General features: G+C 41.1%; 2 protein-coding genes across 3 annotated transcripts; one reads left to right on the top strand and one right to left on the bottom strand.

Moving 5' to 3' along the window:
* Positions 1–37,616: 37,616 nt before the first annotated feature.
* On the top strand, positions 37,617–54,937 carry Btg3 (BTG anti-proliferation factor 3). The gene is made up of 5 exons (XM_051150152.1): positions 37,617–37,754; positions 41,064–41,242; positions 44,709–44,846; positions 49,746–49,953; positions 54,201–54,937. The coding sequence occupies exons 2-5, from the start codon at positions 41,070–41,072 to the stop codon at positions 54,438–54,440; spliced, it is 759 nt and encodes a 252-aa protein (XP_051006109.1). The 5' UTR covers positions 37,617–37,754; positions 41,064–41,069; the 3' UTR covers positions 54,441–54,937.
* Positions 54,938–55,475: 538 nt separating this feature from the next.
* On the bottom strand, positions 55,476–106,999 carry Cxadr (CXADR Ig-like cell adhesion molecule). Of its 2 annotated transcripts, XM_051150151.1 has the most exons (8): positions 106,832–106,999; positions 85,921–86,090; positions 79,641–79,845; positions 74,286–74,441; positions 73,358–73,480; positions 72,725–72,863; positions 71,505–71,688; positions 55,476–55,568 (listed from the first exon to the last, which is right to left on the bottom strand). In XM_051150151.1, the coding sequence occupies exons 1-8, from the start codon at positions 106,872–106,874 to the stop codon at positions 55,527–55,529; spliced, it is 1,062 nt and encodes a 353-aa protein (XP_051006108.1). In that variant the 5' UTR covers positions 106,875–106,999; the 3' UTR covers positions 55,476–55,526. The 2 variants fall into 2 exon arrangements, with proteins under 2 accessions (XP_051006108.1, XP_051006107.1); XM_051150150.1 differs by lacking the exon at positions 55,476–55,568 and having other exon boundaries at positions 70,813–71,688.
* Positions 107,000–144,179: the final 37,180 nt, after the last annotated feature.

Genomic DNA, 144,179 nt, shown 5'->3' with positions numbered 1-144,179 from the left:
TCTGCTATTCACAAGGTCTCCTCAACTACTGTCTGTTCTTCCTTCTATTCACCTGCCTATACCTACCAATCACCCTACCTAGTTGTACGCTTTGCTTTAACTCACTCTAGCAGCTTAACTCTTCCACTGCATCCTGACTCTGCAGCAGGCAACAGCAGTCAAAGCTGCTCTAAAGCAATAAAGCAATAAAGACTCTATTTGCATTTCCATCAGCTTTCCAGCTTCTCGAACTTCTGAAACCCAACTCTGCAGTAGCCTCTTTAAACTTTTGTAATCATTCTATAACCAATATATACTGTATTATATATGTGTTAGTGTATTATGTATGTATGTATAGAGAGATCTATTCACTGTGTCATGTGTAATGTGCGACCTGAAATTTAATACTAATAATTAAGATAGAAATGAGAGAATTGGTACTCCTCTTGGCCGGAGCTATCAAGGCAAGCAAGACTATCTGACTAATTGCTGCCACTGAAACCCTTCTTGTCAAGTTATTGCTCTTGGGACATTGCAGAAAGCTCAAATGCATTCCTCCCACAAGGTTATACCTGAAGGGAGCAGTGCTTCTCACCTTCTCAGAAAAGAATTGTGGCCCCTTGTCACTGAAGACCTCCACACCACAGCCAGGACAGTCCTGGTTTGCTAAGAGTCTGTAGCAATCCACTGCCCAGTGTGAATTAATAGTCAGGACCTTTGCTGGCCTCTTCTGAAACTACCCAAGCCTTCTTCTCCCTTGTCTTAAGGAATTTCCACCTGTGGTCATTTCTGCTATCAGTTCTCAGCAGCTGCCAAAAGCCCCCAGCTTCTCCTCCACTCTCTGGCTGATATTTAATAGTCACCACCATGATTCTAATCTCCCAAAACAAAATAAAACAAAAACAAAAAAAGGCAGTTCTATGGCAACATCTGCTTTCTGTTTAGCAACCCAAAGCCCCTGGGGCAAAAGAACACAATGGCTTGGCTACTTTCTTGGAAGGGGAAGGGGAAAAACACCACAGCAGTGAAAACAAAGCATAGATCTGTACTCCAGGGCAGGGAGGAAGAGCACCTAAGTATTCAGGGAAGGGGAGAAAGTTAATCAAGGAGTATAAAGTAAAATTAAGAGGACTAACCTTTGAGATCTATGGCATAGTAATAGAAATCACAATCAATAGCAAATAGTAATTATTCCATATTTCAAAATACTTAATAAACTTCCAGTGTATTACTACCAAAAATTGCAAAAAAGTGAAAGGATATGCTAATTTGCTAACCACTTCATTTGCATACAAATACAGATGTCACATAGCTTCCCTAAATACATAATTATAACATAAATTACAAATATTTATACTTATGCACTCCGATAAAAGCATACATGTATATGAAAAGCATATACATGAAAGTGTAATATATGTATATAAAGTTATATTCATGAAACAATTCAAAGAGTGCTGTGAATGATGAGATTTTTGTTGTGACAGAGCTATAATTAAAAGAACCTGCTGCACCATCTAGTTCAGTACCATTGTCTTTGAACTGCATTCCAAACCCAGGGAAAAAACATGTTTATAAAACTGCAAAGGTCAAGGCCAGTAATGGAAATTGATTTTACATGCTCAGCAAAGTGTTTTTAAAACCATGGAAGAGTATAAGGGAAGAAGAAATCTATTTAATTACTCGACAGTCGTTGTTGGCCATTAAAAAGGCTCCACAACCATCTACTCCTCTAAATCAGCTTAACATAAGTTCTTCCCATTAAAGAAGCACTTCTTAGAAATTGCACGGGATGAACCCACTGAAGAGGTGAAAACTCCAGAGGATCAACTCAAACAGAGAAGAACGATTCCTGCACTGAGAAAAGCTGTTTCCTTTAAATGTTTTAAATCAGCCAGGAATTTTTCACTTCAAGTTCCTGTCTGCTACCTGAGCACTGAGCCCTTTGAACTTGTATTTTTCTTCCTTCATTTTCTCTTTGATGAAATAATGGAGAAAAAATCAATAGCCCCTACTTCAGGAGCAATTATGGTCTATTTTTTGCCTATAATTTTTGTCTATCATGTTCAACACTAAATTTTTTCTTCATATTTAAAAAAATCATAATTTAAAATAAGACTTTACTGTTAAGAACTTACTGCATTTTAAATTCTTACCCTTTCAGATGGTATATAAGTATACAAATTAGCTCTAAGGAGCGGTCCTTGTAAATGACAGGTCAATATGCAAAACAGGCCCCAGGGATAGTGTACTAGCAAAGTCAGACTGTAAATCCTTCTATAGATCTCTACATTCAGTCAATCATTAGTCAATTAATTCTAGTTCATTAAAATTTCTGAAGTGCATAGTCAGGCACTATGGATATGAATTTTTGCCATCTTTTCAAATCAGTCACAAGTAATTAATCAGGCATTAACTGTGATATATAGTACTTCTTCAAGGATAGTACATGGAAGCCATGATGGATGGCTCTTGCTACAACTATTAGTTTGAAAACACATGACGGTTCAGATTGACTGATAGCATTCAAAGACTGGACTTTATCACAGCTGTCATAACAAGGGAAGTTTCTACCCGTGCTAACGCTACTTCTGTTGCTTATCTCAACCTGGGTGTAGCTTTTCTGATTCTTTCCCTTGCAACCTACTGGAATGACATCTATTTCATGCTAGGCATCCCAAGCCTGAGAGCTACCATTTCTTCTTCCTGAGGACAGTTTCCAGACATTTTTGTTTAAACACTCAACACTTTATAGTGATCTTTGAAATTCATTAGCCAGGCCTTTCAATTGCTCAGGACTTCCACTAAAGCTCTGGATCTCTAAGATACTTTCATTCTTCAACATGAAGCTGATAAATAGTTTGCCAAAACACAGCAGGCCATGTCCTAATCCAAAAAACCTTGGTCACCTTTACATATGTGATGAGATTGGGGCTCTTAAACTGAAGTGACTCTCCTGGATTAACTAGGCAGACTTAATGCAGGCCCATGTGTGCTCATAAGGAAAAGGCAAAGAGACTGGACACACGTGGAGGTGGTAACATGAAGATAAAATGAAGAGTCAGGAACCTGCTGCCCCTGGAGACTGGAGTAATGCGGCCACAAGCCCTGCAAAACTGGCAGCTCCCAGCAGCTGAGAGCAGCAGGAACACATTCCTCCAAACAGTCTCTAGAGGAAGCACAGTCATGCTGACATTTTGACTGCAGCCCACTAAAGCTAACTCTTGATGTCTGGCCTCCCAAAACCATTATGTAATTAACTGTTGAATCACATCAAGAGAACAACTCATGTCATAAACCTCAGAGCTGTCACAGCATCCAAATTCTTTTTGTTTTGGTTTGGTTTTATCTAGTAGGGCTGGAGCTCAAGAAATTGTCTAGACAGATCGTTCAAAGAGAAACAGTGGGTGAGGGCATCTCTGTGACAAAGACCTAAGACAGGGTAGGCTTCTGGTAGGGTTTGGGAGTGAAGGAGAGAATCAACCAACCCCTGACATTATTAATGATACTCTGCTATGCTTGCAGACAGGAGTGTAGCATAGCTATCCTCTGAGAGGCTCTGCCCAGCAATAGATGGAAACAGATGCTGAAACTCACAAACATTGGGCAAACCATAAGGAGTCCCATGGAAAAGTAGAAGAAGGATAGAAGGACATGAACGTAACAGGAGCTTCACAAGAAGACCAACAGAGTCAACTAACCAGGGCACAAAGGGACTTACTGAGACTGAAGCACCAACCAAGGACCATACATGGACTGGACCTAGGACCCCAGCACAGATGTAGCTGATGGGCATCTTGGGCTTCATGTGGGTCCCCTAGTAAGGGGAGACTGTGACATAGAGTCTGTTGCCTACTATTTGATCACTTTCCCCTGGCAGGGCTGCCTGGCTGGGCCACAGGGTAAGAGGATGCACTCAGTCATGATGCAATTTAATGGCTAGGGTAGGCTGGGAAAGCTCCGTTTTTGGAAGAGTAGGAGAGGGGGCATAGAGAGAAGAAGGTGGGAGAGTAGGACTGGGAGGAGTGGAGGGAGGGTCCTACTATCAGCATGTGAGTTAATTAATTAATTAATTAAATTGTCTAGACTTGAAGGTGAGCAGGGTGGATGCTTGAGAATGGAGCGCGTGGTGGGAAGGCCACAGAGCCAAAAGTGGTGTCAGGAAAGTAGTAAAAAGCAGTAAGTCAATGGCTAGGAGCAAGGCTGTATAAGACTGCAAACATAATAAGGTAAGAACATACAAGGCATCTAGGGCTCATAAAGGCAGAAAAAAAGAAAAAAGGCCCTAGGGTCAATGAAAATCATATGACTCTGCCCAGGAAAAGGCAATAGAAGAGAAAGAATAGTGTTGAAGAGCAGAGAGCATTAAGAAAATTTTATAAACTGACAGTGAAACTAGGAAAGCAATAAACCTGGAAAAGATAAGACTGAGATTAGTGGACGAGAATGAAAGCTTGGTTGGCAGAAATGTAAAAAGTTTAGATGATGATGACTTCTGGGATGTGGTAATGAGAGGTAAGACTCAAAATTGTGGAGACAAGTCACAGTGGGTACTGAAACACTGCAGGGTCCTGCTTGATGCCATAAATTGAAAGACAAGGATTCCAATTGGACCAAAACTTAAATGTAAAAATAAATGTGCAAAAATAATGGAACTACTAAAATAAACAGTTTTTTAAATTATCCCAAAATAAGGAAACTATAAAATATTACATAAAAATCTGGTAGCAAAATCAAAAAAGTAATAAACTCCAATAAACTATTAATATATGTTGTCAACTTATTTAAGTAGAGATAAATTTTCTTTACTATATCAAGACTTCCTTTTGTAAAATAGGCAAAGGAAAAGTTAGAAAAGAGGCAAAAGAGGCAGCCATCATTCACAGGAAAGGACATACAATGCTAAGCATTTTAAAACATGCTCAATCTCATTCAAAGCAGGAAAACAATAAGTTAAAAGTTAAATGACATATTTTTCATTGTCTGACTGGCAATGGTGTGTGTGTGTGTGTGTGTGTGTGTGTGTGTGTGTGTGTGTGTGTGTGTAACTTGTGAAAAGGATAATAGGAAATTGGCTTTTCAGAAAATTTATCCCAGTCCAAGCTGCCACTGAAGGCCATATGTGAATTCATGACTATGCAGTGGCAGGGGTCAGTGTTGATGTCCAGGGCTAGTGTTACCACTAGAGAGCATCCCTGGTCGAGGCAGCTGCCAGGGCTACAGAACTGACTCTCCCTTCACTGGATGTAGTTCTCTGGAGAGCTAGTCCCATCTTTCACCAGCAACAACACTTAAGAGAGCAGCCCCGGCACCTCACCTGAATAGCACTGTCGAGCTGGCCTTGGTCAAAGAATACAGGTGAGCCAGCCCCAGAGCAAGAGCACAGGACAGCACCTCTGCCATGAGGTGGTATGGGTATAGGGGTGATGCCTTCCTCCTCTCATCCCCTACCACCTGTGGTGGTTGGGAGAGGTGACTCCGGGGTCTTGAGAGCAGAAGAGCTGTCCCTGCCCCTCACTTGGGAGCAGCACTTGGGAGAGTAGATCTCGCACCTTACCTGGGCAGCACAGTAGAGCTGGCCAAGAGTAGAGATGTGGGTAAGAGTGATGGAGGGAGCATAGGTGAGCCAGACTAAGGGCAAAAGAATGAGAGAGCTGGCTCCACCCCTACTACCCCTCACCACCTGTGTAGCCTTGACTGTCCTGGACTCACTTTGTAGACCAGGCTGGACTCTTATAAGTAATCCTCATGCCTCTGCCTCCCTGAGTGATAGGATTACAGGCATACACCACCATGCCCAGCTTATATGTTTTGTTTTCTTTTTGCAGGGGGTAGGGGGAAAGGTTGCAAGCATGAAGGGCTAATACAAAGGGATGGGAAGATAAGTGAGACTGTGGTCCGTGATGTGAAACTCACACAGAGTCAATAAAAAGTTTTTAAAAAGAAAGAATATTTCTTTTTTACATTTATTTTATTACTTCATGTGTATGGATGTTTTGTCTGTGTATGTGCACCAGGGTGTGTCAGGTACCCATGGAGGTGAGAGGAGGATATCAGATTCCCTAGGAGAGCTGCCATGTGAGTGCTGGGAATTGAACTCTGAATCTGTGTAAGACAGACAAGTGTTCTTAACTGTTAAGACAACTCTCCCTCTCTCCAATTCTTCAAGGTTTTTGTTTGTTTGTTTGGTTGGTTGGTTGGTTGGTTGGTTGGTTTTTGCAGGGGGTGGGGGGTTGTTTTTGTTTTGTTCGGGTTTTTTTTTTCCAGATATTATCTTGCTATATGGCACGGGCTGGCCTAGCACTCTCAGTTCTCCTGACTCAACTGCTTGAGAACTGGAATTCTGCCATTCCAGAAACACACCACTTTGCTAGGATCAGAAACTGGTTCTTTCATATATTGCTAATGTGTATGTAAATTAATGCACAGTTTATGAAGAAATTTTTTTATTATCTACCAAAAATTTTAAAAAGTAAATAACTACTCCCATTCTCACTACTAGAAAGTGATGTCACAAATAACTTGCAACATAAAAGATGACTTTAGTCAAGTGTAATTTATGGCAGCCATGTTTGAGATAGCAGAAGATAAGAAAAGAGCTTAAAATGTTTACTGGTAGAAGACACATTGTATAATTATTGAACAACCATATGCAATAATGTGCAGTGATTTCTTTTGAAAATGATAATGTGTATGTACTGATAAGTTCTTTAAATATTTTGCTAATGCTAACCTACACTTCCAGTTTACTTGGTAATTAATTTTTATTCCTCTTCAAGTCTCTGATGGGGTTGAAGACCAGATAGCTTAGTTTTACAATTAAGCTTAGTCGTTTAGGGGTTAAGATGTTTTTAGGTCTAGATAGATGTTTTAAGTTGATAGAGATGAAATATGATAGATATTGATTTACATTCAGAATTTTAGACTCACCAAGATAAGCAAGATGTTTTCTTCAAGGTTGCCAAACTCAACTAGCCAAAACATTGTGAATGTAACATTTTTATAGTTCCTGATTGTTTCATTATCCTTCTTGCAGTGTGTAGTTTATTGTATTTATGTGTAATAATATTTATACTAGTATATTATATTATAAATATATTTATATTATATATTGTATATATAAAAAAGAAAAAAATTGTATTTTGCTAAGCAAATGAATGAAAGGTTTTAGAAGTTTATATATTGTCCTATCACGTTTATCTTTAAGAAACAGAAAAGTTACAATAAATATGCATACATGCACATGTATATTCATAGGATTTTTATGCACATAAAATATCTCTGGAAGGATATTTAAACTCTGGTGATAATGAGTTGCTTCCAGAAAGGGAGACTGGGGGACAAGAAGACACATAGGAAAGACATGCCATTTCTTTTTTTCTTTTTTTTTTTTAATGAGGAATCATGTGTCTTAGTCCTTTGTGATTTGGGGAAATGACCAGATTTACTGGTACAGGGAAGGGTTTCTTAAACTTGGGTAGCATAAAACACAAAGAAACAGTCAAGATTTGGAAGTGATTTGGATTTTGTCCCCAGAACTGAAAAGAAAAATCAGAAGTAATGGCGAGGGTCTAAGAGACTATTACCTCCTTACTCAGAAACACACCTTCTTTATGGAAACTATCTGAACTTCAAGCAAAATGGTTTCCATTAGGACAGCATTATGGTCAGCTCTATGAATAGAGTGATGGTTTGAATGGGAATAGCGCACAGAGGCACATAGGTTTGGATGTTTGGTCCCTGTTTGGTCCTTCTTTAGGGAAGAATTAGGAGATGCAGGTTGTTGGAGAATATATTACACTGGGGGAAGCTTTGAGGCTTTCAAAGATGGAGGTTAGATTAGAGATAGTAAGTAGAACAATTGAACAAGGTCAGAGAAATTCAACAGGGGGAAAACATGTAATAGTATAAAACTTAGTGAGGCAGCATTTCTAGGGAAAGGATTTCTTTTTAGGATGCCCCAATTGATAGGCTGAAGTTGGGAGATGAAGTAATTGAAAAAGAAGAGAGGACATAGAGAATATACAATTGAGACCAGAGGAAATCAAAACCCCAAACAAGTGAAAACTAGAGTTGGGAGCTAAGCATGTTGGCTCAAACCTATAATTACAGCACTTGGAAGCTGAGGGAAGCAGAGTGCTACAAGTCTGAAGCCAGCCCTGGACTGCAAAGGGAGTTCCAGGCCTGCCTGGTTAGAGGAAGACCTTGCATCAGACACAACAATAAGAATAGACTTAAGTAAAATAACAGAGGTTTCACACAGAGAAGCTAGGAAACAAGCTGAATTGACTTCAAGTGGCTCAAATTGTGGAGGCTGAAGGACAGGGTACGGTGAACATAGAAGAGATTTGTGACAGCTTTTTTGAGTGTCATGACAGAGAACAAAGAAGGGTGAAATGTCGAATAATTTTAATATTTACTATTGACTTATTTTAATAAATCAGCAGTTACTGCTTAATCAGCTTTATACCCAAATAATCACACAGAGAGACTAAGATCTATTTAATTAGCCTATAGCACAATGCTGCACAATAATTACTCCATCCAACCTCCAAGCTAGTATAGTTTCCTCCCATTCAGATTTCCAACATTACACTTGCTTTTAAATCATCTCCTGGGGCTGGCTCATTCCCCCTGGTGTTTCCTGGTCCTTTCCAGGTGCATCTCTCCTGTCCTTCCTGCTGTTTGTCCTCCCCTTCCTGGATGATGTCCCACCATCTTTTCTGTATTGTTCAACATTGGCAAGTTGGCTTTTATTGGCAATACAGAAAACAAATGGTGACAGGTTTACTCAAACTTGAGACAGGAGATATTTAGAAGAAATATCAAAATGCAATGTCCAGATTGAAATCAGATAGTGGGGTACAGAAATCAGCATCTGAATGAAGAAGGGTAAACTGTGCACAGTCCACAAGAACATTGTACCAACGGTGAAATAAGGATGAGCATGCAGAGTTTAGGTAGCATGGGGATGTAATAGCACCAGTTGCCACCATTAAATGCCTTCCAAAGCACTCATAGCAGCTTATAAATGAGATGGAAGTATATGCCTAAGCTTTTTATTAATTTATTCATATTACATCTCAATTGTCAGCCCATCCCTTGTGTTCTCCCATTCCTCCCTCCCTCCTGATTTCCCCCTACTCCCCTCCCCTATGCCTAAGTTTTTGCAGGTTGAATGAAAAAGTGAAATAAAAAGAGGAGAACATGACTACTAAAGTATGGAGAAGAATTTTTATTGTAGCTATAAGGGAAGAAAGCAGGCAGAGAAAAGAATCCATGCTGAACATGGCTAGCAAATTAAACCAGCCCATGAGAGAAGAGGGAGGGGAAAGGAGAGCAGGAAAGGAGCTGCCAAGAGAGGAGGCTGGCCAAGGGCTGGTGTGTCCGAAATGGCTAAATAGCATAAGGATCAGGCCGGGGAAAGGAGGAAGCGGAAGCCCAGCTCTGGCAAGACAGAGGTTTAGGCAAGGCGAGGACTGTTGGGAAGAGCCACAGGTGCTGAATGAGACTTGTCCTGGGTTTGAGACCTAACACAGGTATTGAAGATGAACATGTGGGTACATATGAAGGTCATGCTGGTCACTGTGGGACTCTGCTGGATAAGGGGAGGTCTGACATATTTGGAAAGCCATTTTTGCACTTGATCTATGACGGTGGACTCCTTTTTCTCAGAGGTCTTCACTCCCCCAGATGTGGTAACTCCAGAACTTGTAAGAAGTGTCACATAGCCCTCAAGGAAGATTATAGGTCTGACCCTTTCCTGATAAGGAACTTGTTCCACCAGCACAGGGAATGCCTAGAAGTACTCCACCCTATGCTGAGGAGATTCTAGCCTCCAACAAATGACCTTTAATAGCACCTAGAAGTTATCCCCTCATACATAGGATTAATTAAGTACTGTTTCCTCCTTCCTGTGATAGGACCCTGTGCTACTGCATGTAAATGAGGGACTGAACCACTGTATGTAGATTAAGTATCCTGACCCTCCTAGCCCCAGCAAATCAGACATATTCACCCTCAAAGCCCACCCCACTGCCCAAGATTTATAAATAAAGGCTGGTTGGCATGTTCACACACTCTCTTGCTCGCCATTTCCCCACCATGACCATCAGAGACTGCATTTATTGTGGGGAAGAATCACAGCTGAACGTCCAGGACATGACTGCCAATTAACGAGCTGCCTTAGCAGCCACTCCATCACCACTAGCCGGGGCTCATTGTTAACCATGGTAAAGCACTGCCAGGCCTGAGTCTTACTGGACCTGCCTGCCAGCAGGTTTCAGACATCTGCCTGCTTCCTCTGCTGTGCTTAGCACAGCAGCTCAAACAAGAAGCTGTAACACTTTTGGTATCAACATGGGCTTGCGGAGCTCCCGTGTCTCCCACTGCCTTCTGATACCAGCAATCTCGTTCTAAAAGAGCTAAACTGTAACACTCTATGGAAAACTTATTTTCCACCTCCCCCAGTGAGACTGTGAACCTGGCCTAACACCCAGCCCAGGGCCTCACTGTAAGTGATATAAGCTTCCCCTGAGCCAGAGACAGGACCTTGAGACCTTTGATCTCAAGGTCTGTCAGTTCTCATCCAGAAGCAAGCAGCGTCTGGACTAGCCTGCTGGACATGGGGCCCAGACACTGAACTGCAAATCATGTTTTCGTATATTTGTTGTATTAACGTTGAGTCAATAACCCAGTGAAGCCAGGAGAATGAACAGAACCATTGTCAAAGCAAACATGACACAGAAAATGAGCATCTGACTGAGAGCTGGGAGAGCTGGGTTTCAGTTCTCCCTCTACTATTTACATTGCTAACTTTAGGCAAACTCCCATAATTGCTTATCTTTAGAACAAAAGTGCTGAGATGAAGCAGTTTACAATTGAGATTGTAATGGGACTACTGGGGAAGCTGAAAAAATTATAAATTCTTGCTTGTCCCCATTTTATGGTAAATGTGGCATATATATGTATATATATATGATATATAATAAATACACAGGATATATATAACATGTATATATTCATGATATATATGTATATATTCATGATACATATTATGTAGCTACAGGGGAATTAAACATATATGTATTATATGTGTGTGTGCGTGTATAACTTCCCTAGAGCTGAATTTACAGGCAGTTGTGAACTATGAGATGTGGATCCTGGTCCTCTAAAAGAGCAAGTGTTCTTATCCCCAAGCTCTCTCTCTCCAGCCCCTGGATATGGGTTTTTGTATATTTGAGGTTTTTGTTTGTTTGGGTTAGGTTTTGTTTGTTTTTCGCTTGGTGGTGGTGGTTTTCTTTCATGTGAGTGTTTGTTCATTTGATTTTACAGTTTGATAATGCTTAAGTAGTCGGGATTGAGAAACACTATGGTGGATATTTTCTAAATTTTTTTCAGAAATAAAAGAGAAATATTTTTTCCATTGTAGTCTAGCCTTTTGAAGATTATAAAGACAGGGGCGGGGGAGATTTGTCTTGTAACTAAGCAGTAGAAAAGTAGAGACTCTGCCTTTGTGTACAAAGCTCTGGGGTTTGACTCTTAGCATTGAAAAAAGCTGGTGAGGGTGGAGTGGGGGAAACAACCAGGGACAAAGGCAATTTCAGCAGCAGTGTTTATCTTAGTTCATTCATGTTTGTCTGACAAAACTTTAAAAGCTGTGTCTTAAGTTCCGGTCTCACAGATGTGGAGATTAGGAAGTCTAAGAGCAAGGCTCTGACAGACTTAGGATGAGGTGAGGGGCCACTCTAGTTCACACTGTGTTCTCATATAGTAGAAGGGTCCAGGAAGCTTTATGGAACTAACTTCCTCCTGAAGACCCCACTCCATCACCCTAGATACGCTGAGACAGCCCAAGCACCCAATCAATTACAGTGAGTGAATCAGAGTGCTAATAACTGGAAACCTGTAACTTCAGATGGGTGGCAAAGCCGGGAGGAAGGCCTTCCATGCAGGTAGTGAACACTACTGAGGAATGACTTTTCTGGCAACAAAGACACAATTGTAAACCTCTTCCTACTGGGAACGTTGTGCTAAGAGGCTAGAAGAAATGCCACGACCTCAACAGTGAACAGCACATGTGACCAGCAGGGCTAACCTCAGCACTAGCAAGATGGGGCCATCTAATACATAAATATTAGCTCCTCGGGGCCTGAGGCCAAGATGATATGAAAAAGAATGCTAGCTGCCAACTCCTCTCATACCATTCTTCATTAGGCACCTCTGATTCAGTCCTTAGTCTGCGGTGAAGTCTCTCACTCCTAACATTGCTCTTCACTTCTCTCCCAACTCTGAAAGTAGTCTAATTTGTAACAACTTCAGATTGAAGGAGGAGCAGTGTTAGGGGAAAGTTGCAGGAAGAATTGAGGGTAGTGGGTATGGCCTTATTTCATTGTATATCTAGACAAATTTTGTAAGGTTTTTTTTTTTTTTTTTGGTTTTTCGAGATAAGGTTTCTCTGTGTAGCCTTAATTGTCCTGGACTTGCTTTGTAGACCACACTGGCCTCAAACTCATAGTGATCCACCTGCCTCTGCCTCCCAAGTGCTGGAATTAAAGGCATAAGCCACCATGCCCAGCCTGTAAGGATATTTTTTAAAGCCTAAAAGATATGATTATAAGACAACATTATCCTTTTTTATTTGTCTTTGCTTTTAGATAATGTTATCTTGAAGGGTAAGGTTGGTTGGCTTGTTGTTGCATATTTTGTATTCTTTTGTTTCATATTGTTAGAGCTGGTGTATAGCTCAAGGACTCCTTGCTCCAGCTATACCCAGCCTTTGCAGGCAAGTTTAAATAGGACTATTCTTAGTAAAGTTCTTAGCTCATAATTCATATTTATCTATCTGGGGTGTGTGTGTGTGTGTGTGTGTGTGTGTGTGTGTGTGTGTGTAGCCACCTTGTATCTCTATCCATCATCTGTTCAATCTGTCTAACTACTTGTCCACTGCTGCTTGTTAAGTAACAGAAATACAAAGGGCATTTAAAGACAAAACCAATAGAGATTATATGATTTAGCATGTAAAGGTCAATTTCAGAGAAAAACATTAACAACAAAATTTTAACTCAGGGTCTCAGGGTTCTCAGACGCTACACTGAGATAGAGAAGAAAGAAACATTTCAAAGATTAAGTTTCCTTTGGATGTGAGGCCACAGTGAGAAATTTCCCCCCATGGGCTCCGTTATTTAAATATTTGGTGAGCCATAGTGGACTTCTGCACTAGGCTTCTAGAGTTTGTTGCCCTCTTTCCTGCAGTCCCTGCTTCATCAATGTACTTGCAATGTGATCTCTCAGCTGCCACCTTCTGCCACCTGCTGCCATGCCTATCTTGCTCTTAGGGACTTTCCGTCTAGAACTATAAGCTGAAATAAATTCTTTTTTCTGCTCATGGTTATATTGTGTTATCAGGTAACCAATACAAATACATTGCACATTAGAAACTCATAGAAGATACTGAAAAGCTTCTCGAAAATGGAGACACTGTGTAAACATAGAAAGAACCCATGGTGAACCGAGCAGGGTGTTTCCTCCCTTAGAATGCTTATTTGAAGATTTAGATGAGATCATCAAGAACTGAGAGAAGGGAGTAAAACCAGAATTAGCATTAGAGAAAATGGTCAAGGGCAGGCCTTCACGCAGTGCGTCTCAGGCTTTCAGTCCGTGTGAGTCACTGATGTTATGAGCCTGCAGGTGCTCACTGGGTAAGCCTGTGATTCTGAGTTTCTTAGGCGCTCTGAGATCACATCACTATTGCTAGTCCATGGCCTCACTTTGGCCTGTGGAAAGTTCCCAGTTCCCATCTACTACCGCACACCCCCCTTTCCACCATCCCATCCCAGCTTAATCTTTTAAAGATTTATTTATTATGTATACAGTGTTTTGACTGCCTGTATACCTGCACACCAGAAGATCTCATTATAGATGATTGTGAGCCACCATGTGGTTGCTGGGAATTGAACTCATGGCCTTTGGAAGAGCAGCCAGTGCTCTTAACCTCTGAGTCATCTCTCCAGCCCCCAGCTTAATCTTTTAACCTCTAGTATTTTCCAGTCTTCTCTCATCTCACATATGTTCTACCTAGCCTCCATTTGTTAATTGGGGTTGTGAGGCTGTGGGCTCCCATATGGCTTTTCATAGTCCCTGCATTTAGTTTAGCCCTCCCTTCCATCTCCTGACTTCCTCCATACGCCTAGAGATGTGCAATGTCAGTATATCATACTCCTGATTTCCATATACCACTCCCTGCTTACGCTTTTCTGCCAGCAAAATTCTACCTCTCTGCATTCATTTTCCCTCTAGTCTACTAGCACCTTGCCCTCAACTAGCTCTGTCTACTAAAGGCCCCTCTCTGGTTTCCTGGCTTCCACTTGTGCTGCAAGTTAAACACCCAAAACAAACAAACATTGAAGCTCGGATCTGCATAGGAGAGAGCACACCAGCTTGTCTTCCTAGAACTGAGTTATCTCGCTGTTTTCAGGCTGTGAGCCTTGCTTATCAGGCTCCGCTGTTTCCCAGCTGCTCTGGTTGCCCACTTCCTTGTACAATATCCCTAATCCAGAACTATGCAAAAAACCTGTATTGAAAATCCCAGCAATTATATAGCACCCAACTTTACAGATCATCTTCACGTGGATCACATTATTTAACCCTTACAAAAAAAGCTATGAGCATAGAATTATCCGTGTGCTCATTTTACAAATAAAACAAGACCGTAAGTACTTATATGTTATATCCAATACGAATAGCTAATTTTCTTGTGCAGCTTTATTTCCCTAAAGCACAGCTAGTCTCCTCTTAACAAAACAAAAAAGTTCTCTTCTCATTGCCTACCAAATGATGCAACCTGCCTTTCCAGTTCTAACTCCCCCACATCCTATTCTACATTACTCATCATCACCAGAATGTACCAGTGCTTTCCCAACTCTCATTTTATTCATACTGTTCTCACCACCTACACTGTCTTCCTCCCATTATCATCATTCAAAAAGACTATATATCACTCAAATCCCTGTTGAATGGCCTGGCATCTATGAAGTTCTTTCCTGGTGAGCTATGACAAACTTAATGCATCACTCCTCTTTTGTCAACATGGTAACGAAAAGCATTGGCTATAAAATCTAAGTGTTGTGCCATCTATGCATCTTGGGGTTCGGTTCCTATCAGTTAAACGGGAAGCATAATAGTTTCCAACACATCAGCTTATGGTGAAACACCATGCAAGCATTAAATTTATAATAATGCTAGAACTGGAAAGGTTTCAGAAGCTATGGGTTCTCACTTCAGAGGAAAAAATAAAACAACAAATAAGGAAAAATAACAGTGGTCTATCACATATTAGCTGATCGGTTATTTAAAGGCCATCTGAGAAGTGAAGAATGATCCGAGTCCAGTCTGTTCAATATGCTAAAGAAAGAATGTCTTGCTGGGTAGTGGCAATGCACACCTTTAATCCCAGCACTCGGGGGGGGGGGGGGGGGGGGGGCGACAGAGGCAGGCGGATCTCTGTGAGTTCAAAGCCAGCCTGGTCTACAGAGTGAGCTCCAGGACAGCCAGGGCTACACAGAAAAAACCCTGTCTCAAAAAAAAAAAAAAAAAAAAAAAAGAACGAGTGTCTTAAAAAAGAAACAAACAGAAACAATTACACAAAGAACTAGAATAATAAAAGAAGTTACCATGCTTTTATAGCAAAAGAAAGGTAGGAAAGATTGAAACAAAATCGGAGAGTCCAGGTACTTCATTAACCGTGAATCAAAAAAGAAGTCTGAATGAGTCTGAGCTACAATGGAAGTATTGAGATATTTTAAACAAGCAACCGGTATTTTGGTTTTTTGGGTTTTGGGGGGTTTTTTTTTTTCCTCTTTAAAAGAATGATAGCCAGGACTGTGGCATAAGCAAGTCAAGCATGACACCAACTGATACTCTCCCAAAAATTAATAATGAAAAGAATGATAGGAAGAAAGGAAAGCAAAGGATAGAAAGGACACTGATATTGGTAGGAATGAAGTAACTACGTTCCAACATCAGCACATGAGCAGGTCAACAAATTATATCCCAAATGTGCCAAAGCCAAGACATGCAGCGCACATGCTCTGCTTCCAGTAAGACATTAGCATTCTTTTATTGACTGCTGGGTCTAAGTCTGTGAACTGCAGTGCGATGTTGACTATAGCACTAGTGATGACATGCGAGTTCCCAAATTTATCCAGTATCTTGTGGGGAAGCTAAGCAGCTACAGAGAAGAGCCACTTGGAGGCATCCCAGCCACTGTCCCAGTAGAGGCTCTGGCAACTCGACAAAATGAATCCTTAGATATTTAAATAAGACTTCAAATGGTTTTAGCCTGCAGCCTGAACCATGACAGGGGTGACTGCTGGTCCCTGCCAAAATATATAGACTTATAAGCAAATTAAATGTTGTCATTATTGTAAGTCACATTTGGGGTGCTTTGTTGCATAACATTGGATAAATGAAACAGTAAATACTAGTCAGCTAATTTCCAGCACAACAGACTCTCCTTTTCTTTTTGGTGTTCTTTGGAACAGCAAAATTCACAGAGGGGAAAATATATTCCTCAGATAGGTTACAGCTAGCAGCTGGCATGTGAACTGCTTCTGGGTAATAAAATATAAATGCATAGTTATTGGTTACATTTTCCAAGAAAGCTATTTCATTCGAAGAAAGAAGAAGAGGAGGAGGACGAAAAGGAGGAGGGGGGGGAAGAGGGGGAAGAGGGGAAGGGGGAGGGGAAGGAGGAAGGAAGGAAGAATGGAAAGAAGGAAGAAGAAAGAGAGGAAGGGAAGAGAGGGGGCTGGTAGTAGTTAGTTACCTTCTGCTTTACTTGCCTTATCTTACTGCCCACACGGGTGGGTCTGGAACCACCTTGCATGCATGCATGCACACAATGACCTGCCTTCCTGAGTCTGCACACAGGGTCCTGTAATGTGACCTGATTCTCTGTTGTCACCACCTTAGAATTCCTTTTCTTTATTATTACATTTATTTCTTTAGTATGTGTGTGCCTGAGTGAAGATGTACTTGTGTGTGCATGTGCTGTGGGGTGTGAGTGTGTGTGTGTAGATCAGAGAATAACGTGCACTAGGTAGAGCCCAGGGATCAAACTCAGTCATCAGGCATGGTGGCATGTGCTTTTATCTGTGGAACCATCTTCCAGGCCATAAGGGTTCTAACCAAAGGATCCTCATTTTCATATTTCAATGAGCATGACAAACTTATTTGCTTCCTTCTTACTCCGTTCCTCCTCTTTTCCTTTCTTTCTTGTGATAGAAATTGAACTCAGAGACTCATTCCTGCAATGCAAACCTGCAACCACTGAACCATGCCCCCTGCCCTAAATAATTCTATTTTTAAAAGTCAGTGTAGCAAAAGTTAAAGATACCCTTCTTAGCCCTTAGCCTTGCTTTCCTATGTCACCCATAACCGTTACTAATATTACCCTTGTTAAACAGCAGTGATCTCTCTAAGATCTAAGACATCTCTTATTGACCTGTGCCCTTACTGGAACTTCAGCAGGGCTTACAGTCATGGGGATCTACTGAGTCTACAGATAGGACTTTGCCACAAAGAATTTACTCGATTAACCTGTCAAACTTTCCAGACCATTACAACTTACTTCAGGATATGCAACTTAGGCCAAGGAGAATCAACAAGACTTTTGCTTAGACTTTCAACACAGCTAAGAAGATATGAAGAATAAGGCTGCTGTTGCTATCACAAAAGCAGACATTATCTATATTAGTTAGCTTTTTTTTTTTTCTTTTTTTTTTTGGTTTTTTGAGACAAGGTTTCTCTGTGTAACATCCTTGGCTGTCCTAGACTCACTTTGTAGACTAGTCTGGCCTTGAACGCACAGAGATCTGCCTGCCTCTGCCTCCTCAGTGCTGGGATTAAAGGCCTGTACCACCACACCTGGCTGCGTTAGTCAGCTTTCTATTGCTGTGATAAACAACACCATAACCAAAAGAAACTTGGGGAGAAAGGGTTTACTTTGTTTACATTTCCAGGCGATAATCCATCATCAAAGAAAGTCAGGGCACCAACTGAAGGCAATAACCTAGAGGTCAAGTAGAAATGCTATTTACTGGCTTGCTCAGTCTGCTGTCTTATAACACGGAAGACTATCAGGCCAGGGGTGGTACCCGCCCTCAGTGAGCAGTCACTTCCACATCAATCATCAGCCAAGGAAATGCACCACAGACTTGCCCGCAGGCTAATCTGGTGAGGACCTGTTCTCAATTGAGGTTTCCTCTTCCAAAATGACTCCAGCTATGTCAAGTTGACATAAAGCTAGCCAACACACCATCCGAGGACAATGGTAGGCCAAAGGAGAAGAACAGAGTCTAGGAAAAGAAATTGCCCCTACTGTGACTGACGCTCAGTTACAGGGTCAGGTGAGCCTTTTTCTTTGAGGCAGTGCAGGTTAAGATTGACTCAGTTACTATAATTGATAGAATGTCAATATAATTACATCAAAATAGAGGAAACTGGACCAATGGATAAAGGTGTTTGCTGGCATGCCTAAAAACCTAAATTCAATTCTGTGTGACCCACACAGCGTGAGAACAAACTCTCTCAAGTTGTTATTTGACCCACACACAGATATCCTTGCATACAGGTATCTGTGTGCACTTGCTCATGTGTGTACACACATAGAATGAAAACTGTAAAAAAAAAAAATTATATAAACTGAAGAAACTAACATTTATTTATTTATTTTAATTACCCATAATCATAGCAATCTGACAACTATTTTTGCAGGTTGCATATTACCTCAGAGAAATAGACAGAGTTAAGCTACCTCAATCTGAGAAAAGGCATATATGAAAATCTGCTATAGACAGTAAATGCTAAAGGCTCAATTCAACTCAACTCTTCTTACATACCAGTAACAATTCTCCAGGAAAATGGGTATGATAGGATATAAATATATATGCATATAGACATATACACACACACACACACACACACACACACACACACATACACATACAGAGCAGAGCATTTATGCATAGGATTATAAAAGATGAAAATCCCCATCATTTGTAGGCTGGAGGACCAAGAAAGCAAGTGTGAGTCTGAAGTTGAGAACAAACTGAACTTATGTAAATTCCAGTACAAAAGAAGAGATAAGATGTCCCAGCTCCAGCAGCCAGGCGGAACAAAAGGGAGGAACAGGTGCGGGAGGTGAAGTTCTTCCTTCCTTAGCTTTTTGTTCTATTTGAGCTCTAGACAGAATAGATACCCTCCCACATTCAAAAGACCAACCAACTGTAGTCAGCCCATTGATTCAAATGCTAATCTCATCCATAAACACATACACCCACAAATATTGTTTAATCTAGGTTCCTGGTGGCCCAGTTAAATTGACACAAAATTAATCATCCCAGATACCCGTGCTAGCCATCTCTAATCAAGGCAAGAGAAAAAACCATAAGCAAACAGACCGCAAAAGAAGACACAGATCCTTCTTTACGCACGGACGGAAGGCATGATTAGCCATGTTAACATACTAAAGAATCTGGAACTATGGTATTAATGCTAAAAGTAAGTTTAGTTAAGTTAATATAAAAGAAGAGTCACTGTGCTGGAGGTATAGCACTTACCTAGCATGCATGAGGTCATGGGTTCCCACCATCACCCAACATACAGACCGGGGTGGGGGGAGAGAGAGAGAGAGGGAGAGGGAGAGAGAGAGAGAGAGAGAGAGAGAGAGAGAGAGAGAGAGAGAGATGGAGGGAGAGGGAAGGAGAGGGAGAGGAAGGGAGAATATTTCTAAATGTTAGCAATAATAGTAAGAAATTGAAAAGAAACACTAAATTCTTATTTACATTAGCATCAACTATATGAAATGCAACACAAAAGGCAAGGAACACTGAGAACTACAAAATATTGCTCAGAAATTTAAAAAACACCTCATAAAGAAACACAGAATCTCCCCATGTTTAAAGATTACACATGGTTAACATATCATTTGTTTCTAATTTGATCTACAGGTTTAAGGTTTCCCAATAAAGAACCCAGAAGGCCATTTCACAGAAGTGACAAGCTTACTTGAATAGGTAGAAAAGGTCTAAAATAGACAAAACTATTAAGGGAAATAAACAAAGGCAGAGAGAGAGAGAGAGAGAGTAAATATTTTCCTAGAAAGTAAGTTCTAGAAGTAGTTTTAGAGAATAAAAGAAATATAGTTATTAAAATAATACATTATTAAAGTAAATCTTGCAGTAAATACCTTTTAGATTTGAAATGGTTTTAAAGTAAGTTAGCTGATTGTGGTGACACATGCCTGTAGGATTTGCTGAAGGAGGCAGAGGCAGGAGTTCAAAGCCAGCCTGGGCTACACATTTTATAGCTGGGTGTGGTGGCGCACACCTTTAATTCCAGCCCTTGTGAGGCAGAGGCAAGTGGACTTCTGCAAGTTCCAGGACAGCCTGGTCTACAAAGTGAGTTCAGGCAGCCAAGACTACACAGAGAAACCCTGTCCCAAAAAAACAAAAAAAGTGAGAAATGGTTGAATGGCTTCCCCCTTTGGAGACCAGGTGAGAATGAAATGTGATTGAAAGAAATTACTGGAATATAGATGATGGCAAGAGAAAAATTTATTTTATAACATGAAAATTAACATAGTGGTAATTAGAAAACTCATTCATAAATACAAGGAAAATACCCTGGTTTTGAAATTCGCAAATATTTGGTAGTTATAATTCTGTTTAAATAGCATAAAGAATAACTAACTTAATACCTATTAATAGAAGGCTCCAGAAAGTAGCTTGACCTAAGAATATGCTAATATAAACTGCAGTACTGGGTGACTTCATCCCTCTATATTTTAGCATCAGTATTTTCAAAATAAGATTACTGGGCAGCTGGGGTTTTTCCTTCTTCTCATATGCACATGGGTGTGCACATTCACATTTGTGGGTGCATTTAGGTGTGCAGCTGCACATTCCCCATGTGCACCTGCAGGCTTAGGCTCATGACACACTCTTCCTCTATCACACGTCACTTTATTCTTTTTTAATCAGTGTCTCTCAATGAAATCCAGAGCACTCTGCCTTCCAAGGCTAGAATTACAGGCAAGCCTCTACACCCAAACAATATTTCTATGAGGTTTTGGGGATCCAAACTCCAGTCCTCTGGCTTGCTGGGCAAGTGCTTTCATTGCTGAGCTATCTCACCAACCCTGCTTTAAAATATCTGCCACCTGCCAGGTGGGCATGGTGGCACACACCTTTAATCCCAGCACTAGGGAGGCAGAGGCATGAGGATCACTGTGAGTCTCAGACTGGTCTACAGACTGAGTTCCAGAGCAGCCAGGGCTGTTGTTACACAGAAAATCTCTGCCAGGAAAAAACAAACAAACAAACAAAAAGAAAGAAAAAAAACAAGCAAACAAAAATAACCCAAAAAACGATCTACCATTTTTGGAGATTGGTCTGATGTATTTTGATGGTAATTACTGCTTGCTGTCTCTGTGACCCACCTTGCCTAAGAGCCTAACCTGTTTGACCAATAAAAGGCCTTCACACCTGGGCAGGGCAAATGGGATAGGCATAGCTAAGGGCCCCAGGCTTGGGGAGACAGAGGGAATCTTGAGAAGAAGAAGGAGACAGGAAGAGAGGAAAGGAGAGAAGAAGGAGGCTGCATCATGGGTTAAGTGGAGGAGAAGGACATGGCCAGCATGGATGGAGATTTGGCCCAGATGATGATAATTAGCAAATATTTGGGATTATGGATGGGAGGTAACTTGATAGAAGTTATTAGAAGCAGATGGCATGGCCATATGGGATACCTGCCCCACTATGGGAAGTAATTTAGGGGATTAATTTCTGCCCTGCCCCAGGTTAACTAAGGCTATTTTAAAATGTAACAAGTGTCTGTGTTTTGATTGATTGCTACCAGGTTAGAAAATACTGCTGTAACAATAACTATAGGCCTAATAATAAACATTATTAGGCCATATTGGTAAATTAACTGCAACATACCATAGATTCTGTTAATTAATACGTCAGCATTACTACACTGAGCTGTCATGGAGTCCATGTCTTAGTGGCGCATTCCTGTAATCTCAGCACTCAGGGAGACAGGCAAGCAGATCTCTGACAGTTCAAGGCCAACCTGGTCTACAGCATGAGCTCAGGACAGCTATACAGAGAAAGCCTGTCTCGAAAACAAAAACAAAACCACACAAACACACACGCACAACAGATTATTGTGTCTGCGTCCAAAAAAATTGTGTTCAAAATGATCTTTTTTACCCATCAGGGGCCCATCGAAAGGGATGTAACAGTCTCTACCATTGGTTATGGAGTCTTCCGTTATCTTTCTGTTTTTCATCTGTCTCCAAAATATAATCTTTGTTATCTCATATACATATTACTTATCTCCACTGATTTTCAGAGAACTTTACAATAATGTAAGATACATTAGTAATCTGAAAAATGGTCTATGATCTAAAACGAAATAACTAGTTCAAATCACAGTTGCCCTTTCTCTAATAACAATGGCAATAGCTCCTTTCCTTACCTTTCCAGGCCTTATTCTGTACTTAATGGAAGAGCTACTTAGTTTATAATGACTGTAATCCAAAAAGAGTCCTCTTTAAGATGTCTCTTAGCTCACAATGCAAAATCTATGAACAAAAGCAACATGAGCCATGTTGCAATCTTTGAAAACAGCTGTTATCATATTCCCCCAAGGCAAGCCTCAGCTCTACTCTGAACAGCATGCTCTAGGGTCCAAGACCTTGGGAGATTTTTTTTCCTTTGTTATTATAGAACACGCCATTGGTATAAATGACTTGTTAATTTTTACCACTCAGTCCACATTAAGTCATTCTAAGGTGTATGCTTCAAGTATTTGGGGAAAAAAAATCAAATTAAACACATGCTACAAAATCACCTTTAGTAGGGCTGGAGAGATGGCTCAGTAGTTAAGAGCGCTGGTTGCTCTTCCCGAGGACTCAGATTTGATTCCCAGCACTCACATGGCATTCCACACTGTGTGTAACTCCAGTTCTAGGAGATCTGGCACCCACACACAGATATACATGTAGGCAAAACCCCAATGGACCAGAAATTTTAAAAGTCTTTTAAATATCACGTTTAGCATACTCTTTACAATATTTTTTTTTTTAAAACATAAGCATTGAGACTGTCTAGCCTATATGTTGAGGCCGAATCCACTCTCTCACCTGCACTCTAGTTACTTCCTGAACTACTTGGCTTGCAGCTTGCTTTGTCTATCTTAAAGACTGCCTCCTGGAAAACCTGACCAGCATGCTGCAATTCTCTTTAGCAAAGCCTTCATATCAATATGCAACTCTGTTATTCTGAGTATCACCCTTATCAGTTCTTTTAATAGCTCTTCCTCTCCTTGATCTTTCCAAAGAGAATGTTAACCCACATTGTATTCTCTGAAGCTTTCCACTGAGCCCTTAACCTTTGCATTTCGCATATATTTAATCCAGTTGGGCCTGATACTAAACTGTAAAGGCCTTCACGCTTTTAAAGAAGAGTGTGAATTTTTCGTTGACCACAGATCCACTCTTTTTTTTTTTTAATTTATTCATATTACATCTCGATTGTTAGCCCTTCCCCTGTTTCCTCCCATTCTTCCCTCCCTCCCATTTCTCCCCTTCTCCCCTCCCCTATGTCTGTGACTGAGGGAGATCTCCTCCCCATATATATGCTCTCAGAATATCAAGTCTCTTCTTGGTAACTAGCTATCCTTCCTCTGAGTGCCACCAGGTCTCCCCATCCAGGGGACATGGTCAGAAAAGGGGCACCAGAGTTCTTGTGAGAGTCAGATCTCACTCTCCACTCAACGGTGGAGAATATCATGTTCGTCGGCTAGGTCTTGGTAGGGGTTCGAAGCTTACTGCCTATATTCTCCTTGGCTGGTGCCTTAGTTTGAGGAGGACCCCAGGATCCAGATCTGCCTGTCATAAAGTTCTTCTTGTAGGTTTCCAGGACCCTGTGGGTCCTACTATTTCCTCTTTCTTCCATGCTACTCTTGCCTAAAGTCTCAATCGGATATCCTCTCCTCTGACCCACTTTCTTGGTAAGTAAAGATTTTCATGGTACGTATCCCTTGGACTAGTGTTTTGATATAAGTGAGTATATACCGTTTGTCTCTTTTTGCTTCTGGATGCACTCACTCATTATGATAATTTCTAGATCAATCCATTTGTCCACAAATTTTGGGAATTCCTCGTTTTTAATAGCTGAGTAGTATTCCATCGTGTAAATATACCACAGTTTCTTAGTCCATTCTTCTTCTGAGGGACACTTAAGCTGTTTCCATGTTCTGGCTATTATGTATACAGCAGCTATGAACATGGTTGAGCATATGTCCCTGTTACGTGGTAGGGCATTTTCTGGGTATATTCCAAGGAGTGGGATGGTTGGGTCTTGAGGAAGCCCTATTCCCATTTTTCTGAGAAAGCTCCAGATAGCTTTCCAAAGTGGTTGTACTAGTTTGCATTCCCACCAGCAATGAAGGAGTGTTCCTCTCTCTCCACATCCTCGCCAACATGTGGTATCATTTGAGTTTTTGAACTTAGCCATTCTGATGGGTGTAAGATGGAATCTCAGTGTCGTTTTGATTTGCATTTCTCTGATGACTAACGAGAACGAGCATTTCTTTAAGTGTTTCTTGGCCATTTGATATTCCTCTGTTGAGAATTCTCTGTTAAGTTCCAAGCCCCATTTCGCAATTGGGTTGTTTGATTTTGTGGTGTTTAATTTCTTGAGTTCTTTATATATTTTGGATATTAAACCTTTGTCAGATGAAGGGTTGGTGAAGATCTTTTCCCATTCTGTAGGCTGTCGTTTTGTTCTCTTGACAGTGTCTCCAGCCTTACAGAAGCTTCTCAGCCTCATGAGGTCCCAAATAGACTGGTGGATCAATGGAATCGAATCGAAGACCCAGAGATGAATCCACACACATTTGCTCACTTGATTTTTGACAAAGAAGCCAAATCTATTCAATGGAAAAAGGATAGCGTCTTCAACAAATGGTGCTGGTCTAACTGGATGTCTACATGTAGAAAAATGCAATCAGACCCTTATTTGTCACCATGCACAAAACTCAAGTCCAAGTGGATTAAAGACCTCAACTTAAAACCAGAGACATTAATTCAGTTAGAGGAAAAAGTGGGGAAGAGCCTGGGACACATAGGCACAGGAAACAACTTCCTGAACAGTACACCAACAGCCCAGGCCTTAACGTCAACAATTAATAAATGGGACACAGATCCACTCTTAATCCTTCCCTTTGTAGTACTCAAACCAGAAGTACATGAGTCAGTTATTGAGTCCAAATTCTCACACATCCTCTTTTGGTTTCTGTTGAAGCTTGTAGAATGCAGACATTTTATGCAGTAAGAAAGGCCTCATCCTCTTCACTGTCCCTAGGAGCAAGTGTAACTAGTGCAGTGCACTCAATTAAGGGAGGCTGAGCCAGGTGGGCAAACATCCACAACTTACAGCCAATCTCAGGTGCCAAGGATGTGGAAGGATGTACACACTGACAATCTGTAGAAATGTGGAAACTAAAAATGACATGAGGTGAACAGAAAATCCTTAATTCTGTCATGACAATTTCAATGGGTTTTGGCGAGAATGAACAGTTGATACATCTGTGGTATTGCTGCAGTCTGCACAGAGCACTACTATTACAAGAATTTTTCAAAGGCATCTTGAAAACATTTAGATATGTTTAGAATTCATAAAAATTAGTATCTGTGAGTGCTACACTACACTTAGGAAAAAACAACCAGCAGCCTGCCTGTGCTTTTATTTGACACTTTCAAATATTGGCTTAAAAAGAACTCAGGCACTGAGCCACAAGGAAGAAAAGGGCATAAAAAAACAGCCAGGATATAGGATTGGGGAGAGCAAGACATTTTCAATCTAACTTTTTTATCTTATGGTCTAACACTATAAAAGCAACAAATTATAAAGCTATGTTGTACTAAATTGTTTACCACCACTGGACTGCTGTGATTCTACAATAAGGTCATCACCTGTCTGAATGAAGAGTAAGCACTTGCCTGCTCCTAAGTATGGCCGAGAAGGCTTACTGTAGATATAAGGGAGAGAACAGCCAGAGACATCTGCAATAGTCCTGAATGTACATGGCCCGCAGGCCGAACTGGGCCATGAGAGGAGGGGTGGTGGGAGTGAGAGAGGAGAGATGGGGTCAGAGAGATGGGGGTGAATGGACCAAGAGAAATCCAAGAGCCAAGAGAGAACAAAGGGACCAAGTGTTACCAAAATGACTGAATTATACAGCAAAGAGAAGCTGGGAGAAGGGGAGTGGTAGGCCAGCCCCTGGATTAGAGAGGTTTATGGCTGGGGGCAGGGTGAAAAGTCTGGAAGGAGCCACAGGTATTGAATGAGACCTAACACTACCATGTTCTAAAGATGAATAGTATGTTCTATGCTTAGGTTAAAGAACCTACAACACTAATGAATCAGTGACCACAAGTTACTAGGTAAAAACATTCCTAATCATTTGAGACTGACTTTTCTACAATCATCTTGGAGTTTCGACAGTTGGTGTGACTGTAAAGGCTGAAAAAAATTACATCTCAACTCATAACACTTTAAGAAGTTGCACACTTCAAATCAGGAGAAATCAAAGGTCTTAAATTGACTGTCTTAGTGCCAAGGCTTCTCTAACCTCTGTCTGGTAGACCAGATCTACCAAAAGGCACAAGATGGCCTTCACTGTATTTCCCTTGAGATTCTACTAACCAGCAAAGATAAAACTCATATCACAGGAAGGAAGAAGAACAAGAAGAGCACCACACCCACACAAACTTTGTCACAAGTTAATTAAAACCCTTCAGTCCATTGATCTGAACAGCAGTCTGAGATCCCAGATCAGTGTTCTTCTTTGGGACCATTGAAATCCTTGGACAATCATTTCCTACCTGGCACACATAGACATTTTCTTACATTATACCCAAGAGGTGCTGGAGCGACTGCTGCTCCCCCAGCTGCTGCTGTTGCTGATGCTGATACTCCTGCTTGTTGTTGCTGGTTGTTGCTGTTTGCTGGATTGCTGGTTTGGAGATATCCTAATGATGATGAAGATCAAATTCAATCCAAAGAACTCAACATTTCCTAATCAGCAGAAAATCTAATATATCAACTGCCCCTTTCTCCTCTAACTTTTTCCTAACCTGTGTTGGGGGGCTGGAACGTTTAGGGGTAGTGTGGAGAGGTAGGAAAAGGAACACAATGAAGTAGCCAAAGGATCAGTTAAAAGTGGTGCCTAGAAGCCGGGCGGTGGTGGCGCACGCCTTTAATCCCAGCACTTGGGAGGCAGAGGCAGGCGGATCGCTGTGAGTTCGAGGCCAGCCTGGTCTACAAAGTGAGTCCAGGACAGCCAAGGATACACAGAGAAACCCTGTCTCGAAAAACCAAAAAAAAAAAAAAAAAAAGTGGTGCCTAGGTGTAAGGTTAGGTAGGATGGGAAATCTGATTACTAATGACATGGAGGAAATGGCAAGAGATAAATAGATGAATATTCTGTTTTAAGACACCAGCAAAAGGCAAATGGACGGAACTAGAAAATAGCATCCTGAATGAAGTAACCCAGACCCAGAAAGACATGCATGGTATGTACTCACTTATAAGTGGATATTAGCCATAAGCTACAGGATAACCATGCTACAACCCACAGACCCAAAGATGCCAAGTAAGGAGGGCCCAAGGAAGATGTTTCTCAGAAGAGGAAATAAAATAGACATTTTAAATAGATGGAGGGAGAGAACTGCGTAAGAAAGAGATAGGGAAGGAACAGTGGGTGAGGATCAGGAGTGAGGAGGAGGCAAGTTAGAGAGAGAATGGATATCATTAGGCAGGCATCTTTGGGACAGGGAAGGCTTCTGAGAGTCTAGCTGAGACTTCTACTAGCAAGGTATGGAGCCTGAAGAGGCAACTTCTGGAAGCAAGTATCCACGAAACCTTTGACCCAAAATTTATTCTGCCTACAAGAAGTACAGGGATAGAGATGGAGCAGGATCAAAGGAATGGTCAACTAATGACTAGGCCAACTTGAGACCCACCTCATTGCAGAGAGCCAACCCTTGACACTATTAATGATATTTTACTATGCTTGCAGACAAGAGTCTAGCATAACTGTCTTCTGAGAGGCTTCATCCAGCAAGTGATGGAAACAGATGCAGAGACCCACAGTCAAACAATAGGCAGAGCTCAGGGAGTCTTGTGGAAGACTGGGGGTAAAAAATTGAGGGAGTCGGAGAGTCAAGGACACCACAAGAAGACCTACCTAGAAAACTACCTGGGCCCATGGGGGCTCACAGAGACTTAACCACCAACAAAGGGGCATGTATGTGGCCCTGACTGGCACTTCATACTTTCAGTTTCAAGTGTCTGCAGTCCCTGGGCAGGGAGTCAGGTGTGAGGCCAGGAAGAAGGGGAAGCTGTGTAGGGTGACAGGGTTTAAAAAAACAAAAACAAAACAAAACAAAAACAACAGCCCATTTCAAGAGAAAGGGTTACTCTTGAGCCAACTGCACTGCCAGAGGAGAGATGGGCTGGGTATTTAAAATTGCCATTGGTTTTTCTAGTAATTGTACAGTACATAACTACTAATGGTGCTGATTATGATCCTAAAAAAATGATACATCCGAGGTAGTTTAAAGAGGCTATAGTTCCTTACAAAATGCATTCCCCTTATATGAGACAAATATTAAGTAACTGAGCAACCTAAAATAGAGTTATTCTCCAAGACTGGAAACATCTGGTAGCAGTTGTACTAGAGAGCTTGGCCAGCAGTTATAATGGTTAGCATGGTGGAAGGAGAAAGCCACAAATAGTGAATGACAAAATGGAGCAATATGAACAATAGTCATAGTGTTAAAGACCAGTTACTTGATGAAGGGTGGTTCTCTGATTTACAAGAACAGATTCAGTTTGATGATTCTGTTACAGAACAATGTTGCTTAGCATCTTTAAGATGAAGCTGAGGAGCCTGAGAATGAGAAAAAGATCCATCTCACTGATTAAGATTGTACAAGGCTCTGAGGAAGCCTTCACAGATATCTTGCCAGGATTGGTTTCAGCAGTAAACAAAACCATATCAGTCCCTGATACATGACAGGTGCTAATAAGAGACCTTGGCATATGGAAATTCAGGAGTGTAAGAGAATAATTAGATCATTAAAGGTGTAGGCAGCACTAATGGGTAAGTGGATAATGGACACAACTGATATTGGGTGTCATGAGTATCTCATGAATGTGATAGAACAAGCTATTGCTAAGGGTCTCCAATATCAAAATGCCCTGTGCCCCAATTGCAGAAAATTCAGTCATTACAAAGAAATTGTGACAAAGCTGCCAAAAGCTTCAGATTTCAAAATGCCCAGAGTGTTAACTACTTTCCACCAGAGAAGCGAGCAAACTGTTTCTGGCAGCAATGGGTTCTCAAGATATAAACCAGAAAGAACGCCTAAGTTTCTTTGTTTTTGAAGATGTTGTGACAAGATATCATTGGGCCAGTGAGTGTAGGTCTAAAGGGTGTAGAGGAATGTTAATTCAGAACATGGCTGTGCTGGCAAAACGTCACATCTAATGACCTTCTAGGTCTATATGATTCTGGCTGGCAAGAGATGACACCCAAAGATCTTCTAGGTCTGTGTGATCCTTCTAGAATACAAAGAAGAAACAGAGGCAAACAAATCTGAGTTCAAGGGCAGACTGGTATAGAGCAAGTATCAGGTTTAAAAAAAAAAGAAAGAAAAATTAAAAATTTACATAGAAAGGGTTTCTTATTCAATAATAAAAGGTAGAGTAAGACTACATTAATGGTCAGGAACAGACATAACTAAAATTGTAGTACCTTATACGAATGCTGAGATTATATCATTATGGGTGATCAATGAAGATTGGCAAAGAGCTTGTAGTAACTACTTGGGGGAAATCAACAACAAATATTCTAAAAGCAAGTGTGTACAGTTTATAAAAAGAATTAATTGGATTTTCCCATATATTGTAAAGGGAATGCAAATTTCTGAAGCACCTACATTCTATGCTGATGCAAATAAAACTGGAAATGGCAGCCTATAGGTCTGACAAAATAAGCAAAGTAATGCGAAGTCCACATGCTTCAGTTAAAAAAAAAGTCAGAGTTGTATGCAATCCTTATGGCATTATCAGGTAATTTCTTGCTAAACACAGTAAAACTAGAAGCTTAAGACAGAAAGAGGGTAATGTAATGCCATTTTTTAACATAGAAATATTATGTGAATGATTTTGTTTTAATCCCAGATGTAGGATATGGGGCTGCTTCAGATTGCCCACAGCCGCTGAGTATGATTTGTCTAGTGCTCTGGCAAGGGCATAATTTTGCCAGCTGAAGATAGTTTACATTTGGAATTCTGGTGACTCTTATAAAGCCGAAAGCCCCAACTGCTGCTCCCCCTCCTGCTGCTGTTGCCGGTTGCTACTGTTTGCTTGTTAGAGATACACTGATGACAAAAACCAAACTCACCCCCAAAGAACTTGACACGCCCTAATCAGCTGGAAGTATTATGATGATAGCGATGCTCTCTCCTCTCTAACCTTTTTTCTCTCCTACCTAGTGCTGAGGCATTGGAAGGGGTTGGGGTGGTGTAGGGAGGTGGGAAAAGTAACCAATAAGCAGTTACATGGGCCCTTACAAACAAGATGCAGTTTCCAACTGCAGCAAGAATTATTTAACACAAAAGGAAATCCAAGATAAGTGTGAGGAGGATACCCCATTCTGCTGCTGACTTGGAAACATAGGGACCCACCAGTGAAGACTTCAGAGAGTCCTCTAGGTCTTGCTGGCTGTTGTGTAAAGGCTACACAATAGCCAGAAAGAAAATGGAGACTTTATTTGTAAAAATGTAAGGCTCTGAATTTTGCTGACAACTAGAGAAAATACCTAAACCAGCTCCAACTTCCACTCGAGAACTGCCAGACCAAAAAAAAAAAAAAAAAAGCATGCTGTTTTAAATTGCACAGCCAGGGAACAATCTGTGATCACTTGTTATTATAGCAAAAGGAAAGTCATACAGACTATGATACTAGACTGAAATGTGGGAGGGGCATGGTAAAAGATCAGGAGAGAGAAGTAGGGGGTATGAAGCAGGCTGCAAGGACAAGTGAGGAGGAAGATAACATGGGGCTTTGAGGACCACTGTTAAGCTTTTTATCTTTATTGGAGGAAAATATGGAGCCAATAGGTGTGAGCAGAAGTATGGTATACTTACACTTACATTATAAAGAGACCATTTTGAATGACCCTGTTAGAATGATCCAGATAGATGCCATCATAGTTCATCCAACAAGAAATCATAATGGAGCCGGGCGTGGTGGCGCACGCCTTTAATCCCAGCACTCGGGTAGTCTACAAAGTGAGTCCAGGATGGCCAAGGCTACACAGAGAAACCCTGTCTCGAAACACCCCCCCCCCAAAAAAGAAATCATAATGGAAAATATATAGTTGAAGCATATTAAACTGCCACTTAAGTGGATCCAAAGTTGAAAACAAAATGATGAATTAAGAGAAATGATGATGGGTGGCTTATGGGTACTGTCCACGGTTGGCACCAAGATCTTAGGTCTGAACCATGTGTAGAAGAGTTACACCGAGGTAACAAAGAATGCAGGGGAGCAAGTTCAGTGGAAGCTAAGGGACAGCAACAGGCATGGGTTCATCTTAGGACTTGTTATGTATGAAATGCCCGTCAGACAGCCTCAAGGAGAAGGATAGTCATCAACCTGCTAGATACACAATCTGGATTTCAGAGGATTATCTGGAACTGGAACTATTAATGGTGGAGTTCTTTCAGAAGTTACGAGGTGAGCAGTTCAGAGAAAATTGTCTCCTCCCAGCTGACTCCTCTGTGAAAGTCTTCTACAGAGTGTAAGGCTTTTTTGCTGACTTATGACTACAAGTGTGTGTGTGTGTGTGTGTGTGTGTGTGTGTGTGTGTGTGTGTGTTGGGGGGAAGAGATTGTCTTACAATGTAGCCCAAAGGTTGGCCTCAGACTTAAAACCCTGTTGCCTTCTGATTGCTGAGTTTACAGATGCATGCTACCATGCCCAACTTCAACAAAACAGAGTATTATTATTTTATATTTATTATTTGTTGGTTATGTGTGTGTGTGCATGTTTGTGTTTGAGTGTGTACATACATGCCATAACCGTATGTGGGGGTCAGAGGTCGCTTCTCTCTTTCACCATGTGGGTTGTGGAGACCAAATCCAGGTCATCAGACTTGGCAGCATGCATCTTTACCCACTGAACCATCTCACTGGCCCAAATCAAAATATATTTTAAATTATTTATATGTTTATTGAATTACTTTCTTTAAAATAATACATAAAAGGCTTAATGTGACAAAAAATGAAAATAGTTATCAGTTTTTATGGATCTTACAATTATGATTAGACGGTTGAAAAAGCACATATGATCCAAAGGCACATTAAATATATAGTAAACTGTATTCCCCAACTGCTGCCACTCTGAGAGCTTCTATGTCTCAGAATTGTGCACTTTTTATGTGAAATTTGTTGACCATCTGAGAAGAACTGCCAGTATTTGTTTCACTTTTTTAGTGTCATGAGAATTCAGTTTTTACATGTGTGCAATCAAAAACAAAACAAAAAATTATTATCCTGACCCTGAGTTGTACTATTTCTCTCCTTGCCCTCTGCTCCACTATGTCACAAGCTTACTACCTTCACTGACGTTCTGCTGAGGGAAAAGGAGGGCGAGGCAGAGTCTGTGAGCACTTTAGTATAAAAAGACCGGCAAGAGATCTCTGTTATAAATTCTCTTTCCATTACCCTTAGAAATAAAGTACACATATAGACATAGCAGTGGGTAGAAACGCTCCTGCAATTTAAGAGGAAAATCCTGTCTTACTGCACTTACCTCCTAAAGCACTCCTATAAGCGCACCATTAGAAAATATTTTTGCTAACCACATCACAAACAATTATTAATGTGCTAACTTTAGTACATGCTTTAAGCTCCTGCTGGAACCCGGGTGGGGTGGGAACATGCTCATTACGGCAACATCTCATTGGCTCATCTGCTGACAAAGCACCTTTGCAAAGCCTACCCATAATCATTCTAATTAGGCCATCAAGTGTCAGGACTTGCTGTGTGAATTTCATTAATTCTAGCCATCTCTGTGGTGCAACTGATGCTGCCTGCATTGAAGGAGTGACTCTTCCTGGGAAGCAATTTCCTTTTGTTTATGGCCTCTCCTGGCTACCTGCTGGTACAGAGGAAGGTTTGCAAAGATGTCCTCACAAGTCTGCAACACTTCCTTTCAGCTGCAAGCCCAATCCCTTCCAGACATGCCAATATACCTATACTACCATTATGGCCTTTACATCTTTACGTGGCCCTTAATGAATACTTCAACCTGTAAAATGTGAAATAGTATTTGCATGTATCTGTTTGCACTGCTTTGGCAAAGTCTCGGAGACTGAGTAACATAAAAAAAATTGAAATTTATTTATCTCAGTCCAAGAGACAAGAAAGATCAAGACATCAGGAGGAGTTGTCTGGTGAGGGCTCCTCTCGGCATCCAATATGGCACCTAGGAAAGCTGTGCCCTCACTGTGGAAGACAAAAGGGTAAAGGAGACAAACTCCATTAAGTCTTTTATCTGTTGTGATCTGAAGTTGCAGGAGAAAGGGTCGCTCCTATGGTAAAGATTCTACAAGGCTGACTGACTGATTACAACTTCTTGATTGCAGAAAGCAGATCCTGAGCCAAACTATCTTGGGCTATCTGCAGTCTCCCTAAGAGTCTGTCATTGCCCATCTTTGTCTCTGATTTAATATCCTTTCAGACATCAGGTGAAACATTTTAGAATGTGTTAAATTAACAGATGACTGGCATCTACCAACCCAAAAGCTAAGAATGCCATCAGACAGCATATGACTTGCAGCTGAGATTTCTCACTTTGCTGGCACTCACCTACCAATGTTTCCACTAATGTATTTGGGAAAATCCAACTCTTATAAAAAGAAAGCATTTAACTGTGGACATGCTTACAGTTTTAGAGCATTGGAACATGATCCTAATGGCAGGAAACAGACAGGCATGTTGTTGGAGCGGTAGCTAAAAGCTTTACATCCTGACCCATAAAAGCAGACAGGAAGAGAGACTGGGCCTGGCATGGGCTTTTGAATCTCAACGCTCACTCCCAATGACATATCTTCTCCAATAAAGCCACACCTACTCCAGCAAGGCCACATCCCCTTTTCCTTCCCAAACAGTTCCACTGGTGACCATAACTCAAATATATGAGCCTATGGGGGCCATTTTCATTCAAGCCATGACAAGCTTGAATCTGTTACTAGGGCAGGGTCACTCATATTTGGCTCAAGAATATCATGTATCATGTAAATTGGACAAATAAATACATTTTTAACAGAAGTAGGATTGGTGTTTTGTATCAGCACTACTCTGATTTAGAAAGCAAGCCTTCTCAATAGCCTATGAAAGGCCCCTACTACTTTGGTAACATCTGAATTTTGAAAGGGACACATTGAATGCATACTAGCATATATCTACCTTTGAAGAGGTCACCCGTTTTTTAGTTCTACTTTTGTTCTTTTCTTTTTAACAGTAGTTTTTTTTTAAATATTTATTTACTTATTATGTATACAGTGAGTGTTCTGCCTGCATGTACATCTGCAGACTAGAAGGGAAGGCATCAGATCACGTTATAGATGGTTGTGACCCACCATGTGGTTGCTGGGAATTGAACTCATGACCTCTGGAAGAGCAGTCAATTCTCTTAACTGCTGAGCCATTACTCCAGCCCTCCTTTTGTTTTTAGTAGCCAAATTGTTCCCGTATTTGGTTATAGAGAAGATGGTTTCTAAAAAAACGGACATACAATCTTCCTTCCCACACCCATAATGTGATCATTTGAATGAAGAATGTTACAGAGAGAGGGGGAGGGGAGGGAGGGGGAGAGCACGAGCCAGCCATCATCTTGGGCATGTGAACTCTTGGTTCCAAGTTGATGGCACAGTTTGAGGAGGATTAGGAGGTGTGGCCTTGCTGAAGGAAGTATGTTACTGGGGCCAGGCTTTGAGAGCTAAAGGCCTCACCCTACTCCCAGTTTGTTATCTCTGCTTCATGATATAAACCATTGCTGTTCAAGATATAAACCATTGCTTTTCTGCTCCTGCCGCCATGTTTAACTCTTATCCCTGTGGATCTATTTTAGCCAAATAAAGTCTTCTTTCTATAAATTGCCTTGGTCATGATGTTTTATCATAGCAATGGACAAGTAATTAATATACGTACACGCTCTCACTGCCACAAAACTGCCTAAAAAGATAAAATGAAAAAGAAAAAAAAAGGAATTTGTTTCATTGTGGATTTTTGTGACTGGGGGAAGGGGTACACATGTGTATGCATGGGCATGTGAAGGTAAGAGGACAATTTTGGTTATCACTCTCAGGTACCAGCTACCTTGTTTATTGAAACAGGGTCTCTTGTTGTCTGGAACTGGCCAGTGAACCTCAGAAATCTGCCTGTGTCTGCTTTCTCAGCTCTGTCATTACAACCTAGATTTTTTTCAAGTGCACAGAGCACTTTACAACTGAGCAGTTTTGTAGTGTCGGGTTGCTGATACAGTACTCAGTTTGCTCAAACACTAGTCTAGATGTCAGTGTGAAGGATATTTTGTGAATGTGATTAACATTTATAGTCAGATGCATTAAGTAAAGGAGTTACTCTCAATGACAGATTGAGCCTCAATCAGTTGAAGGCCCAAAAAGCAAAAAATGAAGTTTCTCAAATAAGAAATTTTGCCTCATGATCTTAAAATAGAAATCTTAGATATAAATTTCGGACTCAAATGATAATTTCAATTATTGATGAGTTTATAGACTGATAGCTTTATAGATTTTGAATTTTCCATGTCCCATAACCATACAAACCAATTCTTAAAACTCTTCTCTCTCTCCTTTCATATATACATATATTTATATGCATGGTATGTACATATAGGCTGTACTCAGTAATAAAACTCGGTTTCTTTCATGAATTGCAAAATAGTTGGAGTACTGCCAAAGGAAGAACCACCTCTCCTGTCAAAAAGGGAAATTTTTATTTTAAGAAACTGTGGAGTTAAAGGCTTGAATCAGTTAAAAAAAAAAAAAACAACAACAACAACAACAACAACAATAAAAAAAAAAAAAAAACCAACACCCTCAATGTGATGATTAGTTTTAAATGAGAACAGGGGCATCATCTCCTGGAATAACACAACATATACCTATAACAGCACAGTCTTTAAACTGAGAAGCAGCCCTGGTTCTACAAATAAAGGCACATCTCACTAGTTTAGTTTTATAATGCTTTGAGGGTCGTATATTACTAGTAAAAGTTATCATTTTTGAGTTGCACAAGGCTATAATCAGCAACATCAGCAATAAAAAGTTTAAATATTCATAGAATAAGGCTAACACATATGTAACCTAGTAAACACAAAGAAATGTAGTCAAAATAAAACTTTAACAATTAGTTCTTAAGTAATTTGCATTTTAAATTCTCTTTTAATGAGTGTCTTGTGTTTTTCTGGCCTGTTGGACTTATCAGCTGCTTTCACACTAACACCTCACTGCCAGTTTAGCCTAAGGGATGGACAGATTTTTCCTTCCTTTGGAAAGTTTATGTTCCCTTTTCTTGTGTGTTTAGTCAAGGCTTAAGCTTTATTCCTGGGAAGCCCTTGAGTTAGAAGTGTCTCAGAAGTGCCGGGTGTGGTGGTGCACGCCTTTAATCCCAGCACTCGGGAGGCAGAGGCAGGTGGATCGCTGTGAGTTCGAGGCTAGCCTGGTCTACAAAGCAAGTCCGGGACACCAAGGCTACACAGAGAAACCCTGTGTCCCAAAAAAAAAAAAAAAGTGTCTCGGAAATAGAAGCCTGGCCAGCCACTCATCCACTGGGCCATCCATGGGGCTGTTCTTTAGTCAGTGCTGACAGAAACAGTACTCAACAGGAGGTCGCTATGTTCAGCTGGAGACACCCGCTCTGCCAGCAAAGCGCCCAGGTAAGAGTTTTACACAAGCTATCTCACGGACACATGGGAGCCAGGTAGTGATTTCAAGGCAGGAAGGAGGAGCTAGTCCGTCAACGTCAACCTCACCTCTGCAGATCTAAGCTTCCCACGGAAGCTAAGTGGAGATCCGGCACGAACTTGCCCTCAGGCAGCAGGAAGGCGGGCCCAACCAAGGGAGAAAGCCCCGCGGGAGGAGGAGAGGCCGAAGAGCGCGGAGGATGTTTCCCGCCAGCCCCTCCACGGGAGGTGAGGCCCTCGGGGCTCCCGCTGGAAGCCCTGCAGCCACGTGCCAGCTCCGCCGTCGGAGCCCATGCCCTGCGCGCGGTCGGAGTCAGGAACCGGCCACGCGTACCCGCTGTGGTAGGCGGGTCCGAGGGAAGCCCCGCCCCCGGGGCGCACGCATTGGTCCCGAGCGGCGGCCGGGCCACTCCCAGCCATCGCCCCTCCCCTCTTCCGGGCCTCGAGCCCCCCGCGCGCTGCGTCGGGACCGCGCTCGCTCTCCCGGCCGCGCGTTCCGCCGTCCGCCAGTCTGTCTGGTCGGCGCGCGCTCGGCGGCCGCGGCGGCCCGACGACGCAGCAGCTGCGCTCGCGCTCGGCTCCCCGGCCACGGAACGCGGTCGCGGCCGGCGAGGGTGCACCAGCCCCGGAGCGGCGGCGGTGAGGAGAGAGGCCCTGGCGGGGAGGGATGGGGGGGTGGGTGGGCGCGGCGGCGGGGAAGGGAGCCGGCCTAGGATCGGGCGGACGCGGTGGGGGCCTCAGGGCATCGGGGAGGGAGGTTGGGACGCGCCCGCCGCCACGTCGAAAGCGAAGCGGCCGGGGGGATGCGCGGCGGCCACGGGTCCTCGGTGGGGAGGCGACGCCTCCTCGGGCGCGTGCCACGTCGCCTACCGCCTCCGGGTAGGCGACAGCCGGCGTCGGGCCGGCGCGCGGCGGGCTGGGGGTGAGCGGGCTTGCACAGGTTGGACCCGGCGCGCAGGCCGTCGTCCTCTTTAGATTGTCGGGGCTCTCCACCCGAGCCTCGATCCGGCCGCATCTGGATCCCGCTGGCCAACGCCGCCCCGGGCGGTGAGGGCCTCTTGCGGAGACCACGCTTGCCGCCCCCTCCACCTTGGCCGCGTCCACCTGGGGAAACACGCGTTTCTAGGAATTGCGACTAGCTCTCCGTTACCAGGGAAGGGAGAACTACGAAGTTATAAACTCTTAGAAGACCGGGCTTGTGGAACAAAGTAGAAGTTGAGGAGCAGTCGCCCGCGGTGACTAGGTCCCGGGGTGACGTCACCAAGCGGTGTTTAAAATGGGAGCTTTGGGGGGGATTGTGGGTGGCACTAGACGCCTAAGGTCTAATGGGTGCCCCCTGTGATGATCCCCCCTCCTCCCGCACTTTAGACCTCCTTCTTTTTGCCTTGGGTACTCCTGGAACACCGAAAAGAGAGGGTTAATTTTTCAGCTATTTCCAGTCATCATTCCTTCAAACAGAAAAATAAATAAGTCCGTGTGACTCATCTTCTGTTACAAACCAAAAGCAACCACTAAGTGGTTCTTTCCTTCCTTTATTTTTTGATATGAAATTTAGCAAACAAAGGCAAATCCCCAAACTGTTGTGTAGCACATACTGGCCGAATTGATGACTGAGAATGATCTAGGAAGTGCGGTACATTTCTTTAGTGTGAGTCTTTTTATTTTGTTTAAAGACGAGCTTATGCAGTTCCATTGGCAACTTTCTTCCCAGATTGTGTATTCAATTCCAGTGAGCTTTCTGTCCCGGCGTAAGGTGCTATGGGTAGTATATGTGAGGCTACATAAAGTGGGAAACGCCTCAACGCCTTTTCAGGTGGAGGAAGGTTGCATAGCACTTGCGGTAGACGGAAGTCCCTGTTGTAGAGTGAGAGTTCAGCCCGCCTTAATAGCAGTAGAAGGTGAATTTGGCATTCTAAGACTCGTAAGAGGAAAGTTTAGGTATCTTCCTATCCAGGATCAGAGTGAGTACGTACGGCTGCCAGGACAAATCTCAGATAACTATATAGAATTTGTTTCACAGTGAGGTCCCTTCTTGGAATTTGCACACAAAGTAAAGAAATTACATTAGACAAGAAACTTAAAAGAGCAGTTTGAGAAAAGAAAGCTAAACAAAACAAAACAGGTGTCTCCCTCTCTCCCTCTCCCCCTCTCCCCCTCTCTCTCTTCTTTTTGGTAAGAACAGACTATTGTTAAGCTAGTTCACTGTTAACAATCAATACAGTTGGGCTTGTCAGTGGCATCCAGAAAGATGACATTACTTAATAAATGCTGCATTTGAATATCTCCAAGTTTCATCAGCCAAATGAATGAGATCATCTCAAAACATATATATTCAAAACAACCCCTGAACAGGCTTTGTAGATTAATCAATGATAAATCAGATTTTTCTATTTTAAGAGTCCTTTGAGAGCCAGGCGTGGTGGCGCACGCCTTTAATCCCAGCACTCGGGAGGCAGAGGCAGGTGGATCGCTGTGAGTTTGAGGCCAGCCTGGTCTACAAAGTGAGTCCAGGATGGCCAAGGCTACACAGAGAAACCCTGTCTCAAAAAACCAAAAAAAAAAAAAAAAAAAGAGTCCTTGTATACAGTTCCAAAATGTAACTAATTATTTCATTTAATTTTTCTCTGAGTGATCTTGAATTGATGTTCTGTTGAATGTGTTTTAATAATCACTACTTTTTGTCTTAGCTTTTTAGGAAAAAGTATGTACAAAAAGTTCAGGGCTGAAAAACTTAATGTGTAACAGTTTAATTGATGTATAACTGACATATACAATTCATCCATTTAAAATAAACAATTAACTGCTCAGTATAGTGGAGTTGAAAAGCTAGGACAGTACTCAGTTTTAGAAAAATAACCTTGGACTTACTAGAATTTATCCTCCTGTTCCTACACTCTTCCTACCTCTAGGCTACCCAGTCAGTTTTCTACCTGTATAGATTTACCTGTTCTTTACATTGTATATGAAGGAAATCTCAGTATGTGGTATTGTGTGTTGCCTCTTTGCCTTTGCGTGCTGTGTTTAAGGTTCTCCTGCCTTGTAGCAGTTGTTACTTCTTCGTTCCTTGTAATTGCCAATTCTGTGTTGATGTATAGCATTCTTCATTTGTCCATTCATCGCTCATTTGAAGTGCTTCTACTTTATGGCTGGTATGAATAAAGCTGCATGGACATAACTGTACACGTTTTTGTGTTAAGAAATATGGTTTGGATCTCTTGGGCTCATAGCTAGTAGAATTAGTAGAATGTCATAGCTGTTTAACCTTTTGGGAGAACTGCAAAATTTCTCCAAAGTGGAGCTACAGTACTAGATTTTAAAGATTTCTTTTTTTAAATTTTTACTTTCTATATGTATGAGTGTTCAGCCTGCCTGTGTGTATGGCCACCGCATGTGTGCCTGGTGCCCTTACAGATCAGAGGCGGGCCCGCTGGAACTGCAGTTACAGGTGGTTATCAACTACCATGTGGGTTATGGGAACTAAACCGAAATCCTGGCGAGAGTAGCAAGTGGAGCCATCTTTCCAGCCCTCAGTGCTAGGTTTTAAAATTCTCTTTTAAATTTCAACTCCTTTCACAGAATTTTAAATTTTAGTTAGAATTTGACTTATTTAGTAAAAACCTGTGTAGTAGTTATTACAATGGTTCCTTTTGAGTGGCGTCTGATTTTGTTTTAGAGCGGCACAGTGTGCTCTTCCCTGAACTACTTAAAGCAAAGTAGTAAGAATCCCAGGGGTAGTACCTAATAGATCTCTGAGGACTAAAAACCATTAGTGATAATTAGAGGCGATGAAATACCAAATAAAACTGAAAGGAATTCGGGGTCAGCTGGAAGGCGGCATATTTTACCCAACTTTTATTTTCTAGTTTTTATGTGTGTGTATGAAGTTTTTGTTGTTGCCCTTGTTTGGATCTGTGTTTGTTTTTTAAGAAAACTTTTTATTTTTTACAGGGAAAAATGAAGAACGAAATTGCTGCTGTTGTCTTCTTTTTCACAAGGCTGGTTCGAAAACATGATAAATTGAAAAAAGAAGCAGTTGAGAGGTTTGCGGAGAAGTTGACTCAGATACTTCAAGAGAAATATAAAAATCACTGGTATCCAGAAAAACCATCAAAAGGACAGGCGTACAGGTAAAGAATTAGACTGGCCAGTTGAATTGGACTAAGTGAAGATTGGTTTGTGTAATGGCTTTATAAGGCCAGTGGGGTGAAGGATGTTTAGAACATGCCTATTGTGATTTTTATGTACAAACACAAAACCCTGCATGGTATTATCTTCTTGTTCATTTTAAAGTACAACTACTTGTTGATGGAGTCCTGCAGTTTAGCCTTGAAGCCAGAGCTGTAACTCACCATTTAGTTTCTTGTGAGTCGTCTGCCTCCTACTGAAGTGCGTTTGTTGTTATTGTGGTTCTTAGAGTTTTTCAGACATCTTGAGGATACTAATTTCTCCAAAATGAATGTGGTAATTAATTGTTGAGGGAAGTAGTCCTTTTGTGTCTAAAGGTAATGTCCATGCTGCATGTTGTTTTGAAGAGGGCAGTAGTGCACACCTTTAGTCCCAGCACTCAGGAGGCAGAGGCAGGCAGATTGCTACATTTGAGGCCAACCAGGTTTTCAGAGTGAGTTCCAGGACAGCCAGGGCTATATAGATAAAACCGTGTCTCAAAAAGCCAGAGAAGAGACCATGATAAAGTAAAATAACAGGCAGAGCCAGGCATGCATACTGGCATGAGCCTTTAGTTCTTGCACTCTGGGGGCAGCGGCTGGAGGATTTCTGTGATTTTTGAGGCTTCCTGGTTTACGTAGTGAGTTCCATGACACTCAGAGCTATGTAGAAAGACTCTGTCTCAAAAACCAAACAGAAAAAGATAATTAGACTAACTAACATGTTCTTGGCCTTTAGAGTGATGATGTTATTTACGAGGTCTTCTTTGTGGTGTAAGCCAGTTGAAGGTAACTCAACTATGTAACTCAAATGGTAGGTAAATACTGGCTTGTGGAGTTTAAAATCAAGCCTTGAATGACTCCAGATTTTCATGAGCTTGTACACACCACAGATTCTGCACTTAGAAGGAAGAGAGGACTGCAGCTGACCTGTATTTTGACTTGTAACTTAAAGAACAGCATGCTGTTAGAGGAAAGCAGACTCTAAGCTGGATTAAAAAAAACAATGCATGCCCTGACATTCTCACTTTGGTACAGATATATCTACTGAGAAGCCAAAGAAGCCATTTCCTAAGCTAGCTGTCATACTAAAATCGGAATGGTAGACGTGCCTCCAAATTTAACATGAAACACTGGTTAACTTGTGACAGCTACAGAAATTGTTTTATTTGTACATGCTGTTATCGCTGCTGTTTGTTACATAATACTTCTCTGCTTTATTAGAAAAAGATTTTTTGTTTGTTTAGCACCTAAAAGTATAGGACTGTTTGAGAAATCTAAGATTGAAGTAGAAATATAATTTTGTTGTTTCTCATTTGCTTAAAACCTGTTGAGGTGTAATATTCTAAAGACAAGGAATAAACCAAGGTAATTTTTGTATTTTTTCATAATTTTTACCCAAAATATTCCAGTAAGTCAGTCAGTATTATGAATATAAGTATATAGGTAGCTGTTAGTTTAGGCTTAAGTAGTTTTTTAGCTTCTCATTTAACTGCCTTTTTTTTCCCTGTACATCTTCATTTTTAGTAGTGAACAGCTTTTGTGAGTTAGAAGTATTGAGGCTTTTTACACATGTCTAAGTCATGTTGGGTAGACCTTTTGGAAGTGCCAAGCTACTGAAAAACAAGCACTGTCAAGTAAACACAGCAAGGTCAGGGAGCATACCATTTCTTTTTCATTCATTTTAAAACCTTGACAAAAAGTCAAATAGACTAAATTAGCATGTGATCAGAATTATCACTGAGTCATTTTGAACTTTTTTTTTTTTTTTTTTTTTTAAGTAAAAATCTATTAGACTTTGGTAGATTGGAAACAATTTCATACAAATGTGGTATTTGTAGAAGACAGTTTGGCATTATAAGATCTGTAAAACATATGCATATTTTGAACATTAAGTCTCAGAGTCTTATCTGGAAACATAATCAGAAATGCAGACAAGTACGGATGAATACAGAAGTCTCTTACATGTTATAATTGCAAAAAAATTAAAAGAACTATCAGCGTTAAGTAAAGTACTGTTTACATGCAACTTTTATACTCTTGCATTTGAAGAACAGTTAATAGAAAAGTAGTTTCAGTATGTAGGGTTTTAAAAAGCCAGCATATTTCTGTGAGCCAGCATATTTCTAAAGTAGCAAAAATAAATTAAGTTACATATCTGACTTTAAGGGTTAGTGTCTTGAATGCTCTCATGGTAAATATGATGTGTAAAAAATGAAGAGCTCCACGGTTGTAACCGCTTTTGATGGGTGTGATGCGTTGGAATTGAATTACCCTATATAACATTAGAATCTGTAGGGTAGGTCAAGAGCTCAAGGACATCGTATATATACTTTTTATGCAATAAATATTTTATATACAGTAAAAATAATTTTTACTTTGATTTTGCTAAAATTTACTACTGCCATTAAGAAATGAGAGGGAACTGTGGCTGAGCTTTGTTAAGCAAGGGTTTTGTATGCTGTAGATCTAAAGATGATTGTACACATTAGGCAAGCACATTATTTCTAAACTGTACATGAACTTTGGAGTGGATGGCCTGGATTTGACGTCTAGATTCACAGGTCTGTGATAACGGACATGTTGCTGGACTGCCTCCTTTCTCCCTTATAAGGTGAAAATAATATGTAGCTCATGAAAGAAAAGTTAATAGGGAACTGCCTATTGCATAGTACATGGTTAAAAAGAATTACTATATTTTAGAAACATTATTAGTTGTCTCCCCCCCCCCTTTTTTTTTTTTTTTTTTTTTTTTTTGGTTTTTCGAGACAGGATTTCTCTATGTACCCTTAGGTGTCCTAGACTCACTTTGGAGACCAGGCTGACCTTAAAATCCCAGAGATCTGCCTGCCTCTGCCTCCTGAGTGCTGGGATTAAGGGCGTGCGCCACCACTGCCTGGCTCTAGTTATTGTCTTATGAGAACTTTTTCCAATGAAGATTAAAATGAGCTAATGAAACAATGTAACTTTAAAAACGAAATATCACATTAGCAGTATACCAGTAATTGCAACACTGGTTGAGAAGTATTGTTGGTTACAGACTTATCACTCTTATTATTGAGTGCTTGAGACTGAAGCCAGGCAAATAGAAACTCAAGACAATTGCAGTACCGCTCAACTATATCCACTACATCCTAAATAGCACAGTATAGTTGATAGTCTCTGTCAGTTGTTCCCCGAGCCCCCAAAATTGTCAAGAGGTCTAAGTATGCATCTTGCTCTCTCTGCTTATTTGATGTATATGTACAGGTTAGTAGTCTCTGATAAATTAGGGAATGGATAATTACTCTGTGCTCACACATGTATCTTCTGATTTGACCAGGCTAAGCAGCCTTCATGTTGCCTTTCTTGCCTGAATTTCACACTTAGAAATCTCCATTTATGGTAGAGGTTCAATTACAGCTATTAATCTAACTCTGTTTTGTTGTAGATGCATTCGTGTCAATAAATTTCAGAGAGTTGATCCCGATGTCCTGAAAGCCTGTGAGAACAGCTGCATCTTGTACAGTGACCTGGGCTTGCCAAAGGAACTTACACTGTGGGTGGATCCATGCGAGGTGTGCTGCCGGTGAGTCTTCATGTTTAGCAGCTGAACTGATTTTACCAAATTTCCCGAGTCTATAGCAAGGAGCTGGCGGTTTGGTGTTCTCAGAAGAGGTTTATAAAATTACCCCCTTAAAGCGATGGTGAAGAGCTGGTGAATATTTTATCCCATGAAACACTCAGAAGCACATTTTCCTAGAACTTTGCCAAGGATTTTATTGTACACCAAGAGAGAGAATGTAAAACTTACGTGCCTAGTCCTTTATTCATGTGACACACGGCTTTCTTCAAATTATGAGAAGCTGATTCCAAATAAAGCAGCATGGTGGCCTTTAGTTGGTCTCCATCTCTGCCTCTTATTTCTGTTTTTAGGTAGCTTTGTTGCATTTTCATAATAGAAATGCTTCTAATAAAAACATTATGTATCTTAGGCACTTGTGGGTTTTCAAAAATTAAGGCAGACTTTTTTACATAGTTCACAGGGTAGTAAGGGAGGTGAAACAGTAAGCAAGTTACCACATAGTATTATTTGTACCAAAGTAGAAATCTACAAAATAGAGGTGAAGGTGACACAGAGAAAAAGACAATTGTGTGGGTGTTACTTGAGCTGCTGTGTGAAGGTTGAAGGTTGTCACTAGGTAACAAGATAGGGAAGATGTTTTCACCAGGAAGAAGAAACAGGATAAACATAGCATGAACTCCCAAAGAACTTCTCTTTGTTTTGAGGGTGCAATTCTCTTGGCTCCTCTATTGATTACAGTGAAGTTGCTTTTTTTTTTTTTTTTTTTTTTTTAATGAATCTAGCTGTATACTACAGAGATGGTCACAGCCTTTAACTTCATCTGTAATGAAGATAAGTAATGCTCAAACACACAAAACCCATGCATAGTCTTCTAAATTTTACCAGGAAAACCCCTGATGAGCTTGATTTGCCAGCACTTAATATAAAGGTATTTTTACTTTAGGAAGTTTTGTGGGGAGGCACAGGTTTATGAAAGTGGAACTTCTTCAATGTTTTTGTTTTGTTTGAAGAAAAAAGAAGACTAAGCTATGTTGAATTTTGATCAGAGATAGTCAAAACATTTTTAGATTGTGTTCAGTGTTTGGCTGGAGAGATGGCTCAGTTGGTTAAGAACACTGGCTACACTCAGGCGTGGCAGTGCACAGGCCTTTAATCCCAGCACTCAGGGAGGCAGAAGCAGGCAGATCTCTGTGAGTTCAAGGCCAGCCTGGTCTCCAAAGTAAGTCCAACCAAAACAATGAAGATTACACAGAGAAACCCTGTCTTGAAAAAATAAACCAAACCAAAGACACTGGGAGCTCTTTCAGAGAACCTGGGTTCAATTCCCAGCATCCACATGACAAGTCACATCTGTCTGTAGCACTAGTTCCTAGAGATGCAACACACACAGATTTATGTTTAGGGAAAGCACCAATAAAAATTAAAGATAAATAAAGAGATATAAATAAGGGAGCTGCAGAGATGGCTCAGTCAGTGGTTAAGAGCACTGTCTATTCTTGAGTTCAATTCTCAGCAACCACACTGTTACTCACAACCACCTATAATTTACCTGATGCCCTCTTCTGGCATGCAGGTGTACATGCAGATAGAGCACTTACATACATAAAAATAAATCTTAAAAAAAAAAAAAAAAAAGTCAAACATTCTCAAAAAAAAAATATAAATATTTTTATTTATAAATTAATAAATAATGAAATAAAGAAAAGAAAAAAATAAAGATAAATAAATCATTTTTAAAATCCAACTCAGTGTTACTTTAGTGTTAAACTTAGAGGACTTTATCCATTGAAATCCTGCTGAAAACCTCAGTTTACAAGAAATAAAGAAGTGACTATCACAGTGCTACTGTGATGAATCCAATCCTCCCGATCTTTTTAAATACTTGTGGTTTGAGTCAGTACTGATATAGAATCACTTAGAGATTTATTGGCAATAATCTTACTTCTAATATCAGAGGTTGCAAACTTTAGGGTTTTGAGCTGTGCAGGATCCTGTGTGTGACTGGCATAAACCCCAGTATTTGGGCTTCTTAATGGCTTGTTGTTTCTTTCAGTGTCTTTCCATTATACATCCTAAATACTAGACATACTTCTCACACAAGATACATTGTGTATCTGTGTTTTGCCTGAATATCTGTTTGTGCACCTTGTGCACGTCTGGTGCCTGAGACAGCCAGAACAGGACAATGGGACCTTGGAACTGGAAACACAGATAATTTTAAGCCTGTGGGTCCTGGGAATTGAACCCAAGTTCTCTGGAAGAGCACCAAGTGATCTTAACTGCTGAGCCATCTCCGACCCATACATCATCATCATCATTTCTTCCTCCTCCTCTTCATCGTCATCATCCTCTTTTTTGTTTGGTTTGGTTTCGTTTTTGTTTTTAAAAGGCAAGGCCTCTCTGTTGCCCTGGCTGGCCTCAAATTCACAGAGATCTACCTGCCTCTGAGATAGAATTCTTACAGGGCTTCTTATAAAGGTTTTCATTGGAATGGGCAGATCCTCACCCTCCTAACCTGATTGTACTATAAACAACATCTTCTCATAGCACTGTGTAAGTTGTGTGATGTGAGGCAATTAGCAGCCATTACCAACTTCTTCCTCTCTACACACTGTATATCACCATAGCCATAGCTATGTAAATAAATAGAGAGCGCTGAGGTAAGGAAAGGTGGTTTTCAGCCCAAATTTAAAAGATAACTATTCTGGAAATTAGAACAATGCTGATATAGTCTACTATATGTAATTGAGAAATATCATTCCATCTTCAAAAACAGTGACTGAAGAAATTACTAAGAGCATGTAGCACACGTGTAGGGTAGCTCACAACCGAACTTAGGATGCTTCTGGCATTCAAGGATAACAGCATTCAATATGTACACACCCACAGTACAAACTTTAAAAAATAAGCCATTGGTATATTTGAGACCACAGTGCTGTAATAAAACTTGAGATGTATTTAGATAGAACATTCTTCCCTGTCATATAGACTATAGAAACTCTAAGAATAGTTGACATCTTAATCTGTTCAATATTATTTCACAACTTTTTTGTAATGTCTACAGTGTTTTTTTAAAGGAACATTAGGTAAAGTGGTTTGTTTCATAGTAACTAAGTTAGCCTTGATGTTTTAGCAATACATCATTGAGAATGGAAAGTTTAAAAGTTGTCTATTATTAAATCTTATATTCTTAATATTTCAGTAATATAGTCAGTAGCCATTTAACATGAAGCCTTCATCCCAAAGCACTACAAAGGCAGAGATGTGCAAACTAATTTATTATCAAGGAGATCAGAGTTAATACAGCAGATCCTTCCATTATTGTATACCTGCCTTTGTTTTAAATTTTTATTCCTACAAATAAAGTGGTTTGTTTTCTAGTATGTTCCCTGCCTTCTATTTTCCCTCACTTTTAACTCCTATTAGTGGACAAAGATGAAGATATACTACATGTATTCTATGTTATGCGTAACTCACTCAAAGTGCTAGGCATTTTGAGTTAAGAATTGCTGGGTTGAGCCACATAGATGGCTCTGAAGTTGAGAGTACCTCTGGATTCCTTATCCACTGGATAGGAAACTAAGACTGAAAGAGATTAGGTGGTTTGCATTTGGTCACACTAGCTTCAAGACTCATGGTTCTCCTATCTCGACCTACGACTTGCCTCTTAAAAATATAATTATTGTTGTTGTTTTCTTTTCAAGAACAGGGTTTCTCTATGTAGCCTTGGCTGTTCTGGACTCGCTTTGTAGACCAGGCTGCCCTCAAACTCAGAGCTGTCTGCCTGTCTCTGCCTCCGGAGTGCTGGGATAACAGGTATGCACGACCATACTTGACTTCTTAATACCATGATAAACAAGTTCCTGTTTCTGATCGTTGGTAATACTACCTTAAAATTTTTAGCCATTCTAATAAGTATCATGGTTTAAATTTGTGTATTTTTCCTAGTGATCAATGATAGAAGGTGTCTTTTAGAGTAGTTATTTGTCCTGTGTGTGTTTATGTATATTAGTATGTTTAAGTCTTGCCTATTTTAACTGGAATGTCTTTTAAATTACATTTTCAAATTTGTGTGTATGTTGTATGTCACAGTATGTGTTTGGGAGCTTAGGACTACTTTAGAGAGTCAACCCCGGCACCCCCACTCATATGTGTCCCAGGGATTGAAGGTAGGTCGTCAGACTTGGTGGCAAGTGCCTTATCTGTTGAGCCATCTCACCAGCTACATTGTCTTCTACTTCATGAGTATTGAAAGTTGCTTTTTGTGGGTGAGGAAGAAGGAAGGCTCTCAAGGAACATTTTATAGAGCTTTGATATTTAGCCCTACGATCCGTTTTCAGTTGATTTTTATATAGTGTAGGTATGGATTGAAGTATTTTGGTGGTGGTTTTTAGTTTTGTATGTACATATCTGTTTTAAAAATTGATCAGTTTTCCTAGAAATTTCAGTAACATAATTGAAGCAAAAGTCCTTTGCCATCCTCGTCATTCTTCCCTGTAGTCTCAGTAATTGTCAGAAGTCTTTTGTCTGTAAATAAGGTGGATATTTCCAGCTGATTTTGGATAGTAACCATTTAGAAATACATTAGAAAACTCTTACTGTAAAGAAAAATGTCACTGATACACACAAAACATAATCAAAAGGTACATCATTTGTGATGTACCGAACCATTTTTTATTTGAAGTCAGTAGAGAAGAAAGTAGCCACTCTTGTTTGTACTTCAATAGAGTAGCTGTAAGAAAATTACAACCTACTTGTGCTGTGGATAGTAAATGTGCACAGTCCAGTTCTGGGATAGTTCCTTTATTGCCTTGGAACAGTGGCATGACCAGACCTGCTTAATTGTTTTTATAAACATGTCTTGCTTTTTACATGATTAGTATGTTTTTTATGGATACCTAGGTATGGAGAGAAAAACAATGCATTCATCGTTGCCAGCTTTGAAAATGAGGATGAGAACAAGGATGAGATCTCCAAGAAAGTTAGCAGGGCTCTTGATAAGGTGACCTCTGATTATCATTCAGGATCCTCCTCTTCAGATGAGGAAACAAGCAAGGAAGTGGAAGTGAAACCAAGTCCAGTGACTGCAGCACCAAGCCCTGTGTACCAGGTAAACACACAACACATCCTGTTAGCGGGCAGGAGCAGATTACAGGACAGCTCGTCTCACAGATGCTGCCTGGGGATCCTGTAGAATAGTCTGCATCTCAGCTCTTTCCTCTTACAGTAATGGAAAGCTGCTTCTCTGAAGTTCAAATTGGCATTCTGAGTCACTTTATTAAAAGTGCAATCTATTCCTCGGTGACTAGGATAAAATATATATATGTGTGTGTGTGTGTGTACATTTTTTTTTCACCAAGCCTTGACTTTTACTACTTTAAAAAGCTGCATACTTATTTTGCTTTCTGACTCTGCTTATGCCTCCAACACTTTGACAGCAATTTTCTGCTCCTCAAAGAAAGCCCTCTTGATCCTGTCAGTGACACATTTGGCACACGTGGGACCACCATAAGTCCTACTGGTATATTTCTTGGTCTTAGATAGTCTTATAGGGACTTTAGGCCTCACAACATGAACCCCTTGAGGTCTGCCTTGGTACACACCGCATGCGGATTTAGGTGCTTTCCCAACCTTTTTGTTATACAAGCAACAGTAACTTTTTAGTCTTTAAATACTTATTTCTTTAGGTTAATTTTACTCTTCCCTTTTTTTATTATTAAAGAGAAATTTTACTGAATTACATTTTGGCTAGTTTTGTTTCTTTCTTTAGCTCGTCCCCTGTTGTTCTAACCGTGGAAGTATCTTAGAGCAAATGTGTTTACATTACAGATTATATCCGTGTATTAAGAGCCATTTAATTACTTTCTAGAAATTTGATTAGAAATATTATTTAACAAAACACTTTTTGTCTTTCCTTGGATTGACAGGAAGAGTAGTTATAAACATTACTGCATATTAGATGTATATGTCTTCCTTTTTGTAAAACTGTTTTCTTTTGAGGGAAGGTCTCACTGTGTATCCTAAGTGGGCCAGAGCGGACTACGTAGATCAGACTGATCTTGGACTCACAGAGATCCACCTACCTCCTCTGCTTCCTGGGTACTAGGACTAAAGGCATGTGCAACCACATTCAGCAAAACTCTTCTTAAAAACTAATTTATTAAAATGACAAGAAAAAGCTGCTCACAGTGCTACACCCTTTAATCCTAGCACAAAGGGTGGCAGAGGCAGGTGGATTGCTTGAGCTCAAGGCTAGCCTGGTCTACAAAGCAACTCCAGGACAACCAAGGCTACAGAGAGAAACCCTGTCTTGAAAAACCAAACCAACCAAACAAACAAACAAAACCTTGCAAATAAAGACAATAAATATTTAACAATATAAAATAGTAGAAGTGAGCCGGGCGTGGTGGCACATGCCTTTAATCCCAGCACTCGGGAGGCAGAAGCAGGCGGATCGCTGTGAGTTCGAGGCCAGCCTGGTCTACAAAGTGAGTCCAGGATGGCCAAGGCTACACAGAGAAACCCTGTCTCGAAAAACCAAAAAAAAAAAAAAATAGTAGAAGTGTGAATTCTTCCCTCTCTTTCCAGCCCCCTCTTTTGTGCCATTCCATGGAGTGTTCATCAGTAGGCTTGTTTCGAAAAGTAGTTGCTTTCAGATTTTTCAAGTCTATGCCATAAATATTTAGGTCATTTTTCTCTCCATATGTTGTCACACATTACAAATTACCTTTGTTGAATTTTCTGGAACTCTAAATGTGATGATTTCAACTCAATTCAAGCAAGAATATGAGTCCCACTGACTGCTCTTAATTCTTTGTAAGTAAATTGACCTTTAAGTTTAAAATCTATTTACATTTTCTTTTAAACCAATTGGCATTTATTTTTTCCCCAGCTCAAAATAATATTAGAATAATAGATGTGAAAATTAAGGTATCTTACATGCTTTTTTGATAAACATGTCGCAGAGGGAAAAAAAAATTCTTGTCTAAGCCCTGTGTAGAAAGTCAATAGAGTTGTGCTTTATAACCTTTCTGTCTGTTTATCTTGATTCTGATATTAATGGTTTTCTTGTTGTTTGGTTTGGTTTGGTAATTAGAGTAGTTTTTAAAGTATAGTCTAGAAACAAGTCATTAACATATAGGTATAATGAAAATATACCAGCTATGATTGATGATTCATCTTCAAATTATTTATTTTGATGATAAGAATCTAAACAAGGCGAGGCATGGTGGTGCACACCTTTAATCCCAGCACTTCTGAGGCACAGACAGGTATATTCTCTGTAAGTTCGAGGCCAACCTTGTCTACAAAAAATAGCCAGGGTTACACAGAGAAACCTGGTTTTGAAAACCACCCCCAAAAAAAGAAAAATAAAAAGAATCTAAAAGAGGAATAATTGGTAAAGACACAAACATTCATAGTTCCTGTGGGGAGAGGGTCTTACAGTATTTCTAGAAAATACTCCTAGAGTGAGCTCTCAATCTTTCTCAAGTTCATCTATGAACTTAATCAAAAACCCCAAAGTCCACTTCTGTTAATTAACAATATTAATTCTAAGTTCTTAAAGAAATTTGAGGATTGCCATGAGTATAAAGTTATTCTATGCATCAGGATTACTGATAGTTTAAGGGTATAAAATATATCATTGGAACAAAATAGAAACTCCAAAATAATTCACTTTTATACATTTACCCCACTAACCACTCTCATAACAGAAGACCAGAACAATTAAGATGAAAGGTCTTGAATGGGTCCTAAAATAAGGAAGAAAAAGGGTAACATGGGTCTAAGTGCTGCTTAGTAGCAAAACACCCCTCTCCCACTCCTCCCAAAAAAGGATTTGGGATGCTCAAATGCTCTACATGTAAGACAGCTAATTTTTTAATGTTTTATATATATAAAGAAATATGGAGAATTGCCTTGAAAATGTCTCCCAAGGGTCACAAAAGAAGAATTAACTTTTAATCAAAACTAAACATTTTTAGTCACCAAAAGAAAACATTAGAAAATGCATGACAAAATCACAGAAAGTATATTATCATTATGCCCATGTGTTAAGGACTTGTTTTCAGAATATACTTAAAAAACAAAAAAACACTCCAAAAAAATCAATAGGCCTGGTGGAACAACAGGAAGATCACAAGGTCACAGCAAGCTTGGGCAAGTGAGAGCCTATCTCAAAATAAAAACTGGAGAAGGGAACTGGGAATACACCTCATTGGTACACCCTAGTATGCACAAGGCCCTAGGTTCTAGAGTCAACATTGCAATAGTAATAATAGTAGTAATGATAGTAGTAAAATACAAATAATCTCATCAAGAAATAGGCAGAAGTTATAAACTGTGCAAAATTGTAGATGGCCAGTAGGCACATAAAAGGGTGTTGGATCTTATTTGTCCTCCTAAGTATTAAGAAAATGAAAACATACATCCTGAAAGCCAAATGTAAAAACCTTCAGATGTATATAGATGTGTTCCTAGGTACAAACATAGCATTTCCTTTTCAAAAGGTTCGTATCATCGCATCATCTGAATTAAATCCTCTACAGAATCTTTTTTTTTTTTTTTTTTTTTTTTTTTTTTTATGTGCATCACTGTCTTCTTGCCCTTGGAACTGGATTACAGACAGTTGTGAGCTGCCATGTGGGTGCTGGGAATTGAACTCTGGTCCTTTGGAAGAGCGGCCAGAGCCATCTCTCCAGCCCCCCTCTACAGAATCTTAAAGAGAACACCTGACACTTGGAACAACAGAGTAGAACCAGAGACTGAAACTGACAATGCGTAGTGTTCTAAGCAAAGAATTCTAAAACTACTGATGAGAATTTAAATAATGTGACGTTGATGTCCCCTACCTGACTTACAGTGTAGTTTTAAGATTGCTGGACCCCAGCAGGCTCCCGCAGAATGATCTGGAAAACTTTGTCAAAATACTTGGCCTGCTTCTGAGACTTCATTATTTTTTTCGTAGGCCTTGACTGGGGCATGAAAATTTGTGCTTCAAAGCTCCCTTAGTGACTTTTTGCCTAAATAAGTATAGAAACTTCCCTAGTACCCCAAAACCTGTTGTGCCCTTAGGAGTTAGCATTCATTCTATGTTTGCATCTTTGATGCTTGGAAGATTTTTTTTTTTCTTCATTTATTTAGATTTTTTCTTCACTTAGGAAATACACATAAGCTGTTCATGAGATGTTTTTCTTAACATATTTAAACATAACCATAGGTGCTGCTTAGTGCAGAACCTCCTCTTAAGGTGAGTGCTAGGTTTGTGTTTAGTGAGTGGCCTGAAACTACTGAATCCCTACTGAGAAAGTAGATCTTTTTCCTTTGAATATACTTACACTTTTCTCTTTCCGCCAGATTTCAGAACTGATATTCCCGCCTCTTCCAATGTGGCACCCACTGCCCAGAAAAAAACCAGGAACGTACCGAGGGAATGGCCATCAGACTCACTACCCTGCTCCTGTTCCATTTGGTTACCCAAATCCAGGAAGAAAGAATAAGCCATACCGCCCAATTCCAGTGACATGGGTACCTCCTCCTGGGATGCACTGTGACCGGAATCACTGGATTAATCCTCACATGTTAGCGCCACATTAGCTCATTTTGATTGTGCTGATTGTCACATGGGTAGAAAGGAAGACTATACCTTATTATTACGCTAAAAGGTCATACTTGTAGTAAAGTTAGATGGACCAAACCATCAAACTTATTTTTATAGAAAAGCTACTGAGAATAATCTTTCTTAAAAATAGTATATACATATATATATATATGTATGTATGTGTGTGTGTGTATATATATATATATATGGACTTTAGATATATTGAAATAGTTTAAGAAACTTTATTACAGTTAGTCAAGTGCCTAAGTTTTTAATATTGGACTTGAGTATTTATATATTGTGCATTGACTCTGTTGGATACAGAAACACTGTAGGAGTGGGCAATGTGTTCTAGCACCTTTGAGCATTTACTTTATGGAGAATAAGTTATTTATACACGAGGAAATCTATTTTATGTCATTATTTAGAAGAATTGTGTGAAATCATGTAGTTGCAAATAAAAAGTAGTTTGAGGCATGACAATGTGTGGGTTTTTTTTTTCCCCCTGTATATAAGAAAAGGCAGAAGAAATACTGAGGAAAGAAAATAATTTTAAATGTTCCATTTTTTAAAAACCAATTTTATTGTACATACATTTCCCAAAGACCACATATCAAAATATATTTGTAAAAAAAATTTACTGGCTGTACCTAATTGAAAATATAAAAACAATAAAATAACTTTCAACTATCAAAGTCAACATATATGGAACCCTTGTCACTAGAATTTTGGCCCATAATAGTTTTTTTAGGACATCTGATTTACAAGCCTTTTATACCATTAGAGAAAGCAGAAATGCTCTTGTCACCACTCGGAATCCACCTTGTAAACTTGATGTGGTGGCAGTGCCTATATCCCATAACTTGAGAGGCTGAGGCAGAAATCAGGACATCAGGGCTCACCGCAGCTACACGTCAAATTTGATGCTAGCTTGGGCAAGATGACATCCTATCTCAAAAGACTAAAAACAATGAAAAATGTGCTGTGCTTTTTTTTCAAAAAGCATTATTAGTCTTTACTAGAGTTTTATATACATATATATATAAGCATGGTACTTCAGATTCTTCAGTAGTCCTTCATATTTATACCACTGTAATCCCATCGGTCTTGTAAGCATACTTGAACTACAAAAAAAGAAAAAAACTATGAGTTTGGATATTCGAAAGCTTACAAAACTAAGATCAACAATACATTCCCCATCACTCTAACCTTTATGTTTATACTCTGAAATTATTGAACTTAACCAAGTGTGTCCACAACTTCCTAGTAACTGATTTTGGCTATTCCAAACATTCCTATTGTCAGGTTTCTTTGTTGCATTTGGTTTGGTTTTCTGAGATAATGTCTCAACATAGCTCTAGCTGTCTTGGAACTATGTAGAATAGGCTTGCCTTGAACTTACAGATGTCTGCCCCTGCTTCCTGAGCACTGAGATTAAAGGTGTTTGCCACCATCCAGCTCTGCTGTCAGTTTTTAAAATTTATTAAGTGCAGAAGATGGCAAGAATGGAGTTAGAGCTCAGTGATGTGAAATATGAAATCGTTTTTTCGTAGTGTAGTTTACTGTATGGCTTCATCAGGAACCATATGTTAAACAGCAGAGACGCGTAATGTCACTGTTTTCTGACTTTTAAGTTCTAGTAGGTTTAGCATACTTGTAAGGCATAATATCAACTTTTCCCCCTGAAAATTTTCCTACTGGTAATTGGCATCGCAAGAAAGATTACTTTTAAAATGAGGAGGAGCTAAAAAAGTACTTTGAGGTCAGAGTCTTGTCTCCCAGCTGCTGATCTCAAGTGATCTACCACAGCACCCTAGTGCAGGGATTGCAGCCATGTGTCATGTCCCACTGAAAAATGGTGACCTGTTAGGGCCATTGCTGTTCCTTTGTGGGCACTGAAGGAGTTTATTGAGATAATGATAGAGGAACAGTTCACGTTGGGAAGTTTGAAATAATTTTGTCAGGAAAGACAGCATTTGTTCTATTAGCCTGCTTATGTTACAGATAGATAAACTTGTTGGGAAACTTGAAGTGTAATAGCCACAGGAGAAGCATTCATTTTGAGCACTCACCAAGTAACTAGAGCTCTGCACCTTACTACAAAAGATCAATCTCTAGTCAGGGGGATCGCTCAGTGGATAACGGCACTTGCCACCACGCCGGGTAACTTGACTTGGATCTCTAGATGGGATCTGGAGAGCCAACCTCAAGCAAGTTGTCCTGATTTCATCCGTGTGCTGTGGCACTTGTGTATGCAAATACCTAAGTGTGACAGGAGTGAATCCTTAAGTAACCCTGACACTAAATTAGCTTTTGGGGAAAGCTAATATTTATATTTGATTTTATGTGAATGGGTGTTTTGCTTACATATATGTCTCTGCCTATGTGTGCAATGCCTGGGGAAGCCAGAAGAGGACATCAGATCCTCTGGAGTTGGAGTTATAGATGGTTCTTAATTGCCATGTGTATGTTCTGGAAACTAAACCTGAGTCCTTTGCAGGAACAGCAAGTGCTGTTAACCACTAAGCCATCTCTCCAGACTTGGGAAAGATCATTTTTCATTTAACTGCATTTTAGATATTTTTCTGTGTTAGACTATGAACTTTATTCATTCATCCTCTACCTGGTTTTATCACTTAAGTTCACATAATACTAAAGTTTTGAACAGGAAAGCTTTTCCAGTCTAGAGTTATTGACAGCAAATTACCACTTGGCAGTTAGCTCTAAGTTTTGGCAGGCATGTGGTTCTCCTGAATGGAAATTAAGACAAAGCTAACGTTTCCCTTACAGGACTAATCTAAATGAAGATGGGCAGCAGCTGCATAGTTTCATTCTAAAACCATATTTGAGAGTTTAAATCAGGAGTGGTTTGTGAATGAATGATAATTTGTTTTGATTTTCCATTTTGTATTTGTAGGCATAACAGCAAAGGTCTAAATTTCAGAGGTTAAACCAGACATGGATGTTTCAAAAATAAAAATTTGGTAAGTTCTATAATTCATTAATAAAGTGCTTATTTATGTTGTATATTTTTTAACTATAACAAAACATTTGACTATAGTACAGTATAATTTTAAGCTAAGATAAGCATTTATGTTAACTTCTAAGCCATTAGCTTTGTGATAATTTGTTTGTTCTTCAAAATCTTGTCAAGTTGTGTCATTTCCCCCCCCCCTCCCCCCTTCGAGATAGTGTCTCTCTGTGTAGACTTGGCTGTCTTGGACTCTGTAGACCAGGCTTGCCTCGAACTCACAGAGATCTGCCAGCCTCTGCCTCCCAAGTGCTGGGATTGCAGGTATGTGCCATCACACCCGGCATGTTGTGCCATTTTTATTTCAATTAAATAAGGACTCTGAGGGAAGCGAAAGATGTCCAAGATGGCAACAAGCTAAGTAACTTATGCTAACTTAAACAGATCTTAAAAGCCTGTGCTCCATGGTGCTTCAGTTTGTTACCTATGTAAAGTCTACGAATTATTGGAACTTGTGAGGTTCTAGGTATCAGACCAAGATTTAACAGAAGGAAACTTAGGCAGAGATTATGTTAAGTGAAAATGAACACAGGACATTAGAATTTCTGTATTTCCACTACATCTTAGTTCCTTATTGCAAACTATTCAGCTGTGTCTGAGAAGGGGCACTAAAAACTTGACAGCAATTTTATTGTTTGAACTCTAAATCAAACTTCAATAGCAGTGTGGCCTAATGAACAAGAAAGAAACTGGCCAAGAAGATCCACACCAGAGAAATAATAGTAGCAATGCCTAAGATTAGCAGCCTTTTGCTGCTTTCTTATCAATTCTTTTTTTTTTTTTTTTTTTTTTTTTTGGTAATTTAACCTGGAACACAGTGTTAAAAATTACTTTTGCCAATTTTTCCCACATTTCCGCTGGACTTGGACTCAGCTTAATGACTAGTAATTTGGATCCTCCCTGGGAAGCACAGCACTACCCCCGCACTATACGTCACTTGTGGACTTGTTATCCCAGGCAAGTCAGGAAAGGCTCCCTCAACTCATATGTAAACTATGTACACTCTAAACATTACAGAAATTGCTACCTGCTTCCCAGAAGGCCATGTGCACGTAAAGAACAAAACATTTACTAGTTACCAGAAGCATGAGGACTTGGAACAGATATGTCACTCTTATTAGTGTGGCTTGATGTTTACTGCAGAAAACAGCTTATGCAAAAGTCATCATTGTTTCTACCCTCACTGGAACAGCTACAGAAAGAACTTCCATAAAGGTCACAAATAATCATTGGGAGCTTATCAGTTTCATAGGACTTAAAGACACCATGTCAGCCGAATTCATAAAATGTAAATCAGTGAGATGTGTGGATGAAAAGCATCTCTACATTAGCTGTCTGTGGTGTCACTTCTGTAGCACTGAGGTCAACAAATGCATCAGCTTCACTAATAATAATGGTTGAAAGACTTTAGATATTAGTCAAAATTATTTGCCCAAATAATTAGGTGGTCAGGATTAGTAAACCCCGCTATTGTGTAACAATTGTACAATGTATCCATGTATCAGAATATCCCATAGTTCCCTACACCCTATAGATACTCTTATGTACCCTATAGATCCATCTTCCTCATGTATCAGTTAAAAAAATACATAAATTTAAAAACTGTTCCTTGTTGAGAACATATAGAGAAGCAAAGATTTAAAGGAATACAGCCTTTTGGAAAGCAGTTACATTTTTGAAGCTTATCTCTTTTCCCCTAGAAACTATAACTTGAGAAATTTATCTACAGAAGTACTTTAATGGAGCTATCATCTATGTAAAAGTGTTTAATATGTTTTTGGGTGACAAAAAAGTACCCATAGCAAGTAAGCAACTAAATTATAAAAATCTATTCAAGGTAGTATGGCAAATGCTATGTGGCTATGGTCTAAAGAGCAGATAAGTTTATAATGACATAAAATATTACAGGTGGGAACATGAAAGTATCTAGAATGATGTGTGTTTTGTCTGAATAAAATCCTATGTTTCGACAGTTTGTTAGGAGAAAGAAGCTAAGTGGTGGTGATTTTACTTTTCTACTCTGCATCTTATTTCTTTGGTTTTTTTTTTTTTTTTTTTTTTGGTAAACATTAATACTCTATAACTATTTTTTACTGGCTTGCCTTTTGAACTTTTTGTTTTTAAGACATAACAGTATGTGATGATGTGATATGCTGAAACAAAAAGCAGCACATCAGAGTTGGAGCAGATACACAGACAGAAGGGAAGAGGGTTTTAGACAAAACAAGAGTCAGAACCCACTCGTTCACACACTTAGGAATCCCATAAAAACACTAAACTGGAAGCCAAAACTTTTAAACTGGAGGAACATAACTGCTTCTAAAGGCACTGTAAGTTACCTTGATTTATTTTTAACTAAGGTAAGATGAGAAATAGCATGTGGACATACTTGTAGAAATACAGAGCTGATATGCAAAGTGCCTGGCTGAAACCTTTGCAGCAGTGAAGGATTATAGTCCACCTGTGGTAAACAGAGCACGCCACAGTTTTATGGCAGGTGACAATACATACGGAAGGTAATAGACTAGAATGTGGCCTCCAGAGATGTGTTGGCCTGTTTCTTCACACAAGGTCTGTGTGTCGTCAACAGTCCCCATACTCAACTGCATAGCTGAGAATGATGTGGAACTCCCAATTCCCTGTCTACCTGCAGAGGGCTGAGATTATAGGCAGGAGCCACCAGGCCTGGATTAAAGCTTGTTAATAGAAGACACTGTGGTACCTGCCAAGTATTAATGCTCAGTATATTCATATGAGGTACTTCAAAAGTAGGGATAGTTCCTGCCTACTAGCTGTCCAGGGTGGCATACATATGAAGTCTCAGCACTCGGGTGGCTGAGGCAGGAAGACTGCAAGTTTAAGGCTAGCTTAGACTACATAGTTTGAAGCCAGCCTGCACTATGTGGCTAGGCTGTCTTAAAAGGGGGGAGGAAAGGCAAACAGTAAAAAAAAAAAAAAAAAGAAAGAAAAAGAAAATATTAACCTAATAAGATTATTCGGTGGTAGTTCATGTGTATGCTATAAGAAATTTTATCTAACCTGTTAGGAATTACATACTGTAAGTACTTTCTGCTCCGTGATAAACCTGTGTATGTCCTAATACTGTCTACAGAAGAGAAAACTGGGTATATATGCTGCCCAGGTACTGTAACTAGAGAACTTTATATATATTATAACTCCAGTATACGTGCTTTTAAGAGCTGGGTCATAAACACTCATGCATTGTCTTACACTGTTAATAAGGCTATGGAGTTTGTTTTATTTTTTATTTTTTTAAGGAAACAATGAGGTGTTATTTCCGGTAGATGTTAGGCTAGATTTTTAATGAAAAATAAAAGACCTATAAGTTCTTGGCCACAAGAGGGCATCAGATAGCTTCTTAGTGTCAAAGCCAAAGGTTAGATTCCAAGTAACGTCCCCTTGATATGAAAAGCTAGAGGTCATAGTTAGAAACAACACTTCCTATACTAGTGGAAGATTTTAAGTGTTCCTTTGTTGTGTACAATAAGCATTTCCTTATTAGTTTGTCTTTATGTTATAGAAGTAGTGTCCATACAATAAAATCTATGCACAAAAGAAAGATAGCCTGAGACTCTATCCCTGTGGCAGACAGAGCCACTGCTGAAGTGTTACAGGATGAAGAGGCACTTTCCCTTCTGTATGCCTATGTTTAGGTTGGGATATGAAAAAAAAATCCTAATTTTCATAGTCACACTGATATGTATGGTCCTTAATTTGTTTAACAGTCTGTCATTAGACAGAAAGCTGCAAATCTCTTGGAGATGTCCCACCAAGTATCTCAGTATATAACTACAGTGCTGGTGGTGATCAGAAGTATTCCCTTCAAGGTCCAGAATGCACAAACCAGTCTAGACTACCAACTTCATCATACCTGAAGCTGCAATTTTTTTTTAATGGTATGGTGGGTTTATACCTGTGATCCCACCACTCGAGAAGCTGGGGCAGGAGCATTTACCCAAGTTTGAAGTCAGCATGGGCTACTGAGTGGGTTCCAGGCCAGCTGGGGTTCTAAAATGAAGGCCTTTCTCAAAAAGAATTTTCTAATTTTTTTAAACTTTGTCTAAACTGAAAAAAATGAAAGATAAATTAGTTTCGTCACCTGAAATGTTTGTAAGTGAAAACTACTTCAGGTTTGTATGGCTAATTGTCATCCGATTCTGTCTGGCAAGAATAGCAAACAAGGGCTGGAGATGGCTCAGTGGGTAAGAGCACTGGCTGTTCTTCCAGAGGACCCAAGTTTAATTCCCAGCACCCACACAGCAGCTCACAATTGTCTGTAACTCCTAACTCCTGTTCCAGGGGATCTGACACCTTCATACTGACATACATGCCGGCAAAATACCAATGTACAAAAAAAAAGTAATTAAAAATAGTAAACAAGAGGTTAAAGTGCAACTCATTAAAATACATTGCTTAAATATTTTGAACATTGTACTTTTGGACAATAAATTTTTATGTACAGATGTTTTTACATTGTTAAAATCTGATAAATCATTCTCAAGTTGAAAAGAAAAATACAAATTGTAAACGCATTTAATATGCCAATCATAGCTTAGCAACATCATAAAAATCAGAGTATCAGTTTGTGACCATGTGGCTGACTGGGAGCTACACCTTGATGCCACTACCTAGCATGGCCAGGAATATGGTGCCATTTCACATTCCAGGAAAAGGCCGAAATTAAAAGTATGATTGTGCTGAATGTGCTGGCATACAAGTTTTTTGTTTTTTGTTTTTAATCCAAGTTAGGGGTCACACAGTATTGTTCCGGTTAGGGATGTCACTCAGAGGTACAGGGCTTGCCTAGCATGGTATTCTGCATATAGGGCAAGTGCTCTGCCCGACCTCAAAAGCAGGCTTTTATTTTTTTCTATTACCATGCTATTTAATATAGCCAGTATGTACTAGTTACTTAAAATGTGGAATCATAGCAAGCATAACAGTTTGTTGCAAACAGTGTACAGCTCTTGTCAAGCACGTGGCACTGGGACCACTCAGAGCATCATGAAAAGAATGTAGAGCACCTACCCGGAACAAAAGGAGCGGGTGAGGAGAGTGACCTTCCAAAGAGCCGCACACTCTCAGCTTTCCTCAATGCCAAGAAGCCGAGGTTTCTAGAAAATTCTAGACTATGAATCAAGAGTTGCAGTTTATTTTATGAGGCTTTGTGAAATGAAAAAACTTTCTGAATCTTGCCATTTTTTTCAATATGTATGTGATGATGAACCAATAACAATGGCATATAGTAATATTTCTGGTATTGTGGTATTAATAATTTACCTGAATCAGTCTTTAAAACAACTACCTCCAAAATACCAACTTTGGGGGGGGCGGGGCTTTTCGAAACAGGACTTCTCTGTGTGGCCTTGGCTGTCCTAGACTCACTTTGTAGACCAGGCTGGCCTCAAACTCACAGTGATCTGCCTGCCTCTGCCTCACGAGTGCTGGGATTAAAGGCATATGCCACCATGACCGGCCTCAAAATAGCAACTTCTATCAAATTTTCTTTCCCAACCATGTTTTTGGCTTTGTCATCATGAGAGTAGTACTTCTAACCTCCAGATCTGCAAATGGTAACAGTGGGATGTGCACATATATCAAGAGTCATCTGGACTTGTGAAACAGTATCCAGATGAATATAGATGAGACAGTACATACATTAAGCCTCCTGCAGTCCAAGCATTATACTGCCATTAGCCAAGGTAAGACAGAAAGCCAAACGTGCATCTTTAAAAAACTGTCAGGTAGAAACAAGCTCTAGTCTGTGGTCATAATGGATCTTTTGTCACACAACAAAAGACAGGCAGTTAAATCCCATTCTGTGAGGTGAGATAATCTTATTAGCAGACCTGCATCTCAGCTCCTATGAAGGGTACTTCAATATGGCCTCAGAGAATCCAAAAGAAATTCCATGAGATACTGCTAAGAGTTCATAAGCCATGTCTTTAACCAAACCATAAGAGAGTTGTGTTTCTATTTTAACTTGTCGGGGCTGGAGAGATGGCTCAATGCTTAAGAGCACTGTCTGCTACTCCAGAGATCCTGAATTCAATTCCCAGCAACAACAAACATGGTGGCTCACAACCATCTAATGTGATCTGATGCCCTCTTCTGGACTACAGGTGGACGTGCAGGCAGAGCACTGTATACATAATAAGTAAATAAATATTTAACTTGTCAGTTTTGTAGTGATTAATCATTTAAATAGGTTGTCTCTGATGTTAGGGGTTGCAGAGTCCGTTTTAAGCTGTAAGCATGAGCAAATCACTGGTGGCTTGGGCATACTGATAGATTTCAAGTGTTGCATCAGTATTAAAGTGCATGATGTACAGAATTAATGTGTGGAGAAGTTTTCATAAACTGCCACCTCAGTACTATCCCAGAGTTTGATGTCATTCCTACAACTGTCATAGATACTTAAGGGTTTTTGTTTTATGTCTTTTTTAACATTTTGAAAGCCTGTTGGCATTTCTTATAAATTTTGAATTGCTGTTTAACTTTTATTTTCACTCAACCATGGCATATTGTTTGACATAACATTGTAAGAAATTTCTGTCAAACTCATATAAACACATATTGAAAGTCTTACTAGCTACTACATGGCATATGATTACTTCGCTGTGAGCATGATAGAGAACATTTTAGTTGAGGGAAAGACCTCATTATTCTTGATGAATTTTAATACTGATTTGTGTTGTGTTGTTTTTGTGAACGCAAAAAAAAAAAAAATTCTTCTATTTTCATGTTAAAAGCCTGATGTGCGGTGGAAGAGACCCAGCTTTACCACAGTCTACAAGTTGTTGGTACTGGTCCTCTCTGTCCTCTACTGTTCCCTGAAAATGTTCTTACTCTTGACAGTTCTGGGACTGTGTGAGAGGGAAATTGTCCTACTTAGCATTAAAAGAACAAAGTGCCAGTGGCCAAAATTCATCTTGGAATAGTGTGTGACATCTAACTTAATATGTCACCTAATCACATTTTCTTTTTAAGAGCAAAATCACTCATTCATTCATTCATTTAGTTTGTGCTGATTCCCAAGCTGCTCTGGGTAGAAATTCCAGCAACTTGAAGAAACTAAAGATAACCTGAGAAATACTGTGGTGGAAATACATTTGGCATTGGCTTACTATGAATAATATGAGAACAGTTGTAAACTATCTACAGCTGAGACTTTGCTCACTTGAACATTTGATGTAAAGGTGTATCCAACTCTGAGGATTGGGACCTGTTTTTGGTTTTGTTTGCTTTCTTCCTTCTCTTTTGCTCTTTTGCACTGGCTGACAGCACTGGATCCTCAATACCAACTAGGATATATCTCACTACACTCATTTCCCTGTGGAATTCCTGTTAGACTGCAGTACTATAGTATCCCTCATCTTCATCCACACTTAGGTGTCATCACCAACATGCACATGTTGTTTTTTTTGTTGTTGTTGCTGTTTTTTTGTTTGTTTGTTTGTTTTTCGACACAGGGTTTCTGTGTAGCCTTCGCTGTCCGGGATTCACTTTGTACACCAGGCTGGCCTCAGATGCACAGTTATTTGCCTTGCCTCTGCCTCCCAAGTGCTGGGATTAAAGGTATGAGACACCACGCCCGGCCACACACATGCTCTTAAACCCCAGCCTCCAATCCAGCATTGGCTCCTGCTCCTGATAAACTAACCTGTTTCAACATTGCCAGTTCCCTATTCAAGGAAATTGCTTGCACTCAATATCTTCAAAACTCAGTATGTTGCATAGTCTCATTTCCAACATTTACAAGCCAAGGCTGTAACTGTCATCTTTTCCCCTCTAAATTGTCTACCATCTTGCTACCAACTTTTTGTCTACAGTATTGATTTTATGTTCTGGTTGAGGTATGTAACTCAATAGCCAGTTATTACATGGCCTAAATTTAAAAAAAAAAAAAATCATGTGCTTTATGCCTACAACAGAGTTGTTCTCAATACATTCAAATGCTAGTCTTTAGTTTTCTGTCCCACTTCCGTTTTCCACTCAGTTGCTCCAACCTAAAACCTTCTTCCCTTGTGACCAGTCCTGACACCACTAACTTTTAAAAGTAGGATAGTACTTGTGTGTGTATAGAATATTCCTGGAAGGAGACAAACGGACCACACTTTGCATTGTATACTTCAACTTTCATTTTGTTCTTTGAATAACCTATTCACAAACTAATAGAATTTAAAGTGCAGCGTTTTGAAGAGGAACTGAAAATAGAAACAAATATTGGTGAGGGTCTGTTTTATATTTCACACTGTATCTCTTGCATTACTCCCTTTTGAAATACTAAAGAAAAGTAGTCAGATCTCGTTATTCTTTGAAACACAGACCTTTTAGTTCTGCTTCCCTGAAAAAGTCATTTCATCTTCTCAGCAAGAATCATAAAGACAAATTCATTGGCAGTTCATCTACATGCACTTGACAAGCACCTAAGTTTAAGATGTGTTTCCCATCTCATATGCTTCTAAAAGACAGCAGATTCTGGAGAAAAGATGAAGTGAGTGAGGGCATCCCTTTCTGTTGATAGTAAAATCACCATAAATAAAAACCAGGTAGTGGTGATGCAGGCCTTTAATCCCAGCACTCCGTACACAGAGACAAGTGGATTTCTAGAGTTTGAGGCCAGCCTGATCTACAGAGTTCCCGGACAGTCAGGGTTACACAGGAAATCCTGTCTTGAAAAACAACAACAAAATCACAGTATATTAAACAGGAAACCCTCTAGGCAGATATTCCATACAAATTGACTGTTGTGTTAGGGCCTTCCTTTGTAGTTTGCAACTGTCACTATTATGAGTTGAGCTCTGCCCATGATCCAAAATTCCTATATGGAAACTTAACCTCCCTGCATGACAGACACTACAGTTAGCTCAGATGAGGTCTTCGGTGGCTGTAAATGCAGCGTGACTGATGTCCTTGAACAAAGAGGAATTATGGACAGAGACAGATGTTTACAGAAGAAAAGAGCGTGAAGGGAACAGGGGGGAAAGACCCATGGATAAGCCAAGGATGGATGCTTGAACAGTCCATCTCCAAGCTCGTCTAGGGAGCGATCCCTGCCACCACCCTGACTGTGGCTCACTAGCCTCCAGAACCTTGAGACATCAAGTCTCTGCTACTTAAGCCTTAGAATTTGTGGGAGCTTGCTATGGTAGTTAGCCCTAGCAAGCAATCACACATAGAGAAATCACTTGTAAAGAACTAATTTCAGAAGATGACATATTTAAGGACTTGAAGACAGCTGACACAGTACTATAAGGTTTTGGTTTTTTTGAAAACTAAAAAGTCCGAAGAAGTGGTGTATCAGTTATTTTATCAGGTCTTCCTAGATTTGTGTACCAAAAAGTATTAGGATATCCAAATTAGGCAATGTGCTCCCAGCTTTTAGAACTATGAGCAGAGTTTGTTGATAAATAGCCCAGTAAAGGAGATTCTTTTAAGTAGCATAAAGGGACTAAAGCATGTATATGTGTTTTATATGTATTTATACACACTTTTAACTCACCTGAAAAATGTGAGTTTATTTCTAAAATCATGTAATTACAAAAGCTTGAACCTCAACATTGTATGCTGGGATAGATATGTGTATATATTCTTACACATACATTGGATGGCAAATAATGTTTGTATGTTTGACTAATATATGGTGATTACAATCTTTATTCTCCTTGTTCGGGGATAAGGGTGAAAGAGGCTTGAATCAGGAAAGCAGGAAGGAAAAACATACTGAAGCTTTACTAGATGTCTATAAAAGCAAAATAAAGCCACACCACAAGGCAGAGGACTGCTTTCTTATTTTATTTCAAAAGTACACAAGGTCACAAAACTAAGAGCAAGTTTCTGTTTTTAAACAAAGTTGTTCTTACAAACTTTCAAATCTACATCATTGGATATGGAAGCCAGAAAGTTGAAATACAAAATCTGAAACTGACACTACCAATTCTCTACTTTGTAAATGTGGGGGTGTCAAATTAGTATTTTTAGTACAACTGTATTTATTGCCAAAATTCAGTTAGGGACAAGAATATGTCAAATGGTGAACTGTGGTCCTCTTAGCGTTTGTGTCATTAAATTAGCAAAAAACAGAGCTCATCACTGGCAGAACTCTAGTGTCTAACAGCAAACCCAACTGATCGTCTCTTTATTCTAAATTAATTTATTTTGTTAGATTTATCTTTGAGCTTAGAGTCAAATTCCAAGAGGGAAATGGTTCTGAAGGAGAAATAACCACAATTCACAAATGTGTTTATTATTCTCTCTTTCTGGAATACTTTCAAAAGGTGTCTTGTTCAAATATGGATTACTTTAGTGTCAAAGTCGGCAAACAAAAAATCCTATTGAAGGACCTGTTGCCTTTATTGCTGGAATATCCAGAAGCATTGGAAATAGTATAACTTGCCCAGAACATTTACACTATGAAACACAAGAGTCTTATAAGGATATATGTACATATATAATATATAATGTCACAAACCACTTAAAATTGTGCCAGCCTTTTTCTACACACTACTCTGTAAGTGACACATTTAAAGCATTCAACACATAAAATATGGACATTTATTGTTCACACTGAAATAAGGCAACTGAAAGCACTCTAAACACTGTTGAAAAAAATTCAGAAAAACGAAATCCTACGAACATTCACATAGCTTCAAATTTACATGCTGTGCACACAGGGACAATAGCATTTACTATGTTACTTACACATTAAAGGATAGCCAACTCCATGCAGTGAGTCCTTTTTAATCAAAAAGTTTACTTGCCTCTTTACTTTACCTAAATTCCCAGGGCACAATCTGAAGTCCATTTCTTAGAATTCAGATTCCAACCTCAGTCTTTGCGCATTCTAAAGAAAACGCTGTGCCCTTGACTTCAACCCCAGGTGTTAGAGCTCTCAGTGTATGTAGCTCAGGATTGCTTTGACCTGGCTAATGGCCTCCAATGCAAGATCTTCCTGTGCCTCTGGAGTTCTGGGGTCACAGATGTGTATTGTCACCTGTACCGTCACATGTACCAGGAATTAGGCATTGCCCTATCTATATGGATCTTCCCCGCTAAACACACTTTCTCTGTGTTTCCAGTCTAATAAATCTTAGGTCGATAACTCAAAATTTTTTTAAAAAATTGTCTATGTAACCGATCAGAGAAATCAATATAAGATTTTGGGCAACGGGGAAGGCTTTGTCACAGGAAAATATCAGTAAGATTATCAACAATACTCAAACTGTTGGGTATTCAGAGCACAGACTATGTAATCCACAGTGTCGTTCTCTCTAGATTACCCCATGTAACATCCCAATATGATTCTAAATTTCCCATGTATCAAGTGGAGCCAAGGAGTATGCTGTGAAGACAGTACTGGCCCTGAACTGATACTGGCTCTCTAGTTAAGATGCATTAATAACGTTATTAAACTGTTGACCATTACCAGTATTGATTCTAGAGCAAACACTTGCTCCCTGGTTCAACTAAAATCATCAGTGATAATTGTTTGGGAAACTACCAGTACTTGTCTGACCTTTGCATGAACTGAAACTAACAATGAGAACAACTGCAGACCACTGGCTAAAATTGAATTGCATCTCTAATTCTCTATCATCTAGGTCTGTTGGTTTTTACAGTATTTTGTTTTATTTTTTTAACAAGCCTGTCTTTCAGATTACAGTTGCTACCAATCAGGACTAAAATACTTGGATACTCTAGGTTTTGTCTGCCTTTAAATAAATATGACGTCTAAGGAAAAGATTCCACATACCTACTTTCTACAGTAATTTCTACCTAGCATAATCTTCATTATATAAAAATCATTAAAATTTACATTCTAATTTATTCTTGTAATATCTTATAAAAATGCCAAACATCTGATAGTCAAATGGGGCTATGATTATAAATCAGAAACATGGTCAAAGAGTACTGGGGGATGTGAATTCTTTTTTTTTTTTTTTTTCAATCTTTTATAAACAATGGTATCATTTAAGTGACATCAAAAAAGCACAGGGGAGAAGAGGCAAGATTGAGATTCTAAGGGTAGAAAGGAGCCACAGTGGTATACTTTTAAAAACAGTACCTTCACCTCTAAGCACCTTTTAGGTAGGTGATAGCCAGCTCATAGGCACCAGAAAGTCATAGTAGAAATCAAATTACCCAAAAAGGCACAGATGAAAATAACACAAATATAAAAAGTAATTTTATGCAAGGCTTAAGCCTACTTTACAAAACGCCTCCAAATATGTTAAACTGTACACTCATCCATTACATGGACATTCAGCTTAATTTCACCAGTAAAAGGTATACACAAGGGTCCGCGAATCGTGAATGCATGCCAACATTAACCAATAATGTAGCATTTGCCAGCACAGCACCTGAAGAGGTTAACAGGAACCTATTCCCTAGGGAAAGGCTTTGGGGTTAATAAAATCTTTTATTACAGACCTTACTACTGTAAAGAAACTGCTGGCTGATTATACTCCACACACACGCCCTCACAATCTTAAGGGAAATACAATAAAGTCACTCTTTTCTACGAAAACTATACTTAATACATTTGGCAGATAGGAGTACTCCCTTACTCCTTGTTAAATTTCTTTTAAGAGTAAATCTCTCACAAAACTAAGACTCAAACTTGAATTATGACAACAACAGAGAGGCAGTTTTGGCCATGGAACAGCAAGCTCACTGCCAAAGTCTGGAATTCAGGACCGGTGGAAGAAACTTAACTTGCCTCCAAGAACTGCACTCCAGATAGTAAGCCTCGACTGCATGCTTCTACAACAGAAGATACACAGTCCAGTCTGCTACCAAACAAAACCAGATTTTTAAAAAAAAAAAAATCAATAATTTACGAATTTTCATCTCTAACTGCCAGATAATAAGTGAATTAACATTTGTTGTTGTCATCTGTCTGTCTTTCTTTTTTTTAATTGCAAAAACATCATCTAAAGCAGAAGTCCAGTGTTTAGTTAGAGATGGGGACGGCCAGTACTATCAGCCTGTCTGGTCAAGGGTTTTGCAGTTGTCCAAAGGCCCCAAGACACAGACACACTCCCCCACCCCCACCCATGCTGCATCAAAGGGTTCACCTCTCTGTGTAGCAGAAGCAAATGCTTCCGATCTGAAAGGGGCTTCTTTTTGTAGCACACAAAAGGTTACTCCCTTCTGTAGTGCATCAGTTAAAATACTTTTACGAAACTGTTCTACAGCCAGTATCGGAATACAGACTTGTTATCCCAGCACTCAAGAGGCTGAAGCAGAGGGAATGTGATTTGAGGCCAGCCTAGGCTACGCACTGCGACCCTAGCTCAAAACAAAATGCACAAAGAAAAGAAAGAAATCATTTTAGAGATGATGTTTATAAATGACTTGGAAATGAAACTAGTCATTTCTAAAACTCTAGCGTCTCCTAATCTTAGAGACAATCCCAAATACACTTAGAATACTGAGGCTATAAAACAAATTCATACATTAAGTACTTTTTCCATGGATGTTTCTTAAACTTGAGAGATACTGTTCACAAATGTTCAAAAACGTTGTTCATAAATAAATGAGACAGAACCCTAAAAATAATGGTAGGAATTACAAAGTATCGTTTTCAGATGATTCAAGTGTCAACTTGGTATGTACGTAAATTCACAATTTCTTCACCTATGACATCATATTAAAGTGCCATATTTTTTAAGCATTATTTAGATGCCCCTAAAATCAACTTGTTAAGAAAACCCATCTTCCCCAGATGGTCAATGCCATTACTATTAAGCCTTCATTGTTTCACTAGAACCAAAAAGATCTGTGGGGCATGTTTCTTATAGTTTCTTATTAACTTCTTCGTATGTATGTTGGGGCTGCTGTTAAAACATTCAGAATAAAATAAATTTTGCTGTGTTGAGAGAAGAAATGAACCATGGAAAGCAGAAAAGAGAGGTACAGAGCTTTACACTATAGACCCGTCCTTGCTCTGTGCTGGGATCATCACAGGAACCGCTCCCATTCGACTTAGATTAGGGGCAGCTACCTTAGCAGGTGCCAGAGTTGGACTCTGAGGAGCACGTTCGAAGTCTTCGCTGGGGACTTGATTATACTGAGTCTTGGAATACCCTTCCATGTTGGAAGGGGACATGGATCCCAGGGAGGAGTGGTTACTGCCAATGTAGCTCCTGGCAGTGGAGGTCCGACTCTTTGGAGGAGGCACATCTTCCCTGGAAAACAAGAGTTCCCGACACATGCTAAAACACCAGGTTCTAAAAACGTATAATCGTGTAAGCTACAAATCATGGGTAAGTGCCAGCATAGGAAAGAAACATTGAGCTGAGCAAGGCCAGCATCACTAACTGTGTTTCTGACCTGATCTATTATCTGGGCCAGGATCATAAGTAACAGTTAATGAACTATGGCTTTTGTACAAATGCATGTTTTGTACTTTGAAATGAAGAAGAAATCTCACTTTCACATCCTAGCATCAATGATCATCTACTTGAGCCATAGCATTGAGTTAATAAAGCACAGACACATGCATATAGTTCTATTCCCAAAGGAAGGAAAGAATTCCTTTTGCTATGAAATCCTATAAGACTTTAAGGCAAAAGCTGCATATTTCTGTTTCCAAAACCTGAGAGTTGGTAGCTAAGAGTTTTCATCCAGCACTGTCATAGAAAATAAACCTGAAGAGCTTTGGCTGAATCTTAAAAGACAAGTTCTCAGATCTCCACTCTCCAGACCTAACGAACAGCCATTTCCAGGTTGTTAAGCTATCCGTGTCATATGTTCTTGCTTTCTAAAGCATAACCATAGTTAAAAATCTACCAGGCTAGACTATTTAAGAGAATAAGCCATATGTGCCAGCGTGTACCTGGGATCCCACCACTTAGGAGACTGCAGCATAAAGACTACTATGAGCTCAAGGTCAGTTTGGGCAACTTGGTAAGACTGTCTCTAGAACAGAAAGGAAAATTACATCACCAGCGCCACAAATGACAAGTCTTTTCACAGGAAAGGTCAGGTGTTTCTGAGATAATCTTTTGCTGTTGTCATTCTCAAAGTAGGACAAGAAAATCCGAAGGCTTTTGCAGCACAGCCAGCAGTGGTTGGACCGACGCACCCGAACATAAATGCTTGGGAGTCATTTGAAGGGAGGAATCAAACGACTCGTTCGCTCCCTCAAGTGCCTCCAGAGCTGACACCGTAGAGACGGAGCCAGGTGTTCTGTACCTGTCAAAGCTAGTTCCACTTAATTACCTGATATCGTGATGAACTTCCTTTTCATACTTCTCTTCTCTGCGTTTTCTATGACAGCAAAAGAGGATGGCCCCGATGAGCACGAGAGCAAGCAGCGTTCCTATGATGGCTCCCGCAATCGTCCCGGCTCTGTTGGAAGCTATAGAGTAAGATTTCAACAGGATTAGTCGGAATAAGAACGCCCACAGCACATGGCTTAGTACTGAACGTCCAGCATAACAGAGAGATAGGGTCATTCCATTGCATAACTTTTAAAAGAGATCAGCAAGGCTTTGGTCTAGTAAGGAAAATGTGTAATACTGATTTTCCTTTGACCGCTGTGTTACCAGAAACGAAAAACTGATGAAATCAGAGGCAAAGCTGTCCAAGTTAGCACACAAAAGCATTAAAGCTTCTCCTACTGTAAAGGCTAAATAGTGTACCGAAGCTGACTGACAACTTTTAGCTACTAAAATGATGGTTTGATTTATAAAGTGTGGGGTCCTTTCTTCTGCATGAACTAGAAAAGTGAGTAAACACCCATAGTGTTCTGATCAAGGCGAGCATCCTTGTCCTCAGCACACCCTCACTGACAGAATTAAACAAGGCTATGAGGCTCTAAGGGAAGCAAAGCGGATGAAAGAATGTACTTACGAGGGACAACGTCTAGCCGTAGCATGCACTGATCAGAGCCCACTCTGTTTTGGACTGTGCAACTGTATGTTCCGGAGTACTCCGAGCTGGCATTTTTCACAGATATAACAGGTGAAGTCATCTCTATGAAAGAAAGGGGGGAAAGCAAGTTTGTTTTTATAATATGTATTGCTGTCAGTTTTTTTTACTTAAATAAAGCTAATAAACCTTATGGAAGTTTGGTGATGCGGTTAAGAGAGAGAGACAATGCTGGGTGCCAAGGAACTGGCAGAGCCAGAGTTCAAACAATCAGCCTGCGCGTCCTATCGGCAGGCTTAGTTATCACGCCTCCCTCAGCTACCGCAAGGTGGCTGGCCTACTGTATAGCACCTACAGTATTCACATGAGTGATTACATATAGCCAAGTGGTAACTTTTTAGTTCATGTCACATCACATGGGCTGTTTGGTTTAAACTTATATGAGTAAGTTACTGTCACATCAATAAGAATCCAGGGGACAACCATGACCCCACTAATGTGACCAGGTACATTTCTCAACATAAAAAAAATATCTACCAAAGTAACAAATTACAATATTCTAAAGGAGAAATCTTTTTTTTTTGGGGGGGGGGGGTTTTTTTTTTTGTTTTTTTTTTTTTTGTTTTTTTTTTTTTGAGACAAGGTCTCTCTGTGTTAGCCTTGGCTGTCCTGGAGTCACTTTGTAGACCAGGATGACCTGGAACTCACAGCGATCCACCTGTCTCTGCCTCCCGAGTGTTGGGATTACAGGCGTGCACCACCAATCTTTATAGAAATATTTCTTCTTTGAGGACACTTGGTTGTTCTACATAGGCCAAGGAACTGAAAATATAGCATGCATATACAAACACCACTAGGCTTACAGCCAAACCAGTGGCACAAGGACACCAATGTGTGTCAGGAACAGTACCTGCTAGCCACGGCGTAGGCATTATCTGGGTGTCTGACAGTTTCTGCCATTCATACTGCAAGGGAAGGGAACCTTCTTTTGGTTCACATTTTAGTTTGAAGTCATTTCCAATCTCTTCCGATCCATCCACAAAACATCTTGTACCTGAAGGCTTAACTGGAAAAAAAAAAAAAAGAAAGAAAAAGAAAAGAAATTACAGCCTTCTCCAAGAGAACGAGATTTGCTTTTCTAATGGCTTACTTAAGCACAGAGTATGATGCACAGCCACTGACTCCCTTATCAGCCAGAATAGGGCTCAGAATGAACAAGGGGACAAAGAATGATATGTTGTCAACACCAGTCTACGCAGCTTTACCAAACACAAACAGGTAATGAGCTCAGGCAAGCAGCCATTGCATAAAGTTTGGCGCCATCTCAGATGCAGCTCAGCTCTGTGCACTGCCATTCCATAGGCACATGTCAAAAAAGCAAGGATGATGAGGCCGGGTGATGATGCTCCCAGAAGCTCCCCTCCATTCCTTACCTAGTCTCTGTCCTTGAAATGCAGCCTTCTGTGAGTACGAGCCAAGTCATATCACTCTAGGTGTGGCTACTGGACAGTCAGGGCACTTATTAATAACACTGATCACAGGGACGATCCACTTAGTGCAGCACAGACCATTTAACATTATGTATTTACATGAATTCAAATCCATCCAGACAGCAGAGTCATAAAAAGTAAATTGGAGGTTATCTTCCAGACCTCTGAGCCATGGCTTAGAGTAACAGTTAATCTCATTACCTGCGACTTACCCCAACTCCGGCCTAATGCCTTGGCATCACACACTATTCTTCACCTCATTGAGGCATTTATGAGATAAAATTAATATGTTAGTCAAATAGGTTTAGCAAATGTGTTTATAAAGTTATCGTTTGATACTCTAGTAGGTAACTGGTTCCAGGACCCTATGCGTATAGAAATATGAGTATTCTCAACTGCCTTACATAAAAGACATAGTTTGTCACTTAATGTCTCCTGTGTAATACTTATTACAATGTTGTTATAATAACTTGTTACATAGTTGTTAGAATAATTATAACTGGGGAAAATAATTAAGTCAGTACACAACATATACACATTTCAAAATATTTTTTGATCCATGGTTGGTTCAGTATGAGGATGCAAAACTGAGGGATATAAATGGCTACCTATGTATCAACTAAGCAGTAGTCACTGAGCTTGTACCTAGGGATTCCTGGAAACACCCACCCTATGCTAATGAGATATCTTCTTATCCTGGCTTTCAACCAATGACCTATAACCATACCTGGAATTCTTCCCCCACCCATAGGATAATTAAGTACTGTGTTTTCCCTCTTATGGTACTACTGTGTTACTGTATGTAAGTGAAGTATCCTTCACACACCCCTAAGCCCAGTGAATCAAACATATTCTCCCTCAAAATTCCTCCCACTGCCCAAGGTTTATACGTCCCCATTTTCATGTGAAATAGAGAGAGCTTCTATCATGTATTCCACCATGACCAACTGAGACTTCTCATTTATTCTGAGGAATGAAGGGCTCCTCTCCTTCCTGAAGAATCCACTGCTGGAACCCTGGGCTTGACTGCTGGCCAGGTACCTATGGCGGAACTGCCTTGGCAGTTACTGAAGCCAAGCAGCAGCTGGACCTGTGTCCCACAGAACCCACATCCCTGAATCCTCTGCCATTAGCATAGCAGCTTAACTGAAGAGCTGTAACACTCCAAGGTATCATCACCAGCTTGGGAATGAGTTTCCACTGCCATCTGGTAATGGTGATTTCATATAAAAGAGATAATTGTACCACAGTGGGAAATTCTTTTCCACACTCCTGGGGATATCCAGGAGCCTTGTACATGGACCTTACTCTGAGCGCTCTAGTCATTCCTAAGAGAGAGGTGGAACCTTTGATTGCCAGGTTCCTCTGGTCCTGCCCGGAAGCACACAGTGGCTGGACCAGCCTGCTAGAGGAGCATACACTTCTGATGGGGTGCTCAGCAGGGGAACGTGGAATGACAGCTTCTGCTGCATCCGGCAGATTACCCACAAGGCCCAGGCTCCTGCCGGATGCACAATGACATGTCATAGATCTTTTCTCCTCCTGGAGTCATGATTGGAATAATAAAACATTATGTACTCTTTTGTGTGTGTGTGTGTGTGTGTCTTATATTCCATGAGTTTTTGAGAATAAACATATTGTATATATCAATAATCATCTTCGTTAAATGCTGATTACTATTCCACTGCATCCGTATAGGGCAAGCATGTCTTCCCATTCAGCTACTGATAAACCCTGTCATTTGGGGACAACTGCAAAGCCTTCTTCCACAAGCTCACGGGGACAAGAATGTGTAGTCTATAAAATCAGAATCAACAGTCAGGTAAGTATGAAATGCCACTACACAGGAGGCAAAAATCCACAAAAGATTCAGGGACCGTCTCCAAAGAGCAGAGATTAGCTCTCAGGCAGCTGTTTCTGAAGGGAGAGTAGGACAGTGAAGAAGACATGGAGTGCGGACTGGCAGGAGGGAGGGCCCCTTAGGAATTAGTAGCCTAGTGAAGGTGGGTAGTGAAGAGTCTGTCTGGGAGCATGACTGCCATTTTATTCTAAGACCTTGGGAAAAATCAGTGTTTCCTATGAAGTCTGGTATTCCCAGCCTGATCAAGACCAGGGTTATTGACTTTTCTTTTCCCAGTCTAAGTCAGTTCTCATGCTTTCAGTCCTGCGTGAGCGTTCCTTGTTCCAACAGTATGATTAAAAGTGAGAGTCGGAAGGCACACACACTTTAAGGGCCATGCCTGCTGCTACCATGACTGTGGTTAGCCACACTGCCGTCAGTGCTGTTCCACCCACAGAAAACATGCTTGTCCAGTTATTCTGAGAATAGCTATACAAATCCCATCACTCCCAATGTACCTTCCCCCAAATTGGTAGCCAGCTGTCAGTCACTCCATGAATTGTTATGAATATCATTATGAAATACTCTACATTTATCTGAACTTGGACCTTCCAGGAAGCTATCACTAGCTTATGCAATTTACAGACATGATGGTCAATCCATCTTTCTATGATATAAACATAGCTAGCATCCCCAATGATACCATATTCCCTTCTCTGGGTCCTTATCCAGGTTCACTTAAACAGCATAGAAAATACTTTTAACTAAAGCCATTTGAAGATGGACCATCTTTCCGACAGGACCCCTTCAGTGCTAAGTCAGTGAAGTGACCAACAACCAACACAACCTTGTGCAGTTGCCACTGGAATGCAAAAGAAAATCTCAGTTACTGCTGCTCCTCCCTGTCTTCACACACAGAATGGCATGCTTTAGAAGAGGCTCTGCCCAGGAACACTTAGTCATCCTACCCTAACCTAAAGTCAAGTCTAGAATTTGACAAAAGGCAAATCTCTTACTTAATTATTCCCAAGATTATCTTAAATAATTCTAGCAATCAGCATTTCCTCCAAAAAGTGACTCTCACTGTACAGGAGACTTTGAGACACAAGACAGGGAAATTCCTATCCTAATACAGAGAGCTGACAGCTCTGTTTTACTTATGGAAGTTAGCACACTGTGTGTACGTGTACAGTCTACCAAAAGGTAGTTTTAGAGATATATTTGAGTTATAACCTTTTAGAGCCTCCCAATTTGAAGAGATTAACTATATACATTTTCATATTCTAAATATGGATAAGACTTTTCAGTCTTTGACAGCTTACTAAGAAGTCGATACTTCACCTTTGTACCTGTCCAAAGAGAGCTGCAAGGCTCCCCAGCAACTATGTAATCCCCTCAGCTGAAGAGCAGATAGCAAGGAGGTAAATGAGCCCTGAACCCATATTCTAATTTCTTCTACCATAGTACCTCTCCTCCAATGGAAACACGCCAGAGACTTAGGGCTGCAGAGATGGCTCAGTGGATAGGAGTACTTATTAAAGCTCTTACAGAAGACCCATGTTCGATTCCTAGCACCCACATGTGACAGTTGCTACTGCATATAACTCTAACTCCATGGGGATCTGATGCTTCTGGCCTGCATGGGCACTGGTGGTATGCACATGCATAGGCACACACACACATACACATACACATAATTTAAAATAAATTTTTAAAAATACAAATAAATAGGAGTGGAGAGATGGCTCAGAGGTTAAGAGCACTGACTGCTCTTCCAGAGGTCCTAAGTTCAATTACCAGCAACCACTTGGTGGTTCACAACCATCTATAATCTGATCCGATGTTCTCTTCTGGCCTTCAGGTGTACATGCAGGCAGAGCACTGTATGCATAATAATAAATAAATCTTTTAAAGAAATGCAAATAATTAAATGCTGAGTAATTAATCATAAAAATAGGATTAAAGCACAAAAAATATTTTAAAGATAAACACTTAGTTTTAATGATAATTACATCTTTATCTTCAAGAGAGATAGGCTGAAGTCACAGGGAATGAACAGGTTTGAATTAATTCTCAGAGAATCTGAAGAGAAAAAAAATCCTTTTTAAAATAGTTTTTTCTTTAAGATTTATTAATTATTTATACAGTATTCTGCCTGCACGCCAGAAGAGGGCACCAGATCTTGCTATAGATGGTTATGAGCCACCATGAGGTTGCTAGAAATTGAACTCAGGATCATTGGAAAAACAGCCAGTGCTCTTAAGCACTGAGCCAGCTCTTACCCAAGTTAAGGTAACTCCTGGTTTAAGTCTAATTTGTTTGTTCATTTGTTTTTGCTTTCTCTTGCTATAATAAAATGCATGAAGCTGAAAATAGAAAACTGCTTTGAAAGCAAATTTGTCTTAGAATTCCAGAGGTCCAAAAACATAGTGTCAATTGGATCTGCTTGGTTTCTAAAGCAAAACTGGCATTTGAAGAAGGGAGCCCTGACAGGGTCAAAGAAGCTAATCAACTGTAACAACCTGCTTTCATGGCCATTGACCTAGCATCACTGGAACAACATCAATCCCTTCACAAGAGTGGAAGCTTCTTGACCTAATTACCTAAAAGCTCCACCCACTCCCTAAGCCCCACCCACTCCCTAAGCCCCACCCACTCTCTAAGCCCCACCCACTCCCTAAGCCTCAGTGAGTGGTCACAACACACTCAAACTTTAGCAGAGTTCTACTTCCCTTCCCTTCCTGACTTTCACAGAGCAGGCAGTGCTCTTTCTTTCTCCATTCAGAAAACCACATTGACCAGCTATTTTCTGCTGTGCCAGGACATCAGAAGTACTTTAATGCGAAACCAGCCTTGTCCTCCATTAACACTGCTACTATGTCCTGTAGCCATTTTCCCTGTCATCATGTAACCCCCGTTGACAGAAAAAACTTACCAAGAACTGTCAGCACAACTTTCTTGTTTGCGACCCCAGGAGCTTTCTTCACCTTGCACTGATAGATGCCAATATCAGATAACTGCAGGTTTGTCACGTTTATAGACGCATCACCAGACTTGACATCATTACTTGTAAAATGTACTCGTCCTTTCAGATCCGGATAGTAGTTATCATAAATTTTGTCTCCAGAATACAAAATAATCTAAAACAAAAGCAAAATAAAAAAGATTTTTAAACCTACCTCATTTTATAATTGTTCATGTTCCCCAATAAGATTCCCTGTTCTTGTCATGAGACTCAAAGGCAAAACTCAAATAACAGGGTCACAGCTGAAACCTCTACAAATAACTTTCTTATCTGCATAGTACTGGGAAGGCAGGGATGCAGGGGCATGAGCATACAAGAATATCTTCTCGCCGCCCTCCAATGTTACTATAAAATGCAGAACCAGAAAATACTGTGTTATTGAAGACACCAGCCATCCAATCATACACAGGATGAGAAAACACAAAAGACAGTGGGACTGAGTGGTAGCACTATGCTCCAATTCAAATGTGGAAACCAAAGTAGAAATAGGATTGAGTAATACACCTGATACAAGAAAGCTATTATTTATTTATTTCCTTTTTTTTTTTTTTAAATTAAAGACAGGGTTTCTCTGTTTAGCCTTGGCTGTCCTAGACCCCCTTTGTAGACCAGGCTGGCCTCAAACTCACAGCAATCCACCTGCCTCTGGGATTAAAGGTATGTGCCACCACACCAGGTGAAAAAGCTATTTCTTGATACTGGACAAAGATCCTATCTCAAACTCAAATGGTATATACTCACTTATAACTGGACACTAGCCCAAGGGACATGTCCTGTGAAAGTCTTCACTTACCAGGAAAGTGGGATAGAGGTGAGGACATCCTATTGGAACTCTAGGTGAGAGAAACACAGGAGATAGGAAAATAGAAGGATCCAGAGGGTCCTAGAGCACTATGATGGGCAGATCTGGGCCCAGGGGTTCTGCTCGATCTATGGCACCAATCAAGAACAATATGTACAGCCATCACCAAACCCCTCCCCAGATCTAGCCAAGGGACAGTTAAGTGGAGAGTGGGGACTGACTTTCACACAAACTCTGGTGCTCCATATTTGGCCATGTCCCCTTAATGAGGAGGCCTGGTGGCACTCAGAGGAAGGAAAGCAGACTACCAAGAAGAGACTTGATACCCTAGCATCATATTCAGGGGGAGGAAGTCCCCCTCAGTCACAGTCATAGGGAAGGGGAATGGGGTGAAAGCGGGATGGAGGGAAGATTGGGAGGATGCACGGGATGGGATAGCAATTGAGATGTAATATGAATGATTTTATTTTTCAATTAAAAAAAAGTAAAAAAAAAAAGAGCCTATGTCAAAAGAAAACAAAACAAAAAACAAACAAAACCCAACACAACTACAATCTATACAAACTTCTTGTCTCAGATGCTACTTATGTGCAATACAACAGGAAAATGTCTCTAGGAATCTTTTCGCTGAAGGACCCTCCTTATTGAAGTCTCGGGTTTTTCTGTATTTGACTCCTCTAGCATGCCTACCCTGACCTGAATCTACAAAACACCTCTGTATGTATGTTAACTGCCCATCACCAGACCACATTCAAGATCAGTTTGCTGAGTAAACATACACAGCAGCTGAAGGAACCAGCACTCAAGACTGAACACACCTTACCACGCCCCTCATCAACTTCAATCAACACTCACAAACAAGACGCTGACATCCTGTCTATTAAAACAAGAGTACCAAAAGCAATTTACAGATTCAATGCAATCCCTATCAAAATACCTACACATTTTTTTAAAGACATTGAAAGATCAATTCTCAACTTCATATGGAATAACAAAAAACCCAGAATAGCTAAAACAATCCCATACAATAAAAGATCCTCCAGAGGAATCTCTATACCCGATCTCAAGCTATAGAGCAACAGTAATTAAAACTGCATGGTACTGGTACAGCAATAGGCTGGTGGATCAATGGAATCCAATCAAAGACCCAAAAATGAATCCACACACATATGGTCACTTAATTTTTGACAAAGAAGCCCAATCTATTCAATGGAAAAAGGATAGCATCTTCAACAAATGGTGCTGGTCTAACTGGATGTCTACGTGTAGAAAAATGCAATTAGACCCTTATTCGTCACCATGTACAAAACTCAAGTCCAAGTGGATTAAAGACCTCAACATAAAACCAGAGACACTAAATCGGTGAGAAAAAAAAGTGGAGAAGAGCCTGGAACACATTGGCACAGGAGACAACTTCCTGAACACCAACAGCCGAGGCCTTAAGGTCAACAATTAATAAATGGGACCTCATGAGGCTGAGAAGCTTCTGTAAGGCAGGAGACACTGTCAAGAGAACAAAGCGACAGCCTACAGACTGGGAAAAGATCTTCACCAACCCTACATCTGACAAAGGTCTAATATCCAAAATATAAAGAACTCAAGAAATTAAACACCACCAAACAAATAACCCAATTGAGAAATGGGGCTCAGAACTAAACAGAGACCTCTCAACAGAGGAATATCGAATGGCTGAGAAACACTTAAAGAAATGCTCAACGTCTTTAATTATCAGAGAAATGCAAATCAAAATGACTGAGATTCCATCTTACACCCATCAGGATGGCTAAGATCAAAACTTCAAGTGACACCACATGCTGGCGAGGATGTGGAGAAAGAGGAACACTCCTTCATGCTGGTGGGAATGCAAACTGGTACAACCACTTTGGAAATCTATCTGGTGCTATCTCAGAAAAATGGGAATAGGGCTTCTTCAAGACTCGGCTATTCTACTCCTTGGAATATACTCAGAAGATCCTCCAGCACACAACAAGGACATATGCTCAACCATGTTCATAGCAGCCTTATTCATAATAGCCAGAACCTGGAAACAGCCTAAATGTCCCTCAGTTGAATAATGGACAAAGGCAGTACATTTACACTATGGAATATTACTCAGCTATTAAAAACAAGGAAATCCAGAAATTTGTGGACAAATGGATGGGACTAGAAATGATCATACTGAGTTAGTTAACCCAGAAGCTCAAAGACTCACATGGTATATACTCATTTATAATTGGGCACTAGCCCAAAAGGCATGTCCCATGGATGTCTTCACTTGTCAGGAGATTGGGATAGATGTGAGGACATCCCCCTGGGCTTCTAGGTAAGAGAAATATAGGAGATGGGGAAATAGAAGGACCAGAGGGTCCTAGAAACCTACAAGAAGAACATCGTGACGGGTGGATCAGGGCCCAGGGGGATCTGCTCAAACTATTACACTAACCAAGGACAAGTCCAGTAGTAAACATCAAACCCCTACTCTGATCTAGCCAATGGACAGGACATTCTCCACAGTTATGTGGAAAGCAGGGACTGACTCTGACATGAACTCTGGCACCCCATATTTCACCACCTCCCCATGGTGGGGAGGCCTGGCGGCACTCAGAGAAAGAATAAGCAGGCTACCAAGATGAAGCTTGATAGCCTATGACCATATAGTGGAGGAGGAGGTGCCCCTTGGTCTCAGACCTAGGGGACGGGAATGGAATGAAAGAGGGAAGGAGGGAAGAACGGGAAGATACAAGTGATGGAATAACAATTGAGTTGTAATCTGAATAAATTAATTAAATAAAAATAAAAAACAAGAGTTCAAACAACTTTACTTATTTGCCTTTTTAAAAGTTCCAGACCAAAAAAAAAAAAGTTCCAGACAAGTAAGATGTGCCCCCTCTGTGATCGACTTTGCAAACCACCTTAGTGTTTTCCTATGACAACTGGTTAAGAAATGGTACAACTAGCATTTTTAACACTTGTACATCTTCACAGATCTCTCCTTGCAATGTGCCAAGAATCATTTACCCTAAGAAAGTACTGACTCCTGTCACATCAGTTTATACAGCCTAGCTAAGTTATGAGCTAAACCTGTTTTCACTTGGCACAGTACATGACTAATGCTTCTATATTACTTTCAAGCTGACAAGAGACTTGCATATGCAGTATTTTGTTAAATTCTTCTCTAAGAGACGGTTGTGACACATGTCCCTATCTGACACATGAGGAGTGTGTATATACAATGGCGGGGCCATAAGACTACTTCATAGCCACCGTATGCTTGCATGTACATTATATGACGCTCAAATGATTGTAAAAATCATATTCTCAAAGATATCCTTTGTGCTGAGATAGGCATGGCTATATTACTAAAGCACACCAAACAGTGCGCAGGATGTGGCACGTGGTTAAGTGCCACACAGGGATAAGGCTGACATTTCTCCAGCCCAGTATTCCAATTTCAAGTCCGTAGGTGCCATCTGCTAGGTTAACTACAGTCAAACAGGAGTTCAGCTGACATATGATATGGCTAAAATTCTCTTTCGCAGAGATCTCTCCCTACCTGCCATCATCTTTTTCATCTGGTTTTTAATGTGTAAACCTGTGGCCTGGCTTTGACCCAGAAATGGCCACTCCCAAGCAAGTGCCCAGTGTCATATCTGTCCCACAGTGCTTCATCCTTTGGGACCCTCCTTCTATGAACACAGGGGCTATAGCACTGAGGCACACTATGCTTGCTGGTCTCTACAAACACCTCACCATCCCATGTAACTCATGAGGATTCACTCTTCAGAGTTAACCCGGCTCAGAATCCTGAGCCAGACAAGCAAAGGGAGTGCCAGACCTCCATTAGAAATGTGTGTTGAGTGTAGACGTCTTCACAGGGAGAGAAGGGGGAAGTAAGAGTGAGAAAGGAGAGGGCCAGAGGATACCCATCTGGGCTGACGAGAGTAAATGAGACAGCTATTTTGGTTTTTTGTTGTTGCTATTGCTTGTTTAGTTGATTTTTTAAAATAATAATAATAATAATAATAATAATAATAATAATAATAATAATAATAATAATAATAATAATAAATATAATAATAGTTATTATTATTATTATTATTATTATTATTATTATTATTATTATTATTATTATTGTGGTGGCGGCGTTCTCTCTCTCTCTCTCTCTCTCTCTGTGTTTTTATTGTGTGTTCATGTGTGTGGTTGATTTTTTTGTTTGTTTGTTTTTTGATTTTTGGTTTTTGGCTTTTTTTGTTTTTGCTTAGGAAACAGACATGGGTCGGGTCACAGAATCAGAGCCCTGGCCATTGACAGCTAAGGACATTGACAGAATGCACAAATTCAGTCACTGAATGGAAGAATTTCATTTTTAGTTTTCAAATAAACCTTTCTCTCTTATTTGGACAACAAGTAAAACTGTAATCTTTTGGAGAGGGTCACATGGTGCAGGCTGTCTTCGCCTCGGTCTGAATGAGGGAATGCTGGGTGCACACATCATGCTCAGCTTCTGCAGTTTCTAAATACTGTTATCATTATACCCCGGGAGAACCTCAGCTTACTTTCTTACCTCTGTTCTAATACTGTTAATGAAGTTTTATATATATATATATATATATATATATATATATATATATATATATATATATATATATATATATATCATTCTAAATACCGTGAGCACTAAACTGGTAAGTAAACATTACAGGGTTTTGTTGCTGTACCCCTACCCCGCCCCCACCCCTTGCACCATTATGTATATGAGGAAAAAGGCTCTGGGGAAAGAGAGCAATAGCCAAGAGTGAGTACCTGAGTCAGCTCCTGGGATCCACATGGTGAAAGGAAAGAATCAACTTCCAAAGGTCGCCCTCTAACCCCTACTGGCTCGCCACTATGGCGTGCACAATGGCTCAGGCACACAAGAAAATAAAAGGTGAAGGCAAAACAACAAAAGAAAATTTTGTTTTTTAAAAAGCAATTCGTCATATAGAATATTGAACCTGAAGAAATGTGAAAACTGGGCTCTAACAATATTGTATATCTTCCTTACAGTATATTTTATCTTGTATCTTCTTTAACAAAATTGCTTTATTCAAAGTCCCTAACACTATGTACACTGATGACTGCCTGCTCCAGAGACCCACTATTTCCTGCTCTGGCCCATCATATGCACATCTGGACTTTCAGAAGCTTGCCTTCATCCTTGAAGTAGCCTTTCACTCACCGGCCCTTCATTCATTGCATATGCAGCATCTCCTGGGTGTGTTTCTCACTTACACCGCACCTGAGCAGCTGGCAAAACTTTCTCCTAGCCTCCTGCATCCAGTCTATGCAAAGACACACCTGACAGCTGCACCAGTGTGTGCATCATGACCACAACTTGATCGCACTCACCACTTGATCCACTTTCTGGTTATCAGATGGGGATATCAGCCATTCAATGTCCAGTGGTCCCTGGTCTTCGGGACTAAGGGTAAACTTGCATGGTAGATACGCAGTTTCCCCTTTAGCTTTCTCGATCTTCTGTTCATCAGGAGTAGTGATGCTCAAACCGCTGGTGAACTCTGCAGAAGGAAACACATACATGGGACTAAGCCTCTGCTATTGCCATGGCGCATGGCCCTGTGGCCACTCACAGGGCCACTGTAGCAGGGGGCTTAGGTTCAGTTCGAGGTCTGCGGCGCCTTTGAAATGCATCCACTGATACTAAGATACCCAAACAATTCCCTTTAAAAGCAGGATGAGCTTCTCAGAAGCCTTGAGCTCATAATGCTGTCTCGGCTAACCAAAGTCTTGAGACTATAAAAGTGCACTATCAAGCCTGACTATAAATTCTCAGGAAGTGAATAGTTGGTTTCTTTGGTTTGTGGTTTTTGGTTTTGGTTTTGTCACCAAGCATGTGACACACATCTTTAATTACAGCACTGAGGAGGCAGAAGCAGGAAGATCTAAAGTAAGAGGTGAGCTTGGGATAAACAGCAAGACCCTGTCTCAGAAACAAGGGGCGGGTAGGTGGGGGGTTTCATCAAATGTAGTAGTAATTCCTGAAACCCAGCACTAAGGAGACAGAGAGGAGGTCTGAGAGTTTGAGCACCACCCCCACTCTAGAGCAAGACCCTTTCTCAAAACAACAGGATGACAATGCCAATACCTTGGTAGAGTGCCAGCCTAGCATTTACAAGGCTCTGTGATTTCAATCCCCAGGCTCTATTTAATAATAATAATAATAATAATAATAATAATAATAATAATAATAATATGATGATGATGATGATGATGATGATGATGATGATAATGATAATGATAAAGCCAATCTTGGTGTTCAAATCAAGACCCAAAATATGAATAGTCTAGCCATTAGCTTGATTTACAACACAAATTTATCTGTAAGTGAATCATCAGATAAAAGTGTTTTAAAACCATTTACAGTGTTTCCACAGAACTAGTTCGTTATATCTGCCAGTTTCTTTGTGATCACCTTTGTTTCCGTTTGTTATTCTGAGATGGGAGTCTTACTCATTAAGCCAGCCTGGCCTGGAACTCACTGTGAACTCTAGGCAAGGCTCTTACCTCAGAGTTCTAAGTGTTAGTATTTTACAGGCATAAGCCCAAATCTCAACTCCGACTGATTTTCTAAGCATTAACTCACATCTCATTGTCCAGGGTCCCAAGTTTCACCATTCTATACTAAGGAGCAACTTAAAGGCATAAGGTTATTGAGTAATTCAAATGCTGATTTCTGTACCCCCCATATCTGAGTGCAATCCTTGTTCTGACAATCTCCTGTCTCAATGTTGTATAAACTCTGCTCCCCAGTTGTCCCCTGATGTCAATAAAGCAGCTTACAGCCAATTACTGAGCGGGGGAGGGAATAGAGCTAGACTTCTGGCCAGCCAGGGAAGAAGGAGTCAGTGGAGAAAGCCAGGGATTCAGCCATGGGCAGAGGGTCCAGGAAAAGATGGACCTCTTTCTCCACTGGAACAGAGAAAATACAAAGTGGAAGTAACTTAAGGACTTTGGCAAAGAGGGAGTCAGACTAGCATAGAAGGTTAAGAATAGAGTAATAACTGCTCAGTTCTTGTGCTGTGAAGCTTATTATTAAGCAAATATAAGAGTCTCAATTATTTGTGTGATAGCTGGGTTAAAAGAGAAACTGAGAAACAAACATTATACAAGATTAATATTAACATTTCACGGTGGTAGCCTTGAATCCCAGCACTCAGGAGGCAGAGGCGGGAGGATCTCTGTGAGTTCAAGGCCAGCCTTGTCTACAGAGTGAGCTCCAGGACAGCTAAGGTTAAACAGAGAAGCCCTGTCTAGGGGGGTTGGAGGGGGCGGGGGTTGGTGGAGAATAACGTTAACAGCAGCTTTCCAAGTTGAACCCCTACACTTCCCTGCACAGATGTTAACTGTTGGGTGATTACGGAATAAAGTCTAAACACCAAGATTATAAATGGTACCCAGGCCTGCCTCTCCCTACCCTCTTCCCCCTGGGTTCATTTTACACTCATTGAACAGAATTAGGAGTCAATCAACCTTAAGTCCTCACTCTCCACTAGGACTATTCGATGATATTTCTCCAGTAATGTATCTCATTATCCGTCTTTTTAGGTTGAGAATGGCTCTTAATACCCTGCCTATCAGAAATAATATCGTGTCGGTCAAGTTGAAGCCTGGAGACTGTACCAGTGAAAAGCCACCATCCTAAGCTTTTAGCAGTATTGAAGGGCACTCCTCACCCTGAATAATCCTCTGCATTCCTCTCTCAAGTCAGACCAATGAAATGTAACAGGAATGCATGGGACAAGATCCAAGGTGAGGTTTCCAGATTCCTTGCTAAATCCATCCTCGCCTTCCTGGGAAGTCTTCCCAAACAAGCCACGCGGTGTCTGACCTTGAGCAGTTGTGAAGTATAGCACACCACCAACAGCCCCCCTTCTGCATCAGCACCCTAGGCGAGCCCAGAGCTTCCCTTCTCAGCTTAGTCTATCCCAACACCCATGGATCTCTGGGGTTGGTTTTTCACGCAGCAAAGGTTGATCCACCATCCAAACCTACTGACTGAGACCAAGCAACCGCTTTCCACCATCACGAAAGCCAGCTGGACTTCAAGCTGTTTCCTGTCTGCATTTCATTAAGCTACAGTTTGACGCTGACGTATGGCATCCTAGAGTCTCTGCTGAAGAGATATTGGAACTCTAGGATCTTATTTGTAATTTCTAATAAATTCAAGTCCTATACCTACGTCATTTTCAAAACACAATCTAGTACCTCTCCACCCTCCAAGGAGTTTCTGTTCTTCCTTCTAGGAACTCGCAGTATTTCGCCTGTCGGCCTCACTCACCACTGTGCCTTTAACGCACCTGACTGCAGGATTTGCCTGCAGTGTTTGTTTTCCTTTTGAATGCTATGGTGAGGCTGACTCAGCCCCACATTTCAGCTCATTTCCCCAGTACAGGTGTCCTTTTCTTGAGGATGCTGCCTTGAGGCTACCCTCGAGGGGAGAAATCCTGATTTATCATTACACGATTAGCTTCCTTAAGGGGAGCCACCTGGAACTACCTCTGTCTCTTAAAACAGCACCTTTTTAATTGCGGCAAAGAATTTGAGATTGAAGCGGGCAGGCAGGCGTGGTGGCACATGCCTTTAATCCCAGCACTCAGGAGGCAGAGGCAGGCGGAACTGCGGAGCTGTGAGTTCAACCAGAACTATTACACTGTCTCCAAAAGCCAGAGAGAGAGATTGAATTATCATCTGTTCAATTTTAGAACTGTCAGGGAAATGCGAAAATCTTTCAGAAGAAAACTCTACACGTCAAGTGGTCTGTTTTGTCTTTTCCTTGCTGGTGGACAACATACTTACGCTATATGCAAATACTCCTGGATTCTTTCTGTGCACTAAGTTAAGTACCTGCAAGTGGGCCCCCTCAGATACCAGGAGATGCTATTCTGCTTATGATATTTTAAGCAGCTTCATGACTTTCAGTATTTCTGTTTTAGAATATATTTGACCCTCACTGTGTCATTCTAAAAATGAACTGAAATCTCAAGATCCTCACAAGTGTTTTTGAGTTTCCTAGCAACAGTGAAAGCTCTCTCCGCAGGAGCATGCTTCATTTTTTTTTTCAAGTGGTGGAGTATATACAACAGTCAAAATTGCATAAAACAAAAGACTGATATGCTTGGTCTCAGGTAGTGACTCTGTAAGCTGCTAAGTGATAAATTAGCTCGAAAACTACTTAAAGGTTCAAACAGTGTTTGAAAACTAAATCAAACACCAACTTTTATAATTTTATTTAAATTGATTTTCAGGGTTTAATGAAATACATGACACAAAAATTCAAGCCACAGGTCCTTGCAGATGCCAGTTGTGAGTGTTCAGAACTGGAACATAAAAATAAACAAAGTGAAACCCATCCTACACAGACAATAATTGGAATAATATCTTCCAGCCTTCTGCTTGCTTTTCTTATCTCCAATTTCTATATCGCTTGGCTCTTTGGAAATTCTCTGCCGCCCAGTCTCACTGAACATCAAAGTGATGTGACTTCATCAAAGTCTTTTTCAACCCTTGATGTCACCTCCTACTAAGTCTTTAGGAGATCAGATTCTATAAAGAATGGCCCATGGGACACGCAGAGAAATGGGAGAGGCTCCTGCTCCAAGGGGAGGCAGTGCTCTCAAGAGATGACTTGCACTGCCCCAGCCTAAGCCAACTTGTCAATGTGGATGGTCTCAAGTAGGATGTGAAAATACTGAGAACCCACAAACCTCATCAGCGCATACCAAAAGGAGATGCCCTCTCCAGATAAGCAGGGAGGGAATAGTTCTTAAGTCCAGGAAGATATAGGAACCTTATCAATTTAATTAAACTTTATTAACTCCTTTAATTAAACTATATTAATTTCTTATAAGTCAGGCATCATTCAGTGGCCGTGAATTTTTTTATTTAACCCTTACAAATCCTGTGGAGTAGAGACTATAAACAAGGAGACCAAACTCTCCCACACATGAAATATGGTTGATACTAAATAATGCTGTCACCTTATTAAGACTAATGTGTAGGGGATAAAGGGACACAACAGACGCACTAGTAGAAGACCCGAGACTACAGGTATGTACCATCACACCCCATTGACGCTTCGCTGGAGAATGAACCCATGGCTTTGCACATGCTAGATAAACATTCTACCAACTCTACATTGACGAGGACATCTTCTGACACCACACCTAAAAACACTATTTTTTTTTAAATCAAGTTTTGTAAAAAGAATTTTCTTTAACTTTTTTCTTAATCCACTTTGTTAGTGCCCAGACTCCTTTCCTTGTACGTTGGGGAAATTTATATATGTTACTAACAGAATGTCTCCCAAGCCGGATAATTTGATAAGATCCCTAGCTCCCAGGACTGTCCAAAGCTGACTCATCATCGGGCCACCTTGGCACAGAAGGTCTTAGAGGGCAGGAGAACTCAAAAATGCATTTGCACGTCCTCCTTTCCCCTTCCACCATCAACACTGCCTTAACTCTCTTAAAGTCAGAATCTCGGCCCTGAGAGGGCCTTGCGCAATGTCAGGCCCTCTGGGCTTCGTGGTGACATTACTGAGCTATCCTTCTGAAAGCAGCTGTTCCCTACCTGAAAGTGTGGATCTTCAGATTGATAACTCTGGCATTTGCTTCCCACTTCCTGAAAGTCAGGGACTGATTTGGAAAAGTGTTACGCAACATGCTTATGCGAAAGGTCGGCCATCACCCGAAACTTCCCATTTATAGGATCTCATAAAAACTACATTGGCTTTTACAGTAAGCTTAAAGAAGAAGGAAAAAAAAGAGAGAGAGAGAAAGACATTCTAGCCTAATTTCAAGAAGTTAATTAAATGAAACAACAACCTATGCATTAAAAGGATTGGTAAGGACGAGCAGAACTTTGGAGTTTAATCACAAACTTTAACTGGAACTTTAACTACACACTTGCTACTAGTGAACACACCACACATAAGTCAGGCCTGTGCCTGAAGAAAGCTGTTATCTGTGCTCTTTGGATCCGTTCCTTTCTGTTTCATCAACCTTCTTGCCAGGAAGTTCCTCTATGATTAGTAATGCTTAAAGTCACCAAGTCCCTGTGTCTACTAGGGGGGAGAGGCAGCTGGGCTGGGCTGAATGTAGTGGTTTGGATGACACATGTAATCCAAACAATTCAGAGCTGAGGCAGAGGATCGGGAGTTTGAGGTGAGCCTGGGCCACACCAGGAACTTCAAGCCATACTAAGCAAAGACCTGCCTTGAGGAAGAGGAGGGAGGGAAGCGGTGAAGCAGACAGTCTGGGAGTAATTAAATATGTTGATATAATTACTTCAATTACTTCTGTATGTGTTGCTGTGGGGGAGAAGAAACCACTCAGAGGCGACAGTTGTTCAACTGTCACAACATCTGCTGAGGTAAGAAGGATAGTCAGATAAAGTAATAACAATAAGACCCAGGACATGGGTTCTTTTGTATTTTACAAATAGCTGTAATTGAGCCATCTCTCCAACCCCTACACTAAACTTCTGAGTAGTGTTTCGGGCAGAGCACGTGGTTCAGAAGTCTGGGTGGATTGTTCTTTTTAGGAGAGAAATAAGTATCAGACTAGGAATCTTGTCGTCAAATTTAGTGTACACTTACACACACAGCACACACAAAACGCTGTCATTTTGGACAACTTGCCTCTCTGGGCTCAGGAATAAATTAAAGATGTTACACTAAATTATCTATTTCAGAATTAAATGTGTTGCAATTGTAGTTCATTGATCAAACAAAAAAAGACTGTCTTTGCTATTTCTCATCCCTTCCCCAGTCTATCCAGCAAGCCAACAGCTTAACAGCTCAGAACCTACCCCTCAAGAAGTGTGGTCAGGAACATTGACAACCTGAGTTACAGGAGCAACTTACCCACCGAATAGCTGGGGCTGTAAAGTCAGTTCTGAGTTCAACTTTAAAGTCGGTTTATAAAATTGACCGTGAGTAATTTGTAGTCCCATGATGACTAGATGTTTTCACATTTAAGATAAAATTAATAGTAATAATGCAATCTAGATACTGTGGTACCTTCCTAGATCCAAGCACTCAGGAGGGCTGGCGCAGGAGGATCTACCCTAAAGTATATTTGTGACTTCAAGGCCAACCTGGGCTGTGCAGTAAGAGTTTGTACTGAAAAGTGAACAAGTAAATTATAATAATGCCTATATCACTACAGGATCAAGTAAAATAATGCACATACGACTGACTAGTGCAGGGTCTGGAGAATTGGTCCAATGGTTAGGAACACAGTGTTCTTCCAGAGGCTTCTAAACTCCAGGCACATGCATACTCACTCATACACACACACACACACACACACACACACACACTATTAAAAAATTTTAAAGGACAAGCTCCAACATAAACTGGTATTCTCTCCTCAATAAACAGTAGGAAGTAGGACATACACCGCCACCTTAAAAGTCTATCTCAGGCAGGGATTTTAGCTTCCTCAGTAGAGTCCTTGTCTAACGTGCCAGAAGCCCTGGGTTAGATCTCAATTGCACCATTAATAGGACGTGGCACGGAGGGGCATACCTACCTATATGTCTTAGTAAGGGTTTCTATTGCGGAGATGAAACATCATAACCGAAAAGCAAGTTGGGGAGGAAAGGGTTTACTCTGCTTACATTTCCCTAGCACAGCTCATCACTGAAGAAAATCAGGATAGGAACTCAAACAGGGCAGGATCCTGAAGGCAGGAGCTGATGAAGAAGGCATGGAGGGGTGCTGCTTACTGGCTTGCTCCTGCTGGCTTGCTCAGCCTGCTTTGCTATAGAACCCAGTATTACCACCCAGGATGGCACCACCCATAATGGTTCCACAACGGTTCCTCCTGCTCCCCGCATCACTAATTAAGAAAATGCCTCATAGCCAAATCTTATGGAGGCATTTTCTCAATTGAGGTTCTTTCCTTTCGGATTAATTCTAGTTTGTGTGTCAAGTTGACACAAGGCTAGCCACACAATATATAGTAAATAAACCAAACTCATCCCTCCCATTAGGATGTAGAGCTCTCTGGGTCTTCTATCTATAACACTTAATAATGTTTTCCAAACATTGAGAACTCAAAACTTATTAAAGGAAATGACAATAAATGTATCTACTAGGTTTTATGATCACTTAACGACCTAGGTCGACTCCAACTTAGTGACCCTCTGTGGATGCAGAGTGGGAAACATCTTACTAGAGTGACTAGGAAAGAAAGGAAACTACAATAAAACAGGAATGCATGCAATAGAACATTCAGACACAAGAATGAAAACCTCGCTTGTATCTTCCCGTTCCCACCCTCCCTCCCTTCTCCACCCTATTCCCCTCCCCTAGGCCTCGGATGGAGGAGACCTCTTCCCCCACCATATGACAGTCTATTAGTCTCATCAGGATAGCCTGTATCCCCTTCCTCTGTGCGCCCACAGGGCACCCCCCACCAAGGGGAAGTGACCAACTTGGGGGGGGGGGTGAGCACCTAACAGTCAGGAGTACTCCGAATAAATTATAATAAATTAAAAGAAAAGACCTAGGGAGCACTGTGGCAAGGAGGACAGAAAGGCTGGAAGAGCTGGAGGTCTGCTTAGGAAATGCTGTCTTCTGGATAAGGCACAGCTGATGTAACACAGTAGTAGCCATGACCACATAGCAGTTTTGGCTACCTGCACAAGACCCGCCTGCATCTGTGCAAACATATGTGTGTGCTTGTGCATACACATAGCCATGAATGCATACGTGCATACACACACATATGTGTGTATACACACACACACACACACACACACACACACACACACACACACACACACACCACTGAAGTGTTAAGGGGACTAGTTGGGGGAAAAGCTGTCTAAAGGAGTAAGAATATAATGGGGGGTTGAATGAGTTTACAATATATTTTATACATATATCGAATTGCCAAAATTAAATATTTTTTAAAGTTGTTTTTAAAAAATGAAAAGTAAAAATCTCAGAGGAAGAAAACCTTGGACACACAGGACAAGACCCCTTAAAGACTGGAAATACACAGTGCAAGTATGGCTAGGTTTACACCGGGTGCAACGTAGCCCTGTTAGCTTTATTTCCTCTGTGACAAAGGATATGCTCACTTAGAATAAGAGATGGTAAAGCAATGTCTGACGCCTCCCTAGAACTGTGCCTTCTCATTTCTATCTCCCAAAGCCCACGGCAACACCTGGCCCCAAAATAAGCTTTATTTCCCTCAAACTTCCTTGGGAAGTGAGAAGGCTTGTAACAAATAGTGAAAGTAGAATTTAGAAGCCAGGAATAAAGGAAATGTAAGGAATCAAGGAAAGGCAGGTAAGGAGCATCCAGACAGAAGCAGCTCCGAACTGGCCTGGGACCCTCCCTCCCCCACACCCCAACTCTGGTCCTTTCCTATCTGAGTAATGTCTTATCTTCTCTAATACAAAGCTGCTACCTTCAAATGTCTCAGAGGAATCAAATGCAAATAGGTCATTTTGCATTGTGTGTAAAAGTAGACTGGCCGCAAAAAACAAAACAAAACAAAAAACAAAAAAGTAGACCGGTTGCCATAGTGAATATTTTCATCAACTTCATAGAATGCTACATATCACTTCATTTTAGGAAATCCTTTGCCTCCTTGCTCATAGAAACCTCAGCTAGCTTTGCTTCCCTTTTCATTAACATAAGCCTAGAGTGAAGCTACTTGGCCAAAGCAATAAGAAAACATCCAAATGAAATAAGACATAACAAATTAAACATACTAATATTAAAATCAGTAAAGAGTGTTTCACCTTATTAAAAAAAAAAAAAAAAAATCAGTCCTACAGAAAAGGTCACTTACATCCTGTAATTCATGTGCCTAAACCAGATGCTTTAGTTATGGAGGGAAAGCCTTCCTAATGTCCAAAAATGGATTCAAACTCCTCCCCATCCATTACCAGGACCATTGTATCCAGATTATTTGGAACCCCTCCACAACTCATTTCTTTCCCCCATGAGCAAGTTTAAGACAATAATTTTTGTGCGTACATTTTTTCTATCTTCTCTGTAAATTCTGCAATGTTCATAATTATCAAATAAGGGGTGCTGACGTGACTTTATATACATGCTACAATTGCTCTAATGATTAAAAGAAACTAAATAAGAAACCAGAGACTCTAGCTCACTGCCAACACAAAATACTATGTGGCAGTATAATTATGTGAAAGAGATAATTATGTGAAAGGTAAAACCTCACAAAAATAATACAAAGCCACACTCTGTTAGTTTTGAGGACACACTGCTTTTGTTCCAGGGCTGACTATAGCGGAAGTAGTGCTTTGTATTCTAGGTCTACGCTAGCCAATAACTGCCAGCCACCAGACAAGTGGCTAGTGCGAGCTGAAATGGGCTACTGAATAAATAGAAATACTAGCCAAATTTCTAAGACTACATACAAAATAAACATTTAATCTCAACTAATATGTTTACTGTGATCACATAAGGAATTTGTTGTATGTAAAACAGGCTAAATAAAAGTTGCTCAATTAACTTCATCTTTTCTTTCCAGATATGTCTGGAAGAAACTTTCTACTGGCACATGTAAGCAGCACTGACATTTCTGTTGCACAGCACTGTCTGACATCATGGTCACAATCTACCAGAAGGTGGCTTTAATTTGTAATTCTGAATGATGGATGTCCTTCATACCACAGGGCTATTAATGGGCCAGATTCAAACAAAATAGCTTTCAAAAACAAGAAACCCATTACTTCAGTCACAGAACTCCAGAAGTTGTGACTGCGGGGCTGCAGGAAGATCAATTCCAGTGAGGTCTAGCACTGAGACTGCATCAAAGCAGCGAAATAAAAGCAAGCGGGTACATCCAACTTTCCTAACTCAGACCCAACTCATTCTAGGTTGGCTTTACCTGGTCACATTTGCAAGGAGCAAGCTGGAGCCTTCGCACTTCTTACTGCAAGACTAGCTCTGGTTCAGTCCAATGTGAAGAAGAGCTATGTCTAGTTCACTTGAAAAAAAAAATGTTTTGAGTTCAAAACATTCCTTATTCATTTGTCTGAAGACATTGGTGACCATCATCAATGTAAGCGAAGATACGACTTACTTTATTTGGCTCACTGCTTCTGGATATCCCTTAGGAGTCCTTGAACAGACGTCCATCTGTGCAAAGCATTGGTTCTATTGGAAAGCTCTTAGGGAAAGGCACATCTGTGTCTTCAGATAATGCAAAGCATCCAGAAGTCTCCTTCCTTCTTGTGATCAAAACCTCCTTCATGTCACGGAAACTGACTTGTTTCCAACAAACTTTGGATTTCCTCAGTATGTACCTGTTGGTTCATTTAACTGTGCCAGGCCTTTTTCTCAACTACTAAACAACAAAGGCTGAATCCTGATACTGATCTCATGTAGTACACCCCGAAAACAAGCCACGGTGGTTTCCCCCCATCTTTTCCTACCTCCTTCGTACAACAGAGCAAGAAACATTCCAAGCACCCTGACCATCACAATCAAGTGCAAACACCGCAGCCTCCTCCAGTTGAGACGGTTAAGGCTTACATTCCAAACTAGCTCATTCCTTATTCCAAATCAGAATGGGCCAGATAAGGAAAGGAGAAGCCAGCTCCAGAGAGACAAATGGGAAAGCACTGGCGATACAGTGTTACCTTCTTAGCCTCAAACAGTAACTTCTTCATAGGCTGGTACTAAATGGAAAACCTGTTTAACTTCGTCCTCCCTTAGCCAGGAGTCAGTAATGGGCTTGGAAAAGTGAATCTGCGAAAAATATGAATAGCGGAGTCCCCAAAGAACCATGAAGCAGGTCCCAGTTTTCTGAAGGAATCATATCACCGTGCCAAGGGAACCACCCACACTCCTCACATTCCTCCATCTGTAATTTCAGACCAATTTAGAAATTAAGGAGAAAAGAAAGGCTAGTTGGAAAGGTCGCTCCTCTTTAGTCTCTAGTCTCTAGGAAACAATAACTGCAGAGCCATGCATGGTAGGATTCCTGTAACCCCATCTTCAGGAGAGGTGAGCTCCAAGGACCCCTAGTTCTCGGTCAGACTGGGATACAGAACCATCTTTTGTATGTGTGTACGTGTGCGCGCACACACATGGAGGTCAAAGGACAATCTTGGGTCTCATTCACCAGATACCATCCACCTTGGCTTTTCTGAGGTAGTCTCTTGGTCTTGGAACTCACAAAGTAGGCTAGGCCAACAGCCAAGGAGCCACAGAGATGCCCTGTGGTAGCTTCCGCATTGCTATGCTTCTAAGTACATGCACCACATCTGACTTCTTTACATGCATTCTGGGGCCCGAACTCAGGTCTTCACACTTGCACGCCAAGCACTTTTGCTGACTGTGCTCCTCTCCAGCTCCAAGAAGAAAAATCTAAATGTAAAAACCAATTGTCTAACAATCACTTTAAATCAACGGTTCTCAACCTTCCCACTGCTGCGACCCTTTAATACAGTTCCTCATGTGGTGACAGCCCCCAACCATAAAGCTACTTTGTTCCTACTTCATAACTATAATTTTGCGGCAGTTATGAATCATGATGTAAAAAATATTGAGTATGTGACTCCCAGAGGGGTCGCAACCCACAGGTTGAGAATTGCTGTTTTAGTTAGCCTATTTTTGTTTATTTTCTTAAAGAGTGTAAGTCAGATGAAGACCAGGAAGCCAAGGCTCTCAGGTCGTTCTGCCTAGACACCACTTGTTTCCTGGCTTTACTCTAATACTGATTTCAGAGTTCACATGCATGACTTGTTGACCACGGAATGAACACAGGCAGAAATCCCCAGCTTAAATATTTCCTTTACTTACTCACAAAAGGATCAGGTCTCACCTGGTGTCTTGTGTGTTTGCTGACTGGGGGGTCGGGGGGCGATGTGGAAACCAGTGAAGGAAAACAACAGACTGGAAACAGAACACTAAAGTTTGGGCTAGAGTGCAAACAGACTCCTTCTGTTCCTGAATACCCAGCCGACACAGAGCTGGGCAGTTGGTAAGACAAAGCCCAACCTTGCTCACCTCTTCCACCACACATATGAAGGTCTTTGGCCTTCAAATGCCCTTTGCCCACTAGACCCTTCCCCAAGTGTCTTGCAGGCCTTTCTGCACATGGCCAGTCAAAGTGCACAGCTAGGGAGGACAGATACACAGACCCTTATCTCAGAAAAAAAAATCCATCTGTGAAAAAAACAACTACAGTTAAGTGTAAAGGGTCAGGCCTGGAGCACAGGGGAAATTTCCCCTAACCAGGGTCAGCTGTAAAGATATGTTAACAGGGGACTAGAGAGATGGTCAAGAGGTTAAGAGCACTGCCCGCTCTTCCAAAGGTCCTGAGTTCAAGTCCCAGCAACCACACAGTGGCTCACAACCATCTATAGTGAAATCTGGTACCCTCTTCTGGTATGCAGGCATATATGAAGGTGAAACACTGTATTCTTAAATAAATAAATCTTAAAAAAGAAACAAAAAGGAATATACCACCACAATTGTTTTAAAAAAAAAAGATATGTTAACATACTGAACAGATATTATGACCTGAACAGCTCAAGGCTGGAGGGACACACATGTCTTAGGACAAGATGTGAGCCTATGAGAGTTAAGTCAAATCCCCATACTTCTGGGTGCTGTTTTGGGTGGCTAAAAAACGAATTTAATGTCAGAAGGAATGTGCGCGGTGAGGTCTAAGTGGAGATAGCAAGGAAATGGTGTGAGGAAGGGCGAGTGAAATATGCTGGGTAAAGGCTATGAGACACTAGAAGTAGAGGCTGGAAGCTTGAGTGTTGGTAAACTGACACCGCAAAACTTGGGAAATCAGCCTTTAAGGCACTCATGGGAAACTGAGCATAGCAAACCTAGGAGAAGGAAGCTGTCAAGAACACGAGAAAGAGATCATCAGGGTGGAAAATACAACAACAGTTCAAGAGAGGAAAGGCTGCTTAACAATGTTCATTTGTTTGTTTTAATTTAACAAGTATGCCTATTTTGCCTGTATGTATGTCCGTACACCATGAGCATGCAGTGCCCTGAGAGGTAGAAGGCATTAGCTCCTCGGAGATGATTGTGAGCCACCATATAAAGTGCTGGGAATTGGACCTGGGTCCTCTAGAAGCGTAGCCACTGTTTTTAACCACCTGAGTTATCTCTGCAGCCCCAACAGAGCTATTTCTGCTGCAAGATTTAAGAGGCTGGAGGTGTGACATAGCCAGAGGTAACGCAGTATATACAACAGCTGTGGTTTCACAGAAGGGTGTAAAAAGGAATGTGACATGAAGAGAGATAATTGAGTCAGTAAATACAGGCAGCTGCTTTAAAAAAAAATCTGGTTAAGAAAGGAAAAGAAAGCAGGGCATGATGGCGCATGCCTTTAATCCCAGCACTGGCGAGGCAGAGGCAGGTGGATCACTGTGAGTTGGATGCCAGCCTGGTCTACAAAGCAAGCCTAGGACAGGCAACATTACACAGAGAAATCCCTTGTCTCAAAAAACCAAAAAAAAAAAAAAAAAAAAAAGGACAGGAAAAGAAGAGCCAACAGTGATGAAGGAGAAATTCGGGGTTGAAAGTGTAGGGGAATTAGCTTGACACACCAGTGAGATCCAGAAGTAAGAGCTGAGAAGGGTCATCCTGAGCAGAAAGGATTCAAAAGTTCACCTGTTCGAATAATGAGGTTTCTTTTTTTTTTTTTTTTTTTTTTTTTTGAGACTTTCAGTCTGGTACGAGAAAGGGCGAGATCTGCTGGCTTCTTTCTGTTTTGGAATTAGGGTTAAAGGAGCAATGTGCAAAGTCCAGTTTCTATTCTCCACCAACCGGATGCCGAGTCAACCTATTAGAAGCCAGCTTTCCTCTCACCACTGCAGATAGGCGTCTTGTGGAATCCATTGGCCCCAATTTCACAACTGTTTGCTGGCAGTAAGATCTCTGAGACAACCTCCCGGCCCAGCTCTCCAGTGGTCCCTGTCGCACCTTCTCGCTTCCATGCCCTGAGCTTGTGCTGTGTATTATTTCACAGTTGGCCTTAACCTTTTAATCGTGGTTAACATCTCTCAGCATCCATCCTCAATTCAGAAATGCTGATCTCTGCCTCTGTCCTGGGATCAGCCCTTTTTAAAAACCTCCCTACCGGGTGTTTTGGTTGGTTGGTTGGTTGGTTGGTTGGTTGGTTACTGGTTTTGTTACGTCCCATCTTCTTAAGAGCCTGGTCAAGGTCTGGAGAGATGGCTCAGCAGGTTAAAAGCACTTGTTCTTGCAAAGGGCCTGGGGTTCTGAGAAGAGAACCTGCCCAGTGACACACAGTAACTCCAGTTCGAGGGTACACGAGGCATGGATGGGGTACACCTGCATAACTTACAGGCAAAAAGATGCTTCACATAAAGTGAAAATAACGAAGTCTTCAGAAAACAGATTTTTTTTTTTTACAAGTTGGAATTCGGGTTTGTTACCTTCTCCTTGAGACTTGCACTTTTCTTTATTCTCCCCAAGGACTGTGACATCATCACACAACCAAGCCAGACTTTGCACTGCTTCTCTCCACGCGCTGCCTGGCACACAAGGAACCAGACAGAAGGCTTCACCACATTGCCCAAACGGCTTACAAAGCCCAGCACTGCTGTGCAGTGTGTCCACAGGAAAGGTTCATGCTCAGAGCCAGGCAAATGTCCTGCTGGAGCTGCCAGTCTCCCTGCCTCCAGAATGACTGCACTGCTATCATTCGAGAACTTTCCCAACTCCATCAGCCTCTTGGCGACATGGGTGTGCAGGGCTAACGTTGCCAACCTATAATTTTCTGCCAAGCTCTCAAGACAGACGGCCTTTACATCTTTGTCCACTAACCGTGGTCAGCAGTGACGTCATGTGGCAGTTGTTAACATTTAAAAAAAAAAATCCTCAGGCCCCACCTTAAGCCATCTATGACTCATGTAAAATAAAGGTTTCTATTTGTTACATATTTTATATCCACTGAACTTTTCAACCCCCAAGACACACCATATGTTCCTCTTCACTGTATATCCCCACAGCTTTGTTAATATACTGTACAATTTGTAATGCCATACACTATTGTAGGGGCACATAGCACAGAGTATAATATACAGTAAGCCATAAATACTTGAATGAATGAACCTTTTGGTCTATTAATTAATGGGAAAGTTTACTTAGGGACTCGAATGAAGAAAACTGACCGCCAGTCAAATGATAACTTGAGCAGGTATGGTGCTTATGCTTATAATCCCAGCACTTGGTGGGGATGAGACAAAGATTACCATGAGTTCAAAGCCAGCCATGGCTACATAGTACATTTCAAGCTAGACCACCCTAGCAACAAAGAGAGACTTCAGAAAAAAAGGAAAGAAGGAAAAATTGAGACTGGAGTGGGGCGAGAAAATGAAAGAGAGGAAGGAAAGGAGGGGAGGAAAGAAAAGTATAGAGTAGCTCAGAATCCAGAGTGAGTTGCATTGGAAATACTTTTCATGCCATCATGAACCAGTTGCCGGTTACAATGATAGCTACATAAGATCACCCAGGTTAGGAGGGAGATGGTAAAAAGGCCTATGTGCCAAACTATGGGGAATACTGACACAGAAAGCAGCGAAAGACAAAAAAGCAGCAAAGAACCAATGGGAAGAGCACACGGGTCAGCTTTACCTTAGTAAGCTCAGCAGAGAGGTTAGAACAGAACAATTAGATCATGCTGTGGAAGCTGACCACATCCTAGAATCCCATAACCCCAGCATTCAGGAAGTTGACTGCCAGGACAGCCTGCCTACATGATAGTACAAGTGACCAAATGAGAGAGAGAGTGCCAGAGAGCGATAGGAGGAGGGGCAGGGAAGGGAGGGACATACCAGTGCCCTCTGGAATGACTTTATCAAGCCAAGTAATAGACAGTCACCTCATACGTATTTTTCTGTGGTAAGGACAGTTAAATTAAAATCCACTCAGCAATTTTCAAGACTGTGCTATTAACTTTGGTCAACAAGCTCAGTAACAGATCTCCTAAGCTTATTCTTCTGACCAGTGGGAATATCACATCCTTTGACCAAAGTCTTCTCAATCCTTTCCTCAGAACACCTACTGTAGACACACATGGTAACTGAGGTATACTGAGGGATGTGGCTTGGCCACCATCCTGTGGCTAAAGAGTAAGGGAATTGGGCTTTAAGTTTTACTCATGTTGGAAGACGAAAAAACCAGCGGCACCCTGTTAGTCAACAAACTTTCCAAAATGCTGGTGCTAAGACCAAGCCAGCCACATTTCCCTCACAGATGGGAAGGAGGTCATGAAGCCTCACCCCCAGCTGAGGAGCTTTGGCAGCTGAAGGCTTACGGGTTACAGAGGGAGAGTCAATTAGCTTCAATGGATTGACGCCGGTAGGCGGTCCATGATCCAAAGGATGGTTCTACGTCTGTGCACATGTGGCCGTGCTCCAGTGGGTGCTCCACACCCACAGACTTATGGACAGCATAGAATGGACTTCCGGGGCAGGGAAAGGACATGAGGTGGCAAGGGGAAAGGGAGTCATCAGGGAGGAGTTGAAGAGAAAAAAATAGGAAGTTGATAAGATCAAAATGCATCATACACATGTATGAAACCCTCAAAGAAATAGGTGGTTTGGGGTTTGGTTTTTTGGTTTTTGGTTTTTTTCAGGAAGGGGGGAGGGACATGATTGTGTTTTGCTGTTGTTTTGTTTTTGAGACAAGGTCTCCCTCTGGAGCCCTGGCTGCCCTGAAACTCACTATGTAGATCAGGCTGGCCTTGAACTCAAAGGATTACAGATGTATGCTACTACGCCCAGCTGAGTTGTTGTTGTTGTTGTTTTTAAAGAAAAATAAGCCAGGTGTGGTGGCACACTCCTTTAATCCCAGCACTTGAGAGGCAGAGGCAAGTGGATAGCTGTGAGTTCAAGGCCAGCCTGGTCGGCAGGACAGCCAAGATAATACAGAGAAACTCTGTTTTGGAAAAAAAGAAGAGGAGGAGAAGGAGAAGAAGAAAAAAAAAATCCTCTTGCTGGTTGCACACCCACTACTTGGGAAGTGGAATGAGGAATTCAAGGCCCATCCTTGGTTGGCGGCCAGTCTGGGTTACCTGAGACACTCCCTGAAAACAAACCTACTTCGGGTTCATGGGGTTCATTCAGGCATAGTAGTTTCCAACAGTGTCCTAAGCCTGGGAAAATCTCAGATTCCTCACAGTGACTCAAAAGCCTTCAACCAAAACCATGACCATGAAACTAAAAGAATGAAACTAAAAGGCTCATCATAAAAGCCTTCAATATTTGACACATAGTCAAACCAACAGCAGGATCTTCCGAAGTGACGGGTGACCAGTGGCAGAATGGAGGATGTCAGAGGTAACCGAGAGAAAAGTGGCTGCTTCAAAGGTATAATCAATCTCACAGTGACATGAGCAGAACGGACAGCAAAACTGTGACCGTTCTGCGTTAATGTACACACGACTTCATGCCTCAGTTTCTCTACCCATACAATAGAAATGACCAAAACACACATCCTCAAGTGTTGCTTGAGAGATTAAAGGAACGGATAGCACAGCCCAAGAGTCAGGTGCAGCGGTATGTGCCTGTAAATGCAGCAAGGAGGCGGGAGACCTACAGCATGGCTGCTAAGTCGGCTGTCTACACATGTGAGTTCCAGCCAAGCCTTGGATGATAGAGACCCTTAGAAAACAATACTAGCCATTAGAAAAGCAGCACTTACAGCTGGGGATGGGATGTAGCTCAGCTGGTAGAGGAGGTCCTAATGCTAGCACTGAAACACAAGAAGATCAAGTGTTCAAGGTCATCCTGGGGCATAAGTTGGAGGCCAGACTTGGTCGCTAGTGGAGGAGGGGAGGGGAGGTTGTATGCTTAATAACTGTTTAATCAAGGGTCTAATTTTACTACTCCAGCTTACAGCTCCTCTACTGCTAATCATAAGACTTTGGACTGCATAGACAACAAATATACCTCCAGGGCCCCATCAGCATCCAGGACATAATACAAAGCTCTTTAAAACTTGCAAAGATGAGTCTATAGCACCGCAGTATTTAATAAGTAAAGCTTATTTTGCAAACATAAGAGTCAACTGTGTGGGCTGGAGAGATGGCTCAGTGGTTAAGAGAGCCACTTGCTCTTCCAGAGGTCCTGAGTTCAATACCCAGCAACCATATGGTGACTCACAAACATCTACAATGAGATCTGGTGCCCTCTTCTACAGATAAAGCACTCATATGTAATAAATAAAATAAATAAATCTTTTTAAAAAAAAAGAGTCAGGGGCTGGAGAGATGGCTCAGAGGTTAGGAGCACTATCTGCTCTTCCGAAGGTCCCGAGTTCAATTCCCAGCAACCACATGGTGGCTTACAACCACCTGTAATGAGATCTGGTGCCTTCTTGTGGTGGGCTGACACATGTATGGACAGAATACTGTATAAATAATAAATAAATCTTTAAAAAAAAAAAAAGAGTCAACTGTGTTAGCACTGACCTACACTTGTTTGAACTTTTGAGCTTTGGTTGTGTTTGTTTTTAGGGGAATTCCTGAGTTCTTAAGCAGAAAAACTGGGGTGAAATAGTTGTCCTGTTTAGATGAAAACATTTGTCCACTAATGATCTGTTCACTACACCCTAACACACACTACATGAACTGAATGGCTAAGTATATTAAAATAGCCTTAACGAAATCCCAGTACTCAGGGAGGCAGAGGCAGGTGGATTTCTATGAGTTCGAGGTCAGCCTGGTCTACAAAGCTGAGTTCCATGACAGCCAGGGCTACAAAGAGAAACCCTGTTTCAAAACAAACAAACAAAAAAGAAAAACAGCAACAACAACAAAAAACAAACAAATAAAAATTTAAAAATAAATCCTTAATGAAAAGAGTGACTACCAGAGAGGTTATTTCAGAAGAAGAAAGAAATATTCCATTCCTTCATCACCAAGAAATAAAAATTAAAAAAAAAAAAAAAAAAAAAAAGGAAGGAAGATAGGAGGAAGTCAGTCTCTCTTCCAGTTTCTGCTTTGGACGTGATCTAAACAGTATTCAACTTTAGTTAGTTTCATAAAACAAAGGTGGGATGCATGCCTTACTATCGAAATCTCAGCCAAGCCTAAAAGATCTGTATCAAAAAAAAAGGTGGAGGTGGTGTGATAGCCTTAGGTCCACAGATTACACTTGTTAATAGAATGTTGATCCCATGAGTAATGCTCACAGCTGTGGCATCCAACAATGGAATTAACATTTCAGCCGGAAGTAGAGCCATCCCAACCCAGCCGCCCCAACCTCCCTCCCAACTCCTAAGCAAAAATCATCTTTGGAGGCTACTACACTGGAGTTGAACGTGTAAGAATTTTTATGACTCATTTGGTTTTTAAATTCCGCCAAATGCTTAGTATAGCAAATGAGATCAACTAGTTAAAACACACTTGGGGGGGGGTCAATTTTCTAAGTGTCAAAATGTCCATGCGTCGTGGGGTCCAGGCACTTTTTTTTTAATGCCTTATTTCCTTCTCTCAGAAAAGACGCTCTGCACCTGAAAGATGTACTAGGCGGTTCCTAACACCACACACCTCACCACCTGAACGACAATCTTCTTAAAAAATGAATCAGCTCATTAAAAATGCGGGGTAACTCCTCCCCAACACGGATTTCAGACCCTCGGCTTTCTAATGCCCAGTCTACAGGCTGCTCGGTAGAGCTAGCCTGTTCTTTTGAGACCAAAAACCACCCAGTTAGCGCGGCTTCGCGGCTTCTTTCCTAGAGGTAGCCAGGTCGATTGACACCGATCGCCTCAGTCTTCTCTCAATAATGGCGTTTGTAATTCAGCCACCCCGCTTGGAATACCCGATACCTAAAAACTCGCAGACCGGAGCTTGGAAATCAGGGAAGGCTGGGTGCACACAACACCCAGGCAGACGCGGGAAACAGACAAGGAGAGATAAAGCAAAGTGGTCCCCGGGGTAAGCTGCCCTGGAGGCGCGCCTGCACGCCGCTCCGTGAGCCACAGCCACCGCCACCGGACGATCCAGTCCCAGCTCCGCTGCCTCCCAGACACCGCACGCCCCCTGCGCGGCTCCCAGGGGCAGATGCATTCACCCGGCTGGGGCGCGTGGCCCCTGCAGATCACCCGGGTGCACCGGTGCCCACACGCCACCACTACAGCAGAGCCCCCAAATTTTGCTGCCCCCTCCCCCAACTCCCCATTGTTCCCGGGAGGCCGCGGGCTGCGAGCGCAGGGGATTGCGAACAGAGGGGTGTCCCAACTCACCCGCGACCCCGCACAGGAGCATGAAGCACAGTAGGAATGCCATGGTGGCTGCCGGGCCGTAGCTTGCAGGTAAACGCTCTTAGCTGGGGACCTCGGTTTTCCACAGCCTGATACACTCCCGACTGGCTCCCGGCGGTGGCAGCAGCGAAGGCACCTCTGCGCCCCGCCCCAGCTCGGCAGGTGAACGCGTCACTTCCGGCAGCAGCCCCGAGCCCCAAGGAAAGAGCCCACAATGTTGGCGCCCTGGGGTTGCCATGGAAACTGGTCCCCCCTCAAGGGAACCTTCCATTTCCAGCAGTCTTGTGCCCTACACCTGCTTGCGCTGGGAGCCACCTCCCGCTCCCCCTAAGCCTTCCTCCCTTGGTTAAATCTCTGCTTTGTGAACTGGGAACCAGTCTGCCAGTTTCATCACTAAAATTGCTGTCACTCTCTTCCCCCGCCCCCGGGCTGGGCACCAGGCCAGAATTGCTCCCCTTCCCTAAACCCTGAGCAAGGTTCCTACATTACACTAGCCAGAAGCCACCGCACCCAGTGGTCAGGGATGTGGGCTTCCTGCCCAGCTGTGTGCCCTTGGGCGATCCAACAGTCCGCAAATATGTTGCCTACTTTTTGGATGGATAGGTTCCAATAAAACGCTCAGGAGAGGCTTTTCTTCCTCTCCTGTATATACTAGATCCATAAGATGCTGCTACAGATTTAACAAATACTTGGAGCTTTTCTCCTCCCTGCGTTTATGAGTCATCCTAGCCCTGAAATTAGCCCACAAGGACAAAAGAACTTTAAAAGTGCGGCTGGCTGGGAATAGCTAAACGACCGACTGGGAGTGGCTCTTGCAAATAAGGGATTTGAAGTGTCCTCAGACTTGTCCTTGCAGCTTGTTCTTGGTTACTCTCTCTTCCCAGATAATATATTTTAACTGTAGAGCTGTTGAACTTCACAAGAGCTATAATGAGAATGGACTGAAACTGTAGGCAAATACACAATTAAACGGCTTATTTTCTAAGAGTTGCATGGTCATGGTGTCTCTTCACAGGAACAGAACAATGACTAAGATAGAAGAATAGCCAGACTTAAGGCTTAGCAGGCTCCTACAGGGGAGAAAAAAAACCTTGGTCCACTACCCTACTAAAAAGCTTAATGAGTTTGCTAATTCATTCAAGCAGAAGTCTGGGGGATATGTGTGGAATGGATTTGAAGGGTGTGAGATAATGGGAGAGGGAATATAATACTGGACCGGGCAAAGTTTATCAATATGAGCCCACTGAATGGGAATTCTAGATTTACCACGGAAGCTGGCACAGTTAATAAAGGTGTCAAAAGTCTGAAGATGGCCAAAGATGACCTACTTAAAAAGGAGTTGGTATCATAATGAGTGAGTTAACCCAGAAGCAGAAAGAGTCAAATGGTATATACTCATTTTTATCTGGACACTAGCCCAAGGGGCACGTCCCATGAAAGTCTTCACTTACCAGGAAAGTGAGACAAAGGGGAGGACATCCTATTGGGACTCTAGGTGAGAGAAGCATGGGAGAATGGGGAAATAGGAGGATCCAGAAGGTTCTAGAAACCTACAAGAAGAACATTATGACGGGCAGATCTGGGCCCAGAGGTCCTGCTCAAACTATGGGACCAGCCAAGGACAATACAGGCAGTAAACTTCGAACCCCTACTCAGATCTAGCCAATGGACAGGACATTCTTCACCATTGAGTGGAGAGTGGGGATTGACTTTCACACGAACTCTGGTGCCCCATATTTGACCACGTCCTCTGGATAGGGAGGCCTGGTGGCACTCAGAGGAAGGATAGCAGGCTACCAAAAAGAGACTTGATACCCTATGAGCATATACAGGGGGAGGAAGACCCCCTCAGTCACAGTCATAGGGGAGGGGAGTAAGGTGAAAATAGGAGGGAGGGAGGGAGGAATGGGAGGATACAAGGGATGGGATAACAATTGAGATATAATATGAATAAATTAATAAAATGTATTTTTTTAAAGGAGTTGGTGATGCCTGATGTCCCTTGGCTTAGTGTTGAAGGGATTTTAAGGCTCAGGGAAATTGCAGTGCTGGAGTGAATAACTGTGTAAACCCTGATCATCCACAGTGGGAAGGTCCAGAAGATAGACTCTAGTAATCTTATAAGGTGCATGATTGTGAGAGGGACACCATCTCATTTGAAAAGCTTTGTTGTCACCCTTTTTCTTGTGCTAGGCACAAGGCTGCTCAGTTGGATGAATTAAATGCAATCGGTTTAATTGGGCCCCCCCCACCCCCCGAGGTAGCAGGGTGTAGGTGGCAGCACAGACTTGCCAAAGGCAAAATGATTGTTGTAGTTGGGCAGCATAGACAAAGCAATGTCCATAGTGGCTTGACCCATAATAGTCAGCATAGGCAAAGTGAATTTAATGGTGGCATGACTCATAAGGTCCTTTGGGACTGGCTAATCAATCATGGTGTTTCCAGGAATGGGACATATCAGAGGCCTATTGAAATTTGAGATGGTGGCAAAAGGGAATCTCAGCCAGTGAACCAATTTTCAGACTGGAGCCAGTGTGCAGATCCAGAAACCCCTGAAAGAAGAAAGGATGGCCAGGTCTCCCAGGGGAAGGACCTTGATAAAATACTTAAGAGTTTTCTATAGTCCTCCCAGTGGAGCTATGACCTTTAGAAGGATAACTGTACACTGGGGGAAGGGAAACGATCAGACTTTCTTAGATCTATTGGATACTGGTTCTCAACTGACACTGATTCCAAGAGATGCCCCCCTCCAAAAAAAAAGACACTGTGGCTCTCTGGTTAAAGTAGAGGCTTAGGGAAGTCAGGTGATATCTTAGGGTTTCTGTTGCTGTCAATGGACACCATGAACAAGGCAACTCTTAATAAAGGACAACATTTCATTTCGGCTGGCTTACAGTTTCAGAGGTTTAGTCCATCATCATCATGGCAGGAAGCATGGCAGCATCCAGGCAGATGTGGTGCTGGAGGAGCTAAGAATTCTATATCTCGATCCAAAGCAGCCCGGAGGAAGTCTGTCACTCCACATGGGGTAGGATATAAACATAGGAAACCTCAAAGCCCACCCGACCCTGACAAGCTTCCTCCAACAAATAGTACCACTCCCTGTGGGCCAAGCAATCAAACCCATGAGTCTCTGGGGGCCATTTCCTATTCAAACTAGCACAGGTAATTAATGCAGTTTTGGGAGATGCCCAACAGGTCATCCTGCGGTTACTTCCCCAGTCCCATATTATATAATTGGAATAAATACACTTAGAAGTCAGAATCCTCACATTAGTTTCCAGACCAGCGGAGTGAGGGCTGTTACGGTTGGAAAGGCTAAAGAGAAGCCTTTAGAGTTGCCTCTGCCAGGGAAAATAGTGAATGAAAAACAGTATTTTTTCCTGGAGGAGCTGCAGAAATTAATTTCACCATCAAGGACTTGAAAGACGCAGGAGTGGCAGTCCCACCACATCTACCAACGCGCCTACCTGGCTGGGGCAGAGACAGTGGATTGGCTGGGTGTCAGGGACTTAGAAAGAACATGATTGGGAAATCGGTGAGAAATCCATCTGGGGAAGAAATATGTAGATCTCTCCAAACGGACAAAGGATGTGGAGATACTGCGTCCCATGTAAATCAAAAGGTAACTTCAGCTGAGGAGTTCCATAATCAAGTAGATAGAATGACCATTCTATAGACAGTCAACCTATTCCCCCGGCCATTCCTGTCACTGCCCAGTGGACCCATGAACAATGTGGTCATGGTGGCAGAGATAAGGGTTATGTGTAGGCTCAACAACATGAACTTCCACTCACAAAAGCTGACCTGGCCACAGCTGCTGCAGTGTGCGTGGTCTGCCAACAGCAGAGACCAACACTGAACATCACTTATGGCCCCATTCCCTAGGGTGACAAGCCAGTGACCTGGTGGCAGGTTGATTACATTGGACCACTTCCTCCAATGGAAAGAACAACACTTTGTCCTTACTGGAGTAGGTACTGATCCTGGTTATGGACTTGCCTTTCCTGCATGTGATGCTTCTGCAAAAAAACACTATCCATGCTTATTCATTGATCATGGAATCCACCTGTCTTAGCATATTCCCCACCATGCTGAAGGAATTGGCATAATACAAAGAGGAAATGGCCTTTTGAAGACCCAGTTACAGGCCCGATTAGGTGACATCCTCCTAGAGGACTGGGACAAGTTTCTCCAGAGGTTGTACATGCTTTGAATCAGTGTCCAAACCATCTATGGTATGGTAGCCAGGATCCACAGGTCTAGCAATGCAGAGGTAGAAAGTGGAATAGTTCTACTCATTGTTACCCACTAGGGGAAAAAAATTTTTTTTTCCTGTTCCAATGACCTTAAGTTCTGCTGGCCTAGAAGTTTTGGTTCCAGAGCTGGCCAAGCTTCTGCCAAGAGCCACAACAAACATGCCATTGAACTAGAAGTTCAAACTTCCCTCTGGCTACTAGAAGCTTCTGATACCCATAAACCAACAGGCTAAGAAAGGAATAACATTGTTAGGATGCGCAATTGATTCAGATGACCAAGGGGAAACTATATTACTGCTCCACACGGAGGTATGAAAGAATATGCCTGGAGTGTAAGATTATCTCTTGGTGTTAACATGGCCTGTGATTAAAGTCAGTCAAAAACCTACAACAGCCTAATCCAGACAGGATGACAAAGGGCACAAACCTGTCAGGAATGAAGCGATCAGTCACTCCTCCAGGAAAAGTGCCATGGAGGAAACACAGAATGAGTAGTAGGGAAAAACAGTTATACATACCAGCAAGGCCATGTAACCAGTTGTAGAAACAAGGATTACAAGTCACATGAGTGTTTTGTCCTATTTTCTTAAGAATGTGTTCACACAGATATTTGTGTTTCCTTCCCATGACTTATTCATAGTATAATATACTATAACATTGACTGAAAGAATATCAGTGGCTATTGTATTTAAGTTTGAGATCCTAAGAGAATGACCCTCAAGGGACATTGCCACCTTGTCTAAATTTATAATGCATTTTGCAATTGTACGTGGAATAATCATATCATGTTAGGTGTAATTGTGACATGGTTCTTGTTTACATTGGGAAATTAAGCATGACATTAGGAGCTATAACTGTGTGTCACATTGACAAGAGTGGACTTGTGAAGGCTGTTTTTGGTTGTTATCTTGACTTCGTCTGGAATTAACTAAACCCAAATGGCTGAACACACCTGTGAGGGATATTTTTCTTAATAGAATCATTTCAAGTGGGAAGACCCCATTTGTTCTTTTTTAACAAAATGAAATATAATAAGATAAAATAAAACCCATCACTTAAAAGTTGAACCAGGACAACCAAAAGAAGAAAAAGAGGCCAAAAGAAGGCACAAGAATCAGAGACCCACTCGTTTGCACACTGAAAGCTATACACATAACCTGAAAGCTATAATATATATATATTATTATATATTTGTATAATATATCATATATATATTATATATTTGTTGTTGTTGTTTTGGCGCAATTTAGTACTGAATTCTCTTGGAAGTTAGCAACCACAGATGATTTTAATCCAAAGTTAATTACTAATATTAATTCTTAGAGCATGCATTGCTACACACACACACACACACAAACACACACATATACACACACACATAGACACTCTCATCACCGTTACATAATGATTACAAAAGGGCAAAAATCATCTTAGAGGTAGGCCAGTGAGAACTACTGGTGGTGGAGGCAGAGAGCTGTGGCACACAAAAACAACCACAAAGTTCAGCTGAGCGTCCATGGGAAGAAAGTGCAGCACTTATTGCAGATGCATAGACAGAGACTTGGAATCTCACCTGGGTCACTTTCATAGTCAGGGTCACTAACGCTGCAAGAAAAATAGCATGTGCAAAGCAACTTGGAAAAGAAACGGTTTAATTGGCTTTTGCTTCTAAAGCACTGTTCGTTAATGAAGGAAATCAAGACAGAAACTCAAACAGGAGGAACCTGGAAGCAGGAGCTGACCAAGATGCCATGGAAGAGTGCTGCTTACTGGTCTGCTCAGCATGCTTGCTTGCTTTCTTTCTTTCTTTCCTATTTTTTTAAAAGATTTATTTATTTATTACTATGTATATAGTCCTCTGACTGCATGTGGTTCTGGGAATTGAACTCAGGACCTCTGGAAGAGCAGTCTGTGCTCTTAACCTCTGAGCCATCTCTCCAGCCCCTCAGCCTGCTTTCTTAAGAACCCAGGACCACCAGGCCAGGGAAGGTACCACCACAGTGGCACAAGGTGTGGCCCAGATCAAAGGTGGATCTTTCCACCTCAAAAAAACTGGATTAAAGATATATCTTCCCTCCTCAAAAACCCAAATTAAAAGTGGGTTTTCCTTCTTGGAATATACATTTCTAAATGGGGTATCTCCATCAAATTCCTCCTCCTTGGAGCTCAGGGAGCCCCACAAAATAGGAGGAGGAAAGATTGTAGGAGCCAGAGGGGATAGAGGACATCATGAGAATAAAGGTAAACTGAGAAAGGCTCATATGAACTCACAGAGATTGAAAAAGCATGCATGAGGCCTGCACAAGTCTGGATCAGGACATATATATGGGGCAGGTATGGGATACCCCAATCCCATGCCATCTGCTCCTAATAACTTCTATCAAATTACTTCCCATCCGTAATCCCAAATACTTGATAACATTCTTCATCTGGGTCAAATCCCTATCCACACCGGCCACGTGTTTCTCTTCCATCTAACTCATGGCAGACTCCTTCTCCTCTCTCCTCCTCAGGTCCTTCTTCTTCTTTCTCTCCCAGGAGCTTCTCTTCTTCTTCTTCCTCTTCCCAGGATTTCTCTGTCTCCAGCCTGGGACCCTTAGCCACACCTACCTCCTTTTGCCCTGCCCAGGTGAATGGCCTTTTATTAATTAGCATCAAAATACATCTGACCACCCCATGGTGTATTCACAGTGAGAGTTGAGGTGGAGGCAGGATTGAGGGAGAGGGAAGAGAAAGAATTCTGTAACAGAAAAAAGTTAACAACAGAAAATAACTTCAGGAAGTCTCTAAAACTGACCAGATTCAATAGCAACCCAAGAATTCTCAAACAGAAGAAAGCTGAGCTGCAAAGAGGTCCCTCGGATGAGCCAAGCTGCCAAGAAGACTCAGCCAAGCTTAGCTGCAGACTCTCAGCAGCAAAGCTGTAAGGAAGATGCTCAGGCCAGACCAGCTCCCTGGAAGAGATTTAGGTTGACTAAGGCACCCAGAAAGGACACTCTCCAACCTGTTGAGCTCCTTGCAGGCTTATGCCGTGTGCTCCAGGTTACCAGCTTTGTGGCCTGCCACCCACCCTAGGATGGGCTTTGGTGATGCAGTTGTCTTTGAGTCTTTTCTGCTCCTGTAAGTGACCCCTCCCCAAACTCCTGTATGTAACCATGGTTTACCAATGCACCTTAGTAGTATCTGTACTTGGATCTATTGTTGGTTCCCTATATGGGGGGAGGAGACTCATGTGTTGTATTTTCCCGGGGAAAAGTTTTGTTACACAACAGCATGTGTTTCTCCAAAGCCTGAGCCTCCCACAGATAATTCTAGTTTAACCTGATTTGAATAGAATTCCTACTTAGATATTGCAGATATATAGTACTTGAATTTGAAATTTTTACTCACTACTTTATAGTTTGCAAAATTAAGCCACAAAGACTAAGTGTTGAAGCCATTTGGATGTCTTTCACAGCTGTGGGAATTTATCCTAGTATTGACCTTTAGGTAACCGTGCCACCTAGTTTTACATCAACTTGATGCAGGCTAGTGTCACCTCAGAGGGGGGAACACTAACTGAGAAAATGCTTCCCTGGGCTGGTGATCCTGGGCTCTATAAGAAAGCAGGCTGAGCAAGCCAGTAAGCAGCACTCCTCCATCACCTCTGCATTAGCTCCTGCCTCCAGGTTCATGGCCCATTTGAGTTCTCATCCTGATTTCCTTCAGTGATGAACAGTGATGTGGACGTGGTCATGGTGCTACACTACACCCATGATAACACCATCTGAGACAGCAGCACATATTTGTTATGTGGTGGTTGTGTTGCCCATCTCCTGAAATAGAAATCAAACCTACACCGTAGGGACCATTTTCATCTCTTACTGCAGTAAATCTTAGAAATTAATTTAAAGGGTTACTCACTTATTTGACTCTTTTTTTCTGGTGCTTTTTTGATTAGTCTTCACGTTTTAGCTACTGGGACGGGCATTTGCATACCTTTATGCAAATTATGCAAATCTCCTATTCTGATTGTTTCCAGAAGTTAAGAAAGGCACATTGTTCATCTCTGTCATTTCTATCAGATGAGTACATAGTAAATTATCTATCATTTAAATGGAATCATTTTGGGTGCTGGGGAGATGATTCAGAAGTTAAGAGCACTGTCTGTTGTTCCAAAGATCCTGAGTTCAATTCCCAGCAATTCCCACGCACATGGTGGCTCACAATATCTATAGTGAGACCTGGTGCCCTCTTTTTGTGTGCTGGCACACAAGTGGGCAGAATACTGTACAAATAATAAATTAATTAATATTTTTCATGGAACCTTTTCTACATCATATTAATAAAAATCATTTACATAGTCAAACACATCCTTGCACCTTCATACATCTTAGAGAATGTATATTTTAATTTTGTTTATTCCTTTTTATGTGTATGGGTGTTTTACCTGCATACATATTTGTATCACATGTAATCCTGGCACCCTCCAATGACAGAAGCCAGTGCCAGCTCCCTGGGACTAAAGTTACTTACAGTTGTCACCTTCAGTGTGGGTGCTGAGAAATCAAGCCTGGGTCCTCTGTACAAACAGCCAGTGTTCTTAACTTCTGAGCCATCTCGACAGCCCCTAGAATTTTTTTTCATATAAATTTTATCCATGTGTTGTATAATCCCAGCACATGGGAGGTGGAGGCAGGAGCTTCGAGAGTTCAAGGTCACCCTCAGTTACATAGCAAGTTCAAAGCTACCTTTGTTCTACATGAGACTTTGTATCAATCTCTCCTCTCAAAATAGATTTTACAAAATCTGTGTTTATATTACAGAATACAAAATTTTGATGGCATTTTAAAAAGATCTAATGTTTATGTAATTAAGAAAGGAGCAGTTTCTCTTATTAAAGGAACTGTTGTTCTTCAAAAACCTGCTAAGGACATCTTTTTTTGTTTGGTTGGTTGGTTTTTCAAGACAGAGTTTCTCTGTGCAATAGCCCTGGTTGTCCTGGAACTCTCTTTGTAAACCAGGCTGGCCTCGAACTCACAAAGACCTGCCTGCCTCTGCCTGCTGAGTGCTCGGATTAAAGGGGTGAGCCACCATCTTAACATACTTTCCTGTCTATCAGCTTGGAAGTCATGGCTCCTGGAAACTGTATCCTCATAATCTCATTAATTCTGGGATGTACAATTTGCTTATTGTCTGGTACCCAAACCAAACAAGCAAATAATGCACAACCATTATATGGGTTTCTCTGTCATCGACTGTACCCCACAATTCCATATTATGTAGCCTCTAAGGCAACAGTGAGATGATGGGGCCCCGCAGAGAAGGTAGTAATTTAGACAGGCATAAATCGCTCTACGGTTAATAAACCATTTATCCTTCCACAACTTTCTCAGTGGTAATGGATGTGTCAACACACTCACAGGTGATTAAAACTGTAAAACCAAAGTTGGCTTATACTTAGCATCTGAATGATTTCCATCTCTTTCCAGTTACTGATACTTGGACCTAAATAGACATATTCTACCATATATGACTTCTGACTTTCATGGTTTCTAGAAAATATTGATACTGCTCTTAAGAAATCAAGGCTTGGGGCTAGAGAGATGGTTCAGTGGTTAAGAGTACTATCTGCTCTTCCAGAGGACCCATTTTGAGATTAGCAGCTTCTATGGCATGGTCCCATAGCTGTGATGTCCCACCCCACCGAAGCCCTAGAAGCAAGTGTAGTCAAAAACGATGAACTAAAATATATGAACACATAAACTAGAAATACATCTTCCAGTTTTGCCCAGTAGTGGTGGTGGTGGTGGTGGTGGTGATGGTGGTGGTGATGGCAGCAGAGATGCATACCTTTAATTCCAGCACTCAGGAGCCAGACATAGCGTATCTTTGAGTATGAGGCCAGCCTGGTCTACAGAGGGAGTTTCAAGACAGCCAAGTCTACACTCAGAAACTCTGTGTTGGGGGAGGGCAAGTCTTTCACTTTTAGGTTGTTTATGTCAGCATTCTGTAGAGAGATGACTAATTGTCAGTCTCCAGTAAGTGCACTGGGCCTGTGCTCTGGAAATACAGTGAGAGATGGACTGGACTTATGATGTCCAGTACCAGAAGATGAGTTTTTCTTGGATCCCCCTTAACTCAATACACCATCCATCCTAACATCTACTTGATGCCCCTTAATCCAAAGACCCTCCTTCACCTCACTTCCACTCAGAGGACAGAATCTAGATCTTCCTGCAGGCTAAAAGTGCTCTGTATCACTGATTTGTAATGCAGTCCCATTTGCTCTAACTTTAATGTTTTCAGGTGTAGAGATAAATACATATGTTCTATTTTCTAATTCTTTCCCAGGTCTGACCTAAATTCAAGTGAAATATTCCTTTTTTTTTTTTTAATTTCCAACTTCAAATAGCATGAACATCTTTCTATTTGTCTGGAATAATAATAATAATAATAATAATAATGATGATGATGATGATGATGATGATGATGATGATGATAATAAATTATAAGTCATCACCTTAGGCTATTATAATTTATATTATAATTATTTTTTTCTGTTCACCTTATCAATTATACATTTTTGTATGTTGAATACAGTCAATATCCAGTTAGATTTGTCAGTGTGTCTCTGTTTACTATTTTATCTTGCTTTTCAAATTACTTCTAACATCAGTTTCCTTTGTTAGCGATTATGTCCTTCCAACTTCAGCACTAAAAATCTCTTTAAATATTATTTATATTGGTTTAAAAATGTTACCTTTGAATGCTGGGAAAACCTCAACAGTCAAAATCTTATTGGATGTTGCTTTTCATATAGTGCCTCTAATTTTATTTTGCTAATTAAATATTTATTACATTTTCTCTTTGTACTCACCTAAAATTTAAGGAACTTGACAGGCTGTACAAAACTAAAGCATGGCTTTTCATTTAAGTTACATTTTTATTTATAGATAATTAACTCTCGTTTTACATCTATGTTGGTTCTTATTTTCTACTTGTATATTATCATTTGTCTCCTCTGTCTCTTCAGACATAGAAAAGAAATATGTATATATTTAAACATAGTGACTATATTTAAACAGTAAATATATACATGCCCACATATAATACATACACACATTATCTGAAGTAGTTGCATGACCAAATCAATGTATTTATGTATCTCGTTTTTGTATGTATGTTTGTGAAGATCCTTGCTTCCTCTTTCATGTATCTTATACTTTTTAAAATTGTAAACTTATTTGGGGGAGCTTAGTATGAATTACCTAAGGGGTTTAGGTGTATTCTTTTCTTTTTCTTTGCTGTTCAATGATGATAAATATGCAGAGCAAGGTTTTACTATTGTAAGTGTACAACTCAGGGCCCTGAGAATGTTTGAATATTTGCTGAACTGAAATTCTGTACCTATTCAATAGGCACTGCCCCCTCTCCTATTCCCAGGCCTGCTGACTGTCATGCTAGTTCATTTTAAGCACCTTTAAACATTTTATCTATTCTTTGACAATTGTATACATGTGTTCAGTGTACCGTGATCATGTTTACCCTTACTCTGCCCAGATACCCAAACACATCCCCCTCCCACCTTCACAGTTTTGTTTTGTTTTTTTTCTTTTTCAACCTACTCAACCAATCAGTACTGCCTATAAATACATGGTTGTGGGGCCATACACTGGAGCAGGGGCTTCAACCCTGAACAAAAGGGACTACCTCTCCCTCAACAGTCATTAACAACCAGTTGCCCTCATCTAAGGGTGGGGCCACATGACTTCCTCTAGGATCCATGTTGAAATGTTGGCTGGCTTGATCATGGCTAACTGTGTGTGTGTGTGTGTGTGTGTGTGTGTGTGTGTGTGTGTGTATGTTTCGAATGAAATGTCCCTGTTGCGGTTAATTTATCAGTGTGGCCTAATAATGTTTATTATAGACCTATAATTATTATTACGGCGGTATTTTCTAACCTGCTAACAATCAATCAAGACACAGACACCTGTTATATTTTAAAATAGGCTTAGTTAACCTCGGGCAGGGCAGATATTAATCCCCTAAACTACATCCCATAGTGGGTCAGGTATGGGATTCCTGCCCTAATTCCATGCCATCTGCTTCTAATTTCTATTGTGCTACCTCCCATCCATAATCCCAAACACTTGCTAATTATCATCATCTGGGCCAAATCTCCATCCATGACAGCCATATGCTTCTCTTCCACCTAACTCATTGGGCACCTGCCTTCTTCCTCTCTCTTCCCTGGTCTCCCACTCTCCCAAGATTTTCTCTGTCTCCCAAAGCCATTTGCCCTGCCCAGGTGTGATAGCCTTTTATTGGTCAAACAGGTTAGGCTCTTAGGCAAGGCACAAGGTGGGGCACAGAGACAGCAAGCAGTAATTAGCATCAAAATACAAACTCCAATACACACCCCTCTAGTTTCAGGCATTTGAATACATGGTCCCCAGTGGATGGTGTCGTCAGGGGAGGTTTGGGAGGTGTGGCTTTGCTGGAGGGAATACATTAGTGGGCAGTGCATTGAGGTTTCAAAGTCTGGTGCAATTCCTAGACCCAGTGTGTTCTCTCTCTCTCTGTCTGTCTGTCTGTCTGTCTGTCTCTCTCTCTCTCTCTCTCTCTGTCATGCTTGAACTATGTTCTCTCAGCTTGCCTGCTGCTATGCCTCACTGCCATGACAGTGATGAATTCTTAGCCCTTAGAACTGTAAGCCCCAACAAATGCTCCCTTACACGAGGAGAAAAGATTTGACTTGGCTATGGTGTTTTTGTCACAGTAATAGAAAACTAACTGTTACAGTCTCTCACTAGACTGTGCTTAGCTGTACATAAGAAAGCTATACCTTTCTTATACAGCCCATTCTCACCTGCCTAGGAACTACCCACAGTAAGCTAGGTTCTCCTACATCAACCAGCAATGAGGGTGCTAGGAAAACTTCATGTGCTCATGTAAAAGAATTAAACCAGATCCACCTATCTCTTACCCTGCACACACACACACACACACACACACACACACACACACACACACACACACACAAATCAATTCTAAATGGATCAAAGATGTGTCTGTAAGATCTGAAGCCATGAAATGCTAAAGACACATTTCAGGTTATAACCACAGACAAGTCCTTTCTGAAAAGGACGCTTAACAGCTTAGGAAATAACCCGGAAGAACCTCCTGCACAGCGCAAATGAAACTGTCAATAGAGTGAGGAGATTAGCTTGTAGAATGCAAGAAAATTTTTGCTAATTTTATGTCTGTATTAATTCCTTTTCTCACTGATATGCCAATGCTCGATAAAAGCAATTTAAGGAAGAAAGCAGTTTTGTTGTTATTCTTATTTTTGTTTTTTTTGGTTTTCACTGTGGTGGTGGTGGTGGTGGTGGTAGTAATGGTGACACGGATCAAATGTAGACCAAGCTGGCCTGGAACTCCATTAGTAGCCAAGAATGACTCCAAAATTCTGATTCTCTTGTTTCTACTTCCTGATTTGTAAGATTACAAGTATGCCCTTTTCTTCCGGTGATGCTGGAGAATCAAATCTAGGGTCAGGCAAGCACTCTACCAACCAGGCTTATCCCCAGACCCAAAAAAGCTCACCCTTTAAGAAGTGACACAAATCACTGCATTAAGTTGGCAATGAAGATTGACAGCTAGACTCTATAAAATGCTCAAAAATTAATCAACACACACACACACCAGTCAACAAATGTGCATATACATTAGACACTCCTTAAGAAATACAAATGGCCAGCACCAAACAATCTCAATGATATTTTTGTGGATTTCTTCTTTCATTTTGCTTTGTTTTGGAATTGTTTTGTATGACTGGCTTTTTTGCTTGTTTTGATTTTCATTTTTGTAAGGTTCCCCCTCCCCCCAGGGTTTGTATGTTTCTTGATTGTTTTTGTTTGTTTGTTGTTTATTTGTTTTGAAAAAGAGAAAGATTATAAAGCTGGATGGGTAGTAAGGTATGTTGGCTAGTTTTATGTCAACTTGACGCCAGTTGGAGTCATCAGAGAGGAGGGAGCCTCAACTGAGAAAGTGTCTCTGTCAGCTCACAGTCTAGGCAACCTGTAGGACATTTTCTTAGTGACTGATGGGCAAGGGCCCAGACCATTGTGGGTGCTGCCATTCCTGGTCTGGTGGTCCTGGGTTCTATTAGAAAGCAGACTGAGCAAGCCAGAGGAGCAAGCCAATAAGCACCACTCTTTCATGGACTCTGCATCAACTCCTGCCTCCAGATTCCGGCCCTGGTTCAGTTCTAGTCCTAAGTTCCTTTGATGATGATTTCTGATATGGAAGCATAAACCAAATAAACCCTCTCCTCCTCGCGTTTCTTTGGTCATGGTGTTTTATCACAGCAGTAGTAACCCTAACTAATACAGAAGCTAGAGAGGCTCTGGGAAGAAATGAAGCAATGGGGAAACACGATCCAAGTACATTGTATGAGATTTTGTTTTGTTTTGTGTCTCTGTGTAGCCTTGGCTGTCCTGGACTCATTTTCTAGACAAGGTTGGCTTTGAACTCAGAGATCCACCCGCCTCTGCCTCCCTGAGGCAGATTAAAGGCATGTGCCACCATGCCCAGCTGAAAAAATTTTTTCAGTAAAAAAAAAAAAAAGACCAATAAATAGCTGGAAACATTAAACATCTGTAGCCCTTTAAATGCAATTTAAAGTTATTTTGAGATTTTACCTCACGGAGTCAGAATGAGTCTCAAGAAAACCAATGGTATGTGCTGGTGACAGTCATATTCATGACAGGCAAGCTCTCTGCCACTGGCTACCTACCCAGCCCATGTGACTATTTTCATTTTCTTGTTAAGGAGAAAAAGAAATGTGATAGTAAACTTTACAAAGAAAACCAAAAGAATTGTAGTGGCCAGTGTGGGACATGTACACTCATAAGGACATTTTAAATCTAGATGATGTCATGTTTGCCTAGTTCTTTGAGCATAGTCAATCAAATATCTTTTGCTTATTCAGCATCAGCATTAAACATATACATTTAAATATTATAGTATACACACATCCTTGTCTATATTTTACTCCTTTCTTTTTGGCTGGAGACAGCCTCTGTCTGATAGATAATAACAATGCTTCACATTTATAGACAGGAAAACATCTTTCATCCAAGGAGTTGAACGAACTCAACAATTATGACTCATTGTTCTTTTTATTATCTGGGTGAAAGGGGAGATGGTGCTAAGTACCGACTAGGCATTTCAGGAGTCAGAGGCGCCGTGCAGAATAAGTTCTCTTCCTCTGATTATGCAGCAGCCAAAAGCACATCTTCCTTCTCTGCACAGGTCCAGTGATTCCAGATGTATTTATGACAGCAGTGTTAATAATTCTTAACTTTCACAAGTGTGGAGCTCCGTCCCTCTCCATGCCCTTCCACCATTCCGACTGTGGCCACTCTGGGTACATGAGCTTCTTCTGAGTGCTAATGACATTGTTATCCTTCATACTTTGGATCGATTATTTCCTCCTACAGGGGCAAATACAAGCATCCTAATCAATTCAGATTCGGCCATTAGAGTGTTTTTGAGCATAGATAATGAAGTACACATTGTTCCAAAGCATCCAGAATCGAGTGGGGGTGAGTTAGCAATGTTTCAATTGTTCATGGAATTTCCTGTTCAGAGCACAATGCAACAGTCTCAGCTTCATACCTGGACATATAAATAATTTATTTGTTTAGTATCTACTAATAATACATCTTCCCCAAGTGTAGGACCCAGGGCTATATGGAATATGTCTGATTTATCTTATTGCTGGAACCCCAGTGTCAGTTTAGTTCCTGGCTCTAATAGGCATCCAAAATAGAGAAAAATTAGATACATCCATTTTGATTTTTAGCAAAGCATTCTTTGGAAATTTAAACCTAATCATGAAACTCCAACTTTTTTTTTCCCATTTTTTGAGATAGGGTTTCTCTATGTCACCCTAGCTGTCCTGGACTCACTTTGTAGACCAGGCTGGCCCTGAACTCACAGAGATCCACCTGCCTCTGCCTCCCGAGTGCTGGGATTAAAGGTGTATGTGCCACCATGCCCGGCCTGAGACTCCAACTTCAAATTATAATCTACATGCTAGTTATTCTAATTTATCAGTCTACTATGTTTGAATAGAAAAACCTTAAGAAATGCTTTAACATCTTATTTGAAACCACTTAAAATCTAGTATTGCGAAAGGAGACAAATTAGGGAAGTAATGACCACGAGAAGCTCAGAAATCCAACTTAGTCCATGGACTGGGTGTGGTCACTCGGCTCCTAGGGAGAAGGGACTCACAGTGGGGTTTTCTGGGGCACCTAAGATGTCTTACAGCTGTCTGCTCTCTGGGAGAAGCCTCAGGTGTACGACCTGGATGCTCAAGCGCGACAGTGGGCAAGGATCCTTTTTCTTCTGAAGTCAGTCTTTTTGGTGTAGAACAAAGGGCCATCTACTGCGTGCTGCTGCTTCTTCTTCTTTTTCCCGTTAGAACAGGGGCCCGTCATAACCCTATCTGTTTGGAAAGAACACTCCAGAGAGTGCCAAGGAGGCAACCGAACAGAGAGGAAAGAAACAAAGGGACAGAGTTCAATGAAGAAATTGTTGCTGAGGTCCCAGGAAAAGCTGGCAGAAGGGTGGCAGAAAATGGAGTGTCTGGGGGGGGGGGGGGGAACGCCTGCGGTATTTTGGAGGAAGCACTAGGAAAAATTGAGCCCAGTTGAATGAAGACAATTGGGGGACAGGAAACAATCAGAGCTGTCTCAGGTTTCTAGGTTTGGATAAAGGTGCTGTTAACTAAAGAGGGGACACGGCAAGAAGAGCCGGTTTAGTGGAGTGCAAATGTTAGGTTGTCAGTGCCTGGGGGACATCCAAGTGGAGATATCAGAAAGAGCCAGACTGGCTGGAGATCCAGGCTTGGGAACCCAGATTGCGCTCCTTTCAGGAATTAGTTGGTATTTTGTGTTCCTGGTAAATCTCAACATATGCCACAGCAACCATGCTGCTAATGTGGTTGCGTCCCCATGGAAGCCTACAAACATCATTTAGCCTCTATTTTTCCTGATAGAATATGATACAATGTCATTGAAAAGACTCCTCCTTTTCTCTGGGGACTTGGATTAACTAGGCCAATTCCAATAAAGCATCTTTTTCTAGCTCCAAGACAGAACTGGTAACAAACAGACTTCTTTCTTTTCTTCTTAGTAACAATAGAGCATTAGCTCCTGAAGGACAATTTGCAGACCCTGTCCCGTGGAACTACCACTGCTTGTGATTTTAGAAAGAAGGGGCTACATTTTCAGCTTAAAAAAAAAAAAGGTGCAAGAAAGATCGGCAGGTATTCCATGTATGAAAAAGATGAAGCATGCGCTGATGCTTTTGGAGATGAGGACTAAGGTGGATGGGAACTAAAAGAACTAGTAGTGAGACTGATGAATGAGCAAGACTGGAAAGCATAGGAGCCACACCTAGGCAGTTCTGGAGACCTTATTATTAGGCTTGGAAAGATGTCAGCCTGCCTTCTGCTAATCAGCAACAAAGGTAAGAGGAAAGGTGAAGTTGAACCCTTGGGATGGTCAGGAAAATGCTCTCTTTGGACACTAGGGGATTCCCTGGCTACCATGGCCATCCATAAGAAGGCTTGTTTAATTTAGGGTTGGTAATAATAATAACCACATATTAAACAAGCTCTGTAGAACTGGGTACCACATAAATATCTAGTGAAAGAGGAGCTCTCATGCTGCGTAGTCTTTCTGTGGAGTTGATCTTGTCTGTCTCTACTTCATAGATTTAGCAGTCATTAAGCATCACTTATTCTGAAAGCCCTTGCAGCTAGGTGTACTGGTGCACATAGATGGCCTCTGCCTTTCAGGACACTGAAACAGGAAGATGATTTGTGTTCAGAAGCTCAAGGAAAACCTGACTGACATAAGAAACCCCCATTTGAAAAAAAAAGTATTAGAAAGACTTAGAAGTCTCTTCTCAGTCTTCTTAGTAAAAGACACTTCAGTGACTGTCCAACATGGCCTTGCCTTATAATAAAATGTTATTGCTTAGAAAAATAAACCAGAGCTGGGTGGTGGTGGCGCACGCCTTTAATCCCAGCACTCGGGAGGCAGAGGCAGGTGGATCCTTGTGAGTTTGAGGCCAGCCTGGTTCACAAAGTGAGTCCAGGACAGCCAAGGCTACACAGGGAAACTCTGTCTCGAAAAACCAAAGGACAAAAAATAAATCAGTTGCTTCTGTTCTTCATGATATCTATTTTTTCCTCTGTCTCCCTAGAAATGGGAAAACGATGCCCAGGCTACCACTGAAGAGAGAATAGTACCATTCTGTTGTAACAGTCTATCAGACCTCAAGTTTGGCTGGAGGTATTAGGTGGTAAACGTGGGACTAGTGACTTAAAATCAAAAGTAACACTGAGGCAGAAACTTTTTAAAAATGAGAAAGTATGTTTAACATATTTCATTAAAAATACTTAGGAGCTTGTAGTTTTTTAGCATTTTTTTTGGTTTATTCAAGTAGAAACGAAACATTTTGAGTTGCTCAAGAGGCAGCACATTCCAGGCATATTCTGAACTCTTAATGTGATAAGCATTTTCCAGACCAAGTCCTTTATAAGTGTCAAGCCACATCTTTTTTTTTTTTTTTTTAAAGGTATTTAGTATAATAGTCCATGTTTTTTATTCACTTGCTCAAAGACAGAAATGGACCTTGGGCAAATGGTACTAGCATTGTTCTCAGCACATGGCTGATGATGTCCTGACAGTTATCTGGTATAGATGCTCTATCATGCAGGAAAATTGCTTAATAAACAGGATAAAAGTCAAATTGACAAATATTGGCAACTCTAATAGAAACTCAGATGATAACTCAAAGTGGGTAATTAGGTTTTGCCCACAGAACTGCAAAAAGCATCTGTCAAATAACATTTTTGTCCTGTTTCCAGAGCCTGGCTTCTTTAACGGTAACCAATGCTCCTATTAATATCCAAAGAAGGAGGAGACCCATGGAAGTCAGAAAGAAGAAAGGCTCTCCAAAGACTACCAACTAGGTGACAAAAACAAGCTATCCACCGTAGGTCATGGTCTTCAGTAAGATGAGCTCAATTACAGATTGAATCTCCCACGGTCACCCAGGTTACCTTACTTCTCGTCACTCATTGTTTTTTTCCCCTCCACCACATGGGCAACTGAGCATCTCTATATAGCTGTACAGAGGACAAAAGACTAAATTATGAGAACAAGTAATGTAATTTTCGATAAGCTGCCACCACCTCTCATGTTCTATGGATGATAGAGAGTTAGAATAAAAATAGAGTGTGGAAGCCGGGCGTGGTGGTGCATGCCTTTAATCCCAGCACTCGGGAGGCAGAGGCAGGCGGATTGCTGTGAGTTCGAGGCCAGCCTGGTCTACAAAGTGAGTCCAGGATGGCCAAGGCTACACAGAGAAATCCTGTCTCGAAAAACCAAAAAAATAAACAAATAAATAAAAAATAGAGTGTGGTTTACCATCCATGAAGGGGTCAATGATACACAAAGATGGATCTGTCCAAAGAACTGGGCATTCTGATTTAAATATTGGGTGGTTTGGGTAGAGATGAGCCACTGGATAACAAGGATAGATTATCTGTAATAGAACCAATGGAGTTGTGATTTGGCTTCAGCTGAGTTCTCCCAGAAATGGACCCTCAGGTCCAGACAAGTTTAAAGGTAAGTTAGAAGGTGCTTTTAGGAAATACAAGTAGGGAAAGTGGGAAGCGGAGTGACATGTTGGTAACCAGTTTGACCCTGTCGTCAGCTGCAGTAGGAGACACTGGAATACTATGCAATAGACTTGGAGTTATCCAGTCACAGAGCTGAGGGGCTACGATATTAATTTGCTAACTCTTCCTGTCCCTGATTGAAGGCTGTTCTCATCTGTGCCTGAGGGAATCTAACACTCCTGCGGCTGGACAACGTCCTCAGGCAGCCAGCCATCAATTCTTACCGATGGGAAAAAAAGAATAATGAATGCTGCGTGGATGTGAGTCATGGGTCTCTAGCTCTCTCGGTGTGGTCTTCCAGGATCTGCTTCTTTGTTTGTTTGTTTGTTTTGGTGGTTATCAGACACTTGTAGACTTTTGTTAAAGCTGTGTATCTTCTCACTGTAAAAAATAATTAAGCGAGCCGGGCGTGGTGGCGCACGCCTTTAATCCCAGCACTCGGGAGGCAGAGGCAGGCGGATCGATGTGAGTTCGAGGCCAGCCTGGTCTACAAAGTGAGTCCAGGATGGCCAAGGCTACACAGAGAAACCCTGTCTCGAAAAAAAAAAATTAAGCATTCACATATGCTTAATTATTTGATTTGCATTCAATTTACTTATACTTGTACATGGAATACCAGAGTTATGAGGGGGTCATTGCCAAGTGCAAAAGTTACAGAACAATTGTGATTGGCCAAGTTGTGATAATGTATGAGCCCCAGCTAGGAGACCATGAGAAGCACCATAAATGATACATTGTTCATGGGCAATAACTGGAACTGTTTCCTGTTTACTATTTTAAAAATACTACCAAGTCTAGTGTCTGAGATTAATAACTTCATTTCCACAATGCATTCATCTAGTATGAAAGGAGTACGGGGCAAATAATAGTTGATGTCTATGAATTTGATGATGTCAATATAATGTTCGTCCTGCATGCTTTTAAGACACCAGGAGCTGGTGGAGAGATTTATGGATATACAGAAATAATGACACTACATAGATGTTTCTTTACCAGTGGTGAGAAAGAATGACTCCCAAGCTGCAAGCACAGCCAACAAATAAGGGAACTCTGTTCTTTTGCAGGGGGGAGAGGTGTTTTGAGACAGAGTTTCCCTGTGTGGCCTTGGCTGTGCTGGACTTTGTAGACTAGGCTGGCCTGGAATTCATAGAGATCTGCCTGCCTCTGCCTTCCCATGTGCTGAGATGACAGCTGTGCACCACTGTAGCACTCTGGGGAACTCTGTTGCTAAAGTGGTTACTTTTGTCCCTGAATTTTTTTTCTGAACTATTCTTTTTAGATAATGTGGATAAAACAGTTTCCCTGCTTTCATTTCATGACTTTTAGTGCAGGCGCTGCCAATTTTTTAGCAGTTCCATTAATTAGTTGGTTTTTCAAGTCGTTCTGAATTTGTTGGATCAAATGCCTGATCGGTATATAGAAGTTACTGCTTCCTCTCCTGAGTGGCCTTAAGTCACTATGGGCTGTTTTCTCTTGTCTTCTTATTAATGAATCAGAGAATCTGAGATCTTATTATTAGTTTTTCTATCATTTTGATGAAATATCTTGAAAAGCAATTTAAAGGATTAAAGATTTATGTTGCCTCACAGTTTCAGGGGGATTTGCCCATGGTTGCCTGGCTTCCTTGCCGTGGATCTGTGGTGATGAAAAACATAAGGAAGAAAGACATAGAATAGTCTGGGGCAAGATATAGAACTCAAAAAAAGTATAGAACTCACTTTTGCCAGTGAGACTTCACTCTGAAAGTATTCCAGTACCTAAAAAAAAAAAAAAAAAAAAAGAAGCCACCAGGTTTTGAATCCATTAATATAATAGTCCATTGATTAGGTCAGACCCCACGTGATTTCATCACTTCTCAATGATTGGATTCATCAACGGGAGATCAAATGCATTAACCTTGTGGGGAACACTTCATGTCCAAGCCATAACATACACAATCAGTCCATACTACTTTGCAAATGTTGCTGAGGTTGAAGTAGGGGAGCTACCAACCTATTCAGAGATGCACAGTTCTGCTAAAATTGGCTGACAATTTGGAAAACTGTATTTGGTTAGTTCATTCATTTTGCAGCAGCGTAGGCACAGGGGTTAAAGAATTTGAAAACAAACTGACAATATCGAGAAGGAGGTAAGTGTTATAAGTTCGGTGGCAGGATGGTTTGCCATTGACTCTCAACTCTGCAAAAATAATAAAAGTCATAGTCAAGAGAATGCAGAGGAGCAGGGATGCAGCTCACAGAGTAAACTGCTTGCCTGGCACACACATGTCTTTGGCTCAGTCCCCAGCATTTCATGAAGTGGCTTGGTGACTCAAAGCTCTAATCCCAGCTTTTAGGAAATTCTGACAGGAGGATCAAAAGGGGGTCAACCTGTAGAGTGCTTAGCAGGAAACACCTGTAATTGGGGGTCTACCTCACACTTTATTAATATTTTTGCATTTATTTATTATTTATTTATTATTTTATGTACGTGTATGGTGCCTCTATCTCATGGCACATGGGTGGAAGTCAGAGGACAATTTGCAGGAGCTGATTCTTCCACCATGTGAGTTCTGGGGTTCAAGCTAAGGTTAGTAGGCTTGGTGTCTAGAACCTTTTACCACCCACCAAGCCTTCTGACTGACCCCCTACTTCACAGTTTAAAGGGCTCTGTGCCAACAGAGCTAATAGTAGCAATGTCTGTGCGGCTACTCTGGAAGTAGGCATGGAAAACTGGAGCTGTGCTCAGCGGCTTCTTACAGTTTTGTTAGAGAACTGCCAAAGAAACCATCGCTGTGCATCACACAGCTCAAAACCCTTCACAAACAATGTAGTAAAAGGCGAGATACCTCTGTCTTTGAAAAGTGCATGCTGGCACAAATGGCCCGGGACTTTAAATGCACTCTTCCTCCTCCTGGGGCTAACACTCAGATGTTGGGGAGTAGCTCTCAACATCAATGCCCTGGAAACCAAAGGGCACTGTGACCAAATGTAAGGGTCTGAGGGCACATTGTTGCCAATAGCAGAAAAATTTCCTACCCTGAGTATGTGTCAGGAATGCCCACGTAAGGGGTAGGCTAAGTGGTCAAACCCCACCCTTCAGATAGCATGAAGGCATTGAATTCTTGACTGATAAGAATGCTTTCAATTTTTTAAATGTAATTAAAAAAAAATTAATTGTATGCTTTTGGAAACAGGCTCTTGCTATGTAGTCCTAGCTGGGCTGGGGTTTGCTATGAGAATGTGCTGGTCTTAAAGTCACAGAGATCTACCTGTCTCTTCCTTTGCTTCTCAAAGGGTGGAGCCACCTAGGGAAAGACTTAGTTATTTACTTGTTTCTTTGTGGGGGAGGAGTTGTGCACACGTGTATGCATGCCTGCATGTATCTGCCATGGTGCTACTATGAACACCAGGGATCAACTCTTTCCATCATGTGGATCCCTGAGACTGAACTTAGTTCTTCAGGCTTAGAGGCTTTTGTTTTGTTTTATTTTATTTTATTTTATTTTTGGACAGGGTTCCTCTATGTATCCTTGCCTATCCTGGACTTGCTTTGTAGACCAGACTGGCCTCAAAGTCACAGCCTGCCTCTGCCTCCCTAAGTGCTGGGATTAAAGGCACACACCACCATGCCCGGGTTTATTTTCCTTGTTTGTTTTGTTTGCTTTTCAGATTTACTAATGGAAGTGGGGAGAAAGCTTGGAGGGATGGCAGGAAAATGGCTTCTCACCTTCCATGGTTGTTCTGGGATCCTTACTGACATAAACATCTTTACGTGCTTGTTTTGTTCCTAAGTTAGTGAACCCTTCCGCCTTCATGCTTGTCTTTCTATTCTTAGCTGTGAGTAACTCTGTAGGCTTCCGAAAATCCCAAGGCACCTAGCAAGGCAGCACTAGTCTGTAGTCTCACCTGTACGAAAGGCTGAGGCGGGAGCAAAACCTGAGCCCAAGAGTGTGAAACTAGCTTCAAGAGCCTTGCAAAATCCCATAGAAACATGAATCGCAGAGAATCACGTGCCATTTGCAATTGGACTGTGCAAGTTTGAATGACAGCTGTCGCTGACAGGTGCGGTCGCATACATCTGGCTGCTCTGAAAAGAGATAACTTTCTAATGTTGGCGGCTAGATGAGCATTAAGTGCTCGAGTTATGGTTGTTTACAATGGTTGAATTGCCAAGAAGTGCAAATTTAGCATTTACAGAAGGTTTTCTGGAGTCTGGGGAAATAGCTCACTCTGTAACTGCTTAGCTGTGAGCCTGTGAGCTTGGTCCCAGACCCCACAGAAAAAGATAGTTCCACTGCTGCGAACGTTAGCATTCCAGCACTAGGGAGCAGGAGATAGGTGGAACTATGTGGATCTTCTGCTAACCAGCCTACCTTGCCTGCAAGCCTAAAGCCTAGTGAGGGATCCTGCCTCAAAACATAAGTTGAGGTGCTGGAGAGATGGCTCAGAGGTTAAGAGCACTGACTGCTCTTCCAGAGGTTCTGAGTTCAATAGTTCAATTTCCAGCAACCACATGGTAGCTCACAACCACCTATAAGGGGATCTGATTTTTTTTTTCTTATAGATAAGTAAATAAATAAATAAATATTTTTTTAAAACCACACAAATTGAGCAATTTTGTTACCCAGGATTGATGTCTGGCCTCCTAAGATACCTCATTCCCCATACAGATACACAAACACATCAAGAAAGAAAGAAAAGAAAGAAAGAATTGTGATTTTTTTTCCTTATTTGTATTTTACCTTTTATTTTAAAAATATTAAGTACTTTAAATGAAAAAATAAGAGTCTAAAATTTCTTTTACCTATTTTAACTTTCATATTTTAATGAAAGCGATCACCAAATTTTGTAAACTTAATCATCACATTCATTTGTATTAAATTTAATTATCTTTTGTTTAATTCCTGAGGTTATTACTGTCAATAGAAGATTAATTACAAGAAAATCTTCATTATAACAACTGTCTTGGTTATGGTCTTGTTGCTGTGAGGAGAGACCATGCCCATGGCAACCTATTGAAGCATTTAGTTGAGTGCTTACTTACAGCTTCAGACAGTAAGTCTACAGTCACCATGACCATGGAAGGAGGCAGGCTGCTTAAATCTGATTTGCAAAAGAGAGGTGGGGAGAGGAGATGGGGGAGGGAGAGAGAGAGAGAGAAGGGGTTGGGTTTGGCATGGGCTTTTTAAACTTCAAAGTCCAGTGACACACCTTCAACAAGGCCACAACTCCCAATCCTTCCCAAATGGTTCCACTACCTGGGAATCAAGCATTCAAATAAATGAGCCTGTAGGAGCCTTGACACATTCTCATTCAAAGCACCACCACAACACTGTGATTTTGCTACAGTGAGAATGGCTTGATACAAACAATATCATTTACAGTGAATTAAGGCTCTGTGTTATTAATAATCTAACCAGTGGAGACGGAAGTGCGGCTGAGCGATCCAAGGTGCTAAACACCAATGAGGATACACAGTTATTTATCTCTCTCTTTTTTTTTTTTTTTTTTTGGCTTCCTTTTACCCTCTATGGAAAGGGGGAAACATCACAAAATAAAGAAGTGATTATCTGCCGGGCATGGTGGCGCATGCCTTTAATCCCAGCACTCGGGAGGCAGAGGCAGGTGGATCGCTGTGAGTTTGAGGCCAGCCTGGTCTACAAAGTGAGTTCAGGATGGCCAAGGCTACACAGAGAAACCCTGTCTCGAAAAACCAAAAAAAAGAAGTGATTATCTGTGCAATTTTAAACCATCCTAGCTTTACCTTCATTAATCGGTTCTTTCATGTCAGTACATTGTAAGAGTTTGATTTACCAAAAATATCATGTCACTTCTCTTTCTGAAGCAAATGTCATAGCAAAGGTTGGAAAGGAAGTGGACTGGGCTACATCCAAACGGCAACGTCAGGAGGCGCATGTGAGGGGTGAACAACAGGAAGCGGCTTCCGCTAACACATAGGTCCTTTTGTGCTGTGCCATCTTCCTTAGCTCTCTCCAGGCCCATCACAACGCACAGCTCCGTAAATCTGTCCGCAATACAAACGAGAGTACAATTGGGACGGGAGTCATGGGAAATATGTAAGGTATATGCCACACTTTATAAATAACAGGTGGCCATTGTGTAGCTGCCTTACACTGACCTCTACTTTTGTATTAGCACTGCAGACTTAATGCATGGTCTTTCTTTTTAAAGATAATTTATTTATTTTTATTTTTTAGTGTAAATTGGTGTTTTGTCTGTCTGTCCGTCTGTATGAATATAGGTATGTATTGTGGGTGTTGGAAACCCTGGAACAGGAGTTATAGACAGTTGTGAACTGCCATGTGGTTGCTGGAAATTGAACCCTGGTCCTCCAGAAGAGCAGCCAGGGCTCTTAATCATCAAGTCATCTCTCCAGCAAAATGCGTGTCTTTTCTTTTCATTCTTTTCACAGAACTTCATTGATCTTCATTTTAGAGAAAAAACAAAGCAAATGCTTTCAGCGCTTTCTCTAGTTGTTTAGAGTTGCTTGCTGTTATGCAAACAATAAGTACATATATAAAAGTGCACCAGAGCAAATCGATTGTAGGAAATATTTCTTACTAACCTCAGAGTGGTTTTGAAAGAATAGGAAGCTGGATTCCCCATGGATCAAATGATCAGATCTGAGGAAACACTGAGTTGTGGCACCTTTTCCTCGGAGGCTTGCCCTAACCCTGGCTTTCTTCAGTGAAATGTGCATAAAATACAGGAAGTACAGAATTAAAGTGAGAAAATGTCAACTACTATCATTAAAAAATATCACAGTGGCCACCTTCCCTGCTCCAGTGTTGTCTTTGTTAATGTGCTTATTTCACAAAAATATGATTTCTAGTTACCTTCATTTTCCTGCAAATGTTACAATTTTAGTATCTTTTGAGGCACCTCCATGCTGGTTTCCACAGTGGCTAGCCCAGTTCACACTCCCATCAGCAGTGAGTAAGGAAATTCCTCCTGTTCAATTTCTAATGAGATCTTTACAGCTTGGCTGAAATAAATTCAGATCCTTCTGGAAAAGAATTTAGGAGCCAGGCATGGTGGCTCTTGCCTTTAATCCCAGACAGAGGCAGGTGAATTTCTGTGAGTTTGAGGACAGCCTGGTCTACAAAGTGAGCCCAGGATCGCCAGGGCTATTACAAACAGAAACCTCATCTCAAAAAAACCAAAAAAAAAAAAAAAAAAAAAAAAAGAATTTAGGGACTTAGTGTTCCTACAGCATTTCTTAACTTTGTTATTACTTGTACATTGTCTAGCCTTTAATGCTTGCCTTCTTCTTTGTATGAAAGTTGACATAGAAAAAAAATAAATATAAATAAAACTTACATAGCAACTTAGTACCAACTTTCCAACTGAACAGAGTCAATTTTTTATGGAAAAGTCTCCTTTTTGAGTGCTTTTACAAAATTGGCGTCATTCTTAATTGGCTGGTTTCCTTAACAAGTTCAATGATCTTGTTAATGGCTCTGGCTGTGCCTAACATTTTTCACCTAAGAAAATAGCTGCTTTTATTTTCGAATAACATCTCATCTGGCTGTATTATTCCTGGGTCACGATATATATTGTCTTTGGATCATATTCTGTTTCCCTTTTGGAGGATTGTTTTATTTATCTATCATGATGAAACAAATTACTGGAAATATCAGCCACTTGATACAACAAGCCTTTATTGTTGTACATAGTTCCTAGGGATCAGGAACCTGGGAGTGGCTCAGCTTCACAGTCTTGCTAAAGTTTCTCCTTATGTTGGGTTCCAGCTGCAGGCCACTGCTCTGATCATGCCACAGTGGAGGGGATAGGCCACAGGATCCCCTCAGGATGCTCGCTCATGTGTGGGATCATAAACATTGCTTAGTTTCCTCTCTAGTTGGCCTTGGTGTGGCTGCTGGCTTTCCCCAGTAGAGTGATTCAAGGACAAGAGAAAATGACAGCTGAAGGAACCCGTGATCCTCCTGCTCTACCTCTTGGGTATCAGAATATAGTTCTTTGTCACCAGTACTGACTTCTAATTACATTCATTTTCATAATTTTCTTTCTCTTTTAATTATGAGTATTTCTGTCTGAATTGCCATTTGATTGCTGTGAAGAGACACCACGACCAAGGTTGGCAATTTACAAAAGAAAGCACTTGTGCTGGCTAGATTTATGTCAACATGACAAACTATAGTCATCTGAGAGGAGGAAACCTTGGTTCAGAAAAATACCTGCATACGATCAGGCTGTGAGCCACCCTGTAGAGCATTTTCTTAATTAGTGATTGATGGGGCAGGGCCAGCTAATTTGTGGGTGGGTGGTGCCACCCCTAGGCTGGGGGTCCTGGGTTCTATAAGAAAGCAGGTGGAGCAAGCCATGAGCATCAAGCCAGGAAGCAGCCCGTTTCCACAGCCTCTGCATCAGCTCCTGACTCCAGGTTCCTCCCCTGTTTGAGTGCCTGCCGTCACTGATTTTGAGGAAAACAGGTGTTAACAGAGGAGGTGTTAATGGAGCTGGTATTAACAGAACTGCTTTATGAAACTGTGAGTGAAATAAACCCTTTCCTCCCCAAGTTACTTTGGTCATGGTGTTTCATCACAGCAATAGTAACCCTAACTGAGACAGCATTTAATTAGGGGCTTACTTACAGGTTCAGAGGGTAGGCCCATGGCTATCATGGTCAGGAGCATGGCGACGGGCAGACAGGCAGCAGGCAGCAGGCAGCAGGCAGCAGGCAGGCATGGTGCCAGAGCAGTACTGAAGTGCTTGCCTACCTCCTAATCTACAAGTTGGAGGCAGAGAAAGACAAAGACTGGATTTGAACCCCAGTGATACACCTCCTCCAACAAGAACATACCTTCTAACACTTCCCAAAACAGTTCCACCAATTAGGGACTAGCAGCCAAATATATAAGCCTGTAGGGGCCATTTAAACAGCTACAACTTCTTTCAGTAATACAGCTTTGTAAAGCTGTTTTTAGATTTCGTGTATGTGCGTGTGGGTCTACATGTCCATATGCATGTCTGACCATATGTAGTCAGAGGGCCATTTGCGGGAGTTGAATCTCTCCTTCCATCATGTGGGTTTCAAAGATCAAACTCAGGTCATCGGTCTTGTTGGCAAGCGGCTTTACCCACTGAGCCATCTTACTAGGTTATAATTAAAAAACAAAACAACACAAAAGAAGTGTTTATCATCATTGTTTGCCTCTATTTCCTACATGCTGGGATTATAGGTGTGTGCCACCATGTCCTATGTTATTTTGTATAAGGTGTGGCCCTGTTATAATCTAGTAAGATTAGGTCAGAAAAACCAAATTGAGAAAATGCACAATAGCATTAAATAATTTTATGTTTCAATCCTCCATGGTCTGAGACAAAACAATAAGAATTTTCTTTGCTTGGAGCCGTGCCCCACATCTGTAATCCCAACAATAAGGAGGCAGAGGTAGGAATACAAAGAGTTCAAGGACATCCTTAGCTTCATACTAAATTCACGGCCACCATGGGCTCTTTTAGACGTGGTCTAAAATTGTTTTTTTTTTTTTTTTAAACTGAATAAAAAGAAGTAGCTTTATTTCCTCTGCCCTTGTGAACATGATCAGGAACAAGTTAGTAGTTGTTGTTAGTAGAATGAGTTCCTTGGAAGAATTCATGAACTTTTTTTTTTTTTTTGAGACAGTTTCTCTATGTAGCCTTGATTGTCCTGGACTTGCTTTGTAGACCAGGCTGGCCTCGAACTCACAGAGATCCACCTGCCTTTGCCTCATGAGTGCTAGGATTAAAGGCGTGCACCACCACTGCCCAGCAGAATTGATGAACTTCTAAAGCTAGCTTGGCAATGACATTTTGAGCACAATTTTGGAAGACTTGCTTTACTTTGCCTATTCCTGTGGGACTAAGAATCTCAAATTTCAGTGTTTTGACCTGTTTGAGGCCTTCTATAACAATATAACCCTGAAAACTATAGGGTTTGTTTGCTTTGTTGTTTCTTTTTCTGAAATGGTCTCACTGTGTAGCCCAGGCTATCTTTAGACACACATTTCTCCTGCTTCTGCCATCTAAGTGTTTAGATTACAGTCTCCAACACCATGTCCAGCTCTCTGATTATTTTTATTTGATACTTATAGGCAAAATTTATTATTTTGGGAGAATTATATAATTAATAAAGTGGGTAAAATGTACTAAATGCCTAGTTAGTGAAGTCTCTCTTTGTTCACACCTAGCAATGTCTGTCATTCATCTTTTTCTTGATTATTACAGGTTATAAAGATAGGGGCCAAAAAAAATTAAAAACAAAACAAAACAAAAAATAAAGATAGGGGCCAACAGCTATAGATTAAAACCTGGAATAGTAACTTATTGCATGGACTGCCCAGAATGGTACCTACTGTGTGCTTCTTGCCAATAACATGAAGATTACTAATTTGCTTAGTTCATAAGCACGCAATACATATTCACCAAGAAATTACTATGGCATTATTCATCCAAATATGAACAACAACCTTCCAAGATTAAAATTCTTGCTTCACTTATATGTGAGACTGTTGGGAGTAATATGCCAAGAGAAAGGCAAAGTTGGAATTTGAACCCCTGCTGTATGACTTCACAGATCAGGTAAAGAACATTGCCTTCTGTACCAGACACTAGCTGTGGAGCACCACAGCCACATGCTCAGAAGAAGCACTTCAGCCAACGTGACCTCAGGTTATGACTTCTGACTAGTCATATCTAATAATAACTGCACTGAGGTAGGAAGAAGATTCAAGAATGAGACTTCAAGTTCATGGAGAATTTCTGTTAAGTCTTCCCCAGAATGATTTTGAAAGAAAAAGAAAAAAAAAAATAATAATGAGAAGAATAGTATTCCCAGTGAATAGGAAGGGCAGGTCTGTGGAAATGCAGATTCCTAGTTTGGTGCAGAGTTGCATCTTAGATCTGTGTGATGCTTAGTGTCAATAGAGTCACCTAGGAAACAGGCCTCTTAGTCAGGTTGTGTGAGGTTATCTAGGTTAGTTAATTGCTGTGGGAAGACTCATCTTAATTGTGGGCAGGACCATCCCCTAGGCAGGAGATCCAGGATACAGACAATAGAGAAGCAAGCTGAGCATCAGCAGGCCTTCACTGCCTCCTGCTAACTGATTGGGCTGGGACAGTGACCAGTGTTTCGAAGCCCCTGCTGTTTTTCGTTCCCTGCCATGTCTGGTTATAGTCTTGAGCTGTGAGCCTTTTTTCCTTAAATTGTTTTTGTCAGAGTATTTCATCAGAGCAACAGGAAATGAAACTAAAACTTGGCTTCCCTAATGTAAATATGTACGCACATGCAGTTCCAGATACACATGAGACCCAACGCTCTGACATTATACATGACCATAAGGGCATAAACTCTCAGCGGTGGCCCAGAGACATCCTAGGAAAACTGTACCTACCAGTAAGATAAATAGCTCTCTGTTTGCTTTCCTTGCTGCTTGGCTCAGACCCCTTTTGAATCTCTTCATTCCAGTTTGTGTCAAAAAGTTTTACACCATGCTGGGAAACTCCTGGTATGTGGCTGTTAGCTAAACATTACAGGAGACCTTTGTTCTGACCCAAACTACACCTTTGTCTTATAAAATCACCTTCCTCCTGGGGTTGGGGAGATAGCTCAGTTGGTAAAATGCTTGCCTTGCAATTATGAGGACCCACCTTTAATCCCCAAAACCACAAGGGCTGGGCTACGAATCCCAACCACTATGGGAGCACAGAGTACTTCTTCTTATAGGATATGTCTGTCTCCAAGCTTTTGTCAGCTTTGTGTTTACCTGCCTCTTGACCCGTAGTCAAAACACACTTCAAACTTCTGCCTATCCTTGTTGCTGGTACTTGTGGAAAACACCACATATAGCCTATTGTTTTTGAATACTATGGGAGAGAGTGGGCCTTCTTTTTTTTTTTTTAATTGTAAATTATATTTCTTTTTTTACATATACGTTTATATTATTACACATAAATAAAATAAACTACATACAGCAACAAGAACCATGAGACAATCAGGAATTGTATAAATGTTACATTCATAGTGTTTTGGCTATTTGTATTTGGCAACCTTGAAGAAAACATCTTTCCAATCTTGGTGAGTCTAAAATTCTGAATGAAAATCAATATCTACCATGTCTCATCTGTATCTACAATTAAGTTTAGTTGTTTAAGGGTTAAGATGTTTTTAGGTCTAGACAGATGTTTTAAGTTGTCAGAGAAAGTGGGCCTTCCTAGTCCTGGTCCATTGGCCCAGTGTTGACCTGTACAACTATAATAGAAATTCTATTTTCTCGATGAAGAGTTTCCCCTTACTGGGTCTTAATTGTGACAATAACACAAGCATTCCTACCACCCACAGCCAGAAATTATTTCATCTTCCCAAAGTGGAAATCTATGCCTGAGAGACTAGGAGTTTGACTGACTCCCTGTAGATAGACAGATAGGGGAAGAGGGATGGCTAGATAACAAAAGAATTTCCAAGATGGCCAACGTTCTCCTTGTTCTTCTGACTTGAGACAAAAGCTTAAAGCAAAGGCCTTGCTGATTCTGTCTCCCACACGCAGACCCTGGCTGGAGGACTGACTCAACAAGTTCCAGGGAGAATCAGGATATGACACACAGCAGTTCTGGCCCCATCGGCCATTTATTTTCCATTAAACTGACCAGCCTGAATTTGGGGAGAAAAATTCTCAGAAGCTTTAAACCCCCAAGCTTTGGAGAAGAGAGAAGTTTCTCACTTTCCCAGTGTCCCTTTCTGCTGCTTTTCTCCGTGTGCCTGCTGCCCGCGTGTGTTTTCTCACCCCCAATAAAGACCTTTCTCCAACCGCTGATTCTGTCTGCGGTGTTTGAATTTTCTCTGCTGTTAGCCATCGCACTTCAGATTTTTTTTTTTCCCCTGCCTTTTACTTCTTTAACTAAAAGAGAAAACACACCGGGTCAAGATCCCCAGACTGCGACGTGTCTATTTGGTAAGTCCTGTGTTTTCCTTTCTCCAGCAGTTGGCACTTCCCAGTCTCTTTGCGATAGATGGTATTTCTAATGAGAAAGGAAATGGATGCTGTTTCTATCACTGGTGTCAGGTGGTCTCCTGTTTCCAGTTCCTTAGAAAACACTGCCTGGGCCTGGGTACCTGACCGCAACCCAATGGCATTTTGTTCCTTTAAGCGGTCTGTCTAAGCCTTGGTACGTGGCCTTAAGCCTTGCTCAGCTTCTGACTCCCTTTAAGCCTCAGGTTTGGGTGCTAGGCTTCTAGCTTTCCGAATGCCTCCTGCATGCCCATGCTGGCTTGGTTTCCACCATACTTGGAATTTACTATTCATCAACCCAACTCTTTTTCTTCCAGCCCAGCTGACCTGGTACACACATGTAGACTTCCTGCTTATCTACACTTCGAAGGCAGGGAGTTAGGCAATATTAAAGGTATTTGTGCTCTAAGTTGCTACTCTGTGCTTAAGAAAAACAAATACTATTTGTGACGTCATAGTCTAGATAAAATCCTTTATTTAAAACAAAACAAAACAAAACAAAAAACAGAAAACTCTCCGTAGTGGTATTTCTATCATGATAAAGATATGTATGCTGAAAACAGGTTGAGTTTGAAAGTTCAGCCAGTAGTCAACAAAGAGTTAATCGCAGGCCACAGTCGATTGGGAGTTTGGAAACATAAGAATGTCGCAGAGATTATCTGTAAGTCAGTACAAAGATTTCATATCCTGCCCATAATCCTGAAAATATTGGAGATCTCACAGGGGCCTTTGGATAGGCTACTCTGTCTTCACACACAGTGGTTTTGACTTTCTTTTTTTTTTTTTTTTTTTTTTTTTGGTTTTGACTTTCATTCCAACGCACAGCTTCAGCACTGTGAAGGCCACTGCTTGCTATTTGATAGGACTATTTGCATTTCAAAGCTAATCGGTACTGAATAATGGGCTGGTAAAAGAAGAGTAAGAGGGTTATTGTGTGGGTTTTATTATTGTGTAAACCTGGGAATACAAGCTGAGCAGCTCTGGGAGTGAACTCAAATTCCAGCAGATAAGAAAGTGGCTTATGTAAAAGGTCTTTTAATGAGCGAGTTAGTCATTACTCCCCCCTCCCCCCCCCCCGCTGTGAGAGCCTGGCACGATCACGTGACTGCTGGCCTTCATAAGGAAGTAAAAACAAAAAGGCAGGAGAAGACTAGTACTCTTACTCTGCTCTCAAGGTAGAAAAGCACTCACTAAATCCATAGCCTCCATTCATCTGTAGCTTTTGGAAAACCTTACTAGTTTGAGTTAACAAGCAATTATGTTTCCTTTTCCAGTGCAGATTTAACAACTATAACTCTAGCTCAGTTGCACCTGGCAAGTTAGAATCAGGAAGGAAAAAAGGAAAGTATTGATCCTGTCTCGCACCCCAGAAAGTTGATTCGATTAGTTTGGGGTGTACCCTGGTAAACAATATTTTCTCTTAGTTCTCACTTGTTTTGCTCAGGTGGTTTGGGGGCAGCCAGATGGCCCAGTGGGGGACTTGAGTAATGGATACCCTTGGGCTCCCGTGTGGAAGGAGAGAGCTGATTCTGAGTTCTACACACAGGCTACCCTGTGACCAATACATACACACAGTGCTCTTCTTCACAAAACAGCCTCTGAAAAGACCTGATGGATTCCCCTGTTGTCTGCAGTATACTCTCAAGTTTTGTTCTGGTTTGAGACCAGGTCTCACTGTGTGAATCAGGCTTGCCTAGAGCTTGCCATATAGTCCAAGCTGACTTCAAACTCAGGATGATCCTGTACCCACCTCCCAAGTGCTGGTATTAGACGCATACATTACCACTCCAGGCATGTGCTAAAGTGTAACTGAACATGTCTACTGGTTAAAAAAAAAAAAAATAGAGCAAATACGAAAGTCTCTGTGTCTTTATACTTAAAATAATGTAAATATTGCCAGGTGTGGTGGCGCATACCTTTAATCCCAGCACTTGGGAGGCAGAGGTAAGTGGATCTCTATGAGTTTGAGGCTAGCCTGGTCTACAAAGTGAGTTCAAGATGGCCAGAACTACATAGAGAAACCCTGTCTCAACCAGCCAAAAAATAAATAAATAAGTAAATAAAACTCTATTCCTTGTTTTGAAGTAATTTTGTTTCTAATTACATTAAAACATTAGGAAAATTTTAGATTGTTTTCTTAGCCATATTTTAGTGGCATAATTTCTGCACTTATAGATTTTAAATAAATTTGGTACTTTTTAAGCACCTTGGTTCATTATGCTGAAAAGTTACTAAGAACTTCTTTTAGGGGCACAAGTGGTCACTATCTCACCTTAGTTGGCCTTGAACTCACAGAAGTTGGTTTGCCCCCTGAGTGCTGAGATTAAAGGTTTACATCACTATGCCCAACCTGTGAGCTTCTTTTGTTAAGTATTAACTAAATGATAAAAAAGTACCTACAACACCAATGATATAGGAAACATTAGACACTTTATTTAGCTTCACTGGATAAGAAAGATGACATGAGATTCTGTTGGGGGGAATGGTCTAATGTATTTTCATGATAATTACTGCTTGCTATTTCTGTGGTCCATGTTTTGATTAATAAAAGTCCATACTACCTGGGCAGGGCAGAGAAGACAGGTGAGGCTAAGATTCCAGAGGGAGAGAAAGGGATCATAGGAAGAGGAAGAAGAAAGATCACCAGGAGGGAAGGAGAAAGACCCGAGGAGGAGAGGAAGGCCACCATGGGTTAGATGGAGGAGCAGCACATAGCCAGGCATGGATGGAGAATCTAGCCCAGATGAAGAACATTAGCAAGTATTTTGGATTATGGATGGGAAGTAGCTTGGTAGAAGTTATTAGAAGCAGATGGCATAGGAAGTAGTTTAGAGGATTAATGTCTGCCCTGCCCCAGGTTAACTAAGGCTATTTTAAAATATAACAAGTGTCTGTGTCTTAATTGATTGCTCTCCAGGCATACTGATCATACTAATAATACTGATAAGTTAAAAACAATAAGATCCTTTCTCTAAAGGAACTGAAAAGTATTTAGCTGATGGAATACTAAATAATGAACAATCAAAGAACTGCTTGTTTTGTTTTTGGTGTGTGTGTGTGTGTGTGTGTGTGTGTGTGTTTGTGTGTATACAGGATGTGGTATGTACAGAGCAGAGATCAACCTGTTGTCCTTTCTCACATAACATCCCCTTCTTTTGAGACAGGATTTCTCACTGGCTTGAACCTTACCTAGTAGGTTAGGCTGGCAGGCCACTCAACCCTGCGGATTCCTACTGTCTCTGCCTCCCCAGTGCTGCAATGCTGCAATTACACTTGGCGCATGCTACCAACACCAGACTGAAGAAAATGTGTATATGTGTGTATAATATACATATGTATGTATATATATATATAAATATAATTTAAATAAATGCTGAGTGTACACATTTGATAGCTAGGGAAGGAAGGAGAAGGATCCCAGCTGGTGGCCAAGGTTGAGAGAAGAAGCAGGTGATGGACTAGAAGGCTGGAAGGTCAGAGAGGGCAACGTGGGGAAATGAAACTCCTCTTACAGGAACAGGGCGTCAAGAAGAGGCAGATGTTCCGTTCCTGGGAGAGAGGTCAGACCTCAAATAAGACATGTTAGGGTTGTGTCCTGTAGACAACGGAACATGCAGGAGCCCTTAAGGAAAGTATGAATTCCCCAATCAGTCTTCCAGTCTCAAAAATGTCAAACTCCTTCTCCGTGTTTGCCCATTCTGCACATGTGTGCAGGCGTGTGCACACACGTGCGCGCGCGCACACACACACACACACACACACACACACGACTGCTAATTCTGAAGTTAGAATTGCTCGTCCCATATTTTCCAGGTACTCTGTTTAATCCATGGCTGTAACATTTGCTAATTAGCCTCTTCATTATGTTCTTTGAGTTCTTGGTCTGTCTCAGTTTGTATACATATATAGAGTGGACAGAGCCTTGTCTGTCTTTGCCTCTATCCTCTGTCTGGAGCTGACAGACAGCAGCAGCTAGTGAAGGTTACTTACAATAGTGTTTTCTAAGGGTGAGATACTGACAATTCTGAGTGCTGTTTCCTCCCCCAAACTGACACTACATGTTACAAGTAGGTGCAACAGAGAAGCTGCTGAGTAGCTGGTACAAGGCACATTTATATACAGTTCTCTGCTTGAAGAATCTGTCTTACTCAAACTGCAGCCTGTTTCTGATCCACCAGATGGAAGTAATTTTGTCACATCCTAGAAATATTTGACGAGGTGAAAGTTTATGGCAGGTCACTTACCAGGAAAAAAAAAAAAAAAAATTTTAATACAAGAGGAGTACAACGCTTTAGAAATGATAACATATAG

The sequence above is a fragment of the Acomys russatus genome, chromosome 8, assembly GCF_903995435.1.
Source record: "Acomys russatus chromosome 8, mAcoRus1.1, whole genome shotgun sequence".
NCBI classification, from domain to species: domain Eukaryota; kingdom Metazoa; phylum Chordata; class Mammalia; order Rodentia; family Muridae; genus Acomys; species Acomys russatus.
This window is presented reverse-complemented; position numbering and strand designations above follow the sequence as displayed.

Excerpts from the sequence above, each read along its gene's own strand:
- Btg3 (XM_051150152.1), top strand. The coding sequence starts at position 41,070 with ATGAAGAACGAAATTGCTGCTGTTGTCTTCTTTTTCACAAGGCTGGTT. Across the intron at positions 44,847-49,745 it reads CCATGCGAGGTGTGCTGCCG|GTATGGAGAGAAAAACAATG; the intron begins GTGAGTCTTCAT and ends ATGGATACCTAG. Across the intron at positions 49,954-54,200 it reads CACCAAGCCCTGTGTACCAG|ATTTCAGAACTGATATTCCC; the intron begins GTAAACACACAA and ends TCTTTCCGCCAG.
- Cxadr (XM_051150150.1), bottom strand. The coding sequence starts at position 106,874 with ATGGCATTCCTACTGTGCTTCATGCTCCTGTGCGGGGTCGCGG. Across the intron at positions 86,091-106,831 it reads GCTCCTGTGCGGGGTCGCGG|AGTTCACCAGCGGTTTGAGC; the intron begins GTGAGTTGGGAC and ends TTCCTTCTGCAG. Across the intron at positions 74,442-79,640 it reads AGTTGTGCTGACAGTTCTTG|TTAAGCCTTCAGGTACAAGA; the intron begins GTAAGTTTTTTC and ends TTTTTTTTCCAG.